The following is a 144179-nucleotide window of genomic DNA, read 5'->3' on the forward strand; positions in this document are numbered from 1 at the left end:
GGAGCAAATTTGCAGCAGCTTGAAGTGTAAAGACACAGAGAGGTAACTGGAAATCTGGAAGCTGCTCTTCAAGTAATGCTAAACTTCAGCAGACTGCAGGGTCGTAAAACCTTAATGACCCTCTCAATTTTGAAATGCATGTGGATGTGCAAAATTGTGATGGTTGTCAGCCAGCTACCTACAAAACCTACTAGAAAATGTTAGGTTTCACTCATTACTTTAAGACAGTTACTGTTTTCACTGAGGACACTAGAAGAATCATGTTGTGCCAAAGATGGTCCTCCTGGCTTTCCAGAAATGGATGTCCGCTTTATTTTTGTGTTGGTCCCTGAGCTGCAAATGAGGATTCCCAGCTTTCCTTGGAACTTTGATTTGAAATCCTGGAGGGAGGAAAGAGAAAATGACAATCATAGAGGTCTGTACTCAAATTGGCATGCTGATGACAAGTGATATCCCCCAGGACTGAAAATGAAATTCTGGGAATATTCTGCAGGTCAGGCAGCAGCAGTTGGTTCAACATTTCAGTCTGACAACTTTTCATTGAGATTGGGAAAAGTTAGAATCAAAACAAGTTTTAAATTACAGAGAACGAAGAAAGGGGCAGGGAAAAAAGCGAAAGTGAAGTTTGTAAGGGAAAGCCAGGATAAATTTCATATTTTCATATATTATGGTGACAAAGAAAGCCATCTGATCTAATGAGTTTAGCCCATTCACATCAGTCCCGCTCCCTCACTTTTTTCACAGTAACTTGATCTTTAATGGCATGTGGCAGTTGCACCAGATATAAAAGATCCACAAAGTTAATAAATGTCAAAAGATATAATTGGGTAAATGTAAATAGGAGGAGGTGAATGAAATCTGAAAATACCACCAGGAGATATAAGATATGAATACTCAAAATATTAGATACAAGTGAGAATGTTGGATTATTGGAAACTAGTGAATTCCTCGAAAAGTCTGTCAGGCTATAAAGGATATAGTTGTAAAATGAGGTGCTGTTCCTTGAGTTTACATTTAGTTCTGTTGGAACAGTGCAGGGAGCCAATAACCGAAAAGTCAGATTGGGAGTGTGCACAGATCGCAGGCCTTCAGGTTTCTCAGAGACCACACTGTGATGTCTGAATTTGACATAGTTATGTGTTTGGATCCTTGGATGGCAGGAAGGGAAGATGTAAAAGGATAGATGTTGAATGTGAAGGTGCCCACAGAGGGGGATGAATATTGATAGAGATTGAAGTGTATTCTGGGACTTTTTCAAGGGACTGGTGGTTGAAATACTAAAAGGAGTGGGAAAAGCCAAAAAATCTGATAGTAGCATTACATCGGCAATGTCAGAATCTACAGAGTATGGTCTATCGAATGTAAAGGGTTTTGGAGTGGTAGATGATGATAAAGTAAACTCTGATTTAGCTCTGCGTGGTAGGAGGAATGGTGAGAATAAAAGCATGGGGAAATGGGGCCGATATAGTTGAGAGCATGTTATCTATAGTGAAGAGGAAACTATAGATTATGAAAGAGGCTTTGTTGGAACAGGTGTGACAGAGAGGGAGAATTGGAAGATTGAATGGAGTCGTTACCGGAAGTAGAATTGGAGGAAGTGTAGTCGAGACAACACAGGAAAGGTTGCTCCACCCAGGTTGAAAAATCTATACCAGGCTTCAATTTCTCATTTCATTCATTCATTTCTTGGATGAGGGAATCAAAAGCCTTGTATCCAACTTCACTGATGACACTATTAGATGGTACACGAATGGTGTTGATGGGAACAGAAAGTTGCAAAGGGAACTTGATTGTTTGAAGTTGTATTTGATAGGTTTCAGTATATATTGGCATCTACAATATCATTTTGTTTGGGCCAAAGAATGAAAGATAATAGAGTTTTCTGACTGGCAAGATTCTAAGAATTCTAAATAAATTGGATAATTTAATGACCTACTGATATAAGTGGAATCTTGCGGAGATATATCAAAATAATTTAGAAGGCTAATAAAATATTAGCCTTTATTTCAAAGACAAGGGGACAAAGATGAGGTGTTATGTTCTCAGTTCTTCAGGGCACTAGTTGGACTCAAAATTCTGAGGTTGATTTTGAGTGTGATACCCCTGGAAGAAGATAAACACAAGAAATTCTGCTGGAAATCCAAATCAACATGCACAAAATGCTGGAGGAACTCAGTGGGTCAGGCAGCCTCGATGGAAGTGAGCAAACTGTTGACATTTTGGGTCGAGACCCATCTTTAGGACTGGAAAGGAAGAGGGAAGATGCCAAAATAAAAAGGTGGGAAAGAAGGATAGCCAGAAGGTGACAGGTGAAGCAAAGTGGGTAGGAAAGGTAAATCTGATAGGAGAGGAGAGTGGACCATAGGAGAAAGGGAAGGAGGAGGGGAGATGATAGGCAGGTGAGAAGAGGTAAGAGGCCAGAGTGTTGAATAGAAAGGGAGCGAATATTTTTTACCGGAAGGAGAAATTGATATTCATGCAATCTGGTTAGAGGCTACTCTGACGGAATGCAAGATATTGCTCTGCCACACTGAGGGTGGACTCATCATGGCACAAAAGGACACCATGGACTGATATATTGGAATTGGAATGGGAATCGGAATTAAAATGTTGAGTCACTGGCCAGTTCAGCTTTTGGCAGCTAGTGCAGAGATGCTCCATGAAGAATATAATAGATTCACTAGAAGGTGGTTCCATGTGGTTTACTCGATGAAAGCAGATTGCATAGATTTGGGCCTTCTTTAATTTCATTACAAAAGATCAAAGATCTATTGAAATAAGCAAAATGGTGTAACTAGAGAGAATCCAGTTAAAGTGAGAATCTAGAATAAGGGGATGTAATTGTACAATCTAAGTAACAACATTCAGGGTTGAAGTCAGACTTAGTTGCACAAAATGAAACTTGGAACTCTTTTTCCCAAAGTATGCCTTTGAAACTGATATTACTGTATTTTTGTTAGAAAGAATTATGGAATCAAAAGGTATTATGTTAAGAACAAAAATAATCAATGGGATGGATCTAAATGGTTGCTGCTTGTCTCTGTTTTTCAGTGACTCTAAGGTTAATATTGATTAAAATGAACTTCAGGGTTATATATGGTGACATACAGTACATGTACTTTGATAATAAATATACTTTGAACTTTGATTTAGCCAGAAAGGTAGGTTACAGAGAGTTTGCAGCATGTAGACTTCTGTTTAGTGAGGCATATTAACAGAGAGAGAGCGAGTTGTATTACTAAATAAATGAATATACATATATGCACAATATATACACCCATTTATTGGACAGAAAATGCATTCTGGATTGTAGGAAATGTGAGACCTTTTTTATGAAAGCAGCTTATGATGCTGATTTCAATGGACTGTTTCATATAAGTACCCTAAGCAGGAAAGATGGACTAAAACAAGCTACTTTTCTAAAACAAAATGACAGTCCAGGATTTCTCAGTAAACAGAATATTATCAGTTTTTCACTTTCCATTGAAAGGAAACATTACTTCATTTTATCGTGGCAAATCATAATATTTCTATTTCAAGTTAAAGGAAACATCTATCTGAGGTAAAATTATGTGATTCATGGTGCTGGAAGACAATTTATCTGCTCCTTTTCTATCATTGTTATGCTTCTGCAAAACTTTCAGTTTTACATCCTTGTCAGAAAAGGTATGAACAGAGATCAATGTTCATGCTATCAATTTGGAAATTATGTAGATAGAATATGCTTCTCCAACCGGAGTTTGGCCTCATCATGGTAGTAGAGGCCATGAACAGACAATGGGAATGGGAATGGGAAGTTGAATTGAAATGGGTAGCCAGTGAAAGATCTTGGCTTTTGTAGTGGACAAAATGAAGGCACTTGACAAAGCAGTTCCCTAATCTGACAGGTCCGAATTCATTGTTTTCTGGATGAGGTTAACTAATGTGAGATGGAATGGAAGTACTCTTGGACATTCTATTTTATGTATTAAATAGATTTTTTTATAACCCTGCTTCCTTAACAAAAATAATGAATGAAGTGCATAAGACAGTTTAATTCTATCTAGTAACTTAATATTTCAACAAGCATTCTGTTGCTTTCACGGCTGATTTTACTGATATATTTTAACAAGCTTTAGTGCCTGCTGGAGGATTGTTACACCAAGAACTGGTACTTAGATGTCAATAAACTAATAGCCACTTCTAACAAGCAAAAACCAGGCATGTAGCAACAATAATTTATTCCCTCTGCCTTCCTATCAATTTCAGTTCGAAGGCTGAACCAGGAATCCGTTTCAAGAGACCAGAAGAAACTGATAAATTCTTTATCGTTAGTTTCCTTAATGGACCAGAAGAGTAAGTGTGCTTCTGGATCTTGCCTTGAAATCTTAAGCCTCCATTGCCCCAGGCTTCCCTCCACCAATCATGTTCTTTCAAGGTCCATCGACAAAAAGCTGTACCCAGAAATCTCACATCAACCCAGCAGCAGTTAATACTTCTTGTCATATCTGGTGTGTGAAACTCCTAAGATTAACTGATCCTTTCTTCCTCACTCATAGAAACTCTTTATCATGAACTTAAAAATCACTGATGAAGTGCTGAGAGGTTTGTAAACCTGTACTGCTTTATATCTAGATATGTGCCCATTTTAACTAATACTGCTGAATTTAACCCAGGCAAATGTGAAATGATGCATTTTGGGAAGTTAAATCAGGCCAGGACATACACAATGGATAGCTGGACCCTGAGGAGGGTTATTGGATAGAAACACCTTGGAGAACAAATACATAGTCTCCATATATTAGCCTCACAGGTAGACGGGTGGGCACAAAAGGTGTATGGAGTGGATGCCTTCATCAGTCATATGGCATTGGGTATAGGAATTGGGACAGCATGCAACAATTGAACAAAATCTTGTTTACAACACATTGGAAGTACTGTGTGCCTTTATGGCAGTTCTTCCAACACATTACACTAGATTGTTGATCACAATTTCAACTGGAAAAACTGTTTGGGTCCCAGAATGGTTGGATAAGAAGATGTGAAAGAATGGACAGGTGTTGTACCTGCTGTGGTCTCATAGAAGATGAGGAGTGTGGCCGAGTGGTAGTTGCATTACTGTTTGGTACAGCAAATGCAAGGCATCTGACTGCAAATCCCTACAAAGAATTGTGAGGACTGCTGAGAGTATCAATGGGGGGGGGGGGTCTCTTTTCCACCCATCAGACATGTGTACACAGGGCCTTCAGCGTTTTCAATGATTCCTCCCATCTGTCCAAAATCTCTTTGACCCCCTACCATCTGGCAGGAGGTACCATGGCATTTGGACAAGAACTGATAGAACGAGAAACAGCTTCTTTTCCCAGGCCATAAGGCAACTGGATTCCTTGCTACCACCCAGGTCTCACCACATATGAAGCACATGCATTTACGACACAAGTTAAAAAGTAAACAGTAGTAGCACTATACTGTTTATTTTTTAACTTGTGTTGTAAATGCACCTTATTATGTGTTAATTTACTTGTGGAAATATTATTTTGTGTTATGTGTGTGAGTTATATGTTCTGCGTTGTGTATCTTTGGTCTTATTGTCATTCAGATTATTGAATTACAATAATCTGAATTTGAACTTCAACTTTTATTTCAGATTTCCAGCATTTGCAGATGTTATGATTTTCATGATTAAGATTTTGTCTTATTAGATGATGTTAAACTCATATGTTCACAAAAACAGTATTAAACTTGCTGCTTCGCAGTCCTGATTCACTTCTTTTCAAGAATAGCCTGGCAATAAAGAACTTTCTGCTCAGAAGGAAAATTTGCAGTCAAGGCCTAATGAAATTCTGGCAGCAAGCAAAGATTGAAGATCCTACAGTGTTTTCACAATTCTGAGATTTTGCCTTGTTGTAACCTCTAACTAGCCCACTTTTTAAGATATTCCATTTAGGATTTATTTCCTTATTTTTTTAGGTGCCAATATTCTTTCTTTATTCTGACTGTATTCTTAAATTTGTTTTTGATAATTTTATTTATCCACAGTATCAGGGGAAATATATTCATCATATTAATAATATTTATGCATCCTCTTCTAATGAAAACTTTAAAATCATGTTGATTATGATCCTACGTGAAAAAATTTTCTGTTACAAATCCAGTTCCTCATTTTGTGCACTTAGTAAATTGTTGAGTACCTTTATGCTATCAATAACCTGCAGAGAGCTGACAATGATACTTGTCATGGCAAACACGAGGAGCTCCTGATCACCCAAAACCATGTGTGAATGGCAGCTGCGTGTGACAGCAATGATGCTCTGCAGTCATCAGCAGATGCAACACTGAGAGACTTGCAATAAGTCAGATTAAAGATCTCTTCTGTTCCATGAGTTTTGACATACAGTTAATTAACCAAAGTGTGGTAGTTTTTTTTTCTCTTCCACTGAGTTGGTGATTTTAAGATTGTGAAAATGGAACTGTTTAGTTCACCCACTGGCTTCAACTCTGCTCTCACTGACACATAAAATCATCCCTTTCACTCAAAGACCATTTGTCCCACTCTCATCAGGGAAGAGCATCCACCTCAGGACTACCAGACTCAAAAACAGTTACTTTTCCCAATCAGTAAAGCTGATCAACACCTCCATCACATCTCCAACCACCACTACTTTATATTTCCTGTTACCTTATGTACAAACACTCCTGTGCCTAGCATCACTTTATGGACATACAATACATCTATTAATAGAAGGCATCTTATGTATTTACATTTATTGTGCTTTTTGTGCTGCATTGGATCCAGAGTAACAATTATTTAGCTCTCCTTTATACTTGTGTACTGAAAATGGTATTAAATAATCTTCATCTTGATCTTTCCTACATGTGTACCAAAATTGTACACATTTTGCCTTTTCCCTTCTTCTTCAATCAAACTGATGAATGGAAGTTTGAAGATCCTCATTCCAGTAGATTGATTTCCAACTGTAAATCTCCTTAGGCAAAGAATTGTGGGTTGGTTGGTTAATTGGGCACTGTAGATTATCCCCAGTGTGTCTATGAGATTCTGGGGTAGTTGATGAGAGTGTTGGGAAAAGAAAATTAAATAAGGTTAATGTAAATTGTGTTTGATTGCTGGCAAGAAGGTCTGTTTCTGTGCTTTTTGTTTTTCCATTGCATTAGAAAATCTAGTCCTTGGTTTGGATTCATTTGCCTTCATGGTAGAATACAAATCAGATAATGAATTTCAGGTCAAGATGAAAAAGTCAGAGAATTCTATGTGTACAATAACTGTACGAAACACTGGTTTGGTTGCACTTGGAGTGTTATGGATTATTCTGGTCACCATGCTATAGGAAGGGCGGGTGTGATTGCAGAAGATATTTCTCAGATTGGAGGACTTTAGTTATGAGAGATTGGATAGGATAGGCTTGTTTCCCTGGAGCAAAGGAGGTTGACGGGATGGCTTTGTAGAAGAATACAGCATTAGATGGGCTATGGATTCCAAATCTTTTCCTTGTTGCAGAGATAATAACAACAAGGGAGCATAAATATAATGGAATATAAGGCTAAGTTTTTTTATACACTTTGCCAGAGTAGCTGGTAAAATCAGATAGAATATTATGTTTGAGTTATTTAGATAGGCACTTAACGTATTGAAGAATAAAGTGCCTATAAAAAATATTCACCCACTTGGAAATGTTTATGTTTTATTGTTTTACAACATTAAATCACAGTGGATTTAATTTGCCTTTGTTGACACTGATCAATAGAAAAAGACTTGTTTGTGTTGAAGTCAAAACAGATCTCTATGAAATGATCAAAATTAATTATAGCTATAAAACACAAAATATTTGATTGCATAAGTATTCATCCATTTTAATGTGACACAGTAAGTTATCACTGTTGCAGCCAATTGGTTTTAAAAGTCACATAGTTAGTTAAATTGAGATCACCTATGCGCAGATGAAGTGTTTCAATTGATTGTGGTAAAAGTACACATGTATCTGGAAGGTCCAACTGCTGGTGAGTCAATATCCTTGTGAAAACTACACCATGAAGACAAACAAACTCACCAAGCTACTCTACAAAAAAGGGTTCTTGAAAAGCACAAGTCAGGAGGTGGATACAAGAAAATTTCCAAGTCACTGAATATCCCTTGGAGTACGGTTAAGTCAAGCATTGAGAAATGGAAAGAATATGGCAAAGCTGTAAATCTGCCTAGAGCAGGCCATCCTCAAAAACTGAGTGACCATGCAAGAAGGGGACTTTGAGGGAGGCCACCAACAGACCTATGACAACTCTGGAGAAGTTACAATCTTCAGTGGCAGGGATGCGAGAGATTGCACATGAAACAATTGTTGCCCAGGTGTTTCACTTGTTACAGCTTTATGGGAGAGTGGCAAAGAGAAAGCCACTGTTGAAAAAAATAGGGTAAAATTACAGTGTCCAGATGTGCAAAGCTGATAGAGACCAATCCACACAAACTGTAATTATCAAAGGTGCATCTACTAAATAGTGATTTGAAGGGGGTGAATACTTATGCAATCAATTACTTTCCCTTATTTAGAGGCACTCTAAGTGCTAAATTTTATGATGGTCAAGGCACTATGATTATTTCAAGGCTGAGACAATTGCTGAAATTGGTTTTGTGAGTCTAATGATAGAGTCTGCAACTATTGCTTATGATACTGAATGATGCAAAACCAAGCTGAGAAGAGATGCAGTAGCTTACACTTTCTTCATGGTTATCTCCACACATTCTGAAGCAGTGACATTATTGGGCCAGAGCTTGCAGCGAGTGATCGAGTGGTTTCTCCATCCTGGTTCCACTGATCAATGTGTTAAGTAGGGCACAGCAGTTAGCATGATGCTATTACATCTTGGGTGTCAGAGTTTGGAGTTCATTTCTGGCACCATCTGTAAGAAGTTTGTACGTTCTGACCATGACCGTGTAGGTTTCTCTGGGTGCTCCCACTGTCCAAAGATGTACCAGTTAGTAGGTCAACTGACCATTGTAAATTATCCTGTGATTAGGCTAGTGTTAAGTAGGTGGGTTAAGGCTGCAGGGTCTTGTGTGGAGTTCAGATTGTTGATTTGGAATAACTCTCTTTCATTAAAAACAGCACCTAACACTCTACAAAATGTGTCAAAAGCTTTGGATGATTCTGAACACTTAATTAAGCAACTACAAACATTCTGAAATAATTAAAATGCTAAAACACCTTCAGATAATGAAAGATTGCAATGTAAATTCAATAGATGTATATTACATATTAGTACAATGGATTCTGGTTAATTGGGCCATAGGTTATTTGGGACAACTCTTAAAGAACAAAAACAAGTTGAGGAAATAGTTGGAATCCACTTTGTTTATTTAGGACAATATGCTTAATAGGGGCAGGAAACGGTTGCAGAATGTATTCTAATTAGCATCAGTCACATGCATGTCTTGTGCCCTTTAGACACTACACCATAGAGTGAATGTTTTAAACTAGCATTAATTGTGTGTGTTTGTGTTCAAAAACAATGATTTTTGTTGCTGATAATTGGAGAGAATTTAGGCTTGGAGATGCCAGAAATGGCCAGGAGTGAAAGTAAAATGATTTCACTCCTTCAACAAGTTAAGAACCAAGAAGAATTTGAAGGTATCAACAATTATCTTGTATGTTACCTTTGGTGCCCACCGAACACCCAGCTCTTCTCTGTGGCTCCAAGTAGCTGTTTGCATGCTACAGTGACCACACTCTGGTACACTATTTCGACAGATGGGCTGAGCCAGTTGATCGTAGATAGTCTCATACCCCGGTGAGATAGGGTCATGGCTGTCCTGACACTGGGCGGATGAGATCTTCTCTGAGATCCAATGGCCAGGAAGGCTGTTCTGCCAAGCTATGTGGAGAGCGAATGGCATGACAAGGCACAGGAGAAGTCACAGCCATCCACTGCAGCCAAGTTGTGATACCTACTTGTCCCACTGGATCCAGACTTTCACGGTCGAGAGAGCAGAACTGCACTAGTTCAACATACTTTCCTTTAAAAACTCTCCTGCATGGTCATCGGATATGACAGAGAGCCAGCAGTAGTATCGGTTGTGTTCTAATTTTTTCTGCATTTCATTTAAAAAGATGATTTGTTACTCAGTTAAATGTTAGTTCATTTTTTTTTTATACATTTGTAGCGACTTTCATGACACTTTGGCTAGTTGGAACAGCCACTTAACTGGGCCAAAATGTACTGATCCCAATGTGTCCCAATTGACCGGGATCTACTTTTGTACCTTACTTCACAGAAGTGAAATGACCTGTTGCTCCTAAGCCAGGTCTGCTAAGGGTGATCTAGCATACATATTCCAACAGTAAATACTGAGGAAATTACAACAAATTCATGCTTTACTAGAGTTACAATAGACTGCAGTCAACAAAACACAGAGGAGGACAGTTAGCAAATTTGTAACTTCTGCATTGGTATGAGAACACAATGGCAGAACAATACTAACAATTCAATGCCTAATTGGTACCCATCACGGGAAACTTCAGGCATAATTTGAATAGGCTATTACTGCAGTGTACCCACCTTGTATACCTTTTCTGAGATTCATTGATTTATGCTAAACTGTTACCACAGTGATCCAAACATCCATATGTTATAAGGACTCACACCACCAAGTTCAAGAACAGTTACTACCTCTCAACTATCAGGCTCTTGAACAAAAGGGAATAACTAAACTCATTCAAGGACTCTTTTATCTTGTTAATTCATGCTTGTTATTTATTGCTATTTATTTATTATCTGCATTTGCACAGTTCATTTACAGTTCCTGATGTTTACAGATCCTGTTTACAGTTACTGTTCTATGGATTTGCTAATTATTCTCACGGAGAAAGAAGAATCTCAGGGTTGTATGTGGTAACATGTATGTACTCTGATAATTAATTTTATCTGAACTTTGAAATAGCTTAGAACACTTGATACAGCAAAAATCATGGCACCTGACAATGTCCCAGCTGCTGTACTGAAAACTATTTCTCCAGAACCAGTTGTACCACTATCCAAGCTGTTTGGTTAGAGTTACGACACTGGCATCTATCTGACTGGAAAATTGTTCCTGTTCAGAGGAAACAGGACTAAGATATTCCAGTTAAGCAATAGAAGGTGCAGTTGACTGTGATATCAAGAAGGACTTAACCTCTGATAACCTGCTTACTGCATCCTGTTGGGTTTCACCAGAACTTGTCAGCTTATTAGAGCCTTGCTCCAAATATGGACAGAAGAGCTGGATTGTGGAGTAGTGACCACCCTCGACATCAAGCAAGAGTTGTCTGAGTGTAGAATCAAATAGCCTCAGTAAAAGTGGAATGAAGGGGAAAGCTCTCTACTGGTTGGAGTTGTAACTGACACAAAGGAAGATGGTTCTGGTTGCTGGAGGTCTAAGACCTCTGCCTAAGGCAATTATCTAGCTGCTTTATATCAGAAAATCAGAATCAGGTTTAATATCACTGGCACATGCCATGAAATTTGTTAGCTTATGGCAGCAGTACAATGCAATACGTGACAATAGAGAGGAAAAAAGAAAACTGAATTGCAGTATATATATATATATATATATATATACATATAATTGAAATAAAGTAGCAGTGCAAAAAAAGGAAATGAGGAAATTAAAAAAAATAGTGAGGTAATGTTCGTAGGTTCAACGTCCATTCTGAAATTGGATGTCAGAGGGGAAGAAGCTGTTCCTGAATCATTGAGTATGTTCCTGTAGGCTTCTGTACCTCCTTCCTGATGGTAGCAATGAGAAGAGGGCATGTCCTGGGTGGTGGGGGTCCTTAATGATGGATGCTGCCTTTTTGAAGCACTGCTCCTGGATACTATGGCGGCTAGTGCCCATGATGGAGCTGACTAATTTTACAAATGTGGGCTGCCTTAATGAATATCACTTGGTAGCATTCACATTGACAGTGATGAAATGCTTTAAAAGGTTGGTCATGACTAGACTGAACTCCTGCCTCAGCAAGGACCTGAACCCATTACAATTTACCTATTTCCACAATAGGTCAACAGCAGACACAATCTCAATGGTTCTCCACAGGGCTTTAAACCACCTGGACAACACAAACACCTATGTCAAGATGCTGCTCATTGACTATAGCTCATAATTTAATGCCATCATTCCCACAATCCTGATTGAGAAGTTGCAGAACCTGGGCCTCCATACCTCTCTCTGCAATTGGATCCTCGACTTCCTAACTGGAAGAACACAGTCTGTGCGGATTGGTGATGACATTTCCTCCTCACTGATGATCAACACTGGCGCACCTCAGCGCACCTCACTGCTCTACTCTCTATATACACGTGACTGTGTGGATATGTATAGCTCAAATACCATCTATAAATTTGTTGATGATACAACCATTATTGGTAGAATCTAGGTGGCGACAAGAGGGTGTACAGGAGTGAGATATGCCAACTGGTGGAGTGGTGCCACAGCAACAACCTGGCACTCAACAACAGTAAGATGAAAGCGCTGATTGTGGACTTCAAGATGGGTAAAACAAGGAAACACATACCAGTCCTCACAGAGGGATCAGAAGTGGAGAGAGTGAGCAGCTTCAAGTTCCTGGGTGTCAAGGTCTCTGAGGATCTAATCTGGTCCCAACATATTGATGTAGTTATAAACAAGGTAAGAAAGTGGCTATACTTTATTAGGAGTTTGAAGTGATTTGGCATGTCAACAAATACACTCAAAAACTTCTATAGTTGTACTGTGGAGAGCATTCTGACAGGCTGCATCACTGTCTGGTATTGGGGGGGGGGGCGGTGTGGGGGCTACTGCACAGGACCGAAAGAAGCTGCATAAGGTTGAAAATCTAATTAGCTCCATCTTGGGTACTAGCCTACAAAGTACTCAGGGCATCTTCAGGGAGTGGTGTCTCAGAAAGGCAGTGTCCATTATTATGGACCTTAAGCACACAGGGCATGCCCTTTTCTCACTGTTACCATCAGAAAGGAGATACAGAAGCCTGAAGGCACACACTCAGCGATTCAGGAACAGCTTCTTCCCCTCTGCCATCTGATTCCTAAATGGACATTGAATCTTTGGACACTACCTCACTTTTTAAAAAAATATACAGCATTTCTGCTTTTGCACATTTAAAAAAATCTATTCAATATACATAATTACTTTGTTGATTTATTATTATTTTTATTTTATTTATTATTTTTTTCTTTGTTAGATTATGTATTGCATTGAACTGCTGCTACTAAGTTAATAAATTTCACGTCATATGCCAGTGATAATAAACCTGATTCCGATTCTGAGCTTGCTTCGATCCTGTTCTGTAGCCCCACCCCTGCCTCCATACCATTATCAATGGTATTTCCTCTAATATCAGATTAGAAGTGGGAAGTTTACTACTTAGTACACAATGCTGAAGTTGATTTGAAACTCTTTAGGGAAAGAAATAATCCATGTCTTTACTTAGCAAGTCTAGAAATCATTCAGGTAAGAGCTGATGGTTGCAGGTAACATAGAGTATGTGTTATACAAATGCCAGGCAGTGACCATTTCCAACAAGGGACAATCTGGCCACCTATATCCTTGGCAATGGCAATTACTATTCTCAAGTCAGCCACCATTGACATTCTGAGGATTGTCAGGTATCAGATGAATTGTTAGATTAATTGATTACTATAAATTACTCCTAAATGCAGATGAATGGAAATTTGAATCAAAGTGGAGATAATGTGTACTTTAAAGAGAAAATAAGTTGCAGGAAAATAGGGAATGAAGGAGAGAAGGTTTGGAAGTAATGGGATTGTCCCTGGAAGATGTTTACACCTTTAAATCTAAGAGAGTATGATGGTGCAGCGTCTACTGCTACTATCTCAAAGCTCTGGTGCTGTCTGTGTGAAATATACATATGCTCCCTGTGATCATATAAGTGCCCCTGGGTGCTCCAGTTCCTCCCATGTTCAAACACTGATGGTTTAATTGCTGTAAATTGTATGAGAGTAGAAGAAAAATTGGGAGGAATTTATGAGCAACAATCAACATATGCTATTCTATAGTATGTGGGGAATGGGAGTGACAGCATTGTTCTGAGACATAGATTGAACGACCTTCAATATTGTTAGAAAAACAAGTGTATAAATAAAAAGCTCAGCTGAGTAAGTACTATGGGTAAAGATCAGGTGAGAGATTGCACATCTTACTGGGAACATCTCACCTCATGACTTTGTGAAGGATTACCACCATCTATTTCAGCACTTTCTACTCCCTTGGATAAATGCCTTGCAGTTGCTTGCTTCCACTTAGATAACCTTCATCAAAACTGTTATCTCTGCCTCTAAGAACAGCAGAAAGCAGAAACATTATCTCTTGCATATTCTCCAAGTTACAACCAGCCAAATATTGAAATATATCACCACTCCTTCATTCAAATTGGGCGAGTCTAAATCCTGGAACTCACAATCAAAAAAGTAGTGCCGCAGTTTAAGAAGGTAGTTTGCCACCTGCACCTTCTCAGTGCCAGTAGGAATGGTCAATAAATGGTGAACTTGCCAACAATGCCCACATTCCATAAATGCAAAAGTAAAATAAAAATCTGTAAATCGGCTTTCACAACCACTGTATATTTGTAGCATGGAAATTGCTGTGTTTAAGCACATTCATGTAACTTGATCAATATACTTTCCTTCTACTTTTCTCCTTCATATGTTTTTCTAGTTCCTATTGTAACTTGCTGAGTAAAGATGTATTTTCTGACTCCCCCATTTGATTAATCCTGACAATGTTGTTTTATTGGCTCCTGGCTCTTGTCCTGTCAGCAACAGGTATCGTCTTTACCACTTAAACCCTTTGATGATGAATTGACCACTGTTGGCTCAACCCTTGGTCTTTTTTAAGACAAAGAAATCTTAGCTTGTTGGTTATTCTTGAGAGGCATAATTTCTGGTGTTATTTGAGTAAACCACTTTGGTATCATCTTCAAAGTGTTATGTCTTTTCTTTAATAACAGAGAACAGAACCATACATAAGTTTCCAAATGTAGCCCAATTCTATGCAAATATAAAATAACTTCATTCTTTTCAATTCCATTACTCAATATTGCCAGTGCTTACTTTTTTCCTTGATATTTTAACCTGCATCTTTAGGGATCTGTTTTTCTCTGTACTCCAATGTCTCTGCTTTAACTTCCCACTTAAACAATAATTTTCCAGGGAGATTATGACCTCCTTATTAATTGACAAAAAATAGTTGTATCTTGCATCTATCACTATTAAAGTTCATTTTCCAATTATGTGTTTATTACTACAATTTTTTTCATATCAATCTTGCAGTTTGTCTGTATTTATCCCACTAGGTGCCAATTGCAAACTTAATGTATTTCTGATCTCAAGTTTAAATCATGAGTATAAATGCTGAATAACAGAAGTGACGGCAGCATTCCTTGTGGACATCTCATCATCTACTAACATGAATTATTGCTTTCCAAAGCTCTTGCTTCTTGTTTTGTAGATAACCTTGTTTCTACCCCTCATCTCTCCCCCCCCCCCCCAATTCCACTTGTTCTGTTCTCTTAAATTTATGGTATGATACTCTATCAAAGCATTTTTGAAAATCCTGGAAAGTGTAATTAGTTATTCATAAATCTTTTTCATTTATGTTACAGACTGGAATCGCTGAAATCCTTAAGTCTGACACGAGATGTATCTAATTGGTACGTAAATTAGCAAAACTTGTGGAACGTTGAACACCAGTGAAAAAAATGATATAAGTCAGAAGAAATGTATTCTTTATTGCAACCCTTGGAATACAGCATCAAAATCTGCCACCAAAAAAAAAAGAACCACATTCTTGAGAAGTGATTAAAAGTAATGATTCCAGATCTATTTCATATTCTTCCAGGGTGCTCAGGAACATCTTAGTTTGTTTTTGCATGTACTTAGCTTATAAGTAGCAATGGATTATACTTGGAAGTTTAAGTCTTTTCAACTTCTGTATGTATAAGAGCAAAAGGAAAACATGTTCAAGTAATTATTTTGGTGCCTTAAATAATAACTTACTATCATTAATAATTTCTGTATGCTTAAGTCAGCAACTGAAAGCAAAAGACGTTCAATATTTGGTCTTATTTCAGTTGTAAATTTAATCCTTTCTAAACATGAAGGATTATGGGAAGAGCACAAGAAAATATTGAGATAGTAGATCAACCATGATCATATTGAAAAATACACTCAAGGAGAAAATGGTCTTTTCCTGTTCCTATTTTCTGTGTCTCTAATCCCCCAAACTGTTAGAATTTTTAAAGCTCTGTTTATTATATCAGCTTGTAATGAACACGTCTCCTAAACCACTATATGAATGTCTCAGCCAGATATATATTAGGTTCAATTTTCCAAAAATATTTTTAGTTGTTGCTCTTGATCAACTTCATCATCAATATTGAGTGAGTTCAGGACACAGCCAGATCACATGAAAAATATAATTGAAATGAATTATTAACTGTTAGAAACTTTAGAAACCAAATGTAATCAGAATATATATTTTAATATCAAATAACTGATCCAGCCTTGTGAGATGAAATGTTTTGAGTAAATACAGTAAAGCCACCCTAAAACCCTCCAAGTTCCTTTTTTGTTAAGTGTCGAGTAATTCCGGTGACTAGGTGTATAACCTACAAAAGTAGATTAAAAAGTGATTGTGAAATGTTTTATTTCATATTTTAATGATAAAGGCAGCTTGACGTTTCTAATAGACAATAATACTGTATTGTTACTCTAAACACATCCATGTTCCAACTGCTGCTTAGGGGTTTAAATCTACTTTTCAACAGTACAAAACAACAGTTGCTTCTGGGGAGGGGTGAAGAAGGAGGGGCAGGGTGGGGAATAAACCCACGAACAACCCTTAAAGGAGATAATATCGACACCTTATTGGCTTCCCGGCAATATGATGCAACTGAGAGAGGACGCCGCAAAGGTCTTTGAATTTGAGTCTTATTGTTTTTTTCACAAGTGGCATTAATTTGCAGCGAGGGGAGCTGGAGCGTGAAACCCGGCTATCTTGTCACGATCGGGCGATGTTAAAGGGAAATGAATTGTTTGCAGAGGTGGGGAGATGGAGGAACTAATTTTTGTGTACATCCGCAGTTGGGAAATAGGGGATTTAAATTTACGATTGTCTTTTGGGGGAGAAAACGCGCCCTGGTTGAAAATATCAAGCGGACGTCCAGGTTTTCCGTACGTTATTTTATTTTTTTCCGGGAAGCGGGAGAGGTTGGGCCGGGGAGGCTCGGAGTGGCTCGGGCGATGGTCGGGGCAGGCGGCGGCGACGGCGGACTATTTGCTGTGTGCCGCGGGAGCCGCTGTTCGCCCGCCCGCCGCCGCCGCCATGTTGAATTTTAATGTTAATTTTCTAGAAATTGTCCCAGAAATTGGGACTGGGATCCCCGGCTCGCCCTGAGAAGTCAGGCAAACTAATAAACTAAAAAAAAAACAAGCGAGTTTAAATTAAAACAAAGAGAATAAAGGACGACTCTGCGTTTCTGTATTTATGGTTCCACCCCTGCGGCCGCGAAAAGCAGAGAAGTTGGGTAAGGTGTGAGAAATGGTTGCTGGGCTCGTCTCTCTTTATAGATAAGACATTTCTTCCTTGTAATTGTTTTCGCTTCTTCGCGGACGAGTGAGAATGATTTTTAGGTGGTGGCTGAAGAGCTGGGGAAGAATAGAGAGCTGGCATCCAGTGTCATGGGGATGGGTTTGTGGCGAGGCTTTACTTTCGGCCTGAACATTTCTCTTTTTCCTTTCCAAGCGCACAAAATGGAACCGGCTTTATCTTCACTTTTATCGCCTGCTTTCACTGTAATTGTATTCGGGAGCTTTTTAAAATCCATTCTCTGTTTTGGTCCCTGGATGGATGTAGGATTTGGTATTGTTGACAGCTGTATGTTTGTATTTCTGGTATCTTTTTAATATTGGTGATTTAAAGAGACGAGTCGGTCCTAAAATAATCGCACACGCCGCCAGCTGGAGGAGAAAGGAACCGTGTCTTTGGGGAGAATAGGATTAAATGCTGACAATCTAGTGGTGTAAGCTTTTTCGTATTTAAATGTGTCTCCTTTTTTTTTGTCGGTGCGATGTGCTGATTGCTTGTGGACTGTGGTGATGCGGGTTTAATCGCCCTCTTCGTCCCAGTGTTTCTTTCGACTAGCTGTACATAATCTATCTAGCCTTCAGGTTTTGTTGTTTAGGTTTCCTTTTCCATTCAGTCGGAAGGGGGCAGTGAAAGATAGTAGGTGATAGATTAAAAGGCTGTAAACTCAGGCAGTCCTGACGTTTGACTTTCGTGCTTGAGGTCAAGGGTAAGAAATTATTCTATTAACATGTCGCTAGTCTGATTTGCGATGTTATGCAAAGAATTTTTCTTTGCAGTGGTTGGGCACTTGTGAATGTAAGAAGGCTATTTCCTTCATATTTTTTTTTAGAACTATGGCAATAACTGGATTTTGTTTGAGAAGTAGGACTTTCCTATCCCAATTATTCGAACATCGAGCACTACAGCACTCGACAGGGCATTCAGCTCACGATGTTGTGTCGTTCTTGATTCCATTTTGTTTTAAACGTTCTCTTTCTGTGTATCGTTCATGTCTCTCCCATTCACCTCACATTCCTGTGTCTATCTAAAAGCCTCTTTCATTTCACTAAGCTGCTATCCCTGGTAACGCATTCCAGGCACCTACCCCATACTACGTATAAATAAAGTGCCCCTCACGAACTTTCCTCCCCCGTCTTAAAAATCTTAACAGTATTCTATCTGCCTCGAGCCATTTTTGCGTCAATTTTGAAGGTGGTTGATGACTTTGTAAGAACCAAGTATGGAGGTGGTCCTGGTGACTGGGTATGCGGAGTTAACATTTGGAGGATTTGCCTAACTTTGAAGGAGAACTTGCTTAATGTCTACATTTTAATTTTTTTTTGCAATGCCTGGGTTAAGTGCTTAAGAGGTGTAAATATGATGGCTTCATATGGTTAAAAGAAAATATTTTTGACAATGAAATTAATTGTAGCATGTGTGCATTGCTTCACTGTATTTTTTTTTACTATTTATGTCATTGGAAAGCATCATTTTCAAAAAAAGTGTATATTTGAAGCCTGAGACCTATACTTAATTTCAGTAATTGGTTAATTTATAATTTGGAATTTGCCTCTAGGGCAAGTCTTGTTTTCATTTATAATATTTTCATCCTTGTAGTTGAAAGGTCCATACAAAACTAATACTACAGGTTAAGAGGCACAAGTTGACAGCGATTTTAAAAAAAAACTTGGAATTCTGCAGGAAATAATATGACACTTTTTGGGAGGGTTAAGTAACTTTTTAAAGAATATTCATGATGTAGGGAAGCAATTATCTTTCTTGATATTAATGTTATGGATGAAATGACCGACTCTCCTTTTACCTATGTCCTCTTAGACCTGGGGAATGAAGTTTGTTTATAATGATAGCACAATTTAGATTACAGAAGTTGTTCACTCACTTTAGATGTTTGAATTCTTAATCTGTGCTAAAACTGTAGTACAGTCCTGAGGGATTGTTTTCTGGTGTTCCCTGCACAGTTGCAGGTAAATGACTTGTGTCTCTGCTTGAACAACAGGAACAGGGGTGTCCTGGCTAGAATAGTTTATTGGGTCCTTCTCTATCTTCCTGTGGAATTTTTTTGAATATGTTTCAGCAACTTGTTTCCCTCTGACATTTTTTTGTTGGCTGCAAAATATTTTGAATATTTGCACCCTGGCTGACCCAGCAGTGAGATGGTTAATGATTCTGCACTGAAAATACTTTATACAAGAGTTGGATAGTGATTTAAATCTGTCTGGCATTTCAATTGATATTTAAAATAATAGTTGTCCCAGCAAACTAATGTATTAATCAACTAAATTGCCAGCATCTGCCAGTAAATTAAACTTTGTAATGTAACAAAAGATGGCATTTGATGGAAGTATTGTAAGTGTGTATTATTGTATTATCTGTGTTGCTGACTTTCAGATCAAATGTTAAGGTAACGGTAGTTAAGATTTCTTCATCTGCAGAGATGAATGACATTCAAAATAAAAAAAAAACAGTGGTTTTCCCAAATCCTTAGTAAACTTTTCTCCCTCATACAGTGCTACAGAGATAGTATCTTGTTGGAACAATGCAAATTCAATGCTGTTTGTCCACAGTGCATGTGTATAGTACAAAATGTGCAGATCAATTAGATTTTAGACAAGTAAAGAAAATACAGGGATGTAGAATTAAAGCAAATAGATTAAAAATGATCTTGGTAAATGGCTGAACAACCCTAAGGTGTTGAATGATCTATCATTTTACTGTTCATGTCTTTAATTAGCTAAATCAGTTAATTATTTTTGCCAGAAATTATCTTTATTCATTTTAATTTCCATAAAATCTTGCCATTTAATTTTGCTCTACAATATATTTAACTGTAGAAACAGCAACAGGTGTGTGTTTAAACAGCACATTTGATAACTGATCATTTGTACTGTTCATTTTAGGATAAATGTTCTCATGGATGGTATAGAATAATATTTCATAAATTTGAGAACAGGAAGTTGTACTTAATCAAATTATTATCAAGATTAGGGCCATTAACTGAAGAAATCTTGATTTGTTTTAAGAAACTGTTTCAGAACATCACAGTAACATGTTGAAAATACATTAAACTTGCCAAACATTAATGACAGAAATTATGCACATTCAACTTCAATATATACTTGTTTCAAAGACAATGCCAGTTATTAATCTTAAACATACCAGTTACATTTTTCACTTAAAACCTACTCCTTTATATGCTCTTGAAACTCCCAACAAAATATGTATTTGCATGTAGCAACAAAATTAAAAAGGCACCAAATTTGTGTGTAATAAGTTCTTGCAGCACATGTATGACATGTATTATCTTATTGACCATTGCTGGTCTTCACTTTGTTATTACCACCATCTACCCTTCCGTATGTTGCTTCAGAAACGTGCAAACTATAATCTCAATTTATACTTCAATGCAGTATTGTAGGAGTCTTTTGGATAAGACTTCAAGCAAAGATCTGCTTGCTCTCCCAGGTAGCAATAAAAGATCCAGAGGTGCCAGTTCACAGAGGAGCAGGGGAATCATCACTAATGCCCTGACTAGTACCAGCACCTAAAACAGTTACAGCTGCTCCCCAGGTTAGGAATGAGATCTGACTATAAGCAAATTCTCCTGTATATTTTAGAGCATTTTTAAGCTAATTTTTTCATTGTATTTATGAATCACTATACTGTATCTGTTCTGGAAATTCAATTACGGATACTGTTAGAGTGATTATTCATTGGATGGAAAGAATTATAGCAAGTGTTTGTATGATAAAATATGGCTGGCTATAGAAAATAAACTTTCCTGGATTAATTGTTTGCAGTTTTTTAAAAAATGCTCCCTTAGATTTTTTTCATTCTTTGGTCAGCAGTGACCGGCGGCAGAAACATATCATGGCACTATAAGACTACTCCCTGTCAAGATGTTTGGTAATACTAGATGGTCTAAATCTAGGATGGAGTTTAATTCAGAGGTGTTGCATTTTGAGAAGTGAAATGCAAATGGAAAGTATACAGTAAATGACAGTAAGTGCTTAGGAATTTTGAAGTGCAAACCTATTGTTCTCTCAAAGTGGCTACACAATAAAGTGATTATGACAGTGTCTGGTACATGTGGCATGATTAGTTGGGGCTTTGAGTATAAAAGTTGGGAAGTCATGCTGCTGCTGTATAAAGTTTCTGACTGTATTTGGAATATTATGTGTGGTTCTGGTTGCCACACTACAGGAAGGCTATGTGGGCTTTAGGGGAAGGTACAGAAGAGGTGCACTAAGATGTTCCCTGGATTGGAGAGTATTACCTATTAGGAGAGATTGGACAAAGTTGATTATTTCTTCTGGAGTGTCAGAGAATAAGGGTTAACTTGATAAAAGTATATAACATTATGAGAGGAATAGATTAAGGTGTGAATGGGAAACTTAAAATAAACTTGTGACCTTGTTTTTTAAACACTAGTAGTTTATTATCCCTCTCAACCCCATTCTCTTGCCTTCTCCCTATAACCTTTGACACCCTTACTGATCAAGAAGCTATCAACCTCCGCTTTAAATGTACCAAATAATTTGGCCTCCACATTTGTCTGTGGCAATGAATTCTACAGATTTACCACCAATGACTAAAGAAATTACTCTTCATCTTAGTTCTAAAGGGATGTTTTCTGTAGAGTTTGTACCCTCTGGTCTGAGACTCCTCCACGGTAGGAAACGTCGTGTCCACATCTACTCTATTTAGGCCTTTCAATATTTGATAGGTTTCAATGAGATCCCTCTTCATTATTCAGAATTCTAACGAGTGCAGTACCAAAGCTATCAAATGCTCCTCATACTTTTAACTTTTTCATTCCTGAGATCTTGCTTTTGAACCTCCTTTGGACCCTCTCCATAGCCAGCACATCCTTTCTTAGATAAGGTGTCCAAAACTGCTCTCAATACTCCAAATGTGGTTTAACCAATTTCTTATAATCTTATAGCCTCAGTATTACATCCTTGCTTTTATATTCTAGTCCTCTCGAAATGAATGCTAACATTACATTTGCCTTCCTAACCTTAGACTTGTGTTACTGGGGACCTGCAAGTTAACCTTTATGAAATCCTGCGCTAGGAATCTCCGTTATAGATTTGGGTGAAAAATTGGCATATGGAGTCATAGAAGAGTCATAGAACCTATAGCACAAAAACAGACCCTTCCACTCATCTGTGTGCTGAAACATTAATCTGCTTAGTCCCATCTACCTGCAGCTGGACCATAGCTCTCCATACTTTTCCCGTCTATGTTTCTCCAAAATCAACCCAACATCCGCTACTTGCACTGGCAGCTCATTCCACACTCTCACCACTCTCTGTGATGAAGCTCCCCTTTAACATTTCACCTTTCACCCTTAACTTATGACCTTGTAGTTGGCGTCTCACCTTACCGCTGGGGGGGGGGGGGGGGGCGAGAACCTGTGTGCATTTAAGCTATTTATACCCCTGATAATTTTGTATACCTTGATCAAATCGCCGCTCAGTTATCTGAGTTTTATGGATTGAAGTCCTGACGTATTCAATTTTTCCCTATAACTCCCGGCAACATCATTATAAATTTTCTCTGCACTCTTTCAATCTTGTATCTTTCCTGTAGGTAGGTGACCAAAACTGTACGCAATATTCCCAATCCAGACTTGCCAGATCCTTTCTGATGCCATCAAAATTGTTTTTTCTCCAATTTAGAATTTCAATCTGAGAACCAGACCTATCCTTTTCCATAATTACCTTGAAAATCTAACAGCATTATTATCACTAGATGCAAAGTGTTCCTTTACATAAACTTCTGTCATCTGTCCTGTCTCGTTACCTAATTGGAGATCTAGTATCACACTCTATCAAGTTGGGACTTCTGTGTACTGATTAAGGAAACTTTTCTGAACACATTTGACAAACTCTTTCCCTCCCAGCCTTTTTACATATGTGAGTCCCAGTCAATACAGTCAATATGTGGTAAGTTAAAATCACCCACTATCACAACCTTGTGTTTCTTGCGACAGTCTGCGATTTCTCTCCAAATTTGCCCGTCTAAATCCTGTGAACTGTTAGGTGGTTTATAATACAATAACATTAACATGGTCATGCCTTTCTCATTCCTCAGTTCTACCCGTAAAGCCTCAGTAGATGAGCTCTCCAGTCTGTCCTGACTGAGAACTGCTATGGCATTTTCCTTGATTAGTAATGCCACCTTTCCTTTTTTTTTTAATCCCTTTCACTCTTACCACTAATAAAACAATGGAACCCCGGAACACTGAGCTGCCAGTCCTGTTGTTCCAAGTCTCACTAATGACTACCATGTCATAATTCCACATGCTGATCCATGCTTTAAGCTCATCTGCCTTTCCTGCATTACTACTTGCGGTCAAATGTGTGTAGCTCAGAACGCTAGTCCCACAGTGCTCAACCTTCTGATGCCTGATTTTTGTATGTAGGCTTAACAACATCTTTCTCCACACCATTCCACTCTACTATCTGATCTGCTGCTCTAGTTCCCATCAGATTAAATGGACTTAATCTGTCCAGGTGTGAAGTGTTGAATTTTGGGATGCCAAATGTAAATGTACAGACATTTTGAGTAAAACATAGCACCCTGAAAGTGGCTACACAGGTTGATAAGGTAGTAAATAAGGCATTTAGCATGCTTGCCTTGATTAGTTGAGGCACTGACTTCAAAAGTCAAATTGTATTGCACCATTACAATACAATTGGTTTGACTGCATTTGGAGTATTGCATTCAATTGTTTGCCCCATTATAGGGAGGGTGCAGATGAAGTTTACCAGGATTTGTCCTGGATTTGATGGTATATGCATAAGAGCAGACTGGGCAAACTGGGTTGTTTTCCCTGGAGTGGCAATTGTGCCAGTTTGATATAGCATTCAATTCCCAGATCTTTCAAAAATTTGTCTATCTTCTGTTTGTATACCTTCAGGATTTAGTCACCATAATCTTCCAGAGTAAAGAATTTCAGTAATTTCTTACACTCTCTAAGAATAAATTGCTATGAATCTCTGTTTTAAAAGACTGACTGCTCCTTCGTGACCCCCTCCACGCGTGGAAATTTTTCAAAATCTAGCTTGTTATGCTGTCTTTTGATATGATCAATGCTAATTGATTATGTGTCTAATGTTTTAGTTATTCAAGCTAAATCAACCCACTCATCCGAAGAATTAATTTAATGAATCTCTTTTAAACTGCTTCTAATACTAGTAGATCCTTTCTTAAATGTGAGGGTCCCATTGGTGCACACAGTACTCCAGTTGCAGCCTTATTCAGACCCTGTTTATTCATCACAATATTTTTAAACTCTATTCCCTTAGCAATAAAGGATAACATGTCTGTCTGAATCTTGCACCTGTATAGCTAACTTATTTGAGTTTAATGCACAAGAACTCCATGGCTATAGGTCACTTATTTGCAGTTTCTTTCCATTTGAGATTAGCCTCTGCCTTGTGATTTTTCCTGTTATTGTAGCGTGCCTTTCCATCTATTTTCATGTCATCACCTTCACTCTTAACACTCTGCTAAGTAACTAATAGATTGGAAATAATTGAGGCCAAGGACTGGTTTTAGAGATACTTGGTTCGGTATAACCTTATGTGATGACCAGTCTTTTAATGCAAGTTTACAAAAACTGCAAATGCAGGAAATCTGAGTAGTTGAGCATAAATCAAATACGCTTTCTGTTGGTAGGATTTCAAAATGTATGTGTATGTAAAGACCAGAAATCAGGCAACACACACAAAATGCTAGTGGAACGCAGAAGGCCAGGCAGCATCTATAGGAAGAAGTACAGTTGACGTTTTGGCCCGAGACCCTTCGTCAGGACTAATTGAAAGAAGAGATAGTAAGAAATTTGAAAGTGGGAGGGGAGATTTGAAGTGATAGGAGAAGACAGGAGGAGGGATGAAGCTGAGAGCTAGAAAGTTGATTGGCAAAAGGGATACAAGGCTGGAGAAGGGAGAGGATCATGGGACAGGAAGTCTAGGGAGAAAGAAAGGGGAGGGGAGCACCAGAGGAAGATGGAGAACAGGCAAGGAGTGATTGTGAGAGGGACAGAGATTTTTTTTTTAAAAAAGGGGGAAATAATAAATAAGGGATGGGGTAAGAAGGGGAGGAGGGGCATTAATGGAAGTGAGAGAAATCAATGTTCATGCCATCAGGTTGGAGGCTACCCAGACGGAATATAAGGTGTTCCTCCAACCTGAGTGTGGCTTCATCTTGACAGGAGAGGAGGCCATGGACAGACATATCAGAATGGGATTGGGACGTGGAATTAAAATGTGTGGCTGCTGGGAGATCCTGTCAATCCATGGCCTCCTCTACTGTAAAAGCAGGATCTCCCAGTGTTTTATTTTTCTAATAAAACTATTAGAGTTATGAGTTAGAGCAATGTGCTTAATATGGATTATACAGTGGATTCTGATCATTGGGACGCATGGGGATCAGTACATTTTGGCCCAATTAGGCAGTGTTTCATGGGAATAGTTAAAGGCATTGAAAAAACAAACTACCATGTAACTGAGTAGCAAATTGTGTATTTAAATGAAATGCAGAACAAATTAGAGCACTAACAATACAGTTTTTGTACTATAAACTCTTAATTCCTCGTTATCGTCAGAGGAATTCATCCAGTGTATGTTGCTATGTTCTTTTGACTGTAAATCAAACAAATCAGCGTAGACACCTAGTGCAGATAAGGAACTGCCTTCAAAGGTTCATAGGTCAAGTTTAATGTTAGAGAAATGTATACAATATACATCCTGAAATGCTTTTTCTTCACAAAACATCCACGAAAACAGAGAGCTACCCCAAAGAATGAACGACAGTTAAATGTGAGAACCTTAAAGACCCCAAGCTCCCCCCACCTGTGAGTAAGCGACAGCGAGCAATGATCCCCTCTCTCCCCACCAGCAAAAATAAACATGCATTGGTACAAACACCAAGCCCGACTGTGTGCTAAGCAATAGCAAAGACACTGACCAAGGTTACCCAAAAGCTTTGCATTTCATCCAAATTCGACAACCCACAGGTTCTCTCTCTCTCTCTCTGGCAAGAGAGAGGGAGGTGTCCTCTATTTTCACAGTGGGTGGGAGACATAACAACAAACTGCTGGTTTACGATCTTAAAAATCCATTTTGTCGCTTTTTTCGAGCTCTGTGTCTGAAGATCGTAAAGACCTTGGGTCTTTGGGCCCACTATGAAATATTTTCTGTCTCCCTAACGACACACGAGTCTCCGGCCGTGACACTAACCCTTCATCCTCCCTTCTCCAGAGCCCCAAGATCCTAGGCTTCTGAACACGATTGTGATTCTCAGGCCAAACCCTTGGCATGACGAATAGCGGCCAGTCATGGAACCCTGAGAATGGGTCCCATTCCCGCAAAGAACCAAAGCCTGCGTGTAACCCCAGGTCAGAGTCTTAAAAAAAAACCAGAAAAGGAAAAATAAAGATAATAAAGTTAGAAATAGAGCTATTTCCAAAGATGTAAGCTAAGGAGTCACCGTCAGGCGCCATCATTCCTCCTAAGCTCCACCCTCTCAAATGCTTTTGACGACTGCATCCTCCAAATTCTCATTTGCATTGTAACATTCAATATTGTCAATACCTTAATTCTTCTTGGTTCTTAACTTGCTGAAGTAGTGAAATAGTTTTGTTTTCACTCCCAGCTGTTTCTCGCATCTTCAAACCTGAATGCTTGAAACCACAGTGCACAAAACAGTTCCAAATTGTCTCACTGCTTATTTCTTCCAACTATCAGTGACAAAAAATCACTACTTTTTGAACACAAACATGCAACTGGCACTATTTCAAATACCATTCGCTCAAAGCTTGCTACATTGTTTTAATAGTGCTCTTTAGATACTGCTTGACAACTGTTTTGTCTCCTGTCCCAATTAAGCAGCAGCATCCCAAGTAAATGGAAGGAGTCTAGACTTTTTTCTTCATTCGTTTTTGTTCTTTAAGTGTTGTCCAAATAAGTGACTGTCCCAGGTAACTGGTATCCAGTGCATCACCAATAATGAAAACTGAGGTTGGATGAGGAGGAATTTGTCAGCTAACAAGCCCAATATCAGTTTTGTGAAGGAGCTAGCCTTTCCTGTAATAACCTTGCATTGGGATTAAAATTTGTATTGACCACTCTTAGGAGTTACTTTATTGTACTAATTTAGTCCGACTGGAAATGTTTCAAACTATGCTTCCTTGAAGTTGAACTAACAAAACATAATGTTAAGATTAGGCAAATTGCATCTAATTTGGTGTTTACAATACTTTGAGGGGTACTTGTACTAATGTATTATATTAATCTCTTTAGTCCCTTTGACAATGACTCACTTTCACTGTAGTGCTGTGTATTTTGAGGTGACCAGTGAATTCTTGGTGGAATTCAGAGTCTGCTCTAGGTGAAACCTGAAGGGACAGATTCTAAGTGCTTAATCCTTTCCTTAAGTGCCACCTCACCAATTTGTGCAGTCTTTGATCAGGGATTGTTTTGTGTCTTCAGAGATCTTACGTTTTTTTTTGAGGCTTTGCTCATAAGTCAGTTTTTGTGGAATCCTTGGAAGCATTTGAGGAGTTTTTTTTTGAGCGCCTGACATCTGGTATGCCGATGATGTGGCCTACCTACCCTTTAGAGCTGATTGAAATTTCATTTCTTTGAGCTAACATGGTCCAAAGGGTTACTGCTGCTGGGTTTGTGGTTGAGCTGTAGGGCTTGGATCACTTCCTTGAGTAGCTGAAGAATATGCTTATAAACTGGAGATTGTAATGGATTTCATTGCCCGTCTTTGCTGAGAGATGATACTGTAGATGGAATAATTTGTATAGGCCAGTGTTTTGTATCATAATTGACCTTGTGTGGTGTGGACTGGTAGGAGAAGGACTTTTGTCTTTTGAATTTTTATTTTCAGCCCTTTGAGCCATGCTGCCTCAGCAACCCCCAAGAAACCCAATTAACCCTAACCCAATCACAGGACAATTTACAATGACCAGCTGGGTACACCTTTGGAGTGTGTGAGGAAACTGGAACACTTGGGGGAAAATGCAAGCATTCCACGTGGAAGATATGCGGGCTCCTTACAGAATGGTGTGGGAATTGAAATCTGAACTTCAGAACACCCTGAGCTGATAGTGTCATGTTAACCACTTCACTGCACTGGCGTCCTACAAATCCTATTCTCCCTTGCATGCTAGGTTTGGAACTTTACTTCTGAATGTACTTGCTTGCAAGCACCTTTGTAGTACTGTAACTCGTTGACTGAGGTTGAAGTCATCTTGATTCTGGGATGGAGGCAGTGAAGGTTATACAATTTCTTGTCCATCTTATAGGTTGAATCCAAACTAATTCCAAGAAGTTCTCCAGTAAAATGGGGAAGATATGACGAATCTTCTGGTTTAAGATGGCACTGGTGAAACTCTGTGACTGCTTGCTGTGGCAAATAAAACAAGGAAAGTAACAAAATACTTCATTAATTGCACTTTTTCTGCTAAGTGATCCCTGCAAACAGTAGACTGTAACTTTACTGTCGGAGTTGAACTTTTGAACTGCCTGTACAACCTGGCATTTTTTGCAGTAGGAACTGAAGTAAAATAGAGGGCTATTGGTAAGCCTAGTAATTTCTAAGGTAGGGATGTTCAGCACAACTTTGTGGGTCAAAGGGCCTGTATTGTGCTGTAGGTTTTCTATGTTTCTAAAAATACTTCTCCATCATTTTGTCTGCTCCAGATACTTTATTGGATAGATTTCCCAACTCTTGTCAAGCTGAAATGGTTAAAAGCTGCATAAAATATAAGATTTGATTGAATTGAGAAGATCTTCAAAGTGTTCTTTCCAGCAGACACAAATCGTCTTGCTGACTGTGATTACTTTCCCTTCATATTTGACTCTCGGAGTGACTCCCTTCACGTTTGGGATAGATAGTATTGTATCTGTAGATAGTATAAATGCAATGTTGGCATTTATTTCAAGGGGAATAGAATATAAAAACAAAGAGATAATACTGAGTCTTTATAAGACACTGGTCAATCTGCACTTGCAGTACCGTCAACAGTTTTGGGACCATATCTCAGAAAGGATATGTTCTCAATGGAGAGCATCCAAAGGAGGTTCACAAGGATGACCTTGGGAATGAAGGGGTTAACATTGTGAGGACCGTTTGGCAGCTTTGGGCCTGTACTATTCACTGGAATTTAGAAGAATTTGTGGTGGGTGTGGAATCTCATTGAAACCTACAGATGTTGAAAGAACTAAATAGGGTGAATGTGGAGAGGATGCTTCCTATGCTGGGGATATCCAGGACTAGAGGGCACAGCCTCAAAATTGAGGGGGGGGGGGTGGGCTTTAGAACAGGTAACGGAATTTTTTTAGCAAGAGAGTAGTAAATCTGTAGAATGCCCTGCCACAGACTGTGGTGGAGGCCAAATCCATGAGTATACACTCGGCCCTCCTTATCCGCGAGGGATTTGTTCCGGGACCTCTCACGGATACCAAAAATCGCGGATGCTCAAGTCCCTTACTCAACCTGTGTTAATGCGGTGGTCTTTAGGACCCAGAGGAACCCCACACCTTATTTAACTTGTCTCAGTGCGGTGGACATTAGGACCCGGCGGTGGGCTCTGAATCCACAGTGTTTCTGTTCACGAAAATAATCAAGATCACAATTGAAAATAAAGTGGAAATAATAAAGCGATCAGAAAGAGGTGAAACACCATCGGTCATTGGAAAAGCCATTAGACTACAGTCAGTCAACGATTGGAACAATATTAAAGGATAAAGTGAGAAAGGCCCTGCTCCGGTGAAAGCTACAATTATTACTAAGCAAGGTAGTAGTTTAATTATTGGGTTTTAGGTTTTTGATCCTCCACATCAACCCGGCACAGTGGAGAGCGCACTCGGGAGTGATCTGTTACCGGATCGAACTCGCGAGCTTCCGTTCCCGAGCCAGTGTTGAAACATACGTTCGTAAGCGTTTTATATGCATAGAAAAGTAAAATATAAACTATATACTAAGACAAATGTTTGACTAATTGACGCTAAATAATACCAGATGTACCTGTTCCGACTTACTTAGTAAGAGAACTTCCGATTTTTTTCAATCCCGATCCATGATAACTCACGCACATCCTCCCGTGTACTTTAAATCATCTCTAGATTACTTATAATACCTAATACAATGTAAATGCTATGTAAAATAGTTATTATACTGCATTGTTTAGGGAATAATGACAAGAAAAAAATGTCTGTACATGTTCGAACAATAAGTGCTGAAAGAGCACTTCCGGGTTTTCTCGATTCACAGTTGGTTGAATTCGCGGATAAGGAGGGCCGACTGTATTTGAGGTGGAAATTGATTGATGCCCTGACCAATCAGGGAACAATGGATATAGCGAGAAGACAGGTACATGGAGTTGTGTGGGATCCAGGATCTGCGATGATGGAATGATGGAGCAGATGTGTGTGATGCACTGAATGGCCTAATTCTGCTCCTATGTCTTATGGTTTCATTGATAGGATTGGAGAGTCTGAGCATGTTGTATTTGTCAGTAGACTTCTGGATTTGCTGTACTCTTCCTTTTTAAGTTAATGACCTTTATATAGTTGTGGATCTATTTTCTTGATCCCCTTGAGTCTTGATGGCAAGAATGCCTTTATGTTTGTGATTTATTTATTTTTGCTTTTGATTCAATTGTTGTCAAGGCAACCCCGCAGGATACCTTTTCATAGATGCTAATAATGTTGGACTTCAGGGAAGGTCAGGCATTATAAACACTACAGCTTATGTTTATTGGGAGTTGTCAAATTGTTCACTGAGAAGAACTTTCTTGGCAATGCCTGTGAATTCTTCAATGATTTTCTTGTGGCATTGCTGTTGTTGCCTCCTTATTTTGACCAAAATCAATGGAAACAAAGCAAATGATAAATCGGCGACCGGTTACCAGATCCTGCCATACAGCAGATAGTGCTGTTGTCCTTGCTTTTCTAGCTTGGACACATTGCCAATACCTGGATCAAAAGTATTGTCTTGTGCCTTTGTACTTGTCTCTCAGAGTTTGGACAAGGTGATGGTCTTAGAGTTTTTTCCACAAGGTGCCAGCTTGTTCATTTCCTGCCATTTTTTTTTTCTCCAGAGGCTTATGTCCTATCCTGTTCTGGAGTTGAAATTGAAAAAGGAGTATCAACTCATTTCTCTTTGGTCCTTGGGTTGTGCCTCTTTGGCTTTATCTATTTCCAGTGACTAGTGTGCTAGTTCACAGGGTAATTTGCTAAGGGTGCCAGAGTAGTTCATTCTCATGGTGTACTAGAAGGTGGTACAGCCCTTTCTTAATCTGGTTGCCTGCTGCTTGTCATGCCTTGTATGGTGATGTCAGTGTTGACATATCAGTTGTCCACGGTTATAATGGTGGTACAACATTCAGTTCATTCCACTGTTAGGATTATACAGAATTACTAATGTTCAAGCTTTTGAGCATCTTTCTGAAGAATGGAAAATGTCGTAGTTGTACACTAATTACGTACTGCAATTTGATGGAGTGAGGTAAAAGTCCAAAGGCAAGTGTGCCCAAGACCATTGGAGAACAGCTTCTGTAGTATGGGCTTGACATGCATGCAATGACTGCTATCATAGATGTACTCTGACATGCACGTTCTTTCCCACGTCATTTTTAGTCTTCACATAAATCTTCCCTTTTTAAACAACCCCTCTGCCAGCATACTCCCTGTCCCTTTGCAGTTTTTTTTTCATCCGTTCTCCTTAGTTTATGCCATTTGTTGACCTTTGCCTCTTGACTTGGGGCTCTTGTTTGTGAATAATTTGATGCAAGCTACAGGAGTGTATTCAGTGGAATCCTAGGTTGAAGTGAAACAGGATATTGTCAGTGTAGTTTATTCTACAGGATCAGTAAAATTGTTTTAAATGTTGTAGCAGATTGGAAATTGCTGAATAGAAGAAATATAAAGCCAATAGAGCATTAAGCTTGAGGGAAATTTTAAAATAGGGGTATAGACTAGCAGCCCATTAAGTTTGTACCACATTATTGTGAAGTAGTTACCGTAGATGCTGGATTATAAGCCGCTACTTTTTTCCCACGCTTTGAACAGCTTTGAACACTGCGGCTTTTACTACGGTGCGGCTAATGCATGGTTTTTTTTCATGCCGCCAAAAACATTTTGCCTCGTAACAGTAGACCAATAAAATTGATGAGTAGTTCACAGAGGTCCAATGAAATTGTACGATAAATCAAGCGCACTTTCACAATTAAATTATTGTAAATCAGTCATTTGTACTCACCCTCATCAACATGGAAAACACTCGAAGAAAAGCATTGTGCTGCCTTTATGGCAGTTATTTAGTTTATAATATTTTCGCTTAGTAATTCATTTGTTAGTATTTTCTAGTTAAAGTTAGAAGTGTTTTAACTATATTTGTTTTCTGTACTACATCCCGGGATGTTATGACATCACATCCGGTTTCGCCGCGTCTTGTGGGAAATACTGGTTTGCGATAAACGGAAAGGTGGGGGGGGGGAGCGCATTAGACCCGCGCGAGAACGCTGCTTTTAAGTTAAAGGCGATCAATAACTTTTCCTGGTAGGCTGCAGTATATATATTTTTTTACCAGTCGTTAAGAGATATTGGAATGTTGTTCGTGCACTGTTCAGTAAAAAAGTATACGCAACGTAATTTGTGTGTTACCGATACGTATGTATATTTAAAAGTAGCCGTGTTACAGGCACGGTTCGAAAAAAAGCATTTGCAATATGTATTTGTTTATGTTACCATACGGATTTAATTAAAAGTTAAAAAATCCTCACGTGTAATATCTTTCTGTGTAAATATCTCATATTACAACGTGGGACACCTGCGGCTTAAAATCCGGTGCGGCTTGTACAAGTACAAAATTGATTTTCTTTCTAAAATTAGAGCCTGCGGCTTTTAATCAGGTGCGCTCTGTAGTCCGGAATCTACGGTAAATACTGTGATTTCCAATATCTACATCTCCCTTTATGTTAACACAGTGTCTACTATAACTGGAAGTTTCCTGCTGTGATCACATTCCATGGCAACTTAGGTACACCTGTGGGGAAAAGATTTTAAGACTTAACCTGTTTAAAATGCTACTTTTTGAGTTATTTTTTACCACCTCATGGTGCATTAATTGTTCCCAGTCTGTATTTTCAAGGCAGCAGTGGTTAATAAGCAGATTTTAAGCACTTTTCATTTCTGATATTAAACTGTTAATTTCTTATTGGTTCTTTCTACGATTGCATGTTTAAGCTGAAATTGATTCTCAGATTTTGGCAACCTGGACAGCACCTAAAATGCTCGAGGAATTTAGCAAGCCAGGCAGCATCTATGGAGGGGAATAAACAGTGTCTTGATGAGCGGTCTCACCCCAAAATGTTGACTATTTATTCCCCTCCATAGATGCTACCTGGCGTGCTCAGTTTCTCCAGCATGCTATTTCACCTTGCCCAGATAGTACCAGGAAAAGTTGGGGGGGTGAGGGGAACATCAGAACAGTATTTTGTTCCCTTCAAGTGATAACTGGGATTCTCCATGGAAATAATGCAAGGAATTTATGTTGATTCATTCAGAATTATTTTGGTGTTGAGATGTATTACATGTGGCATGTTTAACAGGACAGGTGATTGAAGTGATGGTGCACAAAAGTCACCTCCACTTAGTGTTTTTATGATTCTTTTTACATTTGAATATGTTATGAAGTAGCTCCTGAAAACAAAATGCTCTAATTGATCAATAGCTTCATTATTTTTTCCATACTGCATTTAGGAATTTCAGAAGCCAAATTTATTGACTTTTTGACTATTCCCAAAGTTCTCTTTGATCAATTTTTTTTTGTCGCTCTAACTTGTAACTTTGTACTTTGAGATGTTATTGCACCCAATTTTGCATTGCTCCAGTTGGTATTGTGTTCTAAGCACTGCACTTTAGGAAAACATCTCAGCTCTGGAAAAAGATGCAAATCAGGCTTACTAAGGATGAAAGAGTTATGCAGAGGTTGGAAAAACTTGTGGAGAAGCATAAGATTATGTTTAATTTAGGTGTTAGATGTGAGAAGAACCCTGTGCAGGGTCAACCCACGGAAGGCTGCTGGACCAGACAACATCCCTGGTAGAGTGCTTAGAGGATGTGCAGACCAGCTAGCAGATGTTCTCACTGACATCTTCAACATCTCCCTGAGCAGCGCCACCGTTCCAATGTACTTCAAGGCCGCCACCATAGTCCCCATGCCGAAGAAGTCTTCAGTGTCCTGCCTGAATGACTACTGTCCTGTTGCACTTATGTCCATCATCATGAAGTGTTTCGAGAGGCTCATCATGAAGGCATATCAAGACCCTGCTGCCCCCCTCACTTGTCCCCCTGCAGTTTGCGTACCATCCCAACCGCTCAACAGATGACGCCATTGCCACCACCCTCCACCCGACCCTAACCCACCTGGACAAAAAAGACACATATGTTCGGATGCTGTTCATAGACTTTAGTTCAGCATTCAACACAATCATCCCTCAGAAACTGATTGGAAAGCTGAGCCTATTGGGCCTGAACACCTCCCTCTGCAACTGGATCCTAGACTTCCTGACTGGGAGATCTCAGTCAGTCGGGATCGGGAGTAGCATCTCCAACACCATCACACTGAGCATGGGGGCTCCCCAGGGTTGCGTGCTCAGTCCACTGCTGTTCACTCTGCTGACCCACGACTGTGCTGCAACACACAGCTGGAACCACATCAAGTTCGCCGATGACACCACCGTGGTGGGTCTCATCAGCAAGAACCACAAGTCAGCTTACAGAGAGGAGGTGCAGCGGCTAACACACTGGTGCAGAGCCAACAACCTGTCTCTTAATGTGAACAAAACAAAAGAGATGGTTGTTGACTTCAGGAGGGCTTGGAGCGACCACTCCCCGCTGAACATCGACAGCTCCTCGGTAGAGATCGTAAAGAGCACCAAATTTCTTGGTGTTCACCTGATGGAGAATCTTACCTGGTCCCTCATCACCAGCTCCATAGCAAAGAAAGCCCAGCAGCGTCTCTACTTTTTGTGAAGGCTGAGGAAAGTCCATCCCCCACCACCCATCCTCATCACATTCTACAGGGGTTGTATTGAGAGCATCCTGAGCAACTGCATCACTGCCTGGTTCGGAAATTGCACCATCTCGGATCGCAAGACCCTGCAGCGGATAGTGAGGTCAGCTGAGAAGATCATCGGGGTCTCTTCCCGCCATCACGGACATTTACACTACACGCTGCATCCACAAAGGAAACAGCATTATGAAGGACCCCATGCACCCCTCATACAATCTCTTCTCCCTCCTGTCGTCTGGGAAAAGGCTCCGAAGCATTCGGGCTCTTACGACCAGACTATATAACAGTTTCTTCCCCCAAACTATCAGACTCCTCAATACCCGAAGCCTGGACGGACACCTTGCCCTACTGTCCTGTTTATTATTTATTGTAATGCCTGCACTGTTTTTGTGCACTTTATGCAGTCCAGTGTAGGTATGTAGTCTAGTATAGCTTTCTCTGGTTTTTTTTTAATTACGTAGTTCAGTCTAGTTTTTTGTACTGGGTCATGTAAACCATGGTCCTGAAAAACATTGTCCTATTTTTACTATGCACTGTACCAGCAGTTATGGTCAAAATGACAATAAAAGTTGACGACTTGTAATGATTTGGTTCTGTGGCTTTACATCTGATCAATGTAATTTATCTGAAACATCATCTCAGTTCCTCTCTCCATAGTTCTTAATCTGCTAATTATATTCAACATTCTTTGGTTTGTCTTGTCTGTTTTCCAACATGTTTGGTATTTTGATTTTGTATGGCTAATCAAAATTGAAGGTTTAGTAGACCAAGTAGGGAGGAACTGTTCTTGGCAAATGAATGATGGTGAAAAATCGTTGATTTAAAATAATTTATGAATGTGCTAGAGTTATATTATCCATTGTATAAAAATGCTGGAATCAAGTTTTGTAGGATATGTATTTATAAGGGGGTTAGTTTTATGACAAAAGGGGACTCTGGAACTATATTGGACATCTGTTTGGAAAACAAACTCGGGTGTTGTGTGTGTGTGTATTTTTTTTAAGACCAGAGACACGTTCTCCCTTGCAATGTTTCAAGGCCCTTCCTGTGGATCTTGCTCTTATCCTTTGTCTTGTTGAAGCCGAATGGATCAGTGAACAAAACATTATCTTTTCCACTGATAATATAGCAGTGGTTTATTCCATTCATGGATTTTTTTTTTTAAAAAGTCTTAACATTAAAGGTACAGGACTCCCCTGCTATTTGAAGTTAGAGCATTCCTATGAAATGGTTCATAAGCCAGAATGTCGTAAAGTGAAGAAGCAATTACCATTTATTTATATGGGGAAAAATTGGTGAGCGTTCGCAGACCCAAAAAAATAACCTACCAAATCATGCCAAATAACACATAAAACCTAAAATAACAGTAGCGTATAGTAAAAGCAGGAATGATCTGATAAATACACAGCCTATATAATGTAGCAAGTGCTCTCGGCAGGAAGACTTGGCGCAAACGCTCTTGACAGAAACACACGGCGCAAGCGCTCTTGGCAGAAGCACTTTTTAAAGTAACCTTTAAGCTATGAATCATACCAAATAATACATAAAAAATACACAGCCTATATAAAGTAGAAATAATGTACGTCCAGTGTAGTTTCACTTACCGGAATCGGGAAAACAGTGAGCACACTGATGATGGTGTGTTAGGCTGAGTCGTCGGAGGTTGGGGTGGTGGTACACTGGGGTGTCATCTCATCATCATCTGTTTCCATCAGGGCAGGCAGGTCACCTTCTTCTATGTCTGCCTGCCTCGACGTCGAAGGTCGAGTTTCGTCGTTAGCTGTGGCTGATGTGGAAGGCTTGAAAAACAACTGTATGCTTGACAGCTTAGCCTTGTACATTTTTCTATCATACAGTTCTTTGTAAGCACTCAAACCATCCTGCAAATATGCCCTAAACCTACGTACCCTTTCAAAATTAAAGTCATACTTTTCTGCAATCATTGCAGCGTTGTCAATCGCAGCAAAAATCTCACGCAATTGCTTCCCGTTCAGTTCCTGGACGACTTCACTTTTGGGCTGTGTGCTACTGCGTTCAGTTTCAGTTGTTATCCTTTCCTCTTCATCAGCTCTTCATCTGTCAGTTCTTGGTCATGGGATGCCAAAACCTCTTCAACATCATCTTCGCCAACTTCCACAAGCCCTTAGCCAAACTCACTATATCTTTACTTCGTTCACCACGATCAAAATGCTTTATTATGTCTAGTTTGGCACTAAGTGTACCACCCTTATGCACTCTTTTAGGCTTTTCCAACACCTCAGAACTCATCTTGCTAACGGATGCACAAAATAAATCGACATAAAGCACAGATGCTCACAGGCACGTGTTTAAGCAATACCGGTTAGAATGTAGTTCCGGGGGAGGAACTCGTCTGCTCGGGGCGCACTGCCTTTTTTCGTAATAGTGAAAACACCTTCTGTTAGCGAAAACAGGTAACTAATGTAGGTCTTTCGTAACGGTGAGGTGTCGTAAAGCGAACATTCAAAAAAACGGGGGGACACCTGTACCGTATAAGTACAGACAAGACTTGCATCCTTCAGTACCTCAAGGAAGAAAATCATTCAGCTGTTGACAGCTAAATTGGCATGATCACATGAGGAAATTCTCCTAATTAAAATACTTTGACTTGGGCACAAATGCTGTCCAGCATTTCCCAAAGTGCCATTTAGCTGATTCTGGGAATAGAACTGAAAGTAAGTTGGATCTAACAATAGAAATGCTAGTGTTGGGTTTCTTTTTACCCCTCCTTCATAGATTATGAATTCTATACCATATCTACTATTTTCCATGCTGATTGTTTTCAATAATTTTGCCGTAGAAAGTTTGCTATATACCAGGCACTACAATAAAGGGAGACACGAGGAAATCTGCAGATGCTGGAAATTCAAGCAGCACACACAAAATGCTGGTGGAACACAGCAGGCCAGGCAGCATCTATAGGAAGAAGTACAGTCAACGTTTCAGGCCAAGACCCTTCGTCAGGACTAACTGAAAGAAAAGATAGTAAGAGATTTGAGAGTGCAAGGGGGAGGAGGAGATCCAAAATGATAGGAGAAGACAGGAGGGGGAGGGGTGAAGCTAAGAGCTGGGAAGGTGATTGGCAAAAGGGATGCACAGCTGGAGAAGGGAAAGGATCATGGGACGGGAGGTCTAGGGAGAAAGAAAGGGGGAGGGAGCACCAGAGGGAGATGGAGAGCAGGCAAGGAGTGATTGTGAGAGGGGCAGAGAGAGAACAAAAGAGAGAAAAAGGGGGGGGGGGAATAATAAATAAGGGATGGGATAAGGAGGGGAATTAACGGAAGTTAGAGAAATCAATGTTCATGCCATCGGGTTGGAAGCTACCCAGACGGAATAAAAGGTGTTGTTCCTCCAACCTGAGTGTGGCTTCATCTTGACAGTGGAGGAGGCCATTGATAGACATATCAGCATGGGAATGGGAAGTGGAATTAAAATGTGTGGTCACTGGGAGATTTTGCTTTCTCTGGCGGACAGAGCGTAGGTGTTCAGTGAAATGGTCTCCCAGTCTGTGTCAGGACACTTCCTCCCTCACCACCATTCAGGGCCCCAGACAGTCCTTCCAGCTGAGGCAACACTTCACCTGTGAGTCGGCTGGTGTGATATACTGTGTCCGGTGCTCCCGGTGCGGCCTTCTATGTATTGGTGAGAACCGACGCAGACTGGGAGACCATTTCACTGAACACCTATGCTCTGTCCTCCAGAGAAAGCAGGATCTCCCAGTGGCCACACATTTTAATTCCACGTCCCATTCCCATTCTGATATGTCTATCCATGGCCTCTTCTACTGTCAAGATGGAGCCACACTCAGATTGGAGGAACAACGCCTTATATTCTGTCTGGGTAGCCTCCAACCTGATGGCATGAACATTGATTTCTCTAACTTCTGTTAATGCCCCTCCTCCCCTTCTTATCCCATCCCTTATTTATTATCCCCCCCTTCCCCCCCCCCCCTCAATCACTCCTTGCCTGTTCTCCATCTCCCTCTGGTACTCCCCTCCCCCTTCCTTTCTCCCTAGGCCTCCCGTCCCATGATCCTTTCCCTTCTCCAGCTGTGTATCCCTTTTGCCAATCACCTTCCCAGCTCTTCATCCCTCTCCCTCCTGTCTTCTATTATTTCAGATCTCTTCTCCCCCTCCCACTTTCAAATCTCTTACTATCTTTCAGTTAGTCCTGACAAAGGGTCTCGGCCTGAAACGTCGACTGTACTACTTCCAGTAAAGGGAGAGCCATTTTGAAATTGCTGTCATGATTTACTTATGAAGTTAATGGAACAAAGTCTTAATTTGTGTATTTCTTGTTGGAACTGGAACTTGCAACTCTATAGCATGTAATTCTGTGCCATTTTTTTTGAAGCATTTCAATGTGCTGGTTTGATAGAGTAAGGGAGCTGAATGAGCATTAAATCTAGACATAGCCTTTTAAAGATAATTACTGAATATTCATAGACAAATTCTTCATTCATATCTTTGGAGATTTCTGATCAGCTTTAAATTGCTTGACAAACTAGTCTGATTGATGTAGTTATCATTTATTTTCTTCAACAGAAAGAAGATTGGATTTTTTAAAGAAAGCTACCTTATTCAGACATAGACTAAATGCAACTGCTTCAGGTTGTTTGTGGATATGAAGTGGTTGGGAGAAACAAAGAATATGTTTGTAAATGGCAGCAGGAAAAATGGGGGAAGGTTATCCGGTGAACATCATCAGAGTCAATCCAAGCTGCATCACTCGGGAAGGGGAAGCACAAGGACCAATGCAAGACTCACACTTGGAAAACGCAGCACTCGTAAGTAACTTCTGTGATTTTGTTGATTTTTGGAATTTAATCAGCCACTTTAATATGTATTTACAGCTTATTTACTACTTTAGAGAAGTAGAACTTGAAGGTGAAACACTTTGGAAGTGTTGCTGAGATGTTATTGAGTATCTTGATAACAAGATCCTCATGGAAAATAGAAATTTTCTTTCAAATACACATGGAAATTTATAGGAATGACTTCAATTCCATTTTGAAATTTTGTTTTGTAATTTATCTTGAAGTAAATTAATTCCTATTCAGTCTATCTAACACTTAAGACTTAAATGTATAAAATTTGCAGTACTTCATTCTCTCTATGTCCACACTCGCAATCACGTATCTTAAAAAGAGAACTCTGAGAATAGATTTCAGTCAGTTGATACTGAAAGAAGCTGAGGCTAAGATAAGTAGCAATTAGTGTCCTTGTATAATTGGTTCTTAATTTTGCAATGGTATTACTTGATGTGCTAATACCTCATTTGGTACATTTTTACACCAGATTGTAGATGCCAACTACTTAAAAATTGACTCAGAGTAGAATGGATAGTTAGAAATGACATTTATGTAGTATTTTATGTCTTGTGTGAAAGCCTTGATAGCAAGTGTAAGTATCGCAAATAATTTCATGTTTGGTAATAATGGATTCCGATACATTTTGGTCCAATAAAGTGACTGTCCCTATTAGATGAACTTTCATGGAAATAGTTTAAAAGATATTTTTTAAAGAAGTCAAACTGAGTAACAAACTGTGTATTTTAATGAAATGCAGACAAATTAAAACACAACCAATAGTGCTATAACACTGTATTAGTTCCTAATATTTCCTAAAAGAGGAACGTGCTGCTGTGGTCTTTTGACTGTAAGTGAACAAAATCAATGCAGGCACATAGTACGAATAATGGACTGTCTCATACAATGCTATCGACGATTGCATTCTCCAGCTGTTCATTTTCATTGTAATATTCAAGATGATTATTGATACCTTCAAATTCTTTGTAGTTCTGAACTTGAAGTAGTGAAATAGTTTGATTTTTACTGCTGGCCCTTCTGGCATCTTTTAAGTCTGAATGCTTGAAACCACAGTAAACAAAACAGTTCTGAATTGTTTACTGCTTATTTCTCACTAACTATCAGTGACAAAAATCACTGCCCTTTGAACACAAACTCAAACAACTGACGCTATTTTAAAAACCGTTTATTCTAAGCACATTGTAGTTTCTAATAGCCACACAAGTGCAAGTGACTAATGCTGGTTTAAAAACTGTTTGGCAGCAGTCTCCTGTCCTAATTATGTAGCATTGTGCCCCAAATAAGCAAAGGGAATCCCGGCTATTCTCCTGATTTTTTTTTGTTGTTCTTCAAGAGATGTCCCAAATAAGTGTCTTCCCTGTTTAACAGATGGCCCAATTAAATGGAATCCACTGTATTTGATGAATAAAGATTATTTTTGCAATGTAAATGTTTTATAATAAATTTGGCAAGAGTTCGGGCCTGGCATCCTTAACTACTTTCTCATTGGCTGTAGGTCAAATAGTATTTAAATAAATGCAGGTTCTTTTTCTTAATGCCATTTAAGGCCATACCCGATTATTATATTTTTGTTTTAGGCATGATGGGTTTTGAGGGTCACTGCTCTCGATATGTACCTTCCACTGGAATGACAGCAAAAGAACTGTGTGAAAATGATGATCTTGCAACAAGTTTAGTCCTTGATCCTTATCTGGGGTTCCAGACACACAAAATGAACACCAGGTATGTCAGGCAAGTATCGACCACTCCAATTTTCAAATCTAAATAGATTGCTGAAGCATTAGAGGTAAACTATGATCTATTTGTGGATGCGATACAAAAATTATTTTTTTTTTCTCCCATTTTTCTCCTGTTGTAGGTTGCTCACCACCTCACAACCTCCTCCAACCAGGAGGGTGAGATGGTCTGGGCCGCGGACTTCTCGATGACCGCCAACAGTAACGACCCGTGTTTGGCAGGCAGGTGTGACTGAAATGGGGTGAGCCTGACGCTGTCAGTTCCTCCTACCTCCCCCGAGATGGAACGCCTCGCTTCTGCGCGACGCTCATGCAGCCTAGCCAAGAACTGACCAAACTGACCCGATTGAGGTAGGGGGATTCAAGTAGCAGGCAGTCCTGGGACTCGAACCCGCGACCTCCTAGTTTGGAGGCAAGTGCTGTATGGGGCTATGTGACTGAAAATGTTCACTATATAGAATTGCTAAAATGAGGTTCAGTCCACACTACTCCAAAATTCAAGTAATTCCCCCAACCACCCCACCTTTTTGTTATTTTAAACATTTTTTGCTTAATTTTAAAGAAAAGCTGTTTGGATAACGGCGGTTAATGGTACCTATCGGTATCAAAAGTCCAGTCCCAAAATTTTATTTTTTTTTATTCTTATAATGGTTTTCTTAATCTAAGTGTAATTTGTTCAAAATTGCAGAAAAATAAACTGTCATGGTCAGGCATTTTTGACTGTTTTCTTACTTGTGCTTAACAAAAATAAAGTCTTTCAGTAATATGTTATTGAGTTCTCTCTTCTGTCAAGTGTTTTACACTAAATATGTCATGAAATTGGTACTATTAGAAAATTAACAATTGGCATCAAAATTATGGGAATAAAAATTTGGTGAAATGCACAGGAACAATCTGGCAACTTCAAATATGTAGTTAACATTTTCTGAAATACAAAAAAAGTGACTTAAATGAAAAGCTGAAGAAAATGTTGAAGTCAAATGTGCTTGACCATTTGCTAAAATGGGATGCTTTAGAAGGAAGTATCCCACAACGTGGTGGTGATCGGATAAAATGAAATGGTAAGTCAAAGATGTTGCTGGACTGTACACCATCTTGATAACAAGATGTGTTGTGATGTTTTCTATACGGTGAGTATTATTTTAAAATGTGAAATTTGTATTCTTTATGAAGATAAACTACTACGGGTGAGTAATTAAAACTAGTAGATATCTATTGAAATGAACTTAGAAAGCTTAAGGTTTCTGATAATTGGCACCAGTTTGTGCGTCTAGCTAAATATTCTACTTCTCTCCAGGCTTCATTTTCATTTTTAGACGTAGGTCTGCTTGTATAAATTTTTGTTGTGTAATTGTACGTCAAAGGTACAATTTTTACTGCTTCCAGAAAACCGAAATTGGTTTCATTTAATTATTAGGTCATCTATTTTAGAACTGAGATCAGTGTACTTTTGAAATGATATTTTCAAACTGGGGATTATGAAAAAGAGGTTTAAGTTCATGGGTGGCTCAATGCTTGTGGATTAATATATTAAAAAAATAAAAGGCTAATGGAATATTGATTTTGAAATCTGGGGGCAGAGTACAAAGGATGTTAGTTACTCTACACTGAGAAAGCTTTGGTCAGAGTCCATTTAAATTCATTTCTGGGCACTGCACTTCAGGAAGATGCATTGGGTTTGCATCAGGTTTCAAGCAATATTTGGACTAAAGCAAATAAGAGCATATCAAGTTGCATATACCACGTGTGTATTTTTCTACTGTTCATTTGTTTACAGGATGTGGGCAGTGTGTACCTGTAAATGTCCTAATTATAGAAAACTATTTGTTTTGATATATTTTGTTGACACGTGCTGGTGTCTGTTTTCTTCCAGAAGGTAGGAATGATTGCTTTGAAATACTGTGGAAGGAGCCATTGACAGCACATTTCATACAGAATGTAAACTGTAGTCACAGTGTTAATGAAGGAAGAGAATATTTAGAGAAATGGGTGCCAATTGGTCAGGCTTATTCAGTCTCAATGAGTTTGAACTTGTTTGTTGTTGGAACAGAGCTGGTCTTGACAACTGGAGGGTACCCATTGTACAGTGATCTTCTGGCTTGTAGATGCTGGGAAAGTTTTGAGGGATGAAAACTTGAATGCCTATCCACTGCCCTGTTCTTATAACCAAACTGGTTGGTCCAGCTCAGTTTCTGTTTGATGTTGATGGAAGATCCAGGAGATTGTAATGCTGTTGAATGTTAGGGAAAGGTAGTTGGACTCTTTTGTTGCAATGATCATCGCTTGGCATTTATTACTTGTGGCTTATTAACCCATGGCTGAGGCTGCCCAACTTGTGCTGCATGGTCTACTTCAATTTCTAAGGAGTTGGTCAGAAATTTGAACCTTGTGCAGTTATTGGCAATTTTTTTGAGACTTCTGAATTCAATGATGGCAGGCAAGATCATTGATGAACATGTTGAAGATGGTTGACCCTTGGGTTCTGACCTGGGCTGCTCCTGTAGTAAGAACTGATACAATGGAACTAACACCTAATGGCAGCCATCTTATGCTATACAGTGCAGATGCCCAATCAGTGGAGAAGTTAATTTTACAATGAATTATTGTTGCTTCACTTGAGCTCTGTCATTCTTGAGTTCAGCATGTTTACCCGTGATTTTGTTGATCTCTACCAGCACTACAGCCTCACTATAGCTTGTTTTCTGAATTTTATGTTTTTGTCCTCCTATTTTATTCCTTTATTTGTGGGCAAACCTTTAGCTGCCAAGGTCCTAAACTCTGTAAATCCTTTCCTTAAACCTCTTATGACATTCTCAAATTTCTTGCCCAGTCTTTTAGTTATCAAACTAAATACCTCTTTATGGCTTGGTGTCCAGTTTCCTTGTGAAGGCTCTCTGTAAATAAAAGTTGTTGAAAGGAGCGTACATTGGAACTGTTAATGAAAGGATGTCAAAGCAGATTTTTTTAAATCTCCCAACAGCATTTCTTGGTGCTATATTGTACAATTTTTATACTATGAATTGTAAAGCTTACTAATCGATTTTCTTTTGTCTCTTCAGATTTCGACCCATAAAAGGAAGACAGGAAGACCTGAAAGAAGTAATAGAGGATTTCAAGAAGGGAGAAGATTTAGAAAAGGCTTTCAAAGCATTAACCACAGGCGAATGGGCAAGACATTATTTCCTCAACAAAAACAAAAGCCAAGAGAAGTTATTTAAGGAACATGTAGGTGGTATTTTCTTTAAAATCAATTTTTCTTTCTAACAGCTTTTTCAGGAATATGCTATTTGCTTAAAAGAATTAATGATCCCAGTAAAGTACTTTGGTTCTCCGAAGCGATTTAATACATTTTTAAAAAATTTTTATTAGAAAATAAACACAATTTAGATGTAAGGCTTCTGTTTCATATCTTTAAATGTATTTAATTGTTAAAACTTCTCAAAGGGCACTTCTGTAAATCTAATTACTTCTGTGCAAAACATTTTGATGTGCTTTCATCTGTTATTGAATAGAACTAAATTGTAAAGCATGCTGTTTTGCATTTTCCATTTGACCCTACATATTCAAGTTCCTCTAAATTTTAGAGCAGAAATTTTTTCACTAATGAATAATTTTTTTTTGAGGAAGTTAAATTATCTGAAAAAGATTACTTTTTAGAGCAAGCATGTCACAGTCAGGGACGTTTATTGCCTTGAAGGTGTTGTTTTGGATGACAGGCACTCTGAAGGTATTACATGTGGAATGGCTGGCAAACGTAGGTTATATCTTTTGCCATAATAGATTCAGTAATGCAAGTGATTCCATTTTGTAGGTCACTTCAATTTCTGGATTTCAGCTCTACATGCTCTTCCCTACTATTCTTTAAGATGTGCCTATCTAAATGGCCAATATTTATGTTTAGATTTATATTTTCTTACAAAATCTGGAACATAATCTTAAATTGAAAGGAATCTTGGCTCTTAACAATGTTGGCCAAACAAAGCACATAATAGCAGAAGGCTATCTGGCACTATGAGCCTGCTCATCCATTCTCAAATTCAAAAAGTAACCAAACTTCTACCTGTAACCATCATCTAGTACTGTTTTTGTATTTCTTGGCTTCCTTGATGCCCAGAGATCTTTTGATCATTTTTGAATGGACTCTGAGTTGCTGAAGGCTTCTAGGATAGAGAATGCCAAAAGTACATTGCTCTCTGACAAAATTTCTTGTCCATTGTCCTAAGTGTCTGATTTTGAAACCTAGTCTCAGTCTTCAGCCAGTGAAGACTTTCAAGCCTGTCAAATCCTCTAAGAATTTTCTATGTTTAAATGAAATCTCTCACTTTCCTAAATTCAAGAGAATATAGCTCCAGCCTAATCCATCTCTGCTCATACATCAAATCTGCTGTCCTTGGAGCCATTTTAGTAACTGCACTCTTTTTTATTGCAAGTATATATTTTTCTAGAGTAAGGAAACCAAAATTTCACATGGTGGTCTAGGTATATTCTTGCTAAGATTGAATAATTTTGCAGTATGACTCCCTTAATCCTGTATGCAAATCCTCTCAAAAGTTAAAATATGAATTGCCCTCTAAATTGCTTGCTGAACTTGCATGTTAGCTTTCAGCAAGTTGTTTAAGTGCACCTTTGCCCTTTTGAATATCATTGCTGACCAGTCTTTCACCAGTTAACAAAATATGCAAGTTTTATTTGTAAACCAATATGGGTAACTTCATGATTCCATTCTGCTATGTTCTCACCTACTCAGGTTGTCCACATCCCTTGAAATCTTCCTCTGCACTTTCAATCCCTTGTAGTTTAATTTAGTTAGTGCACTTGGAAATATGAGATTTGGTTTCCTTGGTGATCAAAAGTTGGGGCCTAAGCATTAGTCCCTGGAGTGCCCCATTTGTCATGTTTTTTTTTGTAAAAACATACTCATTCCATAGTAGTATATTTCCTCCAGTTCTGTGTCCTTGTTTTGTTGAATAACTACCTGTGTGGAACCTTATTAAATGCTTCCAGAATTTCAAATGCTGCACATCCATTAGATTTTCATTCTAATCTACTGGTGCTCAAAGAACATCAGTAGGTTAGATAAATTGGATTTTTCTCTTTATGAATTCAGTGAGTCTCTGGCTAATCCTATTATTTTCAAAATGTTATTCTACTACCTCTTTATGGTGATTCCAGCATTTTCTTACTATTGACATTAGGCCAGTAGATCAGAGTTTCATCTCTTTCTCACCCCGACCCCATCAACTATCCCCATTCCTGTCATAAACAGCGACATCATGTTTTCTATCCTCCAACCCACTGAATCAATTTGAAATCCATCAAATCTTGGAAGATAATAACTCGTACATTTATTCTCTCTAAGCCACCTCTTTCAAAATTGTGCAATGTAAATCCTTGGGTAGTACTTCAAAATAAGTAATAGTAGAAATTGTTGCATTTCTTACTGTTACTACATTTATGCATTTTGAAAGTTCATGGCACTCTTTAATTGTAATTGTTCAAGCAATAGTATCCTCTTCTGTTCTCCCTGCACTCCTTGATCACAAGTAGAAATGGAATAATCGGATGGGAGAGGTAGCCTGTGTTTTACATGTGAAGTATTTTGCTACAACTTGGGCCTAAGTCACATGGCATAGATCCTCTGTCCCACCATGCATATCCAGTAACTATACTAATTTCTTTTACCAGCACTTGGTTCATAACCTAATATGCCTTGGTCATTCAAGAGCATGTCTAGATGCTGCTTAAATGTCAGAATACTTGTCTCTGCCATCTTCTCAGGCAGTGTGTTCCTGACTGCAATTGCCCTTATATCGCTTTTATGCCTTCCTACTCGTCTTTAACATATACCCTTTAGCATTGGACTACTTCAGATATGTTTTCCCATGCCAATAAATTTCTCTCATAATTTTGTGTACCTCTGTCAGATCCTCCCTTGTCCTCCTCCATAATAAGGAAAACAAGCAAAACTCATTGATGCCTTCCATCCCAGGCAACATTGGTGAAAATCCTGCACGCTGACCAGTGCAATCACTGTCACTCCTATATTATAGCAGTTAAAACTACATGCATGATTCCAGCTGTGGCCTAACCAAAGTTTTGTACCAAGAACTCCCAGCACTTGTATTGTGTGCCCTAGCAAATGAAGGCAATAATGCTGTGTGCAGCCTTCACCCTTTTACCCATATTGCCACTTTTGGAAATCTTTGCCAACTTCCCTCTGTTCCTCCATACTGTCTAGGGCCCTAGTGTTCATCTTCTCTAATTAACCCTTCAAATGCATCACCTCACATTAGGATTCAATTTCATTTGCCATGGCTAATTTATCAATTTCATTACTCACTTCGCTATCGACACCACCAGTTTTAAGTCATTGTGTAGAGACTGATTATTTTGAGAGATTATAAAAAATAGACTGCTCCCTGTTGGAGTGGGGAAAAAAATTTTTGACTTAGGATTCACCAAGTAAATTGTACTGGTGGGCCATAGCACACAAGATCTGTCAAATGAATATTTGAGTTTTGTGGTTTATAGGATATTGTGATTCAGAGTAGTTGGTGTAGCTGTACAAAATGAACATACAAAAAGTTATACCCACAAAATGTTTAATATATTTTGGGCAGGTTTTTATTTATCTGAGAATGTTTGCAGCTGAGAGTGGATTTGAACTCTTGCCATGTAATCGGTATTCCTCAGAGAAAAATGGAGCCAAGATAGTTGCAACCAGGGAATGGTAAGACCTGAACTAATGTTAAATTATAGATTCACTTATGCATGTAGTTAATTAATTTTCATTGCTCATGATATTATGTTAGCTGTTATAGTTGTATTTTGTTTAATAACACTTGCAAAGCACTTTGGAACGTTTTACTGCACTGAAGATATTTAAAAATATTTGCTTTTTAATGTTTTAAATACTGATTCAACTTTGTTACAAGGAGAAGCAGGATATTGCTTCAAATTAGAAACTGATCACTCAGGTAGAAAATTGAGGTCAATGACCTTTCATCAGAACTGTCATAGATGAACAACATTTAATCAAGTTGAATGCTGCAAAGGAAGATAGCCGATTGAACAAATTATATGTTGGAATTAAAGTAGATAGATCTAGCCTGTTTATAAACAGATTTCTAATATTCCTATCACGATTGGTTAGAAAGTCTCTAAAATTATAGAACATTAATGCACCTGAGGTATTAGAATTTGAAACGTAAGAGTAACAGAAAACCAGCAAGAGTTCATATAGTACTTTTAAAGTTAGAAATATCTTTAAGGCATTTAACAGAGTAAAACAGAAAAATGTCGTTTAAGTTTGAAGCTTGGTCACACACTAGTTTCAAAGGGTGAGTGATTGGAGGATGTAGCTTGCAGACCTGAGCTGTAATGTGTATTCATAAACTTCCGGCACAATGGTGTTGCTCAGTTTTTGAAACATAAGCTTCAGAATAGGATCTCAGGAAAAAGTCAGTCCATTTATGATTAAAATTGATGAGAATTTCAAAGTGCAGTGAGTTTTTGGATCTCTACCTTGAGATCTGCAGTAATGGAGAACTTGAATTTATTTTGGACTGAGATACATTTTTAGAACTGGTGAGAAAGAATTTCTTTAGCTGAAAGGTGGTGAATCTGGAATTCATAACCACAGATGGCTATGAAGGCCAAGTCATTGAGTATATTTAAAAAGAAGATTGATAGGTTCTTGATTGGTAAGGGTATCCTAGGTTACAGGGAGGTGGCAGGAGGATAAATTGAGAGGAAAATAAATCAGCCCTAAATCAAATGGTGGAGCAGGCTTGCTTGATGGGCTGAATATGCTAATTCTGCTCCCTTGTCTTATGGTCAAATCAGTAAGGCAATTATGGATTAAGGGAAAATGACAATGAAAGAGATTGAATACACTTGAATTGTTTCCATTGAAGTATCGGAGGCTGAACGGCTCCCTGAAAGGGTACTCCTTGATAGAAGTACACCCTATCCTCGTTATATGCAAGGGATATGTTCCTCGCAGTTGACGCATAATGTGAATAATTATTTAAATGGAGAAAACAGGAATGCGTTCTGGAGGGCTTTCTAAATATGTTTTATCTGTAATTTGTTCATATTTTCATATCAATACAACACAAGCAGTACTACAAGGCAACATTCATATTATATTTCATCAATTTAAGGTAATATGCAACATAATAAATCATAGAAAGTTAACATACTAGGGTGTACAGTACTCACCAACAGTGGCTGGTGTGTTCGCTCCGGGAGATGAGTGGTTGTTGTGGTGTCGGGCAGCCTTTTTTGTTTATTAGTTTTTCAAATCATTTTACAAATTAAAAACCCCAAATCCCAATGAGGAACATTAATACAGTGCAAAATTAAGCATACAATGACAATATGCTACAAAGGAAGAGAATTTGACAAAAAAGCATCTAAATTGAAGACAAGTAAGCTTCGTATCCTCCCCAAGCCCCACAACACAAGAAAAAACAACAACAACTCCAGACCAACCACAACACAATATAGAGAGTATAAATCAGGACAGTCAAACTCCCAGACTGTGAATACACTTAGCAACAGAGGATAATAATGCCTACTACCAGAAAAAAAAGGGAGCTGAAAGCAAGGGACCGAAAAGAAAAAAAAACCCTAGTCAAGAGGAAGGTTATGAAAGTACTCGATAAAAGGTCCCCAGACCTTATGGAACTTTAGATCCGAATTAAGAACTGAATAATGAATTTTTTCGAGGTCCAAGCAGGCCATGATGTCGTTAGAGTGGGCGGGGCAACATCTCTCCATCTAAGGAGGATCAAGCGTCTAGCCAGGAGAGAGGCAAAGGATAATATTCGGCATTTGGTCGGACCCAGACGTAAATCTGTCTCGCCCCAAAAACCGAACAAAGCAATTAAGGGGTTTGGTTCTAGGTGCTGATTCAGAATACACGATAACGTAGTGAAGACATCTTTCCAAAATTTCTCCAAGCTAGGACAGAACCAGTACATATGGATGAGAGAGGCCATGCCCCTCTTGCATTTATCACAGAGTGGACTAATGTTAGGGTAGAATCGAGATAGTTTAGATTTAGACATATGGGCTCTATGAACAATCTTAAACTGTAAAAGGCAATGGCGAGCACAAAGAGAGGTTGAGTTAACTGATTTGAGAACTAAGTCCCAGCTCTCATCGGATAAGGAGGTATTTAAATCCTGCTCCCAGGCCATTTTAATTTTATCCACAGGGGCCCGTCGTAAGGCTGCTAATTTATCTCGAATAATTGATATTAAACCTTTACTTAGTGGATTAATGGAAAGAAATAGGTCCATAGCATTTTTCACAGGCATTTCAGGAAAGTTAGGAATTAAAGGAGCAATAAAGTGTCTGATTTGGAGATATCTGAAAAAAATGAGCATTGGGCAGATTGAACTTAACAGAGCTGCTGAAAAGAAGCGAAGTGCTTATCAATGAAAAGATCTTCAAAATGTCTGATGCCCTTCCTATACCAAACATGGAATGCTGAAACATATGTAGTAGGTAAAAAAAAAAGGTGATTATGTGCGACAGGGCTGGAAACGGAAAACCCATGGAAACCATAGCATTTCCTAAACTGAGCCCATATACGCAAAGTGTGTCTAACAAGAGGATTAGCTATTGATCTGGACAGACTACTAGGGAGTGCAGAGATAGATAATTCTTTAGTGGAGCTCAACTCCATTGCCACCCAATTAGGGCACTCGGGTTGGCCGTGGAAGAAAGACCAAAAGGTAGCACAACGTATATTAGCTGCCCAATAATACAAATGAAAGTTAGGTAAAGCCATGCCACCCTCTTTTTTAGATTTTTGGAGATGGATTTTATTAATTCTAGAGTGCTTATTCTTCCACAGATATGACAAAATAATAGAGTCTAAGGAATCAAAATAAGATTTAGGAATAAAAATTGGGATAGATTGAAATAAGTATAAAAATTTGGGGAGAACATACATTTTAACAACATTAATACGACCTACCAAAGACATAGATAGAGGTGACCATTGTACCAGACTCTGTTTTATAGTATATGAAAGATTGGCAAAGTTTTCACGAAAGAGATCTTTAAACTTCCTTGTGACTGTAATTCCAAGATAAGTAAATTGATTATGGACTACTTTAAAAGGGAGATCACGAAATGTTAGTTCTTGTGCTTCTTTATTAATTGGGAAAAGTTCACTCTTATGTAAATTAAGTTTATAGCCAGAGATCTGGCTAAACTGGTCAAGAAGTGAAAACATTAGAGGTAAGGATGTAGACGGATTTGAGAGAAAGAGTAAAAAGTCATCAGCATAAAGAGAAACTTTATGCTCAACCCCCCCCCCTCCCCCCTCCAAATCCCGGTCAATTCAGGACAGTTTCGAAATGCTATCGCCAAAGGTTCTATAGCCAAATCAAAGAGAAAGGGACTTAAGGGGCATCCCTGACGGGTGCCACGTTTGAGATTAAATGCTTGGGATTTCTGAAAATTAGTTAAAACAGAAGCAGTAGGACACAGGTACAGCAATTGGATCCAAGAGATGAAACTTTGACCGAGGTCAAATTTTTCTAAGACTGCAAAAAGGTAGTTCCACTCTATACGATCAAATGCTTTCTCCACATCGAGGGAAATAACACATTCAGGAATCCCAGTTGGAGGTGAGTATAAGATATTAAATAAACGCCGAATGTTAAAAAAAGGGAGACGGTTTTTAATAAAACCTGTTTGGTCATCAGAGATAATGGAGGGAATAACGGTTTCTAATCTATGAGCCAAAACTTTAGCCAAGATCTTTACATCAACATTGAGCAAATAAATCGGCCTATACGAGGAACACTCTGTTGGGTCTTTGCCCTTTTTTAATAGAAGAATAATAGATGCCTCATTGAAAGAGGGTGGCAATTTGCCGTAATTAAACGAGTCAGATAATACTGAAAGTAACTGAGGAGAAAGAAGTGAAGAGAATGATTTATAAAATTCTACAGGGAACCCATCAGGTCCAGGAGATTTCCCTGAGGACAGTGCAGAAATTGCAAAAGATATTTCTTCTGATGATATAGGCGCATTGAGTTTGGCTTTAAAATCAGATGAAAGTGAAGGGATATTCAGATTCTGTAAAAATTGATCAACAGAGATATTGTCATTCAAAGATTCAGAGGAATAAAGCCGAGAATAAAAAATTTTAAATGCGTCATTAATTTCTAAATGATCCAATGTAAAGTCTCCGTTCTCCTTCCGGATCTTTGTAATATGTTGTTTGGCTTTGGAACGCCTCAGCTGATTGGCTAGGAATTTACCAGACTTATCCCCATGAATGCAAAAGCGACTCTTGCTTTCGAGAAGTTGGCGTTTGACAGGTTGAGTAGACAGAAGGTTAAATTTAGTTTGGAGTCCAACGTGCTTCTTGTATAATTCAGGGTTCTTAGTTAGAGCATATATTTGATCCAATTCTTTAATCTGGTTAATGAGGTCTAATTGATCTGCACAGGATCTTCTGTTGAGATTTGCTGTGTAAGAGATTATTTGACCCCTCAGATATGCTTTCATGGCATCCCAGACAATCTGGGATGGCACTTCAGGTGATGTATTAGTGTTAAAATAAAAGGTTATCTGATCCTTAATAAGTGTTTATTCCTCTGAGGGAGACCAGGAAAGTTCAGAGAGAGAGTAATTGGGGCATGGTCAGAAATCAGTATACTCTGATAGTCACAAGAGTGGGCAAATGGAATAAGTTGGTTATCGAGTAAGAAATAGTCAATTCTAGTGAAGGTATGGTGAACATGTGAGAAAAAAGAATAATCTCTCTCAGTAGGATGAAGGAAACGCCATATATCAGAAATACCAAAATTAGAGAGAAACGATTGGATAGCTAAGGCAGATTTAGTAGGTGATCTGGTAACAGAGGACGATCGATCCAGATTAGGATCCAACCAACAGTTGAAGTCACCACCCAGTATAAGAGAGTATGAGTTTAAGTCTGGTAGTGAGGAAAAAAAACGTTCAAAAAAGTTAACATCAAAGTTGGGGGCATACAGGTTTGCTAGTGCAACTTTAGTGTTATATAGTTTACCAGAAACAATAATAAAACGGCCATTTGTATCAGATATTTTATTATGGAGTTCAAAAGGAATATTGAGTTAATAAGAATGGAGACTCCCCTAGCTTTAGCGGCAAAGGATGAATGAAAATGCTGACCCGCCCACTTTAACAGAAGCAGGGAGTTATCAAAACAATGAATATGAGTTTCTTGAAGGAAAGCAATATCAGCTTTGAGTTGTTTGATATGTGAGAATACCTTCCTCCTTTTAACAGGGTGATTCAATCCCTTTACATTCCAGCTCACGAATTTAAGTGCACTAGCCATCATCAATTACTAATGCATAAAAGGCAGCAGGCATATAAAAAGTCAAGCAGTACAATAGCAGTCTGGGAGCAGAGATGTAAACATAGATTCGTAAAATCAAAACGTATACATGTCCTGAGCAATAAAGAAAAACAATAAATACAGTGAGTGATGTTGGAACTGGAAAACCCACCCCATCCACACAACCCAAAACTAGACAGCTACCAAAAAAAGCAGCTAGCTCTACCAAAAAAATTAACCCAAATACAACTTCCAGATCTGTGTCATTAACAGCAGTTGCATATAAATACTATAGCAAATAGTAACTAGTTTATGCACTAGAAAACATAACTACAAATTAGAACATCTTCTGCAGAAATATAAAACTTAATACAGAGAAAATCAGAAGAAAACCAAAACTAACCTACCCGTGAAAAATTATAGAAGAATAAAGTAAGAGAAAGTGGGGAAAAAGGGGAGGAAGGGGAAAATTATAAATTCAAGAAGAGTACTTATCAACCATTTACAGAGAGGAGAAAAAAAATCAGAGATTAGAAAAAAGGGTGAAGAAAAGAAAAAAATAAATAAATATTTTAAAAGGAAAAATAAATCAGCAATTAAACTGTGAACCAACAAACAGGGAGGCCTTCACTAAAGACTTCAAACCTCCAAAACAAGTTAGAGTCAGTTGTAGAACTCTATAGATAAAGTTATACAAGAATAAAATAGATTACACAAGTACTATTTAAATGTCCATAGGGAAACATTAAGCACAGAATGTCTATTTAAAAAAGACACACCAAATCCAGGGAGAGATTGTCAACAGCCCTTAGAGTTTCAATGAATAATGTCTGAGTGATTCAAGTAAAGTCTGAGTCCAGAAAAAGTAATTTTACTACGAGAAGTACTTATCCACCATTTTAGGAGGTCCGATCGGGTTCCGAAGATGACTGGATAGCCGGAAGACTTGCCACAAATGCTTCAGCTTCCTTCACTGACTTAAACCACTTATATTTTCCAGTATTAAGCTTGATTCGTAGATCGGCAGGAGTGCGAAGAGAGGGTTTAAAACCACGATCAAAAAGCACTTTCATTGCGCCTTTAAACTCAGCGCGCATCTTTAAGGTCTGGGGTGCAAAATCTTCCACAAAGCGAATGATTGTATCCTGAAAAGTAAAAGAACCTCTGCGACGTGCCTCCATAATCAGACGGTGTTTTACCTGGTATTGATGGAAGCACAAGATTACCGGTCGCGGGCGGGAGCCCAGAATTCCAGGGGGAACGTCGACCCTGTGTGCCCTTTCGAGCTCAGGCAGGTTCGGAAGCAAATCTTTCCCGAATATCTCACAGAAACTCGGCGAAAAGCTTCACGGTTGATCCCTGTTCGGTGGCCTCTGGCAACCCAAGAATTCGGAGGTTACAGTGTCTGCTGCGATTTTCGAGATCCACCATTTTGGAAAGGAGTTTGTTACATTTTTCCTCTAAGCTGGAACAGAGAGTCTCCAAGTATCGAACACGACTTTCTAAATCTTCAGAAGTCGAATCGATGCGATATAAGTGTTCAGCATGTTTGTCCACTCTATCGTTGATCCGATCCAGTTTGGCTTCCAACTGTTTGAAAGCGGTTTTAAATTCCTTTAAAATTTCGTCTTGGAGCTGTTTGAGCACAGCTAGAGTCTCAGCCGAGAGAGCCGGAGCTTCCTTTCTCCCGGATTTAGAACTCTTGCTAGACATTGTAAATTAGATGTGTTCACAGGCAAGTAAAGGAAACCGAAAAAGTTCCTAACTAAGGTTTAAAAAAATGGAGACATTTAGTGCAAAGATAGCGACAATAACGGAACAAAAGTTCGGAGCAGCTAAGCAATCGCCATCTTACCAGAAGTCCGTGTCGGGCAGCTTTACATGAATGAGGTGGATGGTTGTGTGTTGTCAGGATCATCAAGGACAGCAAAGGGTGAAGGAAGACTCACAGAACTCTTAGTACTGCCGGCAGCAGGAGATGACACCAGTTTGAAGAAAGTGGTGAGGGTTGTTTGCTTGGCAGCATTTTGTTTTTCAACATAAATTTGCTTGTAGGGAAGAAGGCTTGACTGCAGGGAACGACTGAAATGCTGACTCCGTTCTAAACTTGGGTCCATGTCCATTGCCATTTGTGCCAAGTGTTCCGCAGCCTTAAAAAATTCTGCCGGTTGCTTCACTGTAAAATGCTTCACCTGCAACTCGACACTTTCTTCATCATCATTATCACCTTCAGTCTGAGTTAAATGCAGGTCATCCACACAATTCTTTATCGTGAGAATCCAGTTCTACCACGTCAGCAGTCTGGAGATCTGAGACTCCTTCCCCACCAATTTTATAGCTCAGGGCCACACAATCCTGGACAACAGCAGTGAAGGCAGGAAACCCCTTGAGGGTGTGCACACACTCTGCCCAAATTGATTTCCATGCTCCATTGAGAGTGGAAGACCTGACCTCTTTCCAGGATTCATCAATGTTGTTGACAGCATGTCTGATGTTGAAGGACTTGCACCATTCCCTCACCGTTGATAAACTCCCGGGATTTTCAAAATCGTCTGTCGCTTGCAGCATCTGAGAAATAGTTCGCCATAAAAAATACGCATTCAATGTGGATATCACACCTTGGTCGAGTGGTTGAATCAGCAATATTGTGTTAGGTGGCAGGAAACACACTGTTATGTTAGGATGAATGCTGTCCAAATGTTTAGGATGGGCTGGTGCATTGTCAAGCAACAAAAGAACTTTAAATACAAGATTCTGTTCCCGGCAGTAGAATTCAGCCTCAACAGCAAAATGATTAGCAAACCAATCTTCAAAGATTTGACCAGTGACCCATGCTTTCTTGTTAGCTGCCCAGTGGACAGGAAGCATATTCTTACCCAAATCTTTAAGAGCATGGGGGTTTAGTGAATGGTAAACTAAGCGAGACTTCATCTTGCAGTCTCCTTAGGCATTGGAACACATAAGCAAAGTCAGTCTATCCTTTGCTGCCTTGAAACCTGACGCAGTTTTGTCAATCTTACTTATGTAAGTGTGTTTTGGCATACGCTTCCAAAAATGCCCGGTCTCGTCTGACGCCACCCTGTTTATAATTTCCAACTTTTTTTCAAGTGTTAAAGTGGTTCTCTGCCGTTTGGCTGATGACCCAGGACTTGACATTGGACACTTAGGAGGCATAGTTAAATATTTCAAGCACAAAATCACTGCAGCGTAGGTAAAAACAACAAAAGTTTAAGAGCGCAAGATCGCACATCCATACATTGCCAAAACCAATGTGAGATTGTGAGGCATGCGCACGTGACTTGTATTGGCGGGAAAGTGGTGCTTCTCATCCCAACAGTGAGATTGTGGGGTGTGCGCATCTGACTTGTATTGGCAGGAAAGCAGTGCTCGCATAACTGAGTTTTGGACACATTTAATTAGAAGCTGGTAGAAATAGGTTCCTCGCAAAACTGTGAATCCGCATTGTCTGAAGATGTGTATGACGAGGATAGGGTGTATGTAAAATTTGGATAGATGAATGGGTTGGGGGTATGGTGGACTATGGTTGAGTGCAGGTTAATGGACAAGACAATGTAATAGTTTGGCATGGGCTTGATGGGCCAAAGGACCTGTTGCAATGCTGTAGTCTTCTGCGACATTAAAATTAGGAGAATTGTAGATAGGATAGACAGTTAATGCTTTTTCCCCAGGAAGGAAATGGTGAATGCAGGGAGGAATAGAACTAAGGTGGGAGGAGGGTGAAGTTTAAAGGTGGTTAGAAGGCAAGTATTTTTACACTGAACATGCTGCCGAGGCAGGTGGTAGAAGCAGATACATTAGTAACATTTAGGAGGGATGTGGGCAAGCACATGAAAAGGCAAGGGATGTAGAAATAAAGAACAATTTAAATTGGCATTATGTTTGGCATGGATGTTGGGAGCAAAGTGCCTGCTGCTGTGCTGTACTGCTTTGTGTTCTTTGAAAATCAACTTGGGAAGTAAGATAGGGCACATTTGAACATAGTACAGTTCGGGCCCTAAAGCCCATGATGTCTGCTGACCTTTTAACCTACTCCAAGGTCATTCTAACCTTTTCCTGTAAAAGGTAGCAAATCACTCTGATGCTTCAGAGATAACAACCTCAACTGCATCCAACCTCTCCATTCTTGTCATCTTACAAAAACCCATGATTGCATTTCTGATTAGAAATCTATGAATTTCAGCCCTAAATAAATCTAAGGTCTTCACCGTTGCAGATATCTGTGGCAAGGAGATCAAAAGACTCACTACATTTAGACATTATTTCATATTTTTAGTCATATTGAATGACAGAGCAGGCTTGGGGCTGCATGTCTTGCTCCTTTCCCTATTGTTACAGGGTAAGTTGGATCTATATTTTCCCTCAAATTTTGATCAAATATGAGGATCAAAAGGGGTTAGAGAACATATAATTTAATTGGAAATGAATCATTGGATCTGGAAGCAATGTTGATGGGAAAGAGAACCTTGGTGACAGAACAGATGGCAGGCCAGTGGGGAATTTGATGATCAAAGTAAAGGATAGAAAAGCTAAAGAGATGGTCAGAACGTGAGACAAGTGTTTGAACTCTGTATTTGGTGTAGTTTGGGCATAGAAGATGTGGGAGCCATGAATAAATGATCCGATAGTTGGTTAGAAACTTGAAGTAACATTTTAGATATTCAAGAACTTGGTTTTCATCGTAAAATGAATTGCAAATATTTTACAAATCTTTCATGTTAAATAGTGTATTAGGAAGGCTTAAAGCAGGGACTCTCAGCCTTTTTATGCCATGGACTTTGGCCATTAACCAAGGGGTCCGTGAACCCCAGGTTGGGAACCCCTGGTGTAGAGCCTTGAGTTACTAGTGTACTTAAATGCGCTATTTTAACATTTTCATTATTGCATGTATTCCCCATATAATTTTATGTTCAATTTTAAAGTTGACTGCAATAATTATAGAAGCCCTTGTTCATATTTGTCTCCTATTATTGGTATAACTAAATTGCATGGGTTAGTCTTTTGCAGTGAATGATATCTCTGCAACTTATTAATGCTGTTTTCATTTCCACTCAATCCAGGAAGTTTTATGCCAGTAGATGTTATGTATTTCAGAGACCAAAGATATTAATTAGAGGTAATATTTGACTTTTAAAATAGGAAGAAGAATGACAAGATTGAATTGTTGGTTGGCTGCATTGCAGAACTGTCAGAAATGGAAGAAAACATGCTACTTCGTCATGGAGAAAATGATTTTAGTGTTATGTTTTCAACAAGAAAAAACTGTGCTCAGCTTTGGCTTGGACCTGCTGCATTTATCAACCATGGTATGGATCCCTCTGCATGAGTTACTAAACATTACTTGCATAATGAGATAGTTATTCTTTTTATTTCATAAGCGGCCTTATTATTTAAAAGTTGAAATAGTCTTTTGTTGATCAGGAGCAGCAGCAAAGTTAGTCTGAACATGATATATTGGACTCACAAAGACAGAATTGTGCTTGATTTCTTTGAAGTATTCTTTCCAGAGGCTCTTTTGCCCCTTTGTACCTGATGAGTTCACCCCTGTGTTTGCTGTCAGTGGAAGCACACTGGGTGTTTAGGTAACAATGGTAGTATAGCAGTTAGCATAAACACTATTACAGCACTAGTGACTCGGGTTCATTTCCACCACTGTCTGGAAGGAGTTCATACATTTTCCTCATGATCACATGGTTTTTCTCTGGGTGCTTCAGTTCACAACGACATTCCAAAGACATACGGGTTAATTCATCACATGGGTGTAATTGGCAGCATGAGGTTGTTGGGCTAGAAGGGTCTGTTTTCATGAAGTATGTCTAAATAAATGCTTTGTACACAATTAAATGATCCTATACATGTAATAGATGTTTGTGAGTTGCTGGGTCCCGCATACTCTGTCCATCACCAGTTAGTCTGTCGGTCAAGATTTTTCTGCTGGAATAATGCAAGCGGGTGCCTGTATATCTTTATCTTTTCCCTGGAGAAATGGTGTAGCTGCCAATCTAGGAATATCTTAAGTTTGCAGCTAATTAGTTGCTTAATATCCTCACTATGTTCATCAAACCAGCCCTGCTTCCAACAGTGAAGCCAAGGGACTTTTCACAGGTACCTTTTGTGGCAGACTTAAGTGCAGTGCGTAAGTAGTGCATACTTTGAAGATCATGCAGAAATGTTCAGGTTTTCTGTGCAATGCTGTTTAAGAAGAGCCACTATGATGGAGTTGTTGGGACTTTGGATGTTGATCTTATGGTAACGAATTTGCTGTTGATGCTCATGCTTTGGTGACAGATTGGAGGATTAGCTGGTGGGCTCCCACAGCCCCCAGTGGCCCTGTGGTTTCAGTCTGTTGAGGCAGACGTGAGAGCATCCTTCAAGAGGGTGAACCCACAGAAAGCATCCAGCCCAGATAAGGGAACTTGGCTGAGTACTAGAGGTCTGTGCTGATCAACTGGATGGAGTGTTCACCAATATCTTTAACGTATCACTTTGGCAGTCTGAGGTACCCACCTGTTTCAAGCTGGCTTCAATTATCCTCCGAAATCTCCATCAGCACAGATATGCCAGAAGGCCTATACTTACGACTGTGAGGCTAAGCACAGCTCCAGTGCCATGTTTAAGATGCTGACAACACCACTGTCATTGGCTGAATCAAAGGTAGTGGTGGCATCCGTTAGTCTCGTGAGACCATAGATCGGCGCCTGGAATGGTTTCCAGGGCGCAGGCCTGGGCAAGGTTATATGGAAGACCGGCTGTTGCCCATGCAGCTAGTCTCCCCTCTCCACGACACCAATGTCCAAGGGAAGGACAAGGGCAGATACGGCATGGCACCAGTGATGTTGCAGGAGTTGCCAGAATGAGGTTGAAGGCAACGTTGGACTGCCTTAGGGACTCCAGCTCCAGATTTGTCCTCGGTTTACTCCCGAAGCCTTTCCCATGAGTGGGTATGGCCGCAAGGCAGCGGAGGTTTGAAATCAGAGTTTTTCCTCTCTTAGATGGACTGCCTTGCCAGGCTGACGAGCTCCATCTACCCAAAGGTAGCGACAAGTCAGCATACAGGAGATTTGGCTGAGTGGTGCCACAACAGCAACCTCTCGCTTAATGTTAGCAAGACCAAGGAGCTGATTATTGACTTCAGGAGGAGTGAAATGGAGATCCATGAGCTAGTCTTCATCGGTGGATCGGGGTGGAGATTGTTAGCAGCTTTTAGTTCCTTGGTGTTATCATCTTAGAGGATCCGTCCTGGGCGCAAGCACGTAAGTGCAATCACGAAGAAACTATAGCAGTGCATCTACTTCCTTAGAAGTCTGCGAAGATTCAGTGTGGCTTCTAAAGCTTTGACACGATTCTATAGATGTGTGGTGGAGAGTATATTGACTGGTTGCATCATGGCCTGATATGGAAATACCAATGCCCTTGAACTGAAAAGCCTAGAAAAAGTAGTGGAATGGCCCAGTCCATCAAGAGTAAAACCCTCCCACCACTGAGCACATCTATGCAGAAAAGCAGCATACATCAAGGACCACCACCACCCAGGCTAATGCTCTATTCTCACTGCTGCAATTAGGAGGAAGGTACAGGAGCCTCAGGACTCTCACCACCAGGTTCACAAACATGTATTACCTGTCAACCATCAGGCTGTTGAACCAGTGGGCATAACTTCAATCAACTTCACTTGCCCCATCACTGAACAGTTCCCACAACCAATGGATTCGCTTTCAAGGACTCTTCATCTCGTGTTCTCAGTATTTATTTCCTTTATTATTATTTCTTTTATCTTCCTTGTACTTCCGGTTTGCGGCCTTTTGCACATTGGTTGTTTGTCCGTCCTATTGGGTGCGGTCTTCCATTGATTCCTGGTTCTTAAATTTACTGAGTATGCCTGCAAGAAAACAAATCTTCGGGTTGTGTATGGTGACAACTGTGGCAATAAATTTACTTTGAATTTTGCCTGTCAAGTTGCAGGAGTTGGAAACATTCTTTTGTCCCTTGCCCGCATGATATATTTTTAGCAGATACCAGCATTTCGCTCAAGGATGTTTTAAGTCTGCAAGTCGGGCAGCATCTATGAAGAGGAATAAACAGTGGACATTTCAGGCAGTGACCCTTCATCAGAACTGGAAAGGAAGTGGGAAGAAGCCAGGATAAGAAGTGTGGGAGATGGATAAGGAGTACCAGATGGCAAATGATGGATTTGACCAAGTGATGGGGAGTGAAGGTGATGTGGGAGAGGAGTTGAAGTAAGAAGCTGGGAGAGGATAGGTGGTAAATGTTAGGAGATGAAGATGGAATCTGATAAAGAGTGAGCCATGGGGAAAAGGGAAGGAGGGGGTGGAACCAGAGGGTGCAGGTGAAGAGAAGAGAAGGGGTGAGAGGGTAATCAGAATGGGGAATAGAAAAAGAGAGGAAGGTGGAAATTGCTGGAAGTTGGAGACGTCAATGTTCATCCCATCAGGACTGATGTAGAGAAGACCACACTGCCTAATAATAGATGACCCTGTCAGACTTGCAGGTGAAGCGCTGTCTCACATGAAAGGACTTTTTGGGGCCTTGAATGGTGGTGTGGGAGGAGAAGTGTTGATGCAGTTGTAGCATTTGTTAGTCTTGCAGGGAAAAGAACCAAAAGGGAGCTTCAGTGGGGAGGGATGAGGGAGTCACATAGATTGCAATGCCAATGAAATTGGTGGGGTGGGGGTGGGAAGCATGTGCTTAATGTTAGAATCTTGTAGATGGCTGAAGTTATGGAGAATAATGTGCTGGATACAGAGGCTCACGTGGTAGGTAAGAATAAGAGGAATCTTATCCCTGTTATGGTGGGAGGATGGAGTAAGGGCAGATATGCAGGAGATGCAGATGAGGGCTATGCAGGTGGTGGAAGAGAGGACTTGAAGAAGGGGGACATTTCAGATGTTACAAATAGAAAGCTTCATCCATGATGTGCTAAGCTGTATCCATAACTCTGCAGTTTATATGGTCATGTGTAGAGCAGTTTCCCTGTTTGCGTCTTATTTCTCACCCTACACACTGGCTAATCATTGTTGCTTCAATCTCGAGCTTCTCAGCCCTGCCCTGCAGCCAGCCCCCAGCTTCCAGATTTCCTCCATTTCAGTTGAACAAATCACATTGCAGTCTCCTTTTCTGACCACGTAACCAACTACATCCCCATTCTCCAACTTGGGCTGTGCATCTGATCATATTTATATTCCCACTCCAATCCAGGCTACCTACCCAACCATATTTTCCTGTTCCCATGACTGACTACATTCCTGATTACATTTATAGCCTGGGATCTGCTATAATGTGGGGAAAATAGCCAATTTTGGGAATAGAAGTAAACCAGAAGATTCCTCATACCTACCATTCAGTAAGGTCATGCTCATAAATTCTTTGGCTAAAGCTCTATCTTTCTGATGTCCTGGTAAACCTTTAGCTTCACCTGTATACTTAAAGAACCAGCACTCAAAGCTGTCTGAAGCATAGAATTTCAATTATTTGCAATCTTCTGAAATAGAAAATTCTTCCTTTCTTGGTTATAAGTCTTTCATTATTCCTGAGGCTGATGCTGGCGACTTCTAGACTTGCTCTGGGTGAAGCATCTGACCGTTCTAGCTCCCATGGACTAATGCATGATGAGATGGTATCATGTCATATCCTTCTAAATTTCTACAGTGTGTAGGTATTGTCTGCTTAATCCTTATAAGAATGCAAGAAATCTATTGAATGAACCTTTGCTGCACTGTCTCTCAGGCAACAATATCGTTAAGTGAGATTGTTATACCTATATTCTCAATGTGGCCTTAAAAGTCTTGGATGGCAAGACTTTCCCCTTGTAATTTATTCCCCTACCTATGTATAAGTACCAAATTCCACCTAACATAATTATTTGCTGTACCCAAATTGTAAATTAATTAATACTCTGCTTTTCTATTCTCCCTACCAGCATGGATGATTTCACATTTCTCTGCCATGATTATGTATCTCAATTAAACTATACATATCTCCAAAGAAGATGGTATTAATCATAAATATGGAGTCCCAACCTAATCACTGATGCACCCCAGACAAGTAGTTTACTAACTTGAAAATAATTCCCATAGGCAACTGGATAGAGCACATATTTTTAAACTTTGTTAATGTATATCCTCAACCCAGGAACTATCAGTCATTATTAGCAACTTATTGAATGCTGTTTGGAGATGGAGAACACAAGATCCATTGACTCATCTTAGCAGCCATAGTTGCAACATCTTAAGAATTTATTGAATTTATTAAATAGTCTCCCTTTCTTATATTAAACCATGTTGATTCTTCATTAAGTTATGCTTTTATACATGCTCTTTTATTACTTCCATGATGATAGATTCCAGCACTTCCCTGAAGACTGATATTAGGCTAGGCTAATGAGTTCTTTGTCTCAACTTCCCCCTCCACCAACCCTTTTTTTTAAAAAAAAATAGATGTCATATTTACTTTTATCCAGTCTACTTGAACCTTTCAAGAACCTTAAGAGCTTGGAAGTTTGGAGCCAGTGCATGCATGCACCATCATATAGACACCTCTTGGAATATTATGTTCAGGTCGATGATTTCATTATTGGAAAGATGTGGAAGCTTTAGATAGGGTGCAGATGAGTTTTACCAGGCTGCTTCCTGGTTTAGAGAGCATGTCTTATGAGGAAAGGCTGAGTGAGCTGGGGCTTTTCTCTTCAGATAGTAGGAAGATGAAAAGTGACTTGATAAAGGTATGCAAGATGACGAGAGGCATAGATCAACTGGATAGCTAGACTTTTTTTTATAAAACCAGGGAACCATTGGGTAATATGAGGAGGCATAATTTTAAAGCGATTGGTGCAAATTAAAGTGGGGATGTCAGAGGTAAGTTTGTTTTATTTTAAACACGGTTGTAACTGCCCAAGACACCCTTCCAGGTGTGCTAGAGACAGATACAGATACATAGAGACAGACTAGGGACATTTCAGAAACTCTTAAATGATAGAAAAGTGGAGAGCTATGTAGGAAGGAAGGGTTAGATTAATCTTTGAATAGGTTAAAAAGTCGGCTCAACGTTGTAGGCCAGGGCCTGTACTGTTTTTTTTTCGCATGTCACACCAGACAGTCGACCATTCTTGTCTGGCACATGGTGTCAGGATTGGTCTCCTTTTCGGATTAACCGGGTCACAATATGAATGTTCCTGACTCGACCCTTTTTTTTTTTTTTACAAGGCTGAGTGGCTAGCTCAGCACTCAACCTGGCACAGATGGAAAGCATGGTGGCCTGACTTGGATTTGAACTCAGGAGCCTTCACTCCAGAGTCTGGCGCTGATGCCATTGCGCCACCAGCCAGCCTTATTGTGTAATGTTCTGTGTTCTTTTTAGAACCACCAGGTCAGGGGTTTGATGGCCATTCATCCCATTCATTTTTTTTCCTAGTGATTTTATCTGTGTTAGAATCTGTCCCCTTTTCTTTTGCTCCTTGATTACCTACTATTTTCATTATTTTAGTGTTTTCTACTATATAGAAAGAGATAAATTCTCACAATTTCTACATTTAGTTGCTAATTTATCTTTACTTTCTCTCATCTCTTTATCAGTGGCAGTGTTAATTTCAATTTTAAACATTTTCCTTTAATCCAGAATTAGTTGTATTAGTATTATTGCATTTTCTCCAGAGCGTATTTCTCAAGTGAATGTATTTTTAAGATTTGTGAAATACTTTTTAAATAGTTGCCACTGTCTGTTGATCTTTTCATCTTTTAAAAACCTTGGCCAACTCATGTCTTATACTAAGGCAATTACCTATTCAAAGAATTACAGAAAATTTACAAGGTAGGAGGTGACCATCCAACCCACTTTGACTGTACTTGTAGAAAATAAGCTACCCAATCCTACCTATTTATCTGTACATAACCTTACAGTGCATGTTTTCATGTGCGCATCCATTAGAGGTTGAGCAAGATAGGGCTTTTCTCTTTGGAGCAAAGGATGAGAAACAACTTGATAGACCAGCTCAGTGTTCAATGTCATCATCCCCTTAAAGCTAATCAATAAGCTTCAAAACCTTGGCCTCAGTACCTCCTGTGCAATTGGATTTTCGATTCCCTCACTTTCAGATCCCAGTCAGTTCAGAATGGCAACATCTCCTCCATAACCATCAGCACAGGTGCACCACGAGGTTATGTGCTTCACCCCCTCTTCTATTTGCTTAACATTTATGATTGTGGCTGAGCAGAGCTCCAACGCCATATTCAAGTTTGCAGGTGACATCAATCTCTTTGGTCAAATCAAAAATGGTGATGAATCAGCATATCAGAGGGAGATTAAAAATCTGGCTGAGCGCTTCCACAACAACAACCCCTTACTCAATGTCAGCAAGACCAAGGAGCTAGTTATTGACTTCAGGAGGAGGAAACCAGAGGTCTGAGCCAGTCCTCATTGGAGGATCAGAGATGGAGAGGGTCAGCAACTTTAAATTCCTCAGTGTTATTATAATGGAGGACTTGTCCTGGGCCCAACACGCAAGTGCAGTTACGAAGAAAACATGGCATTGCCTCTGCTTCCTTAGAAGATTCAGCATGACATCTAAGACTTGGGCAAACCTCTATTGATGTGTGGTGGAGAGTATATTGACTAACTGCATTAAAGCCAAGTATGGAAACGCCAATGCCCTTGAATGGAAATTCTTAGAAAAAGTGGTGGATACAGCCTAGTCCATCAAGGGTAAGTTCTCCCCGCCATTGAGCACAAAAACATTGTGGCTGGAAAGCAGCATCCAACATTAAGGACCCTCACCACATAGGACATGCTCTCACTGCTGTCATCAGGAAGAAGGTCCAGGAGCCTCCGGACTCTCACCACCAGGTTCAGGAATAGTTATTACTCATCAGCCATCAAGCTCTTGAACCAAAAGAGAGAACTTTGCTCAACTTCACTTGTCCCATCATTGAAATGTTCCCACAACCTATGGGCTCACTTTTAAGGACTTCTCATCTAATTTTCTTTATCTATCTAATTTATTTTCTTTTACACTCTGGTTGAATACCCAAGTTGGTGTGGTCTTTCATTGATTCTATTATGGTCATTATTCTATTAAGGATTTATTGAGTATACCCACAAGAAAATGAATCTCAGCTTTGTCTCTGGTGACGTACTGTCCATGTATCCCCTCTCATCTTTGAATGCATGCCCTCTAGTATTAGGCATTTCAACCCTTGAAAAAAGATATTGTCTGTCTGCTCTATCTATGCCTCTCAATCTTATAAACCTTCATCAGATCTCCCCCAGCCTCCGCCGCTCCAGAGAAAACAACCCAAGTTTGTCCAACCTCTCAGTATTTCTACACTATTCTTGGTTGGTGTGACTGTAATGAAACCCAGTTTCCCTCGGGATCAATAAAGTATGTCTGTCTGTCTGTATGCCCTCTAGTCCAGGCAATGTCCTGGTAAACTTTTTCTGCATCCTCTCCAAAATCTCAACATCCTTCATATAATGGGGCAACCAGAACTGTATGCAATATTACCTGCAGCTAAAGAGATCAAGGAATTGGGAAGAAAACAGATAGAGGGTTGTTGAATTGGATGTTTAAACTTTATCATATTGAATATAGGCTCAAAAAGCTGAATGGCCTACCTAACTTCTGATTTCTATGTTTGTATGAGGTCTGAATTACACATTCAGCAGTGTGTTTGCCCCTTCTTTCAATCTTCAATCTATATAGCTTCATTTAATAATCCTTCTAAAATACTATTAATATTAACAATTGTGGTTGCTATTTTTTTAATCAATATTGCTCCCTGACCAACCTCGCTACCATTTGTATCTGCCAGTCAATCATGTCTGAAACCCCTGGAACCGCTGACAGTGAGCTTTTAGGACTGCTGTTCTTTAAATCACATTTCCTTTACAGCTATATTGCCATAGATTCATGTGTCTACAACAATCTAAATTCATCTATCTTTACTGCACTTACTCTCAAGTTCAGTCAACATGGTGTCGAACTGCGATGCCCATTGATGTCATGGCTTACACTTGGTAGCAGGGTAGTTAGCAGTCAGGCTTAGGAACAGGGATGTGGGAGAGTTAGAGGTTGAACAGTAAGTGGAGAGTTAGGAAAGGAGCTGTTGTTTGGAGTCTACGGTCCAGGGTTAGCAATCCCAGAGGTCAAGTTGGTAGGTGCTGAGATTAGCGACTCAGGCCCTGAATCAGAGATCCATATGGGCTGGAGTCACTGACTGCTGGTGACCCCACAGGTCAACAGGGTCAGAGGTCTATGTGAGTCTGGAAGTCATGGTCAAACCCAGAATTGTCAAGTCCCGGATCCAGGTCAGAAGGTTATGCCCATGATCAGTGAGTCCTGCAATTGAGCGCTGAAAGTCAAATTGGTGATCAGCAAGTCCTGGGTCAATATCTAGAGGTTGATGAAATCTGGAGGGCAAAGCTGAAGATTGGAGTCCAGAGCCCAGCAAGTCTGGAGGTAGACGGTGCTGTGTCAGCTTGTATGGCATTCAGAGGCCCACTGTCTGTGAATCCAGGCCAGGTTGTAAGCTCAATGTCTGAGTGTGGGGCCAAGGTCTGGAGGTCCAGAGGCAGCCTGTCCTAGGGCCATCTGTGTTTGGAAGGGCAAGATGGTGGCTTCATTTGCTGCTGTTGACTTGTTCTGTTGTTGCATGCATTGTTCTACTGAACATTGTGGACATGCTATGTTGGCGGCACTGGAAGGTGTGGTGACATTTATGGGCTGTGCCCAGCACTTCCTTGGTTGTATTGGTAACGCAAAAGACGTATTTCACTGTCTGTTATGAGGTACATGTGATAACTACGAATCTACAATGCAAGAATTTTGTTGAATGTACCATTAAATACTGCCAGCCCTGTTCTATATTTATTCTGTCATTTAAAATAGATCTCCATCTTAGATTTTCAATTCTGTTCTCTTCTGAATCTTTACTCAACATATTATCCTTTTGTCATGCTAGTTTAAACCTTCCCCAACTGGACTAGCAAACCATCTGACTTGAAACCAGTACAAGTTCTACCTTCCCCAGAACTGTTTGCAAAGCCCCTCACCATCTCTTTAGACTTGCATTTATTGCTGCCATTCTGAATTTTATTGACGTTAAAGATTGCTTTTGCACTCATTCGTGTCTCAAATATGATCTTGTGTCTCACAAATTTGATCTTTTTTGGAAGTGGCCAAGAGAATTAACAAAAGCAGGGTATTAACATTGTCTATATGGACTAGTTTTTGCTGGGTACCTGCATGATAGGCTGGTCCAAAAAGTCATAACTCATGAGATCTAGGGTGAGGTAGTGTTGTGATGGAAAATAACTGGTTCTTGGAGTCTCAACAGTAGAGGCCTGGACACACCCAGTTTTAGTAATAAGGAATTTATTTACAAGGGGAAGTCGGGTCAACACAAGCAACTACAATACACAGGAAGTGGTGTGGGTACAGGGTATGGTTACACAAACGAAGAACAAGGGAAAAGCACTACAACAGCTATCCCCCTTGACCTTGGATAGCTGCGGCTCCCTTACCAGGACAAACGATAGACCTTCCCAAGCATAAATCAATGCACTTACCTCCAATGTGGTGGTCTGTAAGAGAGAGCTAGCCAAGGGCAAGTCTCACCTTTTAAAGCATGGGGCTGGGTGAGATAATCCAATTAAGGTGACCAATAATTTAGGTGTGCATTGATTAGTTGGGAGGGACCAAATGTTGATTGGCATGTGGTGTGTCCTCCGACCAGCCAGGTGGCAGTGCATCTGTCACGTGGCCGGTATCTCTGGATACAGGTAGCAAATTAAATGTAAAATTCGCTTGATGGTAGGATGCAGAGGGTGATGATGGAGGGTTCCTTTTCAAATTAGAGGCTAATAACTAGTGATGTGCTGCAGAGATCAGTGTTGTGTGTTTCATGTACTATCTTCCAGTTCACTCCCTGTCAGGGCCCAGGTTCCATGATTTCTTTAAACTTCACTAGAAAATGTTTGTGTGTTATTAGTTTAGGCAGATTGTGCTTGTCGATCATTGTCACTTAAATGAAGATCAGACCACATTTATGAATAATTAATGCAATAAACCAGGTAATTGCAAAAGGTTCACAGATTTTTTTCTTGCAACTATATTAAATATGCCCATGCATTTAAATTGAATAAAACTCATTTTTTTAAATGTTTAAAATCTTAGTTATAATGTGTTAATCATTGTCTTCTTTTTTTCTCTCCCAATTTCATGTTCCTTTAAGACTGCAGGCCAAACTGTAAGGTAGGCTATCATTTTGCTCTTAACAAACCAATTATTTTGATGTAAATCAAAATCTGATACTTATTGACAAAGGATTTATATTTTATTTCTTTTTAATCTTAGTTTGTATCAACTGGTCGGGATACAGCTTGTGTAAAAGTGTTGAGAGACATTGAACCGGGTGAAGAAATCTCCTGTTACTATGGAGATGGCTTCTTTGGGGAAAACAATGAATTTTGTGAATGCTATACTTGTGAAAGGTAAGACTACTGATTCTTAATTTAATTCGCTTGTATGCATCATTATCTCTTTGCATTTGGATAGGAGCTCAATGCTTGAAAGTCCATATTTCAAACTTGCTTTCACAAATGTTGTTTTCGTGTGGATGACTTAATAGATCCAACAGCCACCTGTGACTTGTTTGTTTGTTAATGTCATCTGGATTAAATTCTTGCTTACTCAGATAGTACATTGAGAATTTGCCAGACAAAGGTAACTTCATTCTGAGAAATAAAGCCCTGTGCAAGACAGTTTACCCTAAGAGTAAATCCTGCCATGTTTCTAAGGGGCTGGCATCTCAACAAACCCTGTCCACAAACTAAGTGGGAGAAAAGTTTTCTTGTGCTTAGAAACTTTTAAAACTTTTCATAATGTTTTTAATTATAAAATGCCACTTGAGCCAGCATAATGGCATGGAATAAGTGCTACTACTTCAGCTCCAGAAACACAGATTGGGTCCTGATCTTGGCTGCTTCATGTGTGAAGTTTGCATGTTCTCCCTGTGACTTCATGTGTTTCTTCCTGCTGTTCTGGATTATCCCACATCCCAAAGATTTGCTGGTAGGTTAATTGGCTACAGCGAATTACTGTTTTGTGTAGATAGTTGGCAAAGAATCTAAAGGAAGTTGATAAGTCGTTAAGTGCAGTGGTGCAGGAAAATAAAGAGAAGGGAATGATTAATGAGATTACTGCGCTCAGGACTGGCACTGGACAAATAATTTAAAATAATTTTTTTTTAAACTGAAAATTCTAAATGCAAACAATTGAATACTAATAATACTTTTCATGCCTCAATCATTCTCTTCAAAATGGAGTAGATCTTTGCTGTGGCTTCATGCCACTACTATTTATAACCACTAGGGGGATCATATTCCTGTCTGCCTGTGTGATGAAACAGTTAAGACTACTGTCCCAGCTAAATAGCAGGTATTGTTTCATTCATTAAAAAGACTGGGTTTGATATCCAGACTTGTGGTACAGAAAATAAGGTACAGTACCTTAAGTTTTTATGTTTATATTTTGGATAAATTTAAAAGTTGGGTTTTATTTCTGTCTTTAAGATATTGGGTACTTCAGTAATATATGTAGTTAATATATAGAAAATATATACAATTGGTTTTGCTATTAAAACTTTAGTGACTTTTATATTCTAGGCGTGGCCAAGGTGCTTTCAGATCAAAACCTGGACTTCCTGACCCTGTGCCGGTTATAAACAGCAAGTATGGACTAAGAGAAACAGATAAACGTTTGAACAGATTAAAAAAGTTGGGTGATAATGGAAAAAACTCTGATAACCAATCTGTGAGCTCAAACACTGATGCAGAGATTACTCAGGAAAAAGGTGTGATTTTTTTGATATTACCCTTCTGTACCAGTTTCTTTTAAGTTGACTTTACTGATGTCATAGAGTTTTCTGTGTGGATGTAATTCTGTTTTCAATATTAATATTATTAACATGGCCTACTCCATTTCTATTTACCTATGCTCTGGTGTTTCTTTGGTTGATCATTGTCATAAATGGGAATGGACCAGCTGCTAAAACTACATCTAACAAGCGGAATGTGTTTAAAATTGTAAGAGTACAAAGTCAGCGTGTCTCTGTAAGGGTTAAGAAGAAAATCTATTTAGGGAATCTTGATTAATAAAGGTAATTGTGGGTTTGATCAGAAAAAGTGGAAATATATGTCAGATATTGAAAATCATAATCAAGTGTGTTATTTGCTTTTACAGAGAATGTGAAGGAATCTTAAAAACTGTAAGGGGGATGGGGAGAAGAAGGTCTGAAATGACCCTGGCCTACAGTATTAAAGACCATTTATTCTAAAACCTTGTATAAAGATCTAGAATTTATGAAATGGCACCAAAGAAACAGCATTTGTAATAGTGTCATTTATATAAAAAAGAGACATCCCAGTTCTGTTGTGGAAATAGAGAAGCAGAAAAGTTCAGCAAAAAATAGGAAAGTAAAGTAAATATTACTAATTTACTAGACTTGTAGAAGAAAGGAAATTATATGTATTGAATAGAATGCCAATTGAGCACCACAGTGAGCATGTTTCATTGCAATTGATTATCAGGAATTGGTCAACTGACCGTATAACCCATGAGGTGTCTGACTGTAGTACTTAGTGATTGTCTTACAGCATATTTGAAGCAGCTGCGTCCTCAGTTAATCAGTGTTGATCCTTTTTTATAGATGGAGATATCTATAGAACATATAGAACATAGAAATTTATAGCACATTACAGGCTCTTCGGCCCGCAATGTTGTGCTGATCATGTAACCTACTCTAGAGACTGGCTAGAATTTCCTTAGTGCATAGCTCTCTATTTTTCTAAGCTTCATGTACCTATCTAAGAGGCTCTTAAAAGACCCTATTGTATCCTCTTCCACTGCTGGCAGTGCATTCCATCCACCCACCACTCTGTGCAAGAAAACTTACCCTGACCTCCCTTCGGTACCTATTTCCAAGCACCTTAAAACTACACCTCCTCATGATAGCCATTTCAGCCCTGGGAAAAAGCCTCTGGCTATTCACATGATCAATGCCCCTCATCATCTTATACACCTTCTATGATTCAATATAGCCAATTAATATAAGACAATAAGGTATAGGAGCAGAATTAGGCCATTCGGCCTATCTACTCTGTTCTGCCATTCCATCATGGCTGATTTATTAACCTTCTCAATACCATTCTCCTGCCTTCTCCCTGTGATCTTTGACACCTTGACTAATCAAGAAACTACCAATTCTAAATATAATCAATGACCTGGCCTCCACAGCCATCCATGGCAATGATTTACTACCCTGTAGCTAAAGAAATTCCTCCTCATCTCTGTTCTAAATGGACATCCCTCTATTTTGAGGCTGGGCACTCTGGTTCTAGACTCACATACTATCTTCCACACATCCACTCTATCTAGGTCTTTCATTATTTGATCAGTGTCACTGCTATTCCCCTTCATTCTTCTAAATTTCAGCGAGTATAGGTCCAGAGCCATCACATGCTCTTCATGTGTTAACCCTGCTGTCCTGGAATCATTGTGAACCTCATCTGAACCCTCTCCAATGCCAGCACATCTTTTCTGAGATACGGGGCTCAAAACTGCTCACAATACTCCAAGTGTGGTCTAACCAATGCCTTGTAAAGCCTTGGCATTACATCTTGTATTCTAGTCATATTGAAATGCATGGTAACATTTCATTTTCCTTCCTTACCACTGACTCAACTCATTAACCTTTAGGGAATCCCGTACAAGGACTCCTAAATCTCTTTACCTATCTGATTTTTGAATTTTCTTCCTGTTTGGAAAATGAAGAAAATGATATTTCTTCTACCAAAGTGCATGACCATACACTTCCCTACACTGTGTTCCATCTGCCACATCTTTGTCCATTCTCCCAATCTAAAGTCCTCCTGAAGACATCCTGCTTCCCCAACATTGGCTGTCACTCCACCTAACTTCATATCTTATGCAAAGTTGGCCATTAATTCTGTCACCAAAATCATTGACGTACAATGTAAAAACAAGTGGTCTCAACACCAACCCCTTTAGAAAACCGTTAGTCACTAGCAGCCAACCAGCAAAGACCCCATTTATCTCACTCTGCCTCCTGCCAGTCCAGCCAATTTTCAATCCATGCTAGTATTTTTCCTGTATTACCATGGGCGCTTATCTTGTTCAGCAGCCTTCTGTGTGGTACCTTGCTAGATCCAAGTAAACAATATCCATTGTTTACCTTTCATGTTATTTCCTCAAAGAATTCCAACAGATCTGTCAGACAAGATTTCCCGTTGTGGATAGTTAGAGATTACTTGTAAAACGACTGACAACTACATTTGTTAGGCCCTGATCAGATTAGTGGTTTCAACACCACGTACTGGCAAGGAGAGGGCAATAAAATTAATTTGAATTTACTAGGAAGGCTTAAAATGGCTCTTAGGGCCAACTCTTCTTTGTTCTCTTCTCAGACATACATTTGGTATATTTACAACACAACCGACACTGGGACAAGCTCATTTAATCTATTGCAGTTATTGAAAAATTCAGAAACTGTGTCCAAAATGATAGGCAGAATAATAATCTTTAAAGGGGGCATAATAACATCTACTTTATCAGTAATTTTGCGTCCGAATTCTCAGTTGAGCATACTGAAGTTAACAGTTGTACAAAATTAAAACTGCTTCACATCAAACCTATACTTGCAGCACAAAAGTTAGGGTGCGTAGTGAAGGAAATAATATTGGGGACAAAGAAAGCAACTAATAGTCAATGAGGAAGGATTTCTTTACATGGCAATAATTGTTTTCCATAAGCACTGGGATTCTTTCAAGATATTATTAGATGTTATGGGAAGACCAAATATTTGGCAGGTGTGAACTTCAATGGATTAAAGACGATCCACTAAAGATAGACAATTACAGGTTCCCCCCGCTATCCGAAGGTAGAGCATTCCTAAGAAACTGTTTGTAAGCTGAAATGTCATAAAGTGAAGAAGCAATTACCATTAGTTTATATGGGAAAAATTTTTGAGCGTTCCCAGACCCAAAAAATAACCTACCAAATAACACATAAAACCTAAAATAACAGGAATATATAGTAAAAGCAGAAATGATATGATAAATATACAGCCTATATAAATTAGAAATATATGTATGGTGTAGTTTCATTTATCAAAATTGGGAAGACAGCGAGCCAAACTCAATGTGGAGAAAAAAATTGGCGCGTGCACGCCTACGCACTTGCACGCATACGCACACAACTGCCCGCACAAGGCTTCACGGTCATGGTAGTCTTTCTCGGGGTAAACACACATATAAAGCGGGTGTCTTTTTTCCATAAAAGCGAAAATCCTCTTTGATTAGTGAAAACAGGTACTAATGTAGGACTTTCGTAACAGCGAGCTATCGTAAAGCGAACGTTTGAAAAACGGGGGCTGTATATTTAATTCATTTGTTTCCAACTTTTATTTCAGTAATCCATTACTCCAGTAAATTTCAGTCTTGAATCCCCTGTAGGAGGAAGCCTCCTTTCTATATTACCCTCTCAAAATCCTCAGGACTTTGTTTCAATTGCATCTCTGATTACTCTTTCAAATTTGCAGATACAAACCATGCTTAAAGCAATCTTTTCCTATAAAGCAACCTTTTCTTGCTGATGCATTCCAGTGCATTAACGTTCATCCTTAAATAAAGAGAGCAATCCTTTACACAGCACTTCAGATGTGGTCTCCTCAGTGATCTTTTTAAACTGTGGTGTAACCAACCAACTTTTGCCTACAACTCAAATGGTATGAACATAGAATGTCTCCAGTTTCAAGTTACCCCCCCCCCCCCCAAGTTCTTTCATTATTCCAACTAGACCACCAAGGTTCTATCTTCCTTCGTTCATGATTTCCATTCTGCCCTCTCCTCCCATTACCTAAATATGTCCTCTCCCTCAAATGGTTCCATCCGCCCATTAGCCAAAAACTTACCCACCTGTGTTTCCTAAGTTTCTTCGCCTTTGGCCCAACCTTCCTGTCCACTTTCTCCTCTCTCAGATCTGGTTTCAGCTGTCCATTGTATCTCGGTTTCCATTCATCACCCACTTCACCTATCAGCTACAACTCTTATTAGCCTCCTAATGCTAACTATTCTCCTCTGCACTCTTTAAGTCCTGACACAGGGTCCCAACCCATACTGTTGACCGTCCCTTTGTCTCTAGAGATGTTGCTTGGCCTGCCGAGTTCCTTAAGCAGTTAGCTTTTTTTTAAATCCAGATTCCATCATGCAGTATTTTGTGCCTCCAGACTTTGTACTCAATTCCCCTTGTAATTAGCTTTCTTAGTTTCCTACTGCATCTGCAACCTGGCCTTTTGTAAATATTGCATCAGGGCTCCCAGATCTCCCTTTATCATTTCATAATGCACATTTTTATTTTTCATCCAGATCTGGAAAAATGAATGAATAAATTGTAGCTTCTGCAGGATTATCTTTTGTTTCTTTACTTGTCCCTTTATCTGCTTTTGTCCTGTAGTATTGTCCTTTTTACAATGTAATCACTTATTATTTTTCCTTTTCATATTTATATGACTTTATAAATTAGAAGGCCATTCATTCCATCAAGCCAAAAAAAATCTCATAAACTATTAATCACTCATTTCTCAAGCTATTTTCTCTCACTTTTCCATTAACAATCCCTGGATACTCCTTGTACTGTGGTTAGTGTACAATAACCAGTTACTGACATTCAATCTGATTTTGGAATGTGGGAAGAAACAGAACAGGTATGGGGGGGGGGTGGTTGGTTTGGTTTGGTTGGATGACTGAACAGACCCATTTTTTTTTTGTCTTCGTTTTACATTGTGATAAACTTATCCCAATTAAAGCACTCAGGTACTCAGTTGGTGTCATTTTATTCTGATTCCATATTTCTCCCATTAAGTGTGATGAGTGAATATGTCATTCCATGTGTTGGTCACTAGGGATTGCTGTAGAACAAAGACTTCTATAGTTTCCATTGCCTCTGACCTATAGGTTCTCTTGATTGTTTTGAAAATTAAATTACACTTAAATATTTAAATCTTAAAGGAGCAGATCATAATAGAACTAGTGGCATTTTCCTATTTAACTGAGAGTGAGTCTGGGACATCAGATCCATCTTATAGCTTTGAAATGTGGAATGTGTCAGTTTGCACTGTTACTGGGTTTCATGGGCTTCAAATCAACAGGTGCTCAATCCTCCATTTATACTGTGGAATTGCCACTCTGATCCTACCATTTTGGATGAAAGCAGGATATGCAATCCTGTTGATTTTGATTGGGATTGTGGGCATGCAGATATAAAACACAAAGGATCTAAACTCCTTGTTAATTGATTTAATATTTTTGTTCTTGGGAGTTTTTATGAAGTTTCTAAGCTATTTTTAATATTTAAAGAAGTACTTCATTTTAGTAGTTTTTAGAAGTTCCTAGTGTGAAGTGTGTGTTTTTTTTAAAAAAAACATTGACTGCTAGTTTTGACACTTGTCAAAACTGGGTGTAGGGCTTTGCTGGTTACCAAAGCTAATGAGACTCCTTGGAGGGAGGTATACCCCAGTGCACTACTGGAGGTTATGTTGCTGTTCCCACTTTACCACTGGAGCCCAGAATACTTTTGGCCAACAAAATAGGCCCTCTGCCTCTCAATCTGTAAATTCAGACTTGTGGAAGTGGCAGAGGCCAGTGAGATTAGCCAAGCATCTGCCAAGTTGACACAAGGTGACACCCATAAGCTCTTTCAAGTTGTCAGCTTTAGCAGAAACCTTGCTGCAGTCTGAACTGCTGAAAGATTGTTCGTGTCATTTGGACTAATTCTAAACCTCTGCTGTAATATACTCTTAAGCACCGCTTTATTAGGTACCTCCTGTACCTAATAAAGTGGCCACTGAGTACATATTCATTGACTGTGGCCAATCCATTTCGAGGTTCAATGTGTTGTGCATTCAGAGGTACTCTTCCACATAGCACTGTTGTAACTCATGGTTATTTGAGTAACTTCCGCCTTCCTGTAAGCATGAACCAGTCTGGCCATTCTTTATCCTCTTTGTGATTAAGAAAGAAAAATATCCAGTGAGCAGCAGTTCTGTGGCAAAAATGCCTTTTTTCTTTCTTATTCACACGGTTCTCTGTAAACTCTAGAGACTGTTGTGTGTGGAAATCCCAGGAGATCAGCAGTTTCTGAGATACTCGGACCACTCCATCTGGCACTGACAATGATTCCATGGTCAAAGTCACTTAGATCACCTTTCTTCCCCATTCTGATGTTTGGTCTGAACAGCAACTGAATTTCTTGACCATGTTTGCATGCTTTTATGCATTGAGTTGCTGCCTCGTGATTGACTTTTTAGATATTTGCATTAACAAGCAGGTGTATCTAGTAAAGTGGTCACTGAGTGCATCTCTTACCCCTCTTCTGAGAAGAAATTGCAATCCTAATAAGGAATTGTCATATGTTTTTACCCTTTAAATACATCTATGTGTATTATTAAAATCTTCTAAATGTTTTGTGATACAAAACCTTGAGAGTGTGCTTATCTTATTCAAAATTCCTTGATTCTGATTTAGAGCTGTGAAAGGAGCCAGTAAAAGTTTGAGTAAATGCCTGATGTGGCGGACTGTTAAAGCAAACATCTTATAAAAGTATTCAACAATGCAGATAAGCATGATAGAAAACTTCCTTGAGCTACTTGATTTGGGGGTGGGGCTGGAGAGGGAGGAGGAGAGAAATTATCCTAGCCTAAGAGGACCCTTTAATTCTGCAAATTAATTTCTGCATAGCTGTAGAGTTGCGAGTTTGGCTACAATTGCAGCAAATGTAAATAATAAGTATTTGAATGATAAAATGCAAGTTTGGTGAAGACATTGAATAGAGTCCTGTAGGAATCAGTGGTTCATTGTTTGCATTAAACTATAGCATACTTTTGATCAAATATTATGTGGATTTTATTCGAAGATAAGCTTTTAAAATTAGTATTTATTTCTCTTTTTCAGCTACAACTAGAAAATCAATCAATATAAAAAAGGATAGTAAAAGCAGAACAAGGCAAACTTTGTCCAGAACATCAGCTGCCTCTAATTCTACCTCATCCTCTTCAAAAATGTGTTCTGCGGGTAATTCCAAGGTACCAAAGAAACTGAAAACCTCAAGGCCGGTACGGTCTTTGCCCCTAAAATCTGGATTAAGAAGTGAATCTAGAAGATCAGAGCAAAAGACTAATTTTGGAGGTCTTGAAATGGACAACTTAGTGCTGAAGGAGCCTAAAGTAGTTCTTTATAAGAATTTGCCGCTTGAGAAGGATAAAGACTTAGAGGGGCCAGCAAAAATTGAAGGTTCGGGTAGGTGCCTGACTAGACATGCTGTTGGAGAAACAAACATCAATTCTGTAAAAGAACTGCATAAAATTTCTCGCTTGCGTAATGGAACTATCCCTTGTGCCTACATGACCCGACGGGCAAAAAGAACAAGACTTGCCCTCAGAGAGTCCTGTGAGGTTCCTTCACTCGATCTTGAACCAAATACAGTGGACAATGAAAATATTCATTGCACTGCACAGAATGAACTTGTGGACTCAATCTCACATGCATGTGATGGCACCCATATAAACCCATTGATCCAGGAAACTGATGTAGGTACAAACTGCCAAAAGAGTGGGGTGTGTTTGAGCAGGAGAAGGTCACAGGGAAAACTAGAAAAAATTGATGCACAGTTAGATAAATGTGAGCGCATGTTATCTTGCTCTGTAAAAGATGATGTGGAAGGGGAATCAATACCAGAATTGGTAAGTCCTCCAATTCACAATCTCAATGGGGGTGAAAAAGTTGCTTTGGTGAATGTATCTGGTGTTTACAGAGACTGTGTTGGTTCATCAAAAGGTGACACTTCAGATTCCTTCATGGTTTCTCACAAATCAAAAAGTTCGCAATCTCATAAAGTAAGAAGTGACCATTCAAGAAGAACAGGAGAAAGAAGCAGAAAGAAACGACGAATCACGAGATATGATGCACAATTAATACTTGAAAACAGTACTGGGATTCCTAAGTTGACTCTCCGTAGACGACGTGACAGCAGTAGTAGTAAGACTAATGACCAAGAAGTGGATGGAAAGAAATCCAAAATTAGTATCAAACTGAGCAAAGACTATGAAAATGACAAAGGTAATAATTATGTAGCAAAGCTCAGTAATGGGTTCACGACAGCCTCAGGAAATAATTCTACAAAACTTAAGATACAGCTGAAACGTGAGGAACAGAATAAAGGAATTAAGCGATCGCACTCCGTCATGGAAGACCTCTGTGACAGTGGCATGTGTTGTGACAACGCTGTTTTTCTGAGGCCTAATGGGGAGTTCTATGATCATAGACAACACAGAGATGATGAAGAGGACGACGATGATGATGATACTTCCTCATCTTTGTCGTCGTCCTCATCATCATCATCGTCTTCCTCATCATCTGAGGAGGATGATTATGATGATGAGTTTGAAGATGACTTTATTCCACTTCCTCAGGCAAAAAGACTAAGACTTATTGTTGGTAAAGACTCCATAGATATCGACATCTCATCAAGGAGGAGAGAAGACCAGTCTTTAAGGCTTAATGCATAACTTTTGGTTCCATACTAACCATAATGTACAGTACTTTCCAATCAATTATTCCACATTTGAATGAATTTACTGTAAAATTTTGATGGCACTTCTGTATTCATTATCAACATAAATATTGTAGAAAGTGTACAGTATATTGACTCATTTGATTTGTTTTTTTTGCAGATTTTTATTGTACTATTAATAGCCTTACCATGTGCAATTCTGAGTTTTGGAGGAACTCACTCTGTGGTAGAATTAAGGTATAAAGCAGAACTGTTGTACATAAAGATCAGATTTCTTCTCATTTATTTCTCCTTTTGAGCCTCAATATTTTGAAACACAATTATGGTGGATATTCTGTTTTTTTTAATAAAAACTTGAGTCTGCTGTGCTTTACGAATGAAGGGTGAAGAAAGCAAAAAGTAGTGGCAGCAAGTACAAACAAGCAACAAATTTCTATTAGTTGTCCTCATCACCAGCAAAGGAATTGTAGCTTTTAGGCTCGTTTGCTAGGTGTTTTCCCCAGGTTTTGTCAGTTTTACACTGTATGCTGTCCCAGATGTACTGTCTGTGGCCTTTGTTAGTAGCCAGCTATTGGTTGGAAGTTTAAATAAATGGAGTTGTTTCAATAAAATAAGCGTGAGCCATTTGCTGACCTTGGAATACAGAATATGTGCAGGGTATAGTTCTTTACAGCCTTAAGTATTAATATACTTTGTATAGCACCTATAAATGTAAATTATTTAGAATCCTTGTATTCACTTTGGACTGTTAATATAGTTGCAAAACAATATTTGTAGGTTTCCTGGAAAACTGATCCTGTGATTAATTTTTTTAAAACTAATTCAACATCTTTTTGTAACGATTTGGTATTAAACTCATAAAAATTGAATTTAAATTTGAATTTTTATATGCACAAGAATTGTATGTGTATTCTGTAATGGTAACGATGTTCGTCCAGTATTTCTTCACCTGCATTTCTTGGCACTTTTCAACATATTGGTGGATGTCTGAATTAGTAATTCAATCTTATTCTGGCAATTGAATTTAGCCAAAGATTGAAAAGTAATTCCATGAAAATAATTCTTAGTTGCTTTAATACCACTCATGACCTTTGTACATAAGGTTTGTGCTTGCATTGAGCAGCTGCTGTTTTCTCATTTTTTCTCATCAGGAGAACAGTGAGTTATTTTATAAGCCTCTTGATCTGATGTATAGCATTACTTGATGTCTGTCTAAATAATTTTGTGTGATTTTTTTTTTGTTCTGAGTTTTGTTGTGCAAGCACACTGAGATCTAAAAGAACAACAATGTAAAACTAATCAAAATGAATGTAAATTGATTTTAAAATCCTCCAGAACAGTAATTTTAATAAATAGGGACTGATTTACACAATTTGTTTCCTGGTAACCAGCCAGCCCTCAAGATGTTTAAGAACTGGACAATTTATCTTTGAGAGGCTCTCAAGCCCTAAAGCATGTTGTGTTTTTTTTAAGTCCGTACCATATAATAGAGAGCCAAGATGGTTCACTCACAAAATATGTATCCTTATTTTTGATTAGATACATTCTATTTCCCAAATTTTATCTTGATGTTTTGGTTGTCATTTTGTAATCCTGTTCTAAACCTAGTTGTTTTTTTTGTGAACACAAGAAAGAATGCAGATGCTGGAAATCCAATGCAACACACACAAAATGCTAGAAGAACTCAGCAGGTCAGGCAGTATATTTGGGAATGAACTGATAGTTGATATTTTGGGGCAAGACCCTTCAGGACTGCAAGGAAAGGGGAAAGACGGTAGCTGGAAGGTGGTGGGTGAATCTAAGTGGGTGGGAAAGATTAAGGGCTGAAGAAAGAATCTGATAGGAGGGTAGACCATAGGAGGAAGGGGAGGACCCAGGGAGAAGTAATAGGCAGGTGAGAAGAGGTAAAAGGTCAGAGTAGGGGATGGGAGGAGGAATTCTTTACTGAAAGGAGAAGTTAATATTCCATCTGATTGGAGGCTACCCAGTCAGAATATAAGGTGTTGCTCCTCCAACCTGAGGGTGGCCTCGTCTTGGAACAAGAGAAGGCCTTGACTGGCTAGTTTTTTTTAAATGATTCTCTTTATTGCATATCTTTGCCTCTACTGTGTTATGTCACTGTTTCTCCAATATTGCAACATATGTTCTTTGTGTCTGTCTCCCTTTGTAGTTCTGAATTTCCATATATTTGTGAAGCTTTCAATGTACTCTCTAGGTAGTGTTTGTCATGCTTTGCTTTTGCATTCTTCTCCATTTTCTTCCATTTTTTCAGTTACCTTTGTGTTCCTTGTGGCCACTTCTAAGGCATCCCTCATGCATTTTGTTGCTGTTGCTCTTCATTTCTGCCTCTTGTGCCTACCTCTACTTTGCCACTCCTTTGTTATCTCTTTCTGATTGTTCCTGTTGTCTCATTGTTCTATAATCTGTGGTCTTTTATTCTGCATTATGTATGTCTGTTGTGCTGAAATTATCAGTCTGGTCCAACAATTTTTCTTTCCTAGAAACATTTTCCTACGCAAACCCTGATTTCTCCATCACATCTTTAACTTTTGTGCATTCTAGAACAACTTCATCTTTTGCAGGTTTGAAGCTGCAGGTGGAGTGGTCTATGTCTACACTGCTGTTCAATAACATGATTGATATTTTACTTGATGACATTTTTCTGTACTAATCTTGTGTATCTTTTCTGCTTTCCACAGCAACCACTCTTTGTAACTCCCTGGTCTGCCATTCCTCGCCACCCACCCTCCCACCTCCTGGCACTTTCCTCTACAACCAAAGGAAGTGCAATACTTGCCCTCTCACCATCTCCCTCAAAACCATTCAGGAAATTCCTCCGGGTGAGGTAGAGATTTACATTCACTTCCTTCAAACTTATCCATTGCACTTGGTGTTCTCAATGAGGCCTCATGCACATTGGCGAGGCCAAGCATGAACTATGTGACCGGTTTGTAGAATACTTGGGCTTTGTCTGCAATGGCCATCCATCTTGAGCTTCCAGTTGACACTCATTGTCACTCATTTCAACTGACACTGAACTGCCTGTCTGTCCTTGCCCTCCTCCACTGACATGGTGAGGCCAGACACAAATAGCACCTCATAATCTGTTTGGGTAGCCGACAGCCCAGTGCTGAATACGTTGAGTTTTCCAATTTCAAGTGACCCCTTCAACTTATGTTCATTTCTGACTCCTAGTCCTGGTGTTCTCTTTCCCTTTGTGACCTTCTCCCTGTAATTTGACCCAGATTTCCTCCAGCAATTTATTTTTGCTCCAGATTCCAGCATCTTCAGTACCTTGGTTTTCCTTTTTTTAAAACCTCCTCTACATATTTAAAACAGACTCCTTTGAAGTTTTATTTGTTTCTTTTGGCCATCCTTACAAATTCTTATTTCTGATATTGTTCCTGTCCTTTTATGCCTTGTGTTTAGAGTCAGCGAAGATAACATAATAAATAAAGATTTCCTTTTTCTATCACTTTAGTCAGACTAGTACTAATGGTAGAATTCTTTACAGTTTCAAGGAGGAGTGATCCTTGATCAGAACCATTGTGTGCTTCATTATGCCTTTTAAGGAAACAGTGGGGGACAGCAGGATAAGAGTAGTAGGGGTAGTTTCAGTTGCTGTGAAGGGTAAGAAATGAACAGGACTATAAAACTGACTGAATTTATATATTGACCACTGAGATTAAACCAGGTGTGTTTAGATTGGATCCAAGAGACTGGGAGACTGCGATTGATGATGGGATTAACTAAATAAAATAAACTAGAGGAAGGCTGTAATCAATTAAGGAAAAATTAACACAGTAATTCTGGAGAGGTAGGAAATGTGGTCAATGGATGAAATAGAAGTGACATTTTCTAATACTCCTGATCTTCATTGCTGTTATTTGGCTTATTTTTGGACAGTGATTGCTTGATATCTGAAATGAAAATAAAATTCTGGAAATAGTCTGGCTGGGCAATGTTTGTGAGGAAAGCAACAATAGTAACATTTTTTACCTTGTGTCAACACCACAAATTCTGCCTAACCTCCCAAATAATTCCATAGTTGGAACTATGGAAGTATTTCCAAATTTGTTTTTCTCTTTCTGCCATCTAATATATGCTGTACTTTGCCTTTCAAGAAGATTTCTCTCAAATAATATACAATGAACCCATAGATGACTTAGAAAACAAATATTTTCATTTTTTGGCATCTATGAAAGCAGCCAATTAAGTTTTAATGTGGATATTTTGCTGTTAGCTCTCTAGTGCATGAACACTAACCTGGGCTGGACTGGAACCAATGTCCTAGGGGGAGCGTTTGCTACTGCTGTTCAGGAGGCTTTAAACTAATGTGGCAGGGGGATGGGAACAAGTGCAGAGAGACAGAGGGGTGTAAAATGAGGGTAGAAGCAAAAAGTAGTAAGGTGAAAAGTAAAAGTGGCAGGCAGGCAAATCCAGGGCAAAAAGCAAAAAGCGCCACTTTTCAACATAATTGTATAAGGGCTAAGAGTGTTGTAAAAACAAACCTGAAGGCTTTGTGTGTCAATGTGAGGAGCATTCGTAACAAGGTGGATGAATTGAATGTGCAGATAGTTATTAATGAATATGATATAGTTGGGATCACAGAGACATGGCTCCAGGGTGACCAAGGATGGGAGCTCAACATCCAGGGATAGTCAATATTCAGGAGGGATAGACAGGAAAGAAAAGGAGGTGGGGTAGCATTGCTGGTTAGAGAGGAGATTGACGCAATAGAAAGGAAGGACATTAGCCTGGAGGATGTGGAATCGATATGGGTAGAGCTGCATAACACTACGGGACAGAAAATGCTGGTGGGAGTTATGTACAGACCACCTAACAGTAGTAGTGAGGTTGGGGATGGCATTAAACAGGAAATTAGAAATGTGTGCAATAAAGGAACAGTAGTTATAATGGGTGACTTCAATCTACATATCGATTGGGTGAACCAAATTGGTAAGGGTGCTGAGGAAGAGGATTTCTGCGGGATGGTTTTCTGAACCAACATGTCGAAGAACCAACTAGAGAGCAGGCCATTCTAGATTGGGTATTGAGCAATGAGGAAGGGTTAGTTAGCAATCTTGTCGTGCAAGGCCCCTTGGGTAAGAGTGACCATAATATGGTGGAATTCTTCATGAAGATGGAGAGTGACATAGTTAATTCAGAAACAAAGGTTCTGAACTTAAAGAAGGGTAACTTTGAAGGTATGAGACATGAATTAGCTAAGATAGACTGGCAAATGATACTTAAAAGGGTTGACAGTGGATATGCAATGGCAAGCATTTAAAGATCGCATGGATGAACGACAACAATTGTTCATCTCAGTTTGGCAAAAGAATAAACCAGGGAAGGTAGTGCACCCGTGGCTGACGAGGGAAATTAGGGACAGTATCAAGTCCAAAGAAGAAACATATGAATTAGCAAAAAAAAAGCGGCACACCTGAGGACTGGGAGAAATTCAGAGACCAGCAGAGAAGGACAAAGGGCTTAATTAGGAAAGGGAAAAAAGATTATGAGAGAAAGCTGGCAGGGAACATAAAAACTGACTGTAAAAGCTTTTATAGATACGTGAAAAGAAAAAGATTGGTCAAGACAAATGTAGGTCCTTTACAGTCAGAAACAGGTGAATTGATCATAGGGAACAAAGACATGGCAGACCAATTGAATAACTACTTTGGTTCTGTCTTCACTAAGGAGGACATAAATAATCTTCCAGAAATAGTAAGGGACCGAGGGTCTAGTGAGATGGAGGAACTGAGGGAAATACATGTTGGTAGGGAAGTGGTGTTAGGTAAATTGAAGGGATTAAAGGCAGATAAATCCCCAGGGCCAGATGGTCTGCATCCCAGAGTGCTTAAGTAGCCCAAGAAATAGTGGATGCATTAGTGATAATTTTTCAAAACTCCTTAGATTCTGGATTAGTTCCTGAGGATTGGAGGGTAGCTAATGTAACCCCACTTTTTAAAAAAGGAGGGAGAGAGAAACCGGGGAATTATAGACCGGTTAGTCTGACATCGGTGGTGGCGAAAATGCTACAGTCGGTTATCAAAGATGTGATAACAGCACATTTGGAAAGAGGTGAAATCATCGGACAAAGCATGGATTTGTGAAAAGAAAATCATGTCTGACGAATCTTATAGAATTTTTTGAAGGTGTAACTAGTAGAGTGGATAGGGGAGAGCCAGTGGATGTGGTATATTTAGATTTTCAAAAAGGCTTTTGACAAGGTCCCACACAGGAGATTAGTGTGCAAACTTAAAGCACACGGTATTGGGGGTATGGTACTGATGTGGATAGAGAATTGGTTGGCAGACAGGAAGCAAAGAGTGGGAGTAAAGGGGACCTTTTCAGAATGGCAGGCAGTGACTAGTGGGGTACCGCAAGGCTCAGTGCTGGGACCCCAGTTGTTTACAATATATATTAATGATTTAGACGAGGGAATTAAATGCAGCATCTCCAAGTTTGCGGATGACACGAAGCTGGGCGGCGGTGTTAGCTGTGAGGAGGATGCTAAGAGGATGCAGGGTGACTTGGATAGGTTAGGTGAGTGGGCAAATTCATGGCAGATGCAATTTAATGTGGATGAATGTGAGGTTATCCACTTTGGTTGCAAGAACAGGAAAACAGATTATTATCTGAACGGTGGCCGATTAGAGAAAAGGGAGATGCAACAAGACCTGGGTGTCATTGTACACCAGTCATTGAAGGTGGGCATGCAGGTACAGCAGGCGGTGAAAAAGGCAAATGGTGTGTTGGCATTCATAGCAAGAGGATTTGAGTACAGGAGCAGGGAGGTTCTACTGCAGTTGTACAAGGCCTTGGTGAGACTGCACCTAGAATATTGTGTGCAGTTTTGGTCCCCTAATCTGAGGAAAGATATTCTTGCCATAGAGGGAGTACAGAGAAGGTTCACCAGATTGATTCCTGGGATGGCAGGACTTTCATATGAAGAAAGATTGGATTGTCTAGGCTTATACCCACTGGAATTTAGAAGATTGAGGGGGGATCTTATTGAAACGTATAACATTCTAAAGGGATTGGACAGGCTAGATGCAGGAAGATTGTTTCTGATGTTGAGGAAGTCCAGAATGAGGGGTCACAGTTTAAGGATAAAGGGGAAGCCTTTTAGGACCGAGATGAGGAAAAACTTCTTCACACGGAGAGTGGTGAATCTGTGGAATTCTCTGCCTCAGGAAACAGTTGAGCAGGTTCATTGGCTATATTTAAGAGGAAGTTAAATATGGCCCTTGTGGTTAAAGGGATCAGGGGGTATGGAGAGAAAGCAGGTACAGGGTTCTGAGTTGGATGATCAGCCATGATCATACTGAATGGCGGTGCAGGCTTGAAGGGCCGAATGGCCTACTCCTGCACCTATTTTCTATGTTTCTATGAAAATGGAGATAAATCTACACCGTTTGCTGTCACCCTTCTGCTGTACTCTTATTTGTTATTGGAGTGAAATATTTTTGGCTAGTTACTTTAAATTATCATTTTAGCATGAAGATTTTTAGAATAAGATATTTTAATTTTTTGAGAATGCTAAATCTCTGGTTTTTTAACCAACCAATTGAAGGTGATTGGCACTCTTGTAACTTCTGAATATCCTGCTGAGAAAATGTAAGTATCAAGATTGACTAAAGGAAATTATTGAAAGGCTCATGGTCTTGCATCCAATAATGATTGGCACTTTCCAAAGAAGGAAAATCTGAATAAAGCAAGTCTTGGTGATTGTGGTAGTTACAAGATCAAACTGATCCATGATGTGCTCATACATTGAATCTATTTACAGAAATAGAAAGCAGCAATTGTCTACTAAGTGTAGACAAGTAATAGACTTGGAGAAGGAATATTAAAGCAACATGTCATGTGGAAGAAATGTTTCCCACTGATAAACTTTTACTAAAAAGTAATCACTCCTTCACTTGGCAGTTTATTTTAAAGTACTTTCTGTTAAATGTCAATGAAAAATATTTTCATTCCAATTTATTATAGTTTCATCAATTACAAGATATGCACTCATTGAACAGTGTTAAAACTAATAATTTTTCTTTATTGCTTATCTATTAATGCAGTCTGTGTTTAAACTGATGGTGTGGAGTAGAATTAAATGAAATTCTAAAAGCGAGTTGCCTTAAATAGTGAAAATTGAGCAAGTTCTATGATAACATTACTTGAAATCAATTTGTAACAAAATTAAAATGAATTTTGTTGCTTGTTACATTAGCAGAGCATCTCAAAAGTACTGAAGTACTTTGAATGTGATTGAATAGATTCATACAGGGATATTTAACCCAATGTTGTATTAATCTGTATTAGTGCTGGTTTATCTGCATTTGGTGTGTAGCCTTCTATATCTTATCAATTCAAGTGTTTGTCTAGGTGCTGATTAAATGTTCTGAGGTACTTATTTCAGGCAACTGTAAACACTGTATGGGGGAAGTGGATAGGGTAGAATTCTTGGATCTCTTTTAAACTTACTACCTCCCACATATATCTTTTTGTTTTAGATGAGGAACAAAGGTTTTTATTATATATTTTACCCCATAATTTTGTACAGGTCTATCAGATTGCCTACATCCACCTCCACTTCAGGCAAAACAAACCCAGCCTATCTAATAGAAACATAGAAAACCTACAGCACAATACAGGCCCTTTGGCCCACAAAGTTGTGCCGAACATGTCCCTACCTTAGAAATTACAAGGGTTACCCATAGCCCTCTATTTTTCTAAGCTCCATGTACCTATCCAAATGTCTCTTAAAAGACCCTATTGTATCCGCTTCCACCATCACTGCCGGCAGCCCATTCTAAGCACTCGCCACTCTCTGCACAAAAAAAACTTAACCCTGACATCTCCTCTGTACCTACTCCCAAGCACCTTAAACCTGTGCCCTCTTGTGGCAGCCATTTCAGCCCTGGGGGACAAAGCCTCTGACTATCCACATGATCAATGCCTCTCATCATCTTGTATACCTCTATCAGGTCACCTCTCATCCTCCATCGCTCCAAGGAGAAAAGGCCAAGTTCACTCAACCTGTTTTCATAAGGCATGCTCCCCAATCCAGGCAACATCCCTTGTAAATCTCCTCTGCACCCTTTCTATGGTTTCCACATCCTGCCTGTAGTGAGACGACGAGAACTGAGCACAGTACTATACGTGGGGTCTGACCAGGGTCCTATATAGCTACAATATTACCTCTCAGCTCCTAAATTCAATTCTACGATTGATGAAGTCCAATACACCGTATGCCTTCTTAACTACAGAGTCAACCTATGCTGCTGCTTTGAGCGTCCTATGGACTCGGACCCCAAGATCCCATTGATCCTCCACACTGCCAAGAGTCTTACCATTAATACTATATTCTGCCATCATATTTGACCTGTCAAAATAAACCTCTTCACACTTATCTGGGTTGAACTCCATCTGCCACTTCTCAGCCCAGTTTTGCATCCTATCAATGTCCTGCTGTAACCTCTTGACGGCCCTCCACACTATCCACAACACCCCCAACCTTTATGTCATCACAAACTTACTAACCCTGATCACAAATAAGAGAAAATCTGCAGATGCTGGAAATCCAAGCAACACACAAAAACAAAATGCTGGAGGAATTCAGCGGACCAGGCAACATCTATGGCCAAAAAGTACATCAACATTTTCGGCCAAGACACTTCGGCAGGACGGAAGGGTGTCCTGCTGAAGGGTCTCAGCCCAAAACATTGACTCTACATTTTTCCATAGATGCTGCCTGGCCTAATTCTGAGTTCCTCCAGCATTTTATGTGTGTTGCCCAGTCTATCTAATGTATCTTTTTTATGTGAAAAGCTCCAACTTAGGCACCATCATCTGCACCCTCTCCAGCGTAATTGCATTCTTCCTATAAAATGTGAAGAGAACTGCACATAATACTCCAGTGAGACAAAATGAATGTTTTATAAGGTTGTAAGAAGATGCTCCAGCTTTTAAGAGTCTCTTCCACAACTGATGTTGACAAGCAACACATATTATTACCACCTTTGCATCCTGCCAATTTCAGAATCTGTGGGCTTTTATTCGAAAGTCCTTAGTTCCCTAGATCCATGCTCTTTTCTGTATATGCTTTAACGTAATCCCAAAATACATCACTTTTCACTTATCAGGATTAAACCATTCTCCATCCAACTTAACTGCTGATCCATTTCATGCTATAACTGAAAGTGATCATCCTCAGTATCAACAAATTTTTAGATAGATTCTTGTGTCATTTGTAGATATGGCAATCATATCTTCATATCTAAGTCACTATATTGCAAACACCAACTGTCCTACCACTATTCCTTGTGATATACCATCAGTCTCAGACTTCCAGTCGGGGGAAAACAGCCTTCTCTTTCTGCTTTGCCTCCTTTAGTAAGCAAATTTGGGTTCAGTTTGGTAGCTTGCTTCAGTTCAAAAAGCTCTTTAACTTTTTTTTTTAAAACACACACAATTCACTTTCTGATGAGAAATAATTTAGGAGTGTTTTCCAATTTGAAATTTGTTGAAATTTTAAGCTAATTAATTTTTTGAGAGGATGGTAAACTTAATATTCCTGACCCACAAAATTGTTTGACTTTACATGAATCACTGCTTCAACTGGGAATGGCTGCTTGACTCCTTGGATATTTGTGGGAGGGGGGTGGTGGTGAAAGAGAAGGAAGGTAAGTTGTTGCATCTCCTGTGGCTGCATGGCATAGTGCTGTGAGAAGGGGAATGCAAGTGGTGGAAATTATGGAGAAGGGTTGATGGTCTGGAAGGTGAGGTCAAGAGAAGCCCTATTCTTATTCAGGCGGGCAGAATTAGTACTGAGAGCAGAAGTACGGATCAAAACTACCATCTATAGTGCAAGGAATAGGATGGTTAAGGAAGGAGGAAGACATCTCAGAGATGCATTGTCTGATGCGGAAAGCCTTGGAATTGGAAGAAGTAAGACAGAAAAGGGGGAAAACTAGGCGAATGGAATCCACACAAGTAGCAGGGTCAAAGGAGGTGCGGCTGATTGTTGTGGGATTTGGTGATCTTGTGTGTATTGTTTGTTAACCTATTTTTCAAATGGAGATCTCAAGGAAAGGAAGTGTCCTAAGATCATAAAGCATAAAAAAGGCTTTTCAATCCCACATGTCCTTGCCTACCATTGTACCCACCTATTCTAATGCCTTTAACCAGCTCTTCGACCACAGCCTCCTAGCCCTTGGAAATTCAAATGCTTCATCTGTCCCTAGACTTCCTTTGTTGAGCACTACAAAGGCAGGGTTTTGCAGTGGCCATCCATTATGATTCAACCCATTCCCATTCTGACATGTATGTCAATGGTATCCTCAGCTGCCACACTGAGGCCACACTCAGGATAGAAGTGTAACATTTTGTATTCCATCTGCTGGTAGGAACATTGATTTCTCTAACTTGTAGCGATTTCTCCTCATGCCCCCCCCCCCATTTTCCCCATTTAGTTTCCCCCTCACCCCTTCTCTCCTCACCTGTTATCACCACCTTCTGGTACCCATCTTTTCCTTTTGTTCCAGGTGAGGCTTACTGTCCTATCAGATCCCTCCTTTATTTTTTCCACCTATCATCTCTCATCTTACATCATTTGCCCTCTCCCTACCACCCAGCTACCTGGTTTCACCTCTCACCTGTCAGTGTGTACTCTCTCCTCTCTCCCCACCTCTTGATTCTGACTTGTGCCCCCTTTCCAGCCTTGATAAAAGAGTCCCATCCCAAAACATTGAGTGTTTATTCCCCTCTATACCACCTGAATTGCTGTTCCTCCAGCATTTTGTTCGTGTTGCTCAAGATTTCCAACATCTGCAGAATCTTTGTTTCTGATATTAATTGATCATTTCTGAATAAAACTGATGAATTCTGTTTTTAATGTTCAATTCAAAGCTGTATATCTGAATTTAAACTTTTAAAAGTAATATAATTTTGAGTTTATTGGTTAAGCACCAAGAGCACGGTCTAAAAGAAACGAGGATAACTGATAAATAAAATATTTTAGCAGAACAAATTGCAACTTGTGGAAGTACCAAACAAAATAAATGCTAGAAGCTCTCAGCAAGTCAGGCATCATCAGTAGGGATTGAAACAGAGTTCAGAATTTGTGGATATTCTTCAGAAATGGAAACAATGATGAAACAAATGTGGTTAAGTTTTCGGAGGGTGGGGAACATCTGTAAATAGGGTGTGGACCAATGTTGAATAGAAAGCCATTGCTTTAAAAACTTGCAGTTAGATACAGAAACAAAACCAAATATTCATATACAGTACCTATTTTTTTTAAAGACACCTCCCTTGGAAGTTTTCATGTTTTATTGTTATACAACATTGAATCACAGTGGATTTAACTTGGCTTTCTGACACTGATCAACAGAAAAGTCTCGTTCATGTTGAAGTGAATACAAATTTCTATAAATTGGTCTAAATTAATTTCAAAAATAAAACAATAATTGAATCCATAATTACTCAATCTCTTCAAGACAGTATTTAGTAGATATTACAGCCTTGAGTCTAGATGGATAGATCTCCATCAACTTTGCACATCTGGACACTACTATTTTACCCGATTCTTCTTTACAATACTGCTCAAGCTCTGTCAGTTTGCATGGGGATCGTGAGTGAATAACTCTCCAAGTCCAGCCACAAATTCTCAGTTGGATTGAGGCCTGGACTCTGACCTGGCTATTCCAGGATGTTAACTTTGTTGATTTTAAGCCATTGCTGTGTAGCTTTGGCTTTGTGCGTGGGGTCATTGCCTTGCTGGAAAACAAATCTTCTCCCAAGTCACAGTTCTCTTGCAGACTGCATCAGGATTTCCTTGTATTTTTCTGCTTTCATTGAACACACTACCTTCACAAGACTTACAGGATCTGCTGCAGTGAAACATCCCCACAGGATGATGCAGCCACCACCATGCTTCATGGCAGGAATGGTGTGTTTTTGATGATTTGTGGTGTTTGGCTTATGCCTAACATAGCCTTTAATCTGATGGTCAAAAAGCTCAATTTTGGTTTCATCAGACCATAGAATCTTCTTCCCGCTAACTTCAAAGTTTCCCACATGCCTTCTGGCAAGCTCTAGCTGAGATTTCATATAAGTTTTTTTTTCAACGGTGGCTTTCTGTTTGTCACTCTCCCATAAAGCAGTGACTGGTGAGGTACCTGGGCAACAGTTGTTTCATGTGCAAAATCCCTCATCTCAGCCACTGAAGCTTGTAACTTCCTGGCCTGAAATGTTGACTACTTTTTTTTCCATAGATGCTGCCTGGCCTGCTGAGTATAAAGGCACCTTATATGCAACCTTTAGTTGTTGAACTCAGTACAAGGTACCAAAGGTAATGGACAGTATGTCCCTCTCAGTCATTTCTTGAACCTGCTTTGGAGTTTGTCAGAACAGCACAAGAGGCAAAAATAGGTTTGGTGTTGGAGTTGCATGGAAACAGGAAATAAAATGTGGCTGGAAGATGAGAGTTGACCTTCTGAAAAGAACTGAACAAAATTTCTCAAAGAGACAACTGATCTGCTGTGACTTCTCCACTGCAGGAAAACCCATACTGTTAACTCTGTAATACACTAAATAGGTAGATATTACATGAATTACTGCTTCAACCGGGAAAGGCTAAGTCCTTGGATAGTGGGAAGCAAACAGGTGAATGGGAAATTTGTTGCATCCATGGTTGCAGTGCAAAATGTTTGAGAAATGGAGTGGAGATGTGGGAGATTATTCATGATGCTGTGCTGGTTGCTGGGCTGGAAGGTGGGGTAAAGAGGAGCACTACGCTTCTGGCAGAGAGAAGAGATACTGAGTGCAGCAAAACAGATCAAAATTCATACTATCTCTAGTGGAGGGAATAGGATGGTTAAGGAAGGAGGAAGGCATCTTAAAGGCAGTAATGTGGAAAGTCCTGTCACTGAAAGAGGTAATACAGATGGAAAACTAGAAGAATGGAATTCTTAAAAGTGGCAGGGCGAAAGGAGGTGTGGTTGATTGATGTGGGATTTGGTGATCTTATAACATGCATTGGTTGCTAACCTGTCCTTTCAAATGGAGATCTCAAGAAAAGGAAAATAAGTGTCCTAAAGTCATAAAGATTTTATTTTTAAAAGGCTGTTGAATGCTCCATGGCCATGTTGGCCATTGTACCCACCTATACTTTTCCCTTTTACCAGCACTTCGTCCACAGCTTTCCATGCCTCGGCAATTCAAGTGTTTCATCTGCCCCTACACCATCTCCCTCACTGCCATTCAGAGCCACAAATAGGCCTTCCTGGTGACACTTCACTCATTCAATCAGGGTAATCTACTATATTGTGTGCTTCAAGTGTGGCAGCCTGTACATTTGTACATCAGTGTGATGCTTTGTAGATTGGAGGACCACTGTGTTGAGCATTTTCGCACCACTTGCCACAAAAAGCAAGGTTTCTGGTGTCCATCCATTTCATTTGATTTCCCATTCCCATTCCGGCATGTCTGCCCATGGCCGCCTCTACAGCTCAATGAGGCCGCACTCGGGTTGGAGGAGCAACACGTCATATTCCATCTGAATACTTAACTGATGGTAGGAACATTGATTTTGCTAACTTATAGTAACTTCTCTGGCAATGTCAACAGAGATTGAAACATGATGAAACAAATGTGTTTCAATTTTCAGAGAGGGTGGAGAGAACAGAAGGACTTGGCGTGTGGACCAAAGATGAATAGATAACCTTTGCTTTAAAAACTTGCAATTAGGTAAACAAAACAAAGCAGAAACAAAACCAAATATACAGATATTCGTGTATGCAACTTGAAATTATTGAATTCATTACGAGGTCCCAAAGGTAACAATGTACAGTATGTCCCTCTAAGTCATTTCTCAAGCTTGCCAGAATAGTGTTCATTTCTTGAATTTGCTTCAGAGGCAGAACAGCACAAGAGGCAAAAACAGAAGGTTTGGTATTGGAGTTGGATGGAAACTGGAAGAGACATGCGACTGGAAGCTAAGAGTTACCCTTATGAAAAGAACTGAACAAAAGTTCTGCAAAGAGACTACCAAATCTGCCTTTGACTTCACTGCAGGAAAGACCGTGTTGTTAACACTGTAACACACTAAATAGGTAGATGTTATGGGACCCACTGATTCAAGTGGGAAAGGCTGTTTAAGTCCCTGGACAGTGGGACAATGGGAAAGGAAAGTTGTTGCATCTGTGGTTACATGGCAAAGTGGGGTGGAGGAGGTGAGAACTAGAATGATATACTGGAAGTTGGGGGGCAAGAAGAGCCCTATTTTTGTTTTGGCAAGGAGCAGAGCTATTGAGAGCAGAAGAACAGATCAAAATTTCTACCATCTATAGTAGAGAGATTAGGATGGAAGGAAGGACGAGGGCATCTTGGGTACACTGATGTGGAAAGTCCTGTCACTGGAAGAGGTAAAACTGATGGAAAATGAGGAGAATGGAAGTCTTACAAATATCAAGGTGAAAGGCGGTGTGGTTGTGGGATTTGGTGATCTTATAATATGTATTTGTCATTAATCTATCCTTTCAAATGGAGATCTTAAGAAAAGGTGTCCTAAAGTCATAACATGTTTTCTTTTAAGTGCCTTTTCAATCCTCCATTTTCATGCAGGCCATTGTACCCACCAATACTTTTCCCTTTTACCAACACTTTATCCACAGACACCTATACTTCGGCAATTCAAGAGCTTCACCTACACCTCCTCCCTCACTACCATTCAGAGCTGCAAACAGTCCTTACAGGTGACATTTCACTTGCTAGCCTGTCAGGGTCATCAACTATCTAGTTAGCTCCCAGTGTGGTGGTCTCTATATGGGTGAGATGTATTGTAGATTGGAGGACTACTTTGAGCACTTCCGTGTTGTCCACCACAAAAGGTGGGCTTTCTTGGTGACTGCCCATTTTAATTTGACTTTCCATTCCCATGTCTGTCCATGGCTGCCTCTACTGCACAATGAGGCCACACTCGGGTTGGAGGAGCACCACCTCATAGTCCATTTGGAGAACTTTTGACCTGGTGGTAGAAACATTGTTTCTTCTAACTTGCAGTAATTTCTCCTCACTACCCCCCCCCCCCCCACTACTTTCCCATTTCCCCTCTTATTTATTACCTCCTTCAGGTGGCTGTCGTCCTCCCCTTCCTTCCAGTAGAGATCTATTACCCTCATTCAGATTCCTCCTTCTTCTGCCCTTTATCTCTTCCACCTATCACCTCCCTCACCTTCACCAATCACCTGCCATCCTGTAAAATTTCCTCTCTTTAGCTTCTTATTTTTCCTTCTGCTCACTCCCTTTCCAGTCCTGATGAGGGGTTTTGGCCTGAAATGTTGACTGGTTATTCCCCTCCATAGATGCTGCCTGAGTTTCACTGATCTACCCTATCAGATTCCTCTTTCCTTTCATCCCTTTTACCAGCAGTTAGTCTACGCTCTGCTTTGCCTTGGCAACTCAGGTGTTCAGACAGATGCTTTTTAAATATTGTGGCACCACCGTCTTTGTGACAGTGCAATCCAGATTGCAGTGATTCAGAAGATGGAAATGGGAAATAAGGCAGTGAAGGTGATCAAGGTGTCAGTGAGGGAACACTTTGGAAATGGTGATCTTAATTGGGTTAATTTTAAATTAGATAGATAGATAGATAGATAGATAGATACTTTATTCATCCCCATGGGGAAATTCAACTTTTTTTCCAATGTCCCATACACTTGTTGTAGCAAAACTAATTACATACAATACTTAACTCAGTAAAAAATATGATATGCATCTAAATCACTATCTCAAAAAGCATTAATAATAGCTTTTAAAAAGTTCTTAAGTCCTGGCGGTAGAATTGTAAAGCCTAATGGCATTGGGGAGTATTGACCTCTTCATCCTGTCTGAGGAGCATTGCATCGATAGTAACCTGTCGCTGAAACTGCTTCTCTGTCTCTGGATGGTGCTATGTAGAGGATGTTCAGAGTTATCCATAATTGACCGTAGCCTACTCAGCGCCCTTCGCTCAGCTACCGATGTTAAACTCTCCAGTACTTTGCCCACGACAGAGCCCGCCTTCCTTACCAGCTTATTAAGACGTGAGGCGTCCCTCTTCTTAATGCTTCCTCCCCAACACGCCACCACAAAGAAGAGGGCGCTCTCCACAACTGACCTATAGAACATCTTCAGCATCTCACTACAGACATTGAATGACGCCAACCTTCTTAGGAAGTACAGTCGACTCTGTGCCTTCCTGCACAAGACATCTGTGTTGGCAGTCCAGTCTAGCTTCTCGTCTAACTGTACTCCCAGATACTTGTAGGTCTTAACCTGCTCCACACATTCTCCATTAATGATCACTGGCTCCATATGAGGCCTAGATCTCCTAAAGTCCACCACCATCTCCTTGGTCTTGGTGATATTGAGACACAGGTAGTTTGAGTTGCACCATATCACAAAGTCCTGTATCAGTTTCCTATACTCCTCCTCCTGTCCATTCCTGACACACCCCACTATGGCCGTGTCATCAGCGAACTTCTGCACATGGCAGGACTCCGAGTTATATTGGAAGTCTGATGTGTACAGGGTGAACAGGACCGGAGAGAGTACGGTTCCCTGCGGCGCCCCTGTGCTGCTGACCACCATGTCAGACCTACAGTCTCCCAACCGCACATACTGAGGTCTATCTGTCAAGTAGTCCACTATCCAATCCACCATGTGAGAGTCTACTCCCATCTCCGTTAGTTTGTGCCTTAAGATCTTGGGCTGGATGGTGTTAAAGGCACTAGAGAAGTCAAGGAATGTAATCCTACAGCACAACTGACCCCCTCTAGGTGAGAGAGTGATTTGTGCAGCAAATACGTGATAGCATCCTCCACTCCCACCTTCTCCTTATACGCAAACTGAAGAGGATCCTGGGCGTGCCTGGTTTGTGGCCTCAGATTCTGTATTATCAGCTGCTCCATGGTCTTCATCACGTGCGACGTCAAGGCAACAGGTCTGAAGTCATTCAACTTCTTTGGTTGTGGTTTCTTCGGTACCATTAGTTATTGTAAAAGCTAAAACTGGTCTACAAATTAAAGTCCTACATTGGGGAAGGGCAAATTTTTGAGGCATTAGACAAGAACTTGTAAAGCTTGATGAAGAGAAGCTGTTGAAGATATTTTTGGCAAGTGGCAGACTTTTAAAAGTGCAAGAGGGAGAGTTTAGGGACAGCATGTTCCTGTTAGATTGAAGGCTGGCAGGAATAGGGAACCCTGGTTGACGAGGAACTTTGCCACTCTGGTCAGAAAATAAAAATTGGAGAGAAAAAGAATCATGCAAAGATGAATAATTCCCTGGGATCTGGCCAAGGGTAACTTTGGATAATGGAAAAAATTACAGGGGCCATGGCAGAGTTAACTGTCAAATATTGGCCACAGGTAATGTACTGGAAGACTGGAGGGTGGCAAATATTGTACCTTTATTTAGAAAGGACTGCAAGAAACCAGGGACTAATAGGCCTCTGAACCTAACATTTGAGAAAATTACTGGAGGGAATTGTGAGTGGTAGGATCTACCAGCATTTGGAAAGGCAAAGATAGTCTCTGGATATCCTTGTGGCTAGTCAGCATTGGTTTTTTGTTTGGGATTTCATGCATCAGAAATCTGATTGAGTTTTTGATGAGGTGACAAAGCGAAATGATGAGGGCAGCGTGGATGATATTGTATATATCAACTTTTGTAAGGCTTTTGACAAGGTTAATCCACAAGATTAAATCACATAGGATCCAAGGTGAGCCAGTTAGACAAAACTGGTATAGTGGAAGGAGTCAGAATGTGGTAGTGGAGGATTGGAAGCCCATGACCAATAGTGTGCCATAGGGACTGTTGCTTGTCATCAGTATTAGCAATCTGGATGAGAATATAGTTCAAATGATTACGGTAGTCGTTTTGTGGATGACACCAAAGCTGATGGTATAGTGGGCATCAGGTGGGGAAGTGGACCAAACAATGGCAGATTGAGTTTAACTTGGACAAGTCTGAGTTGTTGTACTTTGGCAAGTTTTAAAGAGGCGGCAGGACTTAAATAGTAAATTATGGAGCCCTGGAGGAGTATTAGAGAACAGAGACTTATGGGTACAGGTAGACAAGGTGGTGAAAAAGCTGTTTGCCGCATTTGTCTTCAATGGTCAGGACACTGAGTGCTTCATGTTACCATTGTACAAGTCATTGGTGAAACCACACTTGAAGTATTCTGTGCAGTTCTAGTTTACCAACTATAGGAAGAATGGCATTAAGATGGAAAGAATGCAGAAAGAGTTACAAACATGTTACTGGAACTGGAGACCTTGAGTTATGAGGAGAGGCCAGGTAGGCTGGGATGATTTTCTGAGAGCATAGATTATTTTTAAGATTTATTTTATTTAAAGATAGAGCATAGAACACCCCTTCTGGCTCAATGAGCTATACCACCCAGGAATCCATGCCAAATCACAGGACAATTTACAATGACCAATTAATCTACTAACTCGTATGTCTGGAATGTAGAGGTGCATAAAATCATGAGGAGCATAAATAAGGTGAATGGTCACAGTCTTATTCTCAGTCTAGAGAGCAGCTGTTTAAGGTGAGAGGTGGAATATTGAAAAGGGCAGATATTTTGCCCACATGGCGGATTTATGCAGTGTGTTGCCCAATGAAACTGTAGAGGTGGAATCATTTGAAGTGTTCACAAAAAAATGGGCATATGCAAGGAAAGGAGAGGTTTAGATTGCAGTCATATAGGATTGGCTCAGGTAAGCGACTTGGTCGGCATGGAGCAGATGGGCTGAAGGTCCTGCTTTCGTGCTGTATAACCACCCAGCTCACCCCACCCCCACCCCCACAAAAAAATTCTCGTAGATTCCTTTGAGCTCTCACCCCTCACCTTAAACCTACCATAGAAATGTTCAGCACAGAAATGGGTCTTCTAGCAGACAATACTTAATTTCTGGAAAGATATTTCCAATTTTATTTTTTAATATATATTTTTATTGAAGGAGTGACACAATACAGAATACATAATGGATTACATTTTCCTTTATTTTGCTTTTGTATCTTACCCCTAAACAAACCTCCCCGAGCATACCATGGCAGCTCATGTTTTTACAATACAACAATTCACAAATACAAGTACAGACATTTCACAGCCACACCCCCACACTACTTCAAGACAAAGGCCCACACACATCCACAACATGTCAGATGATCCAGAATATACTCATATTACAATTCATCAGCCACCCTGTGAGGTAAACCATATGCATAAAGAGAGGCAACTTCCCAAGTACAATCAGATGCCCCCAACTAGTAGGTAATTCCTTAAGACTCCCAAAATATGACAAGAAAGGTCCCCATTTCGAATAGAACTTTTTCACAGACCCCCTCAAAGTGAATTTAATCTTTTTTAATTTCAGAAAAAACATTACATCCTCTAACCAAGCAGCAGCAGATGGGGGAGTGTCAGATTTCCAGACCAGCAAGATTCCCCTACGGGCCAAAAGCGATGTAAATGCAACGATACCCGACTGGTTTGCATTTAAACCCAAAACATCATCTGCCACACCAATACAGCTATAAGCGGGCAAGGTCTCAGTGTCACTCCCAAAACCTCTCTGATAATTTAAAAAACCAGTGCCCAGTAGCCATCAAGCCAAGAGCAACTCCAAAATGCATGCACTAATCCAGCCGGAGTCACAGCCAGCGTCTGTCCCAGGATATATGTCAGCAAGCCTGGCTCTACTTAAATGTACCCTGTGTAAAACTTTAAATTGTATGAGCTCCACTCTAGCACATGGTGATGAGGAATGAACCCTATTCAATGCTTTTGCCCAATATTCCTCAGCCAGATCCATACCAAGGTCATCCTCCCACCTCGTCTTAGTTTTGTTTAGATCTTGAACTCCCAAAGACATCAGCTGGGAGTATGGAACAGAGATCAGCCCTTTATTATTAAAGCTAAGAGTGAGTTTTTTCCACAACATAGCAGGTGGTAGACCAGGAAAAGAGGGAAATTTTTCCTTGACAAAGTGGCGAATCTACAGATATTTTTTAAAAATGTCATTATTAGGTCAGATTTGGAGCCTTCTCTGGCTAGAAACTGAACCTTCAAAAGAGCAAACGCTTTCCTATTAATAACTTGTCCCTACAGATCCGACAGGAATCTTTGCCTTTTCCTTTATCTTGAGATGGTTTTGTATATCTAGGAATGCACGTTACTCGCTCTTTTTGAAGCTAACTACAAGCCTCAGGTTAGCCAAGTGAAGGCTGATTTTGAGAGATGGCACAGTTTACCCCTTACTATAGCTGGGAGAATTCAATCGCTGAAAATGACTAAACTTCCCAGATTTCTTTACTTGTTCCAGTGCTTGCCAGTTTTCTTACCCAAGTTATTTTTTAAATCAGTCGACCAAGCTATAACCTCCTTTATTTGGGAAAATAAGGTCCCAAGGGTTAATAAGCATATTCTCCAAAGAGGTTGTGACATAGGTGGAATGGGCCTTCCTAGTTTTATTCATTATTACTGGGCATCGAACATTCAAAAGGTATTATTTTGGCTTCACCAGCCAGATATAAACTGGTGCCTGCTTGAGACACAGTCTTGCCACTCCTCGTCTCTCCAAGCTTTAGTGTATTCTTCCTTGCCATTGAAATCCTCTCAATTCACATCTAACCCGGTCGTGCTCTCCACCCTCAAAATTTTTAATCAGTTTTGCTGCCACTATAAGTTCACATCAGTTTCAGTTTTGGTTCCCATTCAGAGAAACCATCTACCTCTTCCCTCCACACTCGATTCAGTTTTTAGAAAACGGGGTTTGAACGGTCTTCTGCGCATTAAGGATTTGTACACTGGTAATATATTTGATAGTTTTGATAACCTGCGCAATAAATACGGCCTTCTGCATAATCATTTTTTTAGATATTTCCAATTTTAAGTGAAACTACTTGCTTTACGAATATAATAAAGTAAAAACAAAATCAGGTTTAAATTACTACATTTGTGGCCACAAATGTCTTGACAATTTTGTTGCGACTCCTTCAACTTAGCTTATTCTTTGCTGACTGAAGCAAAATATTGAAATGTTTGTGGCTAATGCTAGCCTGCTTAATTTTTCATTTTGTGCCATTAATACCACTTTAGTAGTTTTCCTGCTAACCATTGCTTTTGGTTGTGCTCCTATTTGATTGCCAACTCGGTCTCAACATATTACTGAAAACTTATTCAGAAGATACTTTACAACTTGACCTGAAAAATCACCAGTTTATTAAATGGTATCTTGCAAAGTCAAAGCAGTGAAAATGACTGTACTTCCCAGATTTCTTCACTAGTTCCAGTGCTTGCCAGTTTTCTTACCCAAGTTATTTTTTAAATCAGTCGACCAAGCATAAATACACTAAACTTAGTTGCAACAGCATCACCGGCACGTAACATCATAGAAGCAGCATTCACAAGAGACAAATATAAATTATACAATTTTTGCAAGAAAGAACACAACTTGAACAAAAAGTAGTCAATTTTAGTACTAAGTGGTCACAGTGTTTCTGAACTGTAGTGAATAGGGTTCTGCTGGTTGGTTCAAGAACATAGATGAAGGGAAATAGCTGTTCTTCAACTTTGCGAACAGGACTTCAGGCTTCTGTACCATGTGCCTAACAGTAGCTGTGATGGTGGGGATCTTTTGATCTTTAATGTTGAGTATTCTGGGTGGAGGATTAACACATTTTTGGCTCAATACTCTGGGAGGCTTTACTCACCTCAGCACTGAACTGACTCTGAAGGTTTGGCCTGCTGGACCAGCTGGCTGTGCTGACCAGACCAGGTGAGCTCTGTGGTTCATGTTCTTGTGTATTGTTTGCACAATATATTCTTTCTTTTTTGCACATTGATTATGTCTGTCTTTGGGTGAGGTGTTTTTCGTGAATTCTGTTGTGCTTCTTTGTTTTGTGGTTGCCTGCAAGAAGATAAATCTCAAGTTCATATATAGTATACTTGGACAATAAATGTACCTTAAACTTTGCAGGTTAAATAAAGTTCTGTTTGGACAACTGGGTGAAATTTTTATCGATACTTTAATAGTAGAGTTAATTTTGTAGTACGTGCAAATTTCAAGTCAAACAAATATAACATTTTATTTGATATTTGGCCTATTGGAATGACCTACAATGATCTTGTTTCTCTAAATGGTAGCCAAAATACATTGGCTCTCAAAACAATTATTTTATTTTTCACATTTGTTTGGGTTATATTTAAGTAGTCATAGTTTAAACAATAGTTGAATTAAAGTTTAAAAACAACAAGCTAGCCTTACATTAGATGTGAATTATGTTTTCTTTCTTCACAAAAAAGCAAAACACCTACACTTGTCAATGTCCATGGACTGATTCTTTAACTTCTCGAACCCAGTGAAGGTTTTGCAGGATTAATAGTTAAACTTAAGAAAACTGTGTAAAACTAAAATGACAGTAATATCCACCTCAGGCTCTGTTTGTAATCTGGTGCCAATGTGAACATTGCTATAGAAGTGGTTCAGTGGTTGGATTTTTACACAATAGGGAAGTTTAAATTGGATGTCAAGCCATCTATCCATTTCCTGAAAGGAGAGAAGAGAGCCCTGAAATAAGTATGAAGTGAGACTGAGTGGATATCTGAAAGACATGCCCATAACCTCACTCAAGTTTATCCCCTTCTTCATTTGTGAAATAGGTGGCCACAATGTCCATTTCACTGTGAATGTGATTAAATGCAATGTACTGGAATTGATAGCTCATGGTCCTGTTGCTTTTGGACCTACGAGGTACCGGATGGTTATGCCATGTGCAACACAGGAACAAGCCCTTCTAACTAGTGAGTTGATGATAGTTTACTGTGTATTGACAGTTGATGTGAGGAGTGGATGACGTTTTTTTTGTGCCTTCAGAATAGGAAAGGTAGTGCTTTTCTGTTTACCCCTGGCTGCAAAGCATTGTTAGTCTCCAGTAAGTGACCTCTTGATTTTTGGCAAACTGACTAGACTAATAATTAACCATAATCTAAACCTCAATGTGCTGTAGAGAATTGAGGAACTTCTGAAAAAAAGAACAAGCTGTTCATATGACAACAAACCAGATGAAATTTAACTCGAGTGCGTCTGGCAATGAGATTTGCAACTCAACACAAAATAATAATAATGGCTTGATCTGTCCTCAATAGCTTTGAAAAGTGGTGAATGTGAAGGTTGTCCCTAGATTAAAACACATCCATGAATTGAAAAAGGATCTAGTGCTTCCTTGGTGTATAGGATGAATAAACTCTCAGGCTTCCCACCGGGTACAGGTAGTGATTATAACCAACATTGCAACGACAAACTCTGCCATCTTCATCAAGGATGATGCCTAGGCATGTCTACTCTGGTGGTGTTTATACCCCCATAGCCCATCCCTCCCAATTGGATTGTTCTCGTCCAATTAAGATTCTGCTCAACCACCTTTATTTTACAATCAAATTCCTATTCTTACTTAGAGCGAGGCTTTAGTCTTTGTTTAAATCTTTTCCTCTAGTTTAATTTCAATGGCTTCCTTTACCAGGCAGTCCCAAAAGCCAGTGGTGTGGCATATTAGTTTTGTACTATTGAAGTCAATCTTATGACCATTGCGAGTTCTGCTACCACCAGTTTCTCAAAGTAACCCAGCAGATATACCTCCTATGCTCCTTGATGCAGGTTTCCGCTGTGTATTCCATCTTGCTGACATACTCTGCTCTGCATTCTGTAAACGCCAGCCATCCTGTGTCCCAAGTCATCTTTGACCTGCATAAGCTGTCACTTGAGCTTCCTTATGGGTTTGTGGATGGTATTAATCTGGTATTTCTTCAGAATCTTGACGATCCTTCCAGAAACCATGGAAATATAGGGAATTCAATTGTAAACAAGGTGGGAGAGCAGAAACCAGATTTGATGAGGATCAACTAATCAGGAGGGATGGACTACAGGGCTATAAATACCACCAGACTAGTTGTGCCCAGGCACCATCCCTGATGAAAATGGCAGAGTTTGTCATTGAAATGTCGGTTATAATCAATACCTGTACCTGGATAGAAGCCCGAGAAGAGTTTATTTATAACCATATAACCATATAACAATTACAGCACGGAAACAGGCCATCTTGGCCCTTCTAGTCTGTGCCGACGCTTACACTCACCTAGTCCCACTGGCCCGCACTCAGCCCATAACCTTCCAATTCCTTTCCTGTCCATATACCTATCCAATTTTACTTTAAATGACAATACCAAACCTGCCTCTACCACTTCTACTGGAAGCTCATTCCACACAGCTACCACTCTCTGAGTAAAGAAATTCCCCCTCGTGTTACCCTTAAACTTTTGCCCCCTAACTCTCAAATCATGTCCTCTTGTTTGAATCTCCCCTACTCTCAATGGAAAAAGTTTATCCACGTCAACTCTATCTATCCCCCTCATTATTCTAAATACCTCTATCAAGTCCCCCCTCAACCTTCTACGCTCCAAAGAATAAAGACCTAACTTGTTCAGCCCTTCCCTGTAACTTAGGTGCTGAAACCCAGGTAACATTCTAGTAAACCTCCTCTGTACTCTCTCTATTTTGTTGATATCTTTCCTATAATTCGGTGACCAGAACTGTACACAATACTCCAAATTCGGCCTTACCAATGCCTTGTACAATTTTAACATTACATCCCAACTCCTATACTCAATGCTCTGACTTATAAAGGCCAGCATACCAAAAGCTTTCTTCACCACCCTTTCCACATGAGATTCCACCTTCAGGAACTATGCACCATTATTCCTAGATCACTCTATTCTACTGCATTCTTCAATGCCCTACCATTTACCATGTATGTCCTATTTGGATTATTCCTACCAAAATGTAGCACCTCACACTTATCAGCATTAAACCCCATCTGCCATCGTTCAGCCCACTCTTCTAACTGGCCTAAATCTCTCTGCAAGCTTTGAAAACCTACTTCATTATCCACAACGCCACCTACCTTAGTATCATCTGCATACTTACTAATCCAATTTACCACCCCATCATCCAGATCATTAATGTATATGCCAAACAACATTGGACCCAATACAGATCCCTAAGGCACACCACTAGTCACCGGCCTCCAACCTGACAAACAGTTATCCACCACTACTCTCTGGCATCTCCCATCTAGCCACTGTTGAATCCATTTTACTACTTCAATATTAATACCTAATGATTGAACCTTCCGAACTAACCTTCCATGTGGAACCTTGTCAAAGACCTTACTGAAGTCCATATCGACAACATCCACTGCTTTACCCTCATCAAGTTTCCTAGTAACCTCTTCAAAAAATTCAATAAGTTTTGTCAAACATGACTTTCCACGCGCAAATCCATGCTGACTATTCCTAATCAGACCCTGTCTATCCAGATAATTATATATACCATCTCTAAGAATACTTTCCATTAATTTACCCACCACTGATGTCAAACTGACAGGCCTATAATTGCTAGGTTTACTCTTAGAACCCTTTTTAAACAATGGAACCACATGAGCAATATGCCAATCCTCCGGCACCATCCCCATTTCTAATGACATCTGAAATATTTCTGTCAGAGTCCCTGCTATTTCTACACCAACTTCCCTCAAGGTCCTAGGGAATATCCTGTCAGGATCCAGAGATTTATCCACTTTTATATTCCTTTTATATTGCTTTTATAGTCAAATCAGTGAAAATGACGATACTTCCCAGATTTCTTTACTTGTTCCAGTGCTTGCCAGTTTTCTTACCCAAGTTATTTTTTAAATCAGTCGACCAAGCTATAACCTCCTTTATTTGGGAAAATAAGGTCCCAAGGGTTAATAAGCATATTCTCCAAAGAGGTTGTGACAGAGGTGGAATGGGCCTTCCTAGTTTTATTCATTATTACTGGGCATCGAACATTCAAAAGGTATTATTTTGGCTTCACCAGCCAGATATAAACTGGTGCCTGCTTGAGACTCAGTCTTGCCACTCCTTGTCTCTCCAAGCTTTAGTGTATTCTTCCTGGCCATTGAAATCCTCTCAATTCACATCTAACCCGGTCGTGCTCTCCACCCTCAAAATTTTTAATCAGTTTTGCTGCCACTATAAGTTCACATCAGTTTCAGTTTTGGTTCCCATTCAGAGAAACCATCTACCTCTTCCCTCCACACTCGATTCAGTTTTTAGAAAACGGGGTTTGAACGGTCTTCTGCGCATTAAGGATTTGTACACTGGTAATATATTTGATAGTTTTGATAACCTGCGCAATAAATACGGCCTTCTGCATAATCATTTTTTTTAGATATTTCCAATTTTAAGTGAAACTACTTGCTTTACGAATATAATAAAGTAAAAACAAAATCAGGTTTAAATTACTACATTTGTGGCCACAAATGTCTTGACAATTTTGTTGCGACTCCTTCAACTTAGCTTATTCTTTGCTGACTGAAGCAAAATATTGAAATGTTTGTGGCTAATGCTAGCCTGCTTAATTTTTCATTTTGTGCCATTAATACCACTTTAGTAGTTTTCCTGCTAACCATTGCTTTTGTTTGTGCTCCTATTTGATTGCCAACTCGGTCTCAACATATTACTGAAAACTTATTCAGAAGATACTTTACAACTTGACCTGAAAAATCACCAGTTTATTAAATGATATCTTGCAAAGTCAAAGCAGTGAAAATGACTACACTTCCCAGATTTCTTTACTTGTTCCAGTGCTTGCCAGTTTTCTTACCCAAGTTATTTTTTAAATCAGTCGACCAAGCATAAATACACTAAACTTAGTTGCAACAGCATCACCGGCACGTAACATCATAGAAGCAGCATTCACAAGAGACAAATATAAATTATACAATTTTTACAAGAAAGAACACAACTTGAACAAAAAGTAGTCAATTTTAGTACTAAGTGGTCACAGTGTTTCTGAACTGTAGTGAATAGGGTTCTGCTGGATGGTTCAAGAACATAGATGAAGGGAAATAGCTGTTCTTCAACTTTGCGAACAGGACTTCAGGATTCTGTACCATGTGCCTAACAGTAGCTGTGATGGTGGGGATCTTTTGATCTTTAATGTTGAGTATTCTGGGTGGAGGATTAACACATTTTTGGCTCAATACTCTGGGAGGCTTTACTCACCTCAGCACTGAACTGACTCTGAAGGTTTGGCCTGCTGGACCAGCTGGCTGTGCTGACCAGACCAGGTGAGCTCTGTGGTTCATGTTCTTGTGTATTGTTTGCACAATATATTCTTTCTTTTTTGCACATTGATTATGTCTGTCTTTGGGTGAGGTGTTTTTCGTGAATTCTGTTGTGCTTCTTTGTTTTGTGGTTGCCTGCAAGAAGATAAATCTCAAGTTCATATATAGTATACTTGGACAATAAATGTACCTTAAGCTTTGCAGGTTAAATAAAGTTCTGTTTGGACAACTGGGTGAAATTTTTATCGATACTTTAATAGTAGAGTTAATTTTGTAGTACGTGCAAATTTCAAGTCAAACAAATATAACATTTTATTTGATATTTGGCCTATTGGAATGACCTACAATGATCTTGTTTCTCTAAATGGTAGCCAAAATACATTTGCTCTCAAAACAATTATTTTATTTTTCACATTTGTTTGGGTTATATTTAAGAAGTCATAGTTTAAACAATAGTTGAATTAAAGTTTAAAAACAACAAGCTAGCCTTACATTAGATGTGAATTATGTTTTCTTTCTTCACAAAAAAGCAAAACACCTACACTTGTCAATGTCCATGGACTGATTCTTTAACTTCTCGAACCCAGTGAAGGTTTTGCAGGATTAATAGTTAAACTTAAGAAAACTGTGTAAAACTAAAATGACAGTAATATCCACCTCAGGCTCTGTTTGTAATCTGGTGCCAATGTGAACATTGCTATAGAAGTGGTTCAGTGGTTGGATTTTTACACAATAGGGAAGTTTAAATTGGGTGTCAAGCCATCTATCCATTTCCTGAAAGGAGAGAAGAGAGCCCTGAAATAAGTATGAAGTGAGACTGAGTGGATATCTGAAAGACATGCCCATAACCTCACTCAAGTTTATCCCCTTCTTCATTTGTGAAATAGGTGGCCACAATGTCCATTTCACTGTGGATGTGATTAAATGCAATGTACTGGAATTGATAGCTCATGGTCCTGTTGCTTTTGGACCTACGAGGTACCGGATGGTTATGCCATGTGCAACACAGGAACAAGTCCTTCTAACTAGTGAGTTGATGATAGTTTACTGTGTATTGACAGTTGATGTGAGGAGTGGATGACGTTTTTTTTGTGCCTTCAGAATAGGAAAGGTAGTGCTTTTCTGTTTACCCCTGGCTGCAAAGCATTGTTAGTCTCCAGTAAGTGACCTCTTGATTTTTGGCAAACTGACTAGACTAATAATTAACCATAATCTAAACCTCAACATGCTGTAAAGAATCGAGGAACTTCTGAAAAAAAGAACAAGCTGTTCATATGACAACAAACCAGATGAAATTTGACTCGAGTGCGTCTGGCAATGAGATTTGCAACTCAACACAAAATAATAATAATGGCACGAGCAAATCTCGATCTGTCCTCAATAGCTTTCAAAAGTGGTGAATGTGAAGGTTGTCCCTAGATTAAAACACATCCATGAATTGAAAAAGGATCTAGTGCTTCCTTGGTGTATAGGATGAATAAACTCTCAGGCTTCCCACCGGGTACAGGTAGTGATTATAACCAACATTGCAATGACAAACTCTGCCATCTTCATCAAGGATGATGCCTAGGCATGTCTACTCTGGTGGTGTTTATACCCCCATAGCCCATCCCTCCCAATTGGATTGTTCTCGTCCAATTAAGATTCTGCTCAACCACCTTTATTTTACAATCAAATTCCTATTCTTACTTAGAGCGAGGCTTTAGTCTTTGTTTAAATTCTTTTCCTCTAGTTTAATTTCAATGGCTTCCTTTACCAGGCAATCCCAAAAGCCATTGGTGTGGCATATTAGTTTTGTACTATTGAAGTCAATCCTATGACCATTGCGAGTTCTGCTACCACCAGTTTCTCAAAGTAACCCAGCAGATATACCTCCTATGCTCCTTGATGCAGGTTTCCGCTGTGTATTCCATCTTGCTGACATACTCTGCTCTGCATTCTGTAAACGCCAGCCATCCTGTGTCCCAAGTCATCTTTGACCTGCATAAGCTGTCACTTGAGCTTCCTTATGGGTTTGTGGATGGTATTAATCTGGTATTTCTTCAGAATCTTGACGATCCTTCCAGAAACCATGGAAATATAGGGAATTCAATTGTAAACAAGGTGGGAGAGCAGAAACCAGATTTGATGAGGATCAACTAATCAGGAGGGATGGACTACAGGGCTATAAATACCACCAGACTAGTTGTGCCCAGGCACCATCCCTGATGAAAATGGCAGAGTTTGTCATTGAAATGTCGGTTATAATCAATACCTGTACCTGGATAGAAGCCCGAGAAGAGTTTATTTATAACCATATAACCATATAACAATTACAGCACGGAAACAGGCCATCTTGGCCCTTCTAGTCTGTGCCGACGCTTACACTCACCTAGTCCCACTGGCCCGCACTCAGCCCATAACCTTCCAATTCCTTTCCTGTCCATATACCTATCCAATTTTACTTTAAATGACAATACCAAACCTGCCTCTACCACTTCTACTGGAAGCTCATTCCACACAGCTACCACTCTCTGAGTAAAGAAATTCCCCCTCGTGTTACCCTTAAACTTTTGCCCCCTAACTCTCAAATCATGTCCTCTTGTTTGAATCTCCCCTACTCTCAATGGAAAAAGTTTATCCACGTCAACTCTATCTATCCCCCTCATTATTCTAAATACCTCTATCAAGTCCCCCCTCAACCTTCTACGCTCCAAAGAATAAAGACCTAACTTGTTCAGCCCTTCCCTGTAACTTAGGTGCTGAAACCCAGGTAACATTCTAGTAAACCTCCTCTGTACTCTCTCTATTTTGTTGATATCTTTCCTATAATTCGGTGACCAGAACTGTACACAATACTCCAAATTCGGCCTTACCAATGCCTTGTACAATTTTAACATTACATCCCAACTCCTATACTCAATGCTCTGACTTATAAAGGCCAGCATACCAAAAGCTTTCTTCACCACCCTTTCCACATGAGATTCCACCTTCAGGAACTATGCACCATTATTCCTAGATCACTCTATTCTACTGCATTCTTCAATGCCCTACCATTTACCATGTATGTCCTATTTGGATTATTCCTACCAAAATGTAGCACCTCACACTTATCAGCATTAAACCCCATCTGCCATCGTTCAGCCCACTCTTCTAACTGGCCTAAATCTCTCTGCAAGCTTTGAAAACCTACTTCATTATCCACAACGCCACCTACCTTAGTATCATCTGCATACTTACTAATCCAATTTACCACCCCATCATCCAGATCATTAATGTATATGCCAAACAACATTGGACCCAATACAGATCCCTAAGGCACACCACTAGTCACCGGCCTCCAACCTGACAAACAGTTATCCACCACTACTCTCTGGCATCTCCCATCTAGCCACTGTTGAATCCATTTTACTACTTCAATATTAATACCTAATGATTGAACCTTCCGAACTAACCTTCCATGTGGAACCTTGTCAAAGACCTTACTGAAGTCCATATCGACAACATCCACTGCTTTACCCTCATCAAGTTTCCTAGTAACCTCTTCAAAAAATTCAATAAGTTTTGTCAAACATGACTTTCCACGCGCAAATCCATGCTGACTATTCCTAATCAGACCCTGTCTATCCAGATAATTATATATACCATCTCTAAGAATACTTTCCATTAATTTACCCACCACTGATGTCAAACTGACAGGCCTATAATTGCTAGGTTTACTCTTAGAACCCTTTTTAAACAATGGAACCACATGAGCAATATGCCAATCCTCCGGCACCATCCCCATTTCTAATGACATCTGAAATATTTCTGTCAGAGTCCCTGCTATTTCTACACCAACTTCCCTCAAGGTCCTAGGGAATATCCTGTCAGGATCCAGAGATTTATCCACTTTTATATTCCTTTTATATTGCTTTTATAGTCAAATCAGTGAAAATGACGATACTTCCCAGATTTCTTTACTTGTTCCAGTGCTTGCCAGTTTTCTTACCCAAGTTATTTTTTAAATCAGTCGACCAAGCTATAACCTCCTTTATTTGGGAAAATAAGGTCCCAAGGGTTAATAAGCATATTCTCCAAAGAGGTTGTGACAGAGGTGGAATGGGCCTTCCTAGTTTTATTCATTATTACTGGGCATCGAACATTCAAAAGGTATTATTTTGGCTTCACCAGCCAGATATAAACTGGTGCCTGCTTGAGACTCAGTCTTGCCACTCCTTGTCTCTCCAAGCTTTAGTGTATTCTTCCTGGCCATTGAAATCCTCTCAATTCACATCTAACCCGGTCGTGCTCTCCACCCTCAAAATTTTTAATCAGTTTTGCTGCCACTATAAGTTCACATCAGTTTCAGTTTTGGTTCCCATTCAGAGAAACCATCTACCTCTTCCCTCCACACTCGATTCAGTTTTTAGAAAACGGGGTTTGAACGGTCTTCTGCGCATTAAGGATTTGTACACTGGTAATATATTTGATAGTTTTGATAACCTGCGCAATAAATACGGCCTTCTGCATAATCATTTTTTTTAGATATTTCCAATTTTAAGTGAAACTACTTGCTTTACGAATATAATAAAGTAAAAACAAAATCAGGTTTAAATTACTACATTTGTGGCCACAAATGTCTTGACAATTTTGTTGCGACTCCTTCAACTTAGCTTATTCTTTGCTGACTGAAGCAAAATATTGAAATGTTTGTGGCTAATGCTAGCCTGCTTAATTTTTCATTTTGTGCCATTAATACCACTTTAGTAGTTTTCCTGCTAACCATTGCTTTTGTTTGTGCTCCTATTTGATTGCCAACTCGGTCTCAACATATTACTGAAAACTTATTCAGAAGATACTTTACAACTTGACCTGAAAAATCACCAGTTTATTAAATGATATCTTGCAAAGTCAAAGCAGTGAAAATGACTACACTTCCCAGATTTCTTTACTTGTTCCAGTGCTTGCCAGTTTTCTTACCCAAGTTATTTTTTAAATCAGTCGACCAAGCATAAATACACTAAACTTAGTTGCAACAGCATCACCGGCACGTAACATCATAGAAGCAGCATTCACAAGAGACAAATATAAATTATACAATTTTTACAAGAAAGAACACAACTTGAACAAAAAGTAGTCAATTTTAGTACTAAGTGGTCACAGTGTTTCTGAACTGTAGTGAATAGGGTTCTGCTGGATGGTTCAAGAACATAGATGAAGGGAAATAGCTGTTCTTCAACTTTGCGAACAGGACTTCAGGATTCTGTACCATGTGCCTAACAGTAGCTGTGATGGTGGGGATCTTTTGATCTTTAATGTTGAGTATTCTGGGTGGAGGATTAACACATTTTTGGCTCAATACTCTGGGAGGCTTTACTCACCTCAGCACTGAACTGACTCTGAAGGTTTGGCCTGCTGGACCAGCTGGCTGTGCTGACCAGACCAGGTGAGCTCTGTGGTTCATGTTCTTGTGTATTGTTTGCACAATATATTCTTTCTTTTTTGCACATTGATTATGTCTGTCTTTGGGTGAGGTGTTTTTCGTGAATTCTGTTGTGCTTCTTTGTTTTGTGGTTGCCTGCAAGAAGATAAATCTCAAGTTCATATATAGTATACTTGGACAATAAATGTACCTTAAGCTTTGCAGGTTAAATAAAGTTCTGTTTGGACAACTGGGTGAAATTTTTATCGATACTTTAATAGTAGAGTTAATTTTGTAGTACGTGCAAATTTCAAGTCAAACAAATATAACATTTTATTTGATATTTGGCCTATTGGAATGACCTACAATGATCTTGTTTCTCTAAATGGTAGCCAAAATACATTTGCTCTCAAAACAATTATTTTATTTTTCACATTTGTTTGGGTTATATTTAAGAAGTCATAGTTTAAACAATAGTTGAATTAAAGTTTAAAAACAACAAGCTAGCCTTACATTAGATGTGAATTATGTTTTCTTTCTTCACAAAAAAGCAAAACACCTACACTTGTCAATGTCCATGGACTGATTCTTTAACTTCTCGAACCCAGTGAAGGTTTTGCAGGATTAATAGTTAAACTTAAGAAAACTGTGTAAAACTAAAATGACAGTAATATCCACCTCAGGCTCTGTTTGTAATCTGGTGCCAATGTGAACATTGCTATAGAAGTGGTTCAGTGGTTGGATTTTTACACAATAGGGAAGTTTAAATTGGGTGTCAAGCCATCTATCCATTTCCTGAAAGGAGAGAAGAGAGCCCTGAAATAAGTATGAAGTGAGACTGAGTGGATATCTGAAAGACATGCCCATAACCTCACTCAAGTTTATCCCCTTCTTCATTTGTGAAATAGGTGGCCACAATGTCCATTTCACTGTGGATGTGATTAAATGCAATGTACTGGAATTGATAGCTCATGGTCCTGTTGCTTTTGGACCTACGAGGTACCGGATGGTTATGCCATGTGCAACACAGGAACAAGTCCTTCTAACTAGTGAGTTGATGATAGTTTACTGTGTATTGACAGTTGATGTGAGGAGTGGATGACGTTTTTTTTGTGCCTTCAGAATAGGAAAGGTAGTGCTTTTCTGTTTACCCCTGGCTGCAAAGCATTGTTAGTCTCCAGTAAGTGACCTCTTGATTTTTGGCAAACTGACTAGACTAATAATTAACCATAATCTAAACCTCAACATGCTGTAAAGAATCGAGGAACTTCTGAAAAAAAGAACAAGCTGTTCATATGACAACAAACCAGATGAAATTTGACTCGAGTGCGTCTGGCAATGAGATTTGCAACTCAACACAAAATAATAATAATGGCACGAGCAAATCTCGATCTGTCCTCAATAGCTTTCAAAAGTGGTGAATGTGAAGGTTGTCCCTAGATTAAAACACATCCATGAATTGAAAAAGGATCTAGTGCTTCCTTGGTGTATAGGATGAATAAACTCTCAGGCTTCCCACCGGGTACAGGTAGTGATTATAACCAACATTGCAATGACAAACTCTGCCATCTTCATCAAGGATGATGCCTAGGCATGTCTACTCTGGTGGTGTTTATACCCCCATAGCCCATCCCTCCCAATTGGATTGTTCTCGTCCAATTAAGATTCTGCTCAACCACCTTTATTTTACAATCAAATTCCTATTCTTACTTAGAGCGAGGCTTTAGTCTTTGTTTAAATTCTTTTCCTCTAGTTTAATTTCAATGGCTTCCTTTACCAGGCAATCCCAAAAGCCATTGGTGTGGCATATTAGTTTTGTACTATTGAAGTCAATCCTATGACCATTGCGAGTTCTGCTACCACCAGTTTCTCAAAGTAACCCAGCAGATATACCTCCTATGCTCCTTGATGCAGGTTTCCGCTGTGTATTCCATCTTGCTGACATACTCTGCTCTGCATTCTGTAAACGCCAGCCATCCTGTGTCCCAAGTCATCTTTGACCTGCATAAGCTGTCACTTGAGCTTCCTTATGGGTTTGTGGATGGTATTAATCTGGTATTTCTTCAGAATCTTGACGATCCTTCCAGAAACCATGGAAATATAGGGAATTCAATTGTAAACAAGGTGGGAGAGCAGAAACCAGATTTGATGAGGATCAACTAATCAGGAGGGATGGACTACAGGGCTATAAATACCACCAGACTAGTTGTGCCCAGGCACCATCCCTGATGAAAATGGCAGAGTTTGTCATTGAAATGTCGGTTATAATCAATACCTGTACCTGGATAGAAGCCCGAGAAGAGTTTATTTATAACCATATAACCATATAACAATTACAGCACGGAAACAGGCCATCTTGGCCCTTCTAGTCTGTGCCGACGCTTACACTCACCTAGTCCCACTGGCCCGCACTCAGCCCATAACCTTCCAATTCCTTTCCTGTCCATATACCTATCCAATTTTACTTTAAATGACAATACCAAACCTGCCTCTACCACTTCTACTGGAAGCTCATTCCACACAGCTACCACTCTCTGAGTAAAGAAATTCCCCCTCGTGTTACCCTTAAACTTTTGCCCCCTAACTCTCAAATCATGTCCTCTTGTTTGAATCTCCCCTACTCTCAATGGAAAAAGTTTATCCACGTCAACTCTATCTATCCCCCTCATTATTCTAAATACCTCTATCAAGTCCCCCCTCAACCTTCTACGCTCCAAAGAATAAAGACCTAACTTGTTCAGCCCTTCCCTGTAACTTAGGTGCTGAAACCCAGGTAACATTCTAGTAAACCTCCTCTGTACTCTCTCTATTTTGTTGATATCTTTCCTATAATTCGGTGACCAGAACTGTACACAATACTCCAAATTCGGCCTTACCAATGCCTTGTACAATTTTAACATTACATCCCAACTCCTATACTCAATGCTCTGACTTATAAAGGCCAGCATACCAAAAGCTTTCTTCACCACCCTTTCCACATGAGATTCCACCTTCAGGAACTATGCACCATTATTCCTAGATCACTCTATTCTACTGCATTCTTCAATGCCCTACCATTTACCATGTATGTCCTATTTGGATTATTCCTACCAAAATGTAGCACCTCACACTTATCAGCATTAAACCCCATCTGCCATCGTTCAGCCCACTCTTCTAACTGGCCTAAATCTCTCTGCAAGCTTTGAAAACCTACTTCATTATCCACAACGCCACCTACCTTAGTATCATCTGCATACTTACTAATCCAATTTACCACCCCATCATCCAGATCATTAATGTATATGCCAAACAACATTGGACCCAATACAGATCCCTAAGGCACACCACTAGTCACCGGCCTCCAACCTGACAAACAGTTATCCACCACTACTCTCTGGCATCTCCCATCTAGCCACTGTTGAATCCATTTTACTACTTCAATATTAATACCTAATGATTGAACCTTCCGAACTAACCTTCCATGTGGAACCTTGTCAAAGACCTTACTGAAGTCCATATCGACAACATCCACTGCTTTACCCTCATCAAGTTTCCTAGTAACCTCTTCAAAAAATTCAATAAGTTTTGTCAAACATGACTTTCCACGCGCAAATCCATGCTGACTATTCCTAATCAGACCCTGTCTATCCAGATAATTATATATACCATCTCTAAGAATACTTTCCATTAATTTACCCACCACTGATGTCAAACTGACAGGCCTATAATTGCTAGGTTTACTCTTAGAACCCTTTTTAAACAATGGAACCACATGAGCAATATGCCAATCCTCCGGCACCATCCCCATTTCTAATGACATCTGAAATATTTCTGTCAGAGTCCCTGCTATTTCTACACCAACTTCCCTCAAGGTCCTAGGGAATATCCTGTCAGGATCCAGAGATTTATCCACTTTTATATTCCTTTTATATTGCTTTTATAGTCAAATCAGTGAAAATGACGATACTTCCCAGATTTCTTTACTTGTTCCAGTGCTTGCCAGTTTTCTTACCCAAGTTATTTTTTAAATCAGTCGACCAAGCTATAACCTCCTTTATTTGGGAAAATAAGGTCCCAAGGGTTAATAAGCATATTCTCCAAAGAGGTTGTGACAGAGGTGGAATGGGCCTTCCTAGTTTTATTCATTATTACTGGGCATCGAACATTCAAAAGGTATTATTTTGGCTTCACCAGCCAGATATAAACTGGTGCCTGCTTGAGACTCAGTCTTGCCACTCCTTGTCTCTCCAAGCTTTAGTGTATTCTTCCTGGCCATTGAAATCCTCTCAATTCACATCTAACCCGGTCGTGCTCTCCACCCTCAAAATTTTTAATCAGTTTTGCTGCCACTATAAGTTCACATCAGTTTCAGTTTTGGTTCCCATTCAGAGAAACCATCTACCTCTTCCCTCCACACTCGATTCAGTTTTTAGAAAACGGGGTTTGAACGGTCTTCTGCGCATTAAGGATTTGTACACTGGTAATATATTTGATAGTTTTGATAACCTGCGCAATAAATACGGCCTTCTGCATAATCATTTTTTTAGATATTTCCAATTTTAAGTGAAACTACTTGCTTTACGAATATAATAAAGTAAAAACAAAATCAGGTTTAAATTACTACATTTGTGGCCACAAATGTCTTGACAATTTTGTTGCGACTCCTTCAACTTAGCTTATTCTTTGCTGACTGAAGCAAAATATTGAAATGTTTGTGGCTAATGCTAGCCTGCTTAATTTTTCATTTTGTGCCATTAATACCACTTTAGTAGTTTTCCTGCTAACCATTGCTTTTGTTTGTGCTCCTATTTGATTGCCAACTCGGTCTCAACATATTACTGAAAACTTATTCAGAAGATACTTTACAACTTGACCTGAAAAATCACCAGTTTATTAAATGATATCTTGCAAAGTCAAAGCAGTGAAAATGACTACACTTCCCAGATTTCTTTACTTGTTCCAGTGCTTGCCAGTTTTCTTACCCAAGTTATTTTTTAAATCAGTCGACCAAGCATAAATACACTAAACTTAGTTGCAACAGCATCACCGGCACGTAACATCATAGAAGCAGCATTCACAAGAGACAAATATAAATTATACAATTTTTACAAGAAAGAACACAACTTGAACAAAAAGTAGTCAATTTTAGTACTAAGTGGTCACAGTGTTTCTGAACTGTAGTGAATAGGGTTCTGCTGGATGGTTCAAGAACATAGATGAAGGGAAATAGCTGTTCTTCAACTTTGCGAACAGGACTTCAGGATTCTGTACCATGTGCCTAACAGTAGCTGTGATGGTGGGGATCTTTTGATCTTTAATGTTGAGTATTCTGGGTGGAGGATTAACACATTTTTGGCTCAATACTCTGGGAGGCTTTACTCACCTCAGCACTGAACTGACTCTGAAGGTTTGGCCTGCTGGACCAGCTGGCTGTGCTGACCAGACCAGGTGAGCTCTGTGGTTCATGTTCTTGTGTATTGTTTGCACAATATATTCTTTCTTTTTTGCACATTGATTATGTCTGTCTTTGGGTGAGGTGTTTTTCGTGAATTCTGTTGTGCTTCTTTGTTTTGTGGTTGCCTGCAAGAAGATAAATCTCAAGTTCATATATAGTATACTTGGACAATAAATGTACCTTAAGCTTTGCAGGTTAAATAAAGTTCTGTTTGGACAACTGGGTGAAATTTTTATCGATACTTTAATAGTAGAGTTAATTTTGTAGTACGTGCAAATTTCAAGTCAAACAAATATAACATTTTATTTGATATTTGGCCTATTGGAATGACCTACAATGATCTTGTTTCTCTAAATGGTAGCCAAAATACATTTGCTCTCAAAACAATTATTTTATTTTTCACATTTGTTTGGGTTATATTTAAGAAGTCATAGTTTAAACAATAGTTGAATTAAAGTTTAAAAACAACAAGCTAGCCTTACATTAGATGTGAATTATGTTTTCTTTCTTCACAAAAAAGCAAAACACCTACACTTGTCAATGTCCATGGACTGATTCTTTAACTTCTCGAACCCAGTGAAGGTTTTGCAGGATTAATAGTTAAACTTAAGAAAACTGTGTAAAACTAAAATGACAGTAATATCCACCTCAGGCTCTGTTTGTAATCTGGTGCCAATGTGAACATTGCTATAGAAGTGGTTCAGTGGTTGGATTTTTACACAATAGGGAAGTTTAAATTGGGTGTCAAGCCATCTATCCATTTCCTGAAAGGAGAGAAGAGAGCCCTGAAATAAGTATGAAGTGAGACTGAGTGGATATCTGAAAGACATGCCCATAACCTCACTCAAGTTTATCCCCTTCTTCATTTGTGAAATAGGTGGCCACAATGTCCATTTCACTGTGGATGTGATTAAATGCAATGTACTGGAATTGATAGCTCATGGTCCTGTTGCTTTTGGACCTACGAGGTACCGGATGGTTATGCCATGTGCAACACAGGAACAAGTCCTTCTAACTAGTGAGTTGATGATAGTTTACTGTGTATTGACAGTTGATGTGAGGAGTGGATGACGTTTTTTTTGTGCCTTCAGAATAGGAAAGGTAGTGCTTTTCTGTTTACCCCTGGCTGCAAAGCATTGTTAGTCTCCAGTAAGTGACCTCTTGATTTTTGGCAAACTGACTAGACTAATAATTAACCATAATCTAAACCTCAACATGCTGTAAAGAATCGAGGAACTTCTGAAAAAAAGAACAAGCTGTTCATATGACAACAAACCAGATGAAATTTGACTCGAGTGCGTCTGGCAATGAGATTTGCAACTCAACACAAAATAATAATAATGGCACGAGCAAATCTCGATCTGTCCTCAATAGCTTTCAAAAGTGGTGAATGTGAAGGTTGTCCCTAGATTAAAACACATCCATGAATTGAAAAAGGATCTAGTGCTTCCTTGGTGTATAGGATGAATAAACTCTCAGGCTTCCCACCGGGTACAGGTAGTGATTATAACCAACATTGCAATGACAAACTCTGCCATCTTCATCAAGGATGATGCCTAGGCATGTCTACTCTGGTGGTGTTTATACCCCCATAGCCCATCCCTCCCAATTGGATTGTTCTCGTCCAATTAAGATTCTGCTCAACCACCTTTATTTTACAATCAAATTCCTATTCTTACTTAGAGCGAGGCTTTAGTCTTTGTTTAAATTCTTTTCCTCTAGTTTAATTTCAATGGCTTCCTTTACCAGGCAATCCCAAAAGCCATTGGTGTGGCATATTAGTTTTGTACTATTGAAGTCAATCCTATGACCATTGCGAGTTCTGCTACCACCAGTTTCTCAAAGTAACCCAGCAGATATACCTCCTATGCTCCTTGATGCAGGTTTCCGCTGTGTATTCCATCTTGCTGACATACTCTGCTCTGCATTCTGTAAACACCAACCATCCTGAGTCCCAAGTCATCTTTGACCTGCATAAGCTGTCACTTGAGCTTCCTTATGGGTTTGTGGATGGTATTAATCTGGTATTTCTTCAGAATCTTGACGATCCTTCCAGAAACCATGGAAATATAGGGAATTCAATTGTAAACAAGGTGGGAGAGCAGAAACCAGATTTGATGAGGATCAACTAATCAGGAGGGATGGACTACAGGGCTATAAATACCACCAGACTAGTTGTGCCCAGGCACCATCCCTGATGAAAATGGCAGAGTTTGTCATTGAAATGTCGGTTATAATCAATACCTGTACCTGGATAGAAGCCCGAGAAGAGTTTATTTATAACCATATAACCATATAACAATTACAGCACGGAAACAGGCCATCTTGGCCCTTCTAGTCTGTGCCGACGCTTACACTCACCTAGTCCCACTGGCCCGCACTCAGCCCATAACCTTCCAATTCCTTTCCTGTCCATATACCTATCCAATTTTACTTTAAATGACAATACCAAACCTGCCTCTACCACTTCTACTGGAAGCTCATTCCACACAGCTACCACTCTCTGAGTAAAGAAATTCCCCCTCGTGTTACCCTTAAACTTTTGCCCCCTAACTCTCAAATCATGTCCTCTTGTTTGAATCTCCCCTACTCTCAATGGAAAAAGTTTATCCACGTCAACTCTATCTATCCCCCTCATTATTCTAAATACCTCTATCAAGTCCCCCCTCAACCTTCTACGCTCCAAAGAATAAAGACCTAACTTGTTCAGCCCTTCCCTGTAACTTAGGTGCTGAAACCCAGGTAACATTCTAGTAAACCTCCTCTGTACTCTCTCTATTTTGTTGATATCTTTCCTATAATTCGGTGACCAGAACTGTACACAATACTCCAAATTCGGCCTTACCAATGCCTTGTACAATTTTAACATTACATCCCAACTCCTATACTCAATGCTCTGACTTATAAAGGCCAGCATACCAAAAGCTTTCTTCACCACCCTTTCCACATGAGATTCCACCTTCAGGAACTATGCACCATTATTCCTAGATCACTCTATTCTACTGCATTCTTCAATGCCCTACCATTTACCATGTATGTCCTATTTGGATTATTCCTACCAAAATGTAGCACCTCACACTTATCAGCATTAAACCCCATCTGCCATCGTTCAGCCCACTCTTCTAACTGGCCTAAATCTCTCTGCAAGCTTTGAAAACCTACTTCATTATCCACAACGCCACCTACCTTAGTATCATCTGCATACTTACTAATCCAATTTACCACCCCATCATCCAGATCATTAATGTATATGCCAAACAACATTGGACCCAATACAGATCCCTAAGGCACACCACTAGTCACCGGCCTCCAACCTGACAAACAGTTATCCACCACTACTCTCTGGCATCTCCCATCTAGCCACTGTTGAATCCATTTTACTACTTCAATATTAATACCTAATGATTGAACCTTCCGAACTAACCTTCCATGTGGAACCTTGTCAAAGACCTTACTGAAGTCCATATCGACAACATCCACTGCTTTACCCTCATCAAGTTTCCTAGTAACCTCTTCAAAAAATTCAATAAGTTTTGTCAAACATGACTTTCCACGCGCAAATCCATGCTGACTATTCCTAATCAGACCCTGTCTATCCAGATAATTATATATACCATCTCTAAGAATACTTTCCATTAATTTACCCACCACTGATGTCAAACTGACAGGCCTATAATTGCTAGGTTTACTCTTAGAACCCTTTTTAAACAATGGAACCACATGAGCAATATGCCAATCCTCCGGCACCATCCCCATTTCTAATGACATCTGAAATATTTCTGTCAGAGTCCCTGCTATTTCTACACCAACTTCCCTCAAGGTCCTAGGGAATATCCTGTCAGGATCCAGAGATTTATCCACTTTTATATTCCTTTTATATTGCTTTTATAGTCAAATCAGTGAAAATGATGATACTTCCCAGATTTCTTTACTTGTTCCAGTGCTTGCCAGTTTTCTTACCCAAGTTATTTTTTAAATCAGTCGACCAAGCTATAACCTCCTTTATTTGGGAAAATAAGGTCCCAAGGGTTAATAAGCATATTCTCCAAAGAGGTTGTGACATAGGTGGAATGGGCCTTCCTAGTTTTATTCATTATTACTGGGCATCGAACATTCAAAAGGTATTATTTTGGCTTCACCAGCCAGATATAAACTGGTGCCTGCTTGAGACACAGTCTTGCCACTCCTCGTCTCTCCAAGCTTTAGTGTATTCTTCCTGGCCATTGAAATCCTCTCAATTCACATCTAACCCGGTCGTGCTCTCCACCCTCAAAATTTTTAATCAGTTTTGCTGCCACTATAAGTTCACATCAGTTTCAGTTTTGGTTCCCATTCAGAGAAACCATCTACCTCTTCCCTCCACACTCGATTCAGTTTTTAGAAAACGGGGTTTGAACGGTCTTCTGCGCATTAAGGATTTGTACACTGGTAATATATTTGATAGTTTTGATAACCTGCGCAATAAATACGGCCTTCTGCATAATCATTTTTTTAGATATTTCCAATTTTAAGTGAAACTACTTGCTTTACGAATATAATAAAGTAAAAACAAAATCAGGTTTAAATTACTACATTTGTGGCCACAAATGTCTTGACAATTTTGTTGCGACTCCTTCAACTTAGCTTATTCTTTGCTGACTGAAGCAAAATATTGAAATGTTTGTGGCTAATGCTAGCCTGCTTAATTTTTCATTTTGTGCCATTAATACCACTTTAGTAGTTTTCCTGCTAACCATTGCTTTTGTTTGTGCTCCTATTTGATTGCCAACTCGGTCTCAACATATTACTGAAAACTTATTCAGAAGATACTTTACAACTTGACCTGAAAAATCACCAGTTTATTAAATGGTATCTTGCAAAGTCAAAGCAGTGAAAATGACTGTACTTCCCAGATTTCTTCACTAGTTCCAGTGCTTGCCAGTTTTCTTACCCAAGTTATTTTTTAAATCAGTCGACCAAGCATAAATACACTAAACTTAGTTGCAACAGCATCACCGGCACGTAACATCATAGAAGCAGCATTCACAAGAGACAAATATAAATTATACAATTTTTGCAAGAAAGAACACAACTTGAACAAAAAGTAGTCAATTTTAGTACTAAGTGGTCACAGTGTTTCTGAACTGTAGTGAATAGGGTTCTGCTGGTTGGTTCAAGAACATAGATGAAGGGAAATAGCTGTTCTTCAACTTTGCGAACAGGACTTCGGGCTTCTGTACCATGTGCCTAACAGTAGCTGTGATGGTGGGGATCTTTTGATCTTTAATGTTGAGTATTCTGGGTGGAGGATTAACACATTTTTGGCTCAATACTCTGGGAGGCTTTACTCACCTCAGCACTGAACTGACTCTGAAGGTTTGGCCTGCTGGACCAACTGGCTGTGCTGACCAGACCATGTGAGCTCTGTGGTTCATGTTCTTGTGTATTGTTTGCACAATATATTCTTTCTTTTTTGCACATTGATTATGTCTGTCTTTGGGTGAGGTGTTTTTCGTGAATTCTGTTGTGCTTCTTTGTTTTGTGGTTGCCTGCAAGAAGATAAATCTCAAGTTCATATATAGTATACTTGGACAATAAATGTACCTTAAACTTTGCAGGTTAAATAAAGTTCTGTTTGGACAACTGGGTGAAATTTTTATCGATACTTTAATAGTAGAGTTAATTTTGTAGTACGTGCAAATTTCAAGTCAAACAAATATAACATTTTATTTGATATTTGGCCTATTGGAATGACCTACAATGATCTTGTTTCTCTAAATGGTAGCCAAAATACATTGGCTCTCAAAACAATTATTTTATTTTTCACATTTGTTTGGGTTATATTTAAGAAGTCATAGTTTAAACAATAGTTGAATTAAAGTTTAAAAACAACAAGCTAGCCTTACATTAGATGTGAATTATGTTTTCTTTCTTCACAAAAAAGCAAAACACCTACACTTGTCAATGTCCATGGACTGATTCTTTAACTTCTCGAACCCAGTGAAGGTTTTGCAGGATTAATAGTTAAACTTAAGAAAACTGTGTAAAACTAAAATGACAGTAATATCCACCTCAGGCTCTGTTTGTAATCTGGTGCCAATGTGAACATTGCTATAGAAGTGGTTCAGTGGTTGGATTTTTACACAATAGGGAAGTTTAAATTGGATGTCAAGCCATCTATCCATTTCCTGAAAGGAGAGAAGAGAGCCCTGAAATAAGTATGAAGTGAGACTGAGTGGATATCTAAAAGACATGCCCATAACCTCACTCAAGTTTATCCCCTTCTTCATTTGTGAAATAGGTGGCCACAATGTCCATTTCACTGTGGATGTGATTAAATGCAATGTACTGGAATTGATAGCTCATGGTCCTGTTGCTTTTGGACCTACGAGGTACCGGATGGTTATGCCATGTGCAACACAGGAACAAGTCCTTCTAACTAGTGAGTTGATGATAGTTTACTGTGTATTGACAGTTGATGTGAGGAGTGGATGACGTTTTTTTTGTGCCTTCAGAATAGGAAAGGTAGTGCTTTTCTGTTTACCCCTGGCTGCAAAGCATTGTTAGTCTCCAGTAAGTGACCTCTTGATTTTTGGCAAACTGACTAGACTAATAATTAACCATAATCTAAACCTCAATGTGCTGTAGAGAATTGAGGAACTTCTGAAAAAAAGAACAAGCTGTTCATATGACAACAAACCAGATGAAATTTAACTCGAGTGCGTCTGGCAATGAGATTTGCAACTCAACACAAAATAATAATAATGGCTTGATCTGTCCTCAATAGCTTTGAAAAGTGGTGAATGTGAAGGTTGTCCCTAGATTAAAACACATCCATGAATTGAAAAAGGATCTAGTGCTTCCTTGGTGTATAGGATGAATAAACTCTCAGGCTTCCCACCGGGTACAGGTAGTGATTATAACCAACATTGCAACGACAAACTCTGCCATCTTCATCAAGGATGATGCCTAGGCATGTCTACTCTGGTGGTGTTTATACCCCCATAGCCCATCCCTCCCAATTGGATTGTTCTCGTCCAATTAAGATTCTGCTCAACCACCTTTATTTTACAATCAAATTCCTATTCTTACTTAGAGCGAGGCTTTAGTCTTTGTTTAAATCTTTTCCTCTAGTTTAATTTCAATGGCTTCCTTTACCAGGCAGTCCCAAAAGCCAGTGGTGTGGCATATTAGTTTTGTACTATTGAAGTCAATCTTATGACCATTGCGAGTTCTGCTACCACCAGTTTCTCAAAGTAACCCAGCAGATATACCTCCTATGCTCCTTGATGCAGGTTTCCGCTGTGTATTCCATCTTGCTGACATACTCTGCTCTGCATTCTGTAAACGCCAGCCATCCTGTGTCCCAAGTCATCTTTGACCTGCATAAGCTGTCACTTGAGCTTCCTTATGGGTTTGTGGATGGTATTAATCTGGTATTTCTTCAGAATCTTGACGATCCTTCCAGAAACCATGGAAATATAGGGAATTCAATTGTAAACAAGGTGGGAGAGCAGAAACCAGATTTGATGAGGATCAACTAATCAGGAGGGATGGACTACAGGGCTATAAATACCACCAGACTAGTTGTGCCCAGGCACCATCCCTGATGAAAATGGCAGAGTTTGTCATTGAAATGTCGGTTATAATCAATACCTGTACCTGGATAGAAGCCCGAGAAGAGTTTATTTATAACCATATAACCATATAACAATTACAGCACGGAAACAGGCCATCTTGGCCCTTCTAGTCTGTGCCGACGCTTACACTCACCTAGTCCCACTGGCCCGCACTCAGCCCATAACCTTCCAATTCCTTTCCTGTCCATATACCTATCCAATTTTACTTTAAATGACAATACCAAACCTGCCTCTACCACTTCTACTGGAAGCTCATTCCACACAGCTACCACTCTCTGAGTAAAGAAATTCCCCCTCGTGTTACCCTTAAACTTTTGCCCCCTAACTCTCAAATCATGTCCTCTTGTTTGAATCTCCCCTACTCTCAATGGAAAAAGTTTATCCACGTCAACTCTATCTATCCCCCTCATTATTCTAAATACCTCTATCAAGTCCCCCCTCAACCTTCTACGCTCCAAAGAATAAAGACCTAACTTGTTCAGCCCTTCCCTGTAACTTAGGTGCTGAAACCCAGGTAACATTCTAGTAAACCTCCTCTGTACTCTCTCTATTTTGTTGATATCTTTCCTATAATTCGGTGACCAGAACTGTACACAATACTCCAAATTCGGCCTTACCAATGCCTTGTACAATTTTAACATTACATCCCAACTCCTATACTCAATGCTCTGACTTATAAAGGCCAGCATACCAAAAGCTTTCTTCACCACCCTTTCCACATGAGCTTCCACCTTCAGGAACTATGCACCATTATTCCTAGATCACTCTATTCTACTGCATTCTTCAATGCCCTACCATTTACCATGTATGTCCTATTTGGATTATTCCTACCAAAATGTAGCACCTCACACTTATCAGCATTAAACCCCATCTGCCATCGTTCAGCCCACTCTTCTAACTGGCCTAAATCTCTCTGCAAGCTTTGAAAACCTACTTCATTATCCACAACGCCACCTACCTTAGTATCATCTGCATACTTACTAATCCAATTTACCACCCCATCATCCAGATCATTAATGTATATGCCAAACAACATTGGACCCAATACAGATCCCTAAGGCACACCACTAGTCACCGGCCTCCAACCTGACAAACAGTTATCCACCACTATTCTCTGGCATCTCCCATCTAGCCACTGTTGAATCCATTTTACTACTTCAATATTAATACCTAATGATTGAACCTTCCGAACTAACCTTCCATGTGGAACCTTGTCAAAGACCTTACTGAAGTCCATATCGACAACATCCACTGCTTTACCCTCATCAAGTTTCCTAGTAACCTCTTCAAAAAATTCAATAAGTTTTGTCAAACATGACTTTCCACGCGCAAATCCATGCTGACTATTCCTAATCAGACCCTGTCTATCCAGATAATTATATATACCATCTCTAAGAATACGTTCCATTAATTTACCCACCACTGATGTCAAACTGACAGGCCTATAATTGCTAGGTTTACTCTTAGAACCCTTTTTAAACAATGGAACCACATGAGCAATATGCCAATCCTCCGGCACCATCCCCATTTCTAATGACATCTGAAATATTTCTGTCAGAGTCCCTGCTATTTCTACACCAACTTCCCTCAAGGTCCTAGGGAATATCCTGTCAGGATCCAGAGATTTATCCACTTTTATATTCCTTTTATATTGCTTTTATAGTCAAATCAGTGAAAATGACGATACTTCCCAGATTTCTTTACTTGTTCCAGTGCTTGCCAGTTTTCTTACCCAAGTTATTTTTTAAATCAGTCGACCAAGCTATAACCTCCTTTATTTGGGAAAATAAGGTCCCAAGGGTTAATAAGCATATTCTCCAAAGAGGTTGTGACATAGGTGGAATGGGCCTTCCTAGTTTTATTCATTATTACTGGGCATCGAACATTCAAAAGGTATTATTTTGGCTTCACCAGCCAGATATAAACTGGTGCCTGCTTGAGACTCAGTCTTGCCACTCCTCGTCTCTCCAAGCTTTAGTGTATTCTTCCTGGCCATTGAAATCCTCTCAATTCACATCTAACCCGGTCGTGCTCTCCACCCTCAAAATTTTTAATCAGTTTTGCTGCCACTATAAGTTCACATCAGTTTCAGTTTTGGTTCCCATTCAGAGAAACCATCTACCTCTTCCCTCCACACTCGATTCAGTTTTTAGAAAACGGGGTTTGAACGGTCTTCTGCGCATTAAGGATTTGTACACTGGTAATATATTTGATAGTTTTAATAACCTGCGCAATAAATACGGCCTTCTGCATAATCATTTTTTTTAGATATTTCCAATTTTAAGTGAAACTACTTGCTTTACGAATATAATAAAGTAAAAACAAAATCAGGTTTAAATTACTACATTTGTGGCCACAAATGTCTTGACAATTTTGTTGCGACTCCTTCAACTTAGCTTATTCTTTGCTGACTGAAGCAAAATATTGAAATGTTTGTGGCTAATGCTAGCCTGCTTAATTTTTCATTTTGTGCCATTAATACCACTTTAGTAGTTTTCCTGCTAACCATTGCTTTTGTTTGTGCTCCTATTTGATTGCCAACTCGGTCTCAACATATTACTGAAAACTTATTCAGAAGATACTTTACAACTTGACCTGAAAAATCACCAGTTTATTAAATGATATCTTGCAAAGTCAAAGCAGTGAAAATGACTACACTTCCCAGATTTCTTTACTTGTTCCAGTGCTTGCCAGTTTTCTTACCCAAGTTATTTTTTAAATCAGTCGACCAAGCATAAATACACTAAACTTAGTTGCAACAGCATCACCGGCACGTAACATCATAGAAGCAGCATTCACAAGAGACAAATATAAATTATACAATTTTTACAAGAAAGAACACAACTTGAACAAAAAGTAGTCAATTTTAGTACTAAGTGGTCACAGTGTTTCTGAACTGTAGTGAATAGGGTTCTGCTGGTTGGTTCAAGAACATAGATGAAGGGAAATAGCTGTTCTTCAACTTTGCGAACAGGACTTCAGGCTTCTGTACCATGTGCCTAACAGTAGCTGTGATGGTGGGGATCTTTTGATCTTTAATGTTGAGTATTCTGGGTGGAGGATTAACACATTTTTGGCTCAATACTCTGGGAGGCTTTACTCACCTCAGCACTGAACTGACTCTGAAGGTTTGGCCTGCTGGACCAGCTGGCTGTGCTGACCAGACCAGGTGAGCTCTGTGGTTCATGTTCTTGTGTATTGTTTGCACAATAGATTCTTTCTTTTTTGCACATTGATTATGTCTGTCTATGGGTGAGGTGTTTTTCGTGAATTCTGTTGTGCTTCTTTGTTTTGTGGTTGCCTGCAAGAAGATAAATCTCAAGTTCATATATAGTATACTTGGACAATAAATGTACCTTAAGCTTTGCAGGTTAAATAAAGTTCTGTTTGGACAACTGGGTGAAATTTAATCGATACTTTAATAGTAGAGTTAATTTTGTAGTACGTGCAAATTTCAAGTCAAACAAATATAACATTTTATTTGATATTTGGCCTATTGGAATGACCTACAATGATCTTGTTTCTCTAAATGGTAGCAAAAATACATTTGCTCTCAAAACAATTATTTTATTTTTCACATTTGTTTGGGTTATATTTAAGAAGTCATAGTTTAAACAATAGTTGAATTAAAGTTTAAAAACAACAAGCTAGCCTTACATTAGATGTGAATTATGTTTTCTTTCTTCACAAAAAAGCAAAACACCTACACTTGTCAATGTCCATGGACTGATTCTTTAACTTCTCGAACCCAGTGAAGGTTTTGCAGGATTAATAGTTAAACTTAAGAAAACTGTGTAAAACTAAAATGACAGTAATATCCACCTCAGGCTCTGTTTGTAATCTGGTGCCAATGTGAACATTGCTATAGAAGTGGTTCAGTGGTTGGATTTTTACACAATAGGGAAGTTTAAATTGGATGTCAAGCCATCTATCCATTTCCTGAAAGGAGAGAAGAGAGCCCTGAAATAAGTATGAAGTGAGACTGAGTGGATATCTGAAAGACATGCCCATAACCTCACTCAAGTTTATCCCCTTCTTCATTTGTGAAATAGGTGGCCATTTCACTGTGGATGTGATTAAATGCAATGTACTGGAATTGATAGCTCATGGTCCTGTTGCTTTTGGACCTACGAGGTACCGGATGGTTATGCCATGTGCAACACAGGAACAAGCCCTTCTAACTAGTGAGTTGATGATAGTTTACTGTGTATTGACAGTTGATGTGAGGAGTGGATGACGTTTTTTTTGTGCCTTCAGAATAGGAAAGGTAGTGCTTTTCTGTTTACCCCTGGCTGCAAAGCATTGTTAGTCTCCAGTAAGTGACCTCTTGATTTTTGGCAAACTGACTAGACTAATAATTAACCATAATCTAAACCTCAGCATGCTGTAGAGAATCGAGGAACTTCTGAAAAAAAGAACAAGCTGTTCATATGACAACAAACCAGATGAAATTTGACTCGAGTGCGTCTGGCAATGAGATTTGCAACTCAACACAAAATAATAATAATGGCTCGATCTGTCCTCAATAGCTTTGAAAAGTGGTGAATGTGAAGGTTGTCCCTAGATTAAAACACATCCATGAATTGAAAAAGGATCTAGTGCTTCCTTGGTGTATAGGATGAATAAACTCTCAGGCTTCTCACCGGGTACAGGTAGTGATTATAACCAACATTGCAACGACAAACTCTGCCATCTTCATCAAGGATGATGCCTAGGCATGTCTACTCTGGTGGTGTTTATACCCCCATAGCCCATCCCTCCCAATTGGATTGTTCTCGTCCAATTAAGATTCTGCTCAACCACCTTTATTTTACAATCAAATTCCTATTCTTACTTAGAGCGAGGCTTTAGTCTTTGTTTAAATCTTTTCCTCTAGTTTAATTTCAATGGCTTCCTTTACCAGGCAGTCCCAAAAGCCAGTGGTGTGGCATATTAGTTTTGTACTATTGAAGCCAATCCTATGACCATTGCGAGTTCTGCTACCACCAGTTTCTCAAAGTAACCCAGCAGATATACCTCCTATGCTCCTTGATGCAGGTTTCCGCTGTGTATTCCATCTTGCTGACATACTCTGCTCTGCATTCTGTAAACGCCAACCATCCTGTGTCCCAAGTCATCTTTGACCTGCATAAGCTGTCACTTGAGCTTCCTTATGGGTTTGTGGATGGTATTAATCTGGTATTTCTTCAGAATCTTGACGATCCTTCCAGAAACCATGGAAATATAGGGAATTCAATTGTAAACAAGGTGGGAGAGCAGAAACCAGATTTGATGAGGATCAACTAATCAGGAGGGATGGACTACAGGGCTATAAATACCACCAGACTAGTTGTGCCCAGGCACCAACCCTGATGAAAATGGCAGAGTTTGTCATTGAAATGTCGGTTATAATCAATACCTGTACCTGGATAGAAGCCCGAGAAGAGTTTATTTATAACCATATAACCATATAACAATTACAGCACGGAAACAGGCCATCTTGGCCCTTCTAGTCCGTGCCGAACGCTTACTCTCACCTAGTCCCACTGGCCCGCACTCAGCCCATAACCCTCCATTCCTTTCCTGTCCATATACCTATCCAATTTTACTTTAAATGACAATACCAAACCTGCCTCTACCACTTCTACTGGAAGCTCATTCCACACAGCTACCACTCTCTGAGTAAAGAAATTCCCCCTCGTGTTACCCTTAAATTTTTGCCCCCTAACTCTCAAATCATGTCCTCTTGTTTGAATCTCCCCTACTCTCAATTGAAAAAGTCTATCCATGTCAACTCTATCTATCCCCCTCATTATTCTAAATACCTCTATCAAGACCCCCTCAACCTTCTACGCTCCAAAGAATAAAAACCTAACTTGTTCAGCCTTTCCCTGTAACTTAGGTGCTGAAACCCAGGTAACATTCTAGTAAATCTTCTCTGTACTCTCTCTAAGGAGAAGGTGGGAGTGGAGGATGCTATCACGTATTTGCTGCACAAATCACTCTCTCACCTAGATGGGGTCAGTTGTGCTGTGAGGATTACATTCCTTGACTTCTCTAGTGCCTTTAACACCATCCAGCCCAAGATCTTAAGGCACAAACTAACGGAGATTGGAGTAGACTCTCACATGGTGGATTGGATAGTGGACTACTTGACAGATAGACCTCAGTATGTGCGGTTGGGAGACTGTAGGTCTGACACGGTGGTCAGCAGCACAGGAGCGCCGCAGGGAACCGTACTCTCTCCGGTCCTGTTCACCCTGTACACATCAGACTTCCAATATAACTCGGAGTCCTGCCATGTGCAGAAGTTCTCTGATGACACGACCATAGTGGGGTGTGTCAGGAATGGACAGGAGGAGGAGTATAGGAAACTGATACAGGACTTTGTGATATGGTGCAACTCAAACTACCTGCGTCTCAATATCACCAAGACCAAGGAGATGGTGGTGGACTTTAGGAGATCTAGGCCTCATATGGAGCCAGTGATCATTAATGGAGAATGTGTGGAGCAGGTTAAGACCTACAAGTATCTGGGAGTACAGTTAGACGAGAAGCTAGACTGGACTGCCAACACAGATGCCTTGTGCAGGAAGGCACAGAGTCGACTGTACTTCCTTAGAAGGTTGGCGTCATTCAATGTCTGTAGTGAGATGCTGAAGATGTTCTATAGGTCAGTTGTGGAGAGCGCCCTCTTCTTTGTGGTGGCGTGTTGGGGAGGAAGCATTAAGAAGAGGGATGCCTCACGTCTTAATAAGCTGGTAAGGAAGGCAGGCTCCGTCGTGGGCAAAGTACTGGAGAGTTTAACATCGGTAGCTGAGCGAAGGGCGCTGAGTAGGCTACGGTCAATTATGGATAACTCTGAACATCCTCTACATAGCACCATCCAGAGACAGAGAAGCAGTTTCAGCGACAGGTTACTATCGATGCAATGCTCCTCAGACAGGATGAAGAGGTCAATACTCCCCAATGCCATTAGGCTTTACAATTCTACCGCCAGGACTTAAGAACTTTTTAAAAGCTATTATTAATGCTTTTTGAGATAGTGATTTAGATGCATATCATATTTTTTTTACTGAGTTAAGTATTGTATGTAATTAGTTCTGCTACAACAAGTGTATGGGACATTGGAAAAAAGTTGAATTTCCCCATGGGGATGAATAAAGTATCTATCTATCTATCTATCTATTTTGTTGATATCTTTCCTATAATTCGGTGACCAGAACTGTACACAATACTCCAAATTCGGCCTTACCAATGCCTTGTACAATTTTAACATTACATCCCAACTCCTCTACTCAATGCTCTGATTTATAAAGGCCAGCATACCAAAAGCTTTCTTCACCACCCTATCCACATGAGATTCCACCTTCAGGGAACTATGCACCATTATTCCTAGATCACTCTGTTCTACTGCATTCTTCAATGCCCTACCATTTACCATGTATGTCCTATTTGGATTATTCCTACCAAAATGTAGCACCTCACACTTATCAGCATTAAACCCCATCTGCCATTGTTCAGCCCACTCTTCTAACTGGCCTAAATCTCTCTGCTAGCTTTGAAAACCTACTTCATTATCCACAAAGCCACCTATCTTAGTATCATCTGCATACTTACTGATCCAATTTACCACCCCATCATCCAGATCATTAATGTATATAACAAACAACATTGGACCCAATACAGATCCCTGAGGCACACCACTAGTCACCGGCCTCCAACCTGACAAACAGTTATCCACCATTACTCTCTGGCATCTCCCATCTAGCCACTGTTGAATCCATTTTACTACTTCAATATTAATACCTAATGATTGAACCTTCCGAACTAACCTTCCGTGTGGAACCTTGTCAAAGACCTTACTGAAGCCCATATCAACAACATCCACTGCTTTACCCTCGTCAACTTTCCTCGTAACCTCTTCAAAAAATTCAATAAGATTTGTCAAACATGACCTTCCACGCGCAAATCCATGCTGACTATTCCTAATCAGACCCTTTCTATCCAGATAATTATATATACCATCTCTAAGAATACTTTCCATTAATTTACCCACCACTGATGTCAAACTGACAGGCCTATAATTGCTAGGTTTACTCTTAGAACCCTTTTTAAACAATGGAACCACATGAGCAATACGCCAATCCTCCGGCACCATCCCCGTTTCTAATGAAATTTTTGAAATATTTCTGTCAGAAATATTTCTGTCAGAGCCCCTGCTATTTCTACACCAACTTCCCTCAAGGTCCTAGGGAATATCCTGTCAGGAGCCGGAGATTTATCCACTTTTATATTCCTTAAAAGTGCCAGTACTTCCTCCTCTTTAATTGTCATAGTTTCCATAACTTCCCTACTTGTTTCCCTTACCTTACACAATTCAATATCCTTCTCCTTAGTGAATACCAAAGAAAAGAAATTGTTCAAAATCTCTCCCATCTCTTTCAGCTCCACACATAGTTGTCTACTCTGATTCTCGATGGGACCAATTTTAATCCTCACTATCCTTTTGCTATTAATATAACTGTAGAAACCCTTCAGATTTATTTTCACCTTACTTGCCAAAGCAACCTCGTATCTTCTTTTAGCTTTTTAAATTACTTTCTTAAGATTCTTTTTACATTCTTTATATTCCTCGATCACCTCATTTACTCCATGCTGCCTATATTTATTATAGATTTCTCTCTTTTTCCGAACCGAGTTTCCAATATCCCTTGAAACCCACGGTGCTCTCAAACTTTTAACCTTTCCTTTCAACCTACAGGAAGATAAAGATTCTATACCCTCAAAATTTCACCTTTAAATGACCTCCATTTCTCTATTACATCCTTCCCATAGAACAAATTGTCCCAATCCACTCCTAAGTCCTTTCACATCTCCTCAAAGTTAGCCCTTCTCCAATCAAAAATCTCAACCCTGGGTCCAGTCCTATCCTTCTCCATAATTATATTGAAACTAATGGCATTGTGATCACTGGACCCGAAGTGCTCCCCAACACATATGTCTGTCACCTGTCCTATCTCATTCCCTAACAGGAGATCCAACACTGCCCCTTCTCTAGTCGGTACCTCTATGTATTGCTGCAAAAAACTATCCTGCACATATTTTACAAACTCCAAACCATCCATCCCTTTTACAGAATAGTCTTCCCAGTCTATGTGTGGAAAATTAAAATCTCCCACAATCACAACCTTGTGCTTACTACAAATATCTGCTCGCTCCTTACAAATTTGCTCCTCCAATTCTTGCTCCCCATTAGGTGGTCTACAATACACAATGTAGTAAGTGTTACTACACCTTTCCCATTCCTCAATTCCACCCAAATAGTCTCCCTAGATGAGCCCACTAATCCATCCTGCCAGAGCACTGCTGTAATATTTTCTCTGACAAGCAACGCAACACCTCCCCCTCTTGCCCCTCTGATTCTATCACACCTGAAGCAATGAAATCCAGGAATATTTAGTTGCCAATCATACCCCTCCTGCAACCATGTTTCACTAATAGCTCCATCTGTGAATTTTTCAGAATACTGATGAGCTTGATCATTGCCATCAAAACATTTTTATTATGGTTTGTGCAGTCCTAACAAAGCTTTAAAATAATAAGAATTGGGCTGCTGGTGATCCTTGGTTAGTTCTTTTTCACTTTGAAAAATATCACACCAAACGCAAGATGTGTGTAAGTGACAACTCTCTTCAACTTATCAACACCTGCTCATGAGCAGGAAGAGTACTGGTTCTATCGTGATGTGTTCTTTTAAAGGATAGTTCCTAAGGTCAAAGCTAAGAGGATATGTGCTAATGTTGTTTTAAAAAAAAAATTAGGAGAGAGGCCTAATGCTGTTTTCAAATGAGTGCTAAGGAATTGTGGTTTCTTTGTATGTGCTCTTTCTTTTTGCTCAAAAATGTCGCATGCATTTCCAGACCTTTAACCATTATCTACTCAACTTTTCACCAATTCAGTTTACCTCCTTCCCAAATGTCTTATGCATTTGTTTAAGTAATTTGTTGTACTGCGTGCTTGCCTGTTTATTTAAAACCTTTACTTGTCTGTCCCTCCTCCTTTACTGGGTCTTTTTTAAATGGATGTGTTTGTAAATTTCCTTTAAAGTTCTTTTCCTCCATATAAGAAGAGATGACAAATTATGAAATTCATTATGTTTTACAGTCAGTCTTTCATAGAACAAAGGGAAAAGGAGGCCAGATGTTGCTTCATATTGTATGAAATATTTAATTTCTTGTGAACATTAAACTTGCTTTTCATAATCAAAGATTACTAAAGACCTAGGTTTTAATACTGTCAACTGAGCACCTGGTGTGAACCATTTTAAAATGCACTGAATGGCTATTCTGTTAGGTACACCTGTACACCTTATTAATATGAAAATCTAATCAACCAATTGTGAGGCAGTAATTTAATGCATAAAAGCATGCAGACATGGTCAAGCAGTTCAGTTGTTCAGGCCAAACATCAGAGAATAGGAAAGAAATGTGAGGTAAGTGACTTTGACTGTGGAATGATTTTCTGTGCCACATAGAACATAGAACATAGAATAGTACAGCACATTACAGGCCCTTCGGCCCACAATGTTGTGCCAACCTTCAAACCCTGCCTCCCATATAACCCCCCACCTTAAATTCCTCCATATACCTGTCTAGTAGTCTCTTAAACTTCACTAGTGTATCTGCCTCCACCACTGACTCAGGCAGTGCATTCCATGCTCCAACCACTCTCTGAGTGAAAAACCTTCCTCTAATATCCCCCTTGAACTTCCCACCCCTTACCTTAAAGCCATGTCCTCTTGTACTGAGCAGTGGTGCCCTGGGGAAGAGGCGCTGGCTGTCCACTCTGTCTATTCCTCTTAATATCTTGTACACCTCTATCATGTCTCCTCTCATCCTCTTTCTCTCCAAAGAGTAAAGCCCTAGCTCCCTTAATCTCTGATCATAATCCATACTCTCTAAACCAGGCAGCATCCTGGTAAATCTCCTCTGTACCCTTTCCAATGCTTCCACATCCTTCCTATAGTGAGGCGACCAGAACTGGACACAGTACTCCAAGTGTGGCCTAATTAGGCATATCTCAGAAGATGCTGGCCTTCTGCGATTTCCAACAAAACAGCCTCAATAACTTACAGAGAATGGTGCAAAAACCAAAAAACATCCAGTGAACAGCAGTTCTGTGGGCAAAAATGAGAGAGGTGAGAGAAGAATGGCCAGGCTGCTTTAAGCTGACAGTAATACAACCGTGTGTTACAACAGTGGTATGCAGAAAAGCATCTTTGAATACACAACATGTTGAAGCTTGAAGTGGATAGGCTACAGCAGCAGCAGACCATACCAAGTTCCACTCCTGTACCTGGTGTACATCCATTAACTTCTCAGAATGGGGATACTCAGATCTTTCCCATAAACATCGACTTCTCAAACTTCAGGTAATGACCCCCACTACCCTTCACAATTCCTTATTCCGTCTGTCTCCTTACTCCCTCACCTACCCATCTCCTCCCTCTTTCCTTTCTTCCATGGCTTTCTGTCCTCTCCTGTCAGATTCCCCCTCCTCCAGCCATTTATCTCTTTCGCCAATCAACTTCCCAGCTCTTTACTTCACCCTGTCTCTCCACCTCCCCAGTTTCACCTGTCACCTTGTATTTCTTCCTCCCCTCCCCCCACCTTCTTACTCTGACTTCTCATCTTTTTTCAAGTCAAGTCACTTTTTATTGTCATTTTGACCATAACTGCTGGTACAGTACACAGTAAAAATGAGACAATGTTTTTTCAGGACCATGGTGTTACATGACACAGTACAAAAATTGGACTGAACTACGTAAAAAAAAAACACAGAAAAAAACTACACTAGACTCTAGACTACCCAGGACTGCATAAAGTGAACAAAACGGTACAGGCATTACAATAAATAATAAACAAGACAATAGGGCAGTGAGGTATCAGTCCAGGCTCTGGGTATTGAGGAGTCTGATAGCTTGGGGGAAGAAATTGTTACATAGGATTTCATCAGGATTTCTCCAGTCCTGATGAAGGGTCTCCACCTGAAACGTCAACTATACTCTTTTCCATAGCTGCTGCCTGGCCTGCTGAGTTTCTCCAGCATTTTGTGTGTTATTTTTGTATGCTAATGGTTCATAGTTTGTGCAGTCCTAATACATATTTAAAACAGTTCTACATAGATCTGTGTATTCAGTATCTGTGCAAGTGAATAAAAAAAGTCATTAAGTCAGTCTTACAATTATTTTAGAAATTCCACTTTCCCTTGCTGCTATATCCCAATTATTATCGATAAGTATGCAATCTAAATGTCTGAAACCAATGACTTCATATGCCAGCTTCCCATCCTGATTCGCCCACAGCATTTTTTCCCCATTTCTTCAGATCATTAGGAACTTGAAGTACAAGCCAAGAAATGTCGTTTTATCTTGGATCTCTGAACTGAGCTATGCATGCATCTTTTGCTTCATTATTGAAACATAATTGATTTGCTTTTCATTCTGTTTTCTTAAGCTTGCATCTAATGGTACTTGTTTTGCCTTGTTTTTATTTTGTTCAAAAGAATTTAAATCTTTATCAAGCAGCTGCAGAATTCAATTAAGTATATTAGGAAATAAAAACTAGTGCTGCAGACATCTGCCAAACTAACAGAAGACCCTTAGGGAAGAAAACTTTGCCCTGTTTTGTTTTTGCCCAATAGCTTCAGCTTCCTTTACCTCAGCTTTTCCTTAATTTTTGCTTTCTCACCATTGTTTTGCTCCCCATTTCCCCTGGGCTCAACTCTCTATTTCCCCTTTCTTTATATGCATTCTGGGTTTGAAGTTTCCTTGAGTGGGAGAGTCTAGGACCAGAGGGCACAGCCTCAAATAGAAGGACATCCCTTGTGGAACAGAGATGAGGAGGAGCCAGAAGGTGGAGAATCCGTGGAATTCATTGCCACAGGCGGCTGTGGAGTCCAAGTGATTGGATATATCTAAAGCGGAGTTTAATAGGTTCTTGATCAATAAGGGTGTTAAAGGTTACAGAGAAAAGACAGGAGAATGGGTTGAGAGGGATAATAAATCAGCCATGATAGATTGGGAGAGCAGACTCAATGGGCCAAATGGACTAATTTTGCTCCTATGTTTAATAATTAACTACTTCCTGTGTAGTTTTCTTCTCACTCCAAATCTGGGCCACCGGGCCTTAATCCCTCTGGTAATAGAAACAGATTTTTTTTCTATTTAACATTAATGACCTGCAAGAGTTCTGCACCTTGTTTGAAGGTGAAAATAACTTTTAAAAATCAAAAAAACTCAACTTAACCTGCACCATCATTGAACTGTTTCCTCAACCAATGGACTCTTCCTTTCATGTTCTCCATATTTATTGTTTATTTATTATTACTTGTTTTTCTTTTTGCATTGCAGTTTGTTGTCTTTTGCAAACTCGCTGACCACTCTGTTGGTATGGTCTTTCATTGCTTCTATTATGGTTATTAGACTTGTTGAGTATGCCTGTTAGAAAATGAATCTCAGAGTTGTACTTTGAACTTTGATACACACCAGTGCTGGGGGGATCCCAGAGAACCCATAGCCTTTGTCAAAGCTGGAGACCAATCATGGCCTCAGCCCAGCTCACCAGTGGGCTTGCTCGCCCCAACATCAGACTGGCAACAGAAAGTCAACTTTGGCAAGCAATTATAGTACCCTGATTTCATCACATCATCATCACCCAAGGCTTAATATGGTCACTCTGTCAGAAACTTCTAAGCATGTGGTCATGGTAAAACTGACAGTGCAGTCAGCAGCCTCTGTGAGGGTCCTGAAGGCTCTTTTCTTTGCAGCCCCTGTAACGCCAAGGAGAGAGTAGGCTCCATACAGAGAGCAGCCAGCAAATCGTCTACACCCCGCCTCTATAGGCTTGCATTGTGCCCACCAACCCTGCCTCTGACACCACGCTACCAGCTCCTGGTATTTGGCTTTCTTGCATTCAAACACCTATATCCTCTTCGATATAGTCGGTTAGCTTACCTTCATAATTTATCTTTCTCCCCTTATGATTTTTGAATTGCCTTCTATTGGTTTATAAAAGTTTTCCAAACCCCTAACTTCCACTTATTTTTGCTCTATTATATGCCCACTCTTTTGTTTTTATGCTGGCTTTGACTTCCCTTATCAGACACAGTTACATCATCCTGAAAAATATTTCTTCTTCTTTGGGATGTATCTATCCGTATTTTGTGAATTGGTCCCAGAAATTCTGGCCATGATTGCTCTACAGCCATCCCTGCTGGTGTCCCCTTCCAATCAGCTCTGGCCAGGTTCTCTGTCATGCATCTGTAATTTCCTTCACTTCACTGTAATACTGATACATCTGACTTTAGCTTCTCCTGCTCAAACTGCAGGGTGAATTCAATCATATTATGATCTCTGCCCTCTTGGGGTAATGTACAGTGTTTCTTACTCTTGTGTCTTTCCTGACGGGGAGTGGTGGCCAATCTGCTGAGCAGGTGAGACGTGACTATGAACCAATTTCAGGTCTGGGGCCTCTTCCACTGAGGTTGTAGGAGTTCATTCTAACAGCTCTGGACACTTTTCTTCTTAACTCTGCTCTGCTCAACTGATCAATGTGTCCTCTCAAGATGACATCAGATGCAATCACCACCGTGTAGGAGAGTGGTCTAGTTCTGTCCTTAATCTTTCTAAGTACACACTTGTCATTACTTGTGTAGTCCCTCGCTGAGACTGCTTATCCAGGAGTGAAACATGGAACCTCCTTGTTTGAATAGCCCTCAATTTGTCTCAGTTCTTTATCCTGCATACTCCTTTTCAGATTGGGTTTGAGGAGATCCAAGCATGAGTGCAAGAGATGACCGAGGAAGAGCATAGCTGGTGAGTCATTGACTGAGTAGAGTGCTGCATTATGATGTGCAAGGAGGAAATTGGCGAGCTTCTGATTCGGTGTCTGAGTACTGTGTTCTGCTGACGTTGCTCTCTGTGTGCTCTTTAGACTCTGGACAAACATTTTCTGCCAAGTCATCTGCAGCTGGGTGCACAGTGCAAGTGTAATATGTCTTATTCCATTCATTTTCAGGAATGACTGAAACCATTCTTAACAATCTGTGATCCATTGTCACTGACTAAGTGTTCTGGAAGACCAGTCCTTGGGGAAAAGACTTCTCAACACATCAACAGTGTGTGAGGCTGTAGTGGAGGCTATTTGTAATACTTCTGGACACTTTGTAGCTGCAGCCAGTACTATGAAGAAATTTGTGCCCATGAATGGTCTGGCAAAATCCACATGGATCCTCTGCTAGGGCAATGCAGGCCATTCCCAGGGATGGAGAGGCACATCGCGTAACATGTTCTGGACATGTTGGTATACTGGACAGAGCAAGGCAAGCTTCCTGACACGCTGATCTGTCCCAGGCCACCAAACAAGCTTTGAGCCAATGCTTTCATTTTGACTATACCTAGATGACCGACAAGTAACTCCTGCAACATTTTAATTCTCAGCTTTGATGGTAAGGTTACTCTCAATCCCTACATAAGGCAACACCCGTCAAGGGCAATTTCATCCCGGCACTGGTGAAAATGGAAGAACTGGAATTTATTTTGCACATTGAAACTCTTTTGGGTTTCTATGAAAACCTGAGTCTGTGTGGGGTCTTTTCTGGTTTCCCTTTGGATCATCTCTGTCATAACAGGAAGACTTTCGATTTGCCTTAGGGAGAATAGTGCCCTATTTTGCAAATATGTTAGGTATTTCCTTTTCCAAGGGTAAACAGGACAATCCATCAGCATTTCCATAATTAGTCATCCTCTTGAATTTGATCTTGTAACTGTGTCCCCCAAGAAACAAAGGCCATCTTTGCATTCATGCTGCTGCTGGTGGATTGAAAATGGACATTAGTGGTTGATGATCAGTAATGAGGGTAAAATCTCTCCCATACAAGTACTGGTTGAAATCTTTTGCACCCCAATCCAGACTCAAGGCCCCTCTATCAATCTGTGCATTTTTTTCCTTTGCAGCAGTAAGGGATTGTGTTGCAAAGGATATGGGGAGTTGACTTCCATCACTCATAACATGTAACATGACTGCACGTATACCAAAAGACGAGGCTTCACTGGACGGTGTGGGTCATAAGTGTGAATACTGTACGTTGTCTGATGCCACCATTCACTTACCTTTTGAAAAGCCACCTCACACTGCTTTGTCCATTGCAG

General features: G+C 39.6%; 1 protein-coding gene across 7 annotated transcripts; it reads left to right on the forward strand.

The window, feature by feature from the left end:
• Positions 1–16842: 16842 nt before the first annotated feature.
• Positions 16843–81600, forward strand: kmt5b (lysine methyltransferase 5B). 7 transcript variants are annotated; one of them, XM_073049593.1, is made up of 10 exons: positions 16843–16954; positions 40291–40532; positions 42152–42305; positions 45370–45535; positions 48931–49040; positions 59823–59989; positions 70925–70944; positions 71047–71183; positions 72357–72544; positions 79719–81600. In XM_073049593.1, exons 2-10 carry the CDS (start codon positions 40370–40372, stop codon positions 81329–81331), a joined length of 2718 nt encoding a protein of 905 aa, XP_072905694.1. In that variant the 5' UTR covers positions 16843–16954; positions 40291–40369; the 3' UTR covers positions 81332–81600. The 7 variants fall into 7 exon arrangements, with proteins under 7 accessions (XP_072905694.1, XP_072905695.1, XP_072905692.1 ...); XM_073049594.1 differs by lacking the exon at positions 16843–16954 and adding an exon at positions 17019–17084; XM_073049591.1 differs by lacking the exon at positions 16843–16954 and adding an exon at positions 17088–17214.
• Positions 81601–144179: the final 62579 nt, after the last annotated feature.

Source organism: Hemitrygon akajei, chromosome 6, assembly GCF_048418815.1.
Source record: "Hemitrygon akajei chromosome 6, sHemAka1.3, whole genome shotgun sequence".
Lineage (NCBI taxonomy): Eukaryota > Metazoa > Chordata > Chondrichthyes > Myliobatiformes > Dasyatidae > Hemitrygon > Hemitrygon akajei.

Excerpts from the sequence above, each read along its gene's own strand:
- kmt5b (XM_073049593.1), top strand. The coding sequence starts at position 40,370 with ATGAAGTGGTTGGGAGAAACAAAGAATATGTTTGTAAATGGCAGCAGG. Across the intron at positions 42,306-45,369 it reads ATGAACACCAGGTATGTCAG|ATTTCGACCCATAAAAGGAA; the intron begins GCAAGTATCGAC and ends TTGTCTCTTCAG. Across the intron at positions 49,041-59,822 it reads ATAGTTGCAACCAGGGAATG|GAAGAAGAATGACAAGATTG; the intron begins GTAAGACCTGAA and ends CTTTTAAAATAG.